Consider the following 127,551-nt stretch of genomic DNA (forward strand, 5'->3'; position numbering starts at 1 on the left):
ACTTATTCATTTATGCCTGTATTTTTTGCTTAGATCATCCTTATTCTTGATCATCTCTATCTCCAGCACCCAAAAGAAGTTCACCATTGGATAATATGGATCATGTCCCAATGGCTCCATGGCCAAGAGTCTTCAGGTACAACTCTGAGAATTTTTTTTTTTTTGTGGAGATGCTCTATCCTGCACAGGAGGGGAGAAGGGAGGGAAGATAATACAATACATTTCTTCTTTTGTTGCTTTTTCAACCCATTGATGATCTTTAACATAAGTGTTTTTTTTTTCCTTTTAGATAAGTTGACAGTGTCCAGAAAAGAAGATGCATTGATCATAAACTTGGAGATACTAGAAACATGAGGCATTTAGTGGTCCCTAAGACTCTCTCTTGAGGCAGCATTCATAAAAAATCCATTACTCTTTCCAGGTCTTTGTCACAGCTAATGAACGTTCTGCTGTACTTTAAAAAAAGCTTGGTGATCTTTCCTTTACTTTCCTTTCTAGAGGTAAAAGAGGCAATACGAGACCCAAGCTGTTTTCAGCTCATGTCTAATACGGGAAAAATCAGAAGGCTCCAAAGGTTTCACCAGAGCAGTTTTTCTCAGCTCTAATCAGTAAGAATGGAAAAAGAAGATATGGCTTTGCCATAGCCTGCTGGGTCCATCGTTTTTCTTTGTTAGTGAACTACAGTATCTGTGTTCATAGCAGAAGAATGCAGCCAACAAATCCTAGACATACCATATATTTCATGGGTTTAGCAACCCATAAAAGTTGAGACTAGCATCTGATTTATCTCGGCAAATGGCTCCAGCTGTTCCCAGGAACATATTTTTTTAATCAAAGGAGGTGTTCCCTAAATTAAGTCTTGATTTGAATCTCCTTGCCCGGGGATATATTTACAAAACTATTTGTAAAATATTATCTACTTTGTAAAAGCATTCTGAATGCTTTGTTAATGCAGTGTGGTGGGACTTTCCTGAAATCATTGTTTCTTCCCAAAGGAAACTAACATGATGATTATGTCCCTGCTCCTTGCAGGGGGTTGGACTAGATGACCTTTAAAGGTCCCTTCCAACCCAAACCATTCTATGATGCTATGAGTAGTATTGCTGGATTATCAAACAGTGCACAAGCTCATTTTCTGGCCTGGGCAAGTTATTAGAGTTTCATAAATGCTCAGCCACATACATTATTCTACTCTACTAACCTATTCCTAAAGAGACCACTGAGGAGAGGACAAAAGAGGGACAGAGGAACATTTACTTTCTTGAATGATGTGGCGTTTCGCTTCCTTGCTGTGTATGGTGTTGATCCTTTCAAGTGTGAATGCAAGGGATGCCTGGCCCCCATGTCCCACAGTGTAGAGATAAGGAGATAATGGCAAGTGATGATGTTATACAAATACTTGAACTTCAACTTGGCCTGGTTTTAAATAGTGAGTTCAACCTTTACTCATCTGTGACCATCCAGCACAGCTGTTTTATGGTCCCCCTCTGCTCACTCTCCTACCAGCTTTCCTTTTTGTCCCTGAAGCCTAAATCCTGATATGACACAGAGATGAAAAATCTCCAGGCTGATCTCCATCGGAAAAAAAAAGTCTATTGGTCTTCATAGGCCTCCATAAATCACTAGATGACCTTCTTTCTTCCAGAAAGGAAATCGAAGGAGGAGCATGACAAATAGATATTTTTGACTGTTTAATATCTAATTTTAACTACTCAGTGAATATATTGGAAAGACAAGAGAGAGGTTTTTTAGGGGGATTTTTTTTTCCAGTGGAAAATGCTGGTTTGATAAAATTGAAATTTTTTACTGGTACCTGTGGCTTTCATTACAATATTTGCAGAAGATGTTGAAATATTCTTCTCTTGCCTTTTTGCTACAGCTTTTATGTTACACTGCTATTTTACATAAATGCAAAATGAAGTCTAATTGAGTAAGTCCAAAAGAAACTATTTGTACTTCATGTATGAACATTTACCTCAATGAAAACAATCTGTGGCAGTCACTTCTATTTATGACTCAGAACAAAACCAAATTTTGAAGCCCTGGAGTTTTCCAGAGGATGGAATGTCTGGTTTCTGACTGCGCCTACTTTTGGTGCAGTTGTGAGATGGCCAGCAATGCTGGTGATGCTACAGACATGGGACCGAAAGGACGCAGCACGTAGCATGGCCTGAGGTCTCTGCTCCGTACTGCAGCATCCAAGTGCCGCAAAAGCTCCATTCAGCAGCATCCCTGGAAAACTCCCTTTTAGCCCACTCTAGTTGCTTTTTCTTTTCTAATTTATTGTTTTGTTTTTTCTTTTTCTCTTCCAGGGACTTTTTTCACAGTCTTGGCTTACTTTCTCTTTTGTCTCTTGTAAATGCTCCAGTGAGTGTAATGCTCTCCCTTGGCGGTCTGTATGTAGGTTATAGCACAAGGAGGAATGCTTTGCCCTTGCCTAGAGGTGGGTAAACTGCCTAAAATTTCTTCATGGGGGACATATTCAAATCCCTACAGGAAGGGGGAAACATGGATGATATAAGACCAGCCTATTTCATGGATTATAACTTTTATCAGTATGTAAATGAAAGACAGCAAGTAGCTCTTTCAGACATTCACAGTAAAAATGTTCATTTGGTCACATTATCAAAAAATAAGCAATGAAAGAGATGGGGAGATGGTAGAGAGAGCCAGAGACAGGGATGTGACTAGCATACAAACTGCATTGTCTTCATCTTTACTTGGGGCTGCGTTGCAGGCTTACTTTTTGACTCAAGGAAAGTCATTCACACACGTTTTCAAAGCAGCCATTAACTTCAGGCAACCAAACTGAAACACTGTGAGAGGGACTCCTCTGACTGGAGATGTCCGTATGTGGGTGTGTGATGGTTTAGCTCGAATCACCACACAGTTTCTCGCTCACCCTCCCCCTCCCCAGGGGGATGGGGAAGAGAATTGGGAAGGAAGGAGAACTCGTGTGTTGAGATGAAAGACAATTTACTAAAATAAAAAGGGAAAACTACAATAATAACAGAATATAAGGATATTAAAAATATACAAAGTGAACAATATGTGTTTTCTCACCACCCGATGTCCCAATGACCGATACAGCCCGTCCCGAGCAGCGATCACGGAAACAAAACCGAGCAGCAAGCAAAGGAGCAAAAGGGAGCCAGCAAGGTAGGGGGAACGATGCCAGCAAAAACAAGCAGGAAGGATGGATGCCAGGAAGGCAGATACCCACCCTTGCCTGCCCCCATGAGCATGACGTTTATGGCATGGAATACTTTCTTTGGCCAGTTTGGATCAATTATTCTGTCTGTCTTTCTCCCAGCTTCCTGCATCTGCAAATTAGCGAGACTTGGAAAGCAGGACGGTGTCCTTGGTCTCATTCACAACAACAACTGGTATCATCAGGGTGTTTATCAACATTCTTCACACATGAAATCCAAAGCATACCAGCTACTGAGAGGAAAAGTTAACTCCATCCCTGCCAAAACCAGGACAGGGTGGTCACATATACCCCATTTACGGCTCAGAGAAAGCAACAGCTGGATTTGAGACGTGTTACCTCTGGGCTGCTCTGGATATCCGCATCAGGATGTAGTGTGTCTCTCTCAGAAATGCCTGTTTCTATCCCCAGCCTACAAGGGGGGCCGACGCAGCTAACCTGCGCCCGAGTATCAGCAAGGTAGATAGATGTCTGAAGTTAAGTGAGAGGCATCTGCCCCGTGGCATCTTGTTTGATGCAGCTGCTGAGTGGTTGCAAGCCCCATTAACATCAGATGACACCCGCATAACAGGTATTTTGGAAGCAGAACTATTTTCTTTTCATCCAGTACATGGATCTTGCAAAAATTTTGACAGCTTGACATTTTTTTTCCTGAGGGAAAATGTCCTCTCAGGATCATGCTGTTTCTGCTTCGTGATTCCTAAGGCTCAGGGCTGAACAAAAAAAAAAAAAAACAACCAAAACTAAGAAAGATGCTATTAGGAAATCACAGATACTGTTAAGGGCCTAAATTATTGTGCTGCTCCTTTCAGAACACAATTGCTTAAGCAAAAATTATCTTGTTTTTAGAATTACAGCAGGGGTCAGGTAGGATCAGTGTCTTGTACATTTTACTAATGGAGATGTTCGTTCTGGCAGTTTCAGCGCCTCCCTAGGTGCTATGTCTTATTTTTATGCATGCATAGCCATAAAACCACTTCAGGTCTCAAAGTAGAAACAAGAATCTCTAAAAAATTATAAGATGTCAGAACAGAGAAACAGAGAACAGAGAAAACTCAGATAACAATCCCTACCCATTTTATCTTTCTTCCCTGTGAATTTCTAGAGAAGGATAAAAATCTTGAAAAGATTAAACAGAAACTTCTTAGCTTTCAAATAGCAATCCAGTGTACTAATGTGCATCCCAGGCCAAATTCAGCCCTCATATAAGTGACTGGAACACTCATGAAGTCAGGAAATTCATGGAGTCAGACTTATGCCTAAATTTGGCTTCATAAGTTACATGAGAGAGCTCATATTTTTTTTCCTTGGAATGAAAATACAATTTTCAACCAGGATCTGTTACATCCCTTCAAAAATAATATACACATGCTTCATGATAGAAGCTCAGCTACACCAAACAGAGCTTTATGTAGTGCTTAAAAGCAAAAGAATAAAGAGCTGCTACAGTCCTAGCACAAGCTGGGATGAACATGATGTGTATCTGATTTCTGGTTTGAATTCAGCAGGCTTCTCTATTCTAAAAGAACAAATGGATCTTGCTTACCCAAGCATATGGCAGCGACACATGCAATTTACGTCCCATATGGGGTCTTTTTCAGGCAACCACCAGACTATAAAATGTCACAAGGAGTTGCTTTAGATCCCTATTATATAGCAAAGACACTTAGCATTCCCCTTTTTAGCACTGCCCATAGCTCCAGAAGAGGTTCTTTTAATATAATTGTTGTTTGTGCTGCGTTGGTATCTGCAAGTTAGGGACCACTGCAACGCCTCTGCCATCATACTGTGAAAAATGTAGGATTCCTTCAGATGCCCGTGATCTAATTTAGCGGCAGATGAAAACAGTCAGTGTGACACTTTATGAGAAAGAATGGGAGAGGAAAAACAACACTGTATGGTTATCACATAGCATATTTTATCACTAGGTCTCAAAGCACCTGGTAAAACAGGGTGAAGCAAAATTATTCCTGTTTCAAAGATGAGAAAACTGAGGCAGAAGCAGATGAATTTTCAGAGCATGCCAAAGGAGTGGCAGAGCTGGCATCAAAGCCAACTACTCACACTGCCCCCTCCTCGCATACTTGGGTCCTGTTTAAATAGCTCACGCAATATCTATGAATAGTTCAGTCACATACATGTAAATGTGTGGGCAAAAAACCACAGAGAATAGGCCTTTTTATTTCCTTGGCTGCCTGCACAATCATGCTTAATTGGCACCGTCGTAGAGGCAACACAATAAAAATGCCTAGCAAAATGATCAGATGCAGATTGTGAAGGCTGGTGTCAGAAGAGCCTGCCTTCCACGATGAAGAAAGCACGTGTGTAGTCAGTGCTAAACTAGATATCCAGGCAAATGAGGCTGGAATTTCTGGTATAATAGAGGATGCAAATCAATAAGGCGTTAAAGTAAAAAGAAGATAGAAGCCTGGAAAGGGAACAGAGAATGCTTGTGCTTGATGTAATTATAAGGAAGACAGCAGCAGAGGAAAGGAAATCACTTGATCAGTGCACATGCATTAGATTTAACTGGTTTTGATACTAGGAAGGCCAAGAGGAGGGAGGATTCATAAATTTCCATCACAGCAAACTGTTATGAACACCATGCTTCGCACAGCAAGTAACCCAGGCTGTGGGAAGTCACCTTACACTAGACCTGAAAGACAAAGAGAATGCTCAATGAGGGACCGCTGAGGTCAAGGAGAATGGTGATGACTTGGGGAAGGGGAGTAAGATGCAAAGGATATTGGGGTTCTAGCCTGATAACGTGACTTCCAGGTTAATGAGTTGCTCTTATAAGCACATAAGAGTACATAGTTGGGATGCAGAGAAGATGACCAATGTATTATGAGATTCTCTTTCCAAAGGAAGAAAGGAGAAGAATAGAGGAAGCCTGTCAGAACGCACAAGAAGCATTAAAAGAATAACCACTGAAAAAGAAAGAGATCTTGGGAAGGGCAGAACTCCCAAAGCCTAAGGAAGAGAAGGTTTCAGCAAGGGGAGTAAAACCAATGGCACCAAAGCCAGTTAGGAGGCTTAGGACCCAAGGAAGAAACGGGCTGGTAGTTAGGAAAGAAGCAATGGCATCTAGCGCTTGTGCCACCCACCAAGAAGCACATGAGCACTGGGCTCACGTTCATCCCATTTTATGTACCCTTGCCCAGGAGCAGATGAGAGAATTTCAGTTGCATGGTAAGAGCCCTTTCTGAAGGATATTACTTCTCTTCACAAGTCAAGCTTATATCGTATCCTTCAACCATCCTAACAGTGACACTGTCATTAATACAGCTGACATGACACAACAGTGCCATGAATTCGAGATAACTGTACTGTGAAAACCCGAGTGTTTCACCTCAGCACGTCACATAGCCAGTCTCCAGCCAGTAATTTGTCTGCTGTAGTGGTTTTACTGAACACAAAGCTGACCAAGGACATTCTGAGCACAAGGATGCAGACATAGACTGCTGGGTTTGAAAGGCAGCATAAAGAAAGGGCTTGCAATATTGGCCCCTTAGAAAGAATTTCCAAAAATGTATGGAGAGCTTAGGCTGGACAGGAACATTACACCAATCTCTCTGCTCAATGCAACCCTCTGAAGTTCCTGCAGGCATTAATCTGATGTTCTTCTTTTACCTCTTCTAGTTATCCTGGCCCTTTTTATTGAGCCTGTATGTTAAGTCACTCTAGGCTTCACCTTTAATTTTGCATGCAGGAAGTTTTTGATGCATGTTTTTAATAAATTTTCTTTTGTTCAACAACTTCCCCAGTGCAACAACTTCCCCAGTGCCAAACACCCACGCCAGCCTACTGTCCACAGGAGGCTTTCCATTTACTCCAGCGAGCTGGGTCAAGCCGCAGTCAAAGCTTCATTCCTGGGAGGCTCACACCGGGTTATAAAACTGGTAATGACATGAGGACAGCAAGCCTAGTCCTCAGACACAGTAATTGCTTAACAGCCCATGAGAGAAATATTCACAGTATAGAGTAAGCAGCCAGCACGGGGAGACCAGAGAGTCCAGGAAGACAAACATATTGTTCTCTGATGGAGACCTCTCGATGACTTCTCTCTGCCTTCGTCTAGACTGGAATTAACCTTATGAATTCAGGTAATTATTCTCTGTCCTGACTCTTGTGTGAGTGGCTTCAGCAAGCCTTCTCCCCGCTGTCTCCAGTAGCAGCAGTCCACAAGGACATTTCAGATCTTAATTGAAAGGGAAATGTTTGCCAAAGGTCAGTTCAAGTGGAAGAAAAGCCCCTTTCAGTGTGGCTGGGGGGAGAGCAGAGCAAATAAGTATCTCAAGGGAGGCACAGAGAGCCTTTGTGATTAATTTGTTAGGAGGCAGGTGGGAACCAGTGAATTTTCCCCCTCTTATTTATTTTTGCCTGGCCTTTGCAAACTCAACACATTTCTAGCAAGTACATGCATCATCTCAGTACAGTTCTCAAGATTGTCCTTTTTTTCCTACACTTACGCACACCTGATAGATCACACTATTTATAACTTTGTATGGATTAGTGCACAGGAATGTTTAAATGAATGGCTGGAGTGGCTCATGTCACTTGCTGATGACCACCAACCCCTCTGAATGCAAAACGTCATTTAGAGACCAGAAGGACATCCCTCTTGTACTTCACTTGAGATCCCAACGCAACTGCTGATGCAGAGACTGCAGTTTTAAGAAGAAAAAGGATGGGAAATCACAAAGGACATGCTGAAGGCTTCCTGACACTTTGAAGCAAATGCAGGAAATAAGTCATGAATTATTTTAGCAAGGTCCTCTGCCAAACTGGACATCTACCTCTTTGCTGTGCAGACATTTCTCTACAGACCCAGACATCAGTAGCTTTTTCTGTTCCAAAATTCTCTATCTCAGATAAATGTAGGATCACTTCTCTCTTATTTTTGTAGTTACAGACAATATATGACATAAATGGAGCAACACATTGTGTTTATTATTTAAAAGTAGGATTGGGTTTTTTTCCTTAAAAAAATTCTCTCATTTGAGGCCTTTGTTCTGTACGGTTACACTCCTGGGTCCTGGGAAGCTGAGAGACGCACTGGGATTCTGGGGCTGAGAGATGGGAATGGGCAGAGGAAGAACAGTCAGTCCATTTCACAGATTATTTTTATCATTGTGGCTGTGCTGAAAGTCTCTGAAAAACAGAAAGAAGATCCTGGATACAGCATAATCCTCTGACAAGCACCTCAGTGCCAAACACTAGAGGTGGCTCAGGGACGGATAGACCAGGAGCCAAGGATGTCAGGCAGCCATGAACTCAGATGCTTGGGAAGGAGAATCCCCAAAGTTTGTAGGCTCTCAGCTCTCTGTCCCCTCACCAGGTAAACACTGGGTTAAAGGACACGTATTCTCTTCAGTAGCCTGCTGATAAAACTCGGAGACAAGTAAAACATTTCCTACAGAAAGACTGAGCTCTATCATGAAAAATTGACTTGGCAAAGTGTTTTGATACTGAGTGTCTCAACTGCAGCTGAAAAAACTGCCACCAGTTTTTGCAAAGGCTTCCCGGTTAAGCATGTCCTCCTGCTTAAGCATGTGTCGTGTTTGCTTCTGCAAACAGCCACTGCAATACATGTTCTCTATCTTCATTGTGGTATCAGGCAACCACGCATCTCTGCGAACAATGGCTGTCCATCAACTGCTTGAAAAAGAGGACTTCTTCGAGGAAAGGCACTTGCTACCTGTTTTGGAGACAGTCCAGAGAGGATGTAAAGGCTGATCCAGTGAAGCCATGTAAGGCCAATACTCTGCAGATTACCCTTTTTAGCTGCCTAGACTTTGGCATAACAACTCTGACATGGTGCCAGCTACAAGGGCACCATGTAGCCACCTTTATTTTTTATAATAGCCTTTCACACCTATTTTACACAGGCAGTAGCAGTGTGATGACTAGTATGTGCTAGCTTCCAGAGATGCTGGGTGCTTAAGGTCCATGCAATTTCTGTGAATTTTTTTCTCCTGAAGGTCAGGTCCCATGTCTATAAATTAGCCTGGCAACTCAGCCAGGCCCCAGTTATTGTCACTTGCAATGTACAGAATGAACATGCTGGTTCTCCTTCTTCTGTCCACCTGTCAGTGATGGCAAAGAGTAAGAAAATCCATTGTGGTCCTAAGCATTAGGAGCATGCTCAGCACTGGGAAACGGCTTTATCTCATTGCAAAATGGGGCAAGTCCTAAGAGGCAGAGGTGAAGCAAGTGCCCTGGCTAGCTAGTGACAATCTCACCGGTCCCCCTTTGTGGGAGGGAAGCTCCCATACTCATCTACATTGAAACAGTGGTGTTTAGTCTAGCTGCAGAGACAGGAACAAGGAACGGGTGACTTCCTGATGTAGTCAGAGCTAAAAACGTCAAACTGGTGATAACTGACTGCCACTACAATTCAGAATCCGTTCTGCCTTTATAAACCTCTGCTGCAGATTGCTCTCACTGCCCTCTCAGAACATCAGAAAAGCTTTTCCTTGGTAGAACCAGTTATTATCCTGCTGTATGGATACCTAAAAGCAACCTGTGCTTGGTCGCTACAATGTAGTCTTTCAGAGGAATTTATTTACCATGTTTTCCTGGGCTCTTAATTGCAGTCTTGTGAATCCTAGTTACTACCCTGACCAAATCAACAGTATTGCTGGAAGAATAACTATAATCTCCTGGTTTCCTTTTCCCAGGAAGGCAACTAGTAAAATAGATAGCTCTGCTGTACTTCCTATAGCTGTTTCTGATTGCATTTTCCTCCCTAGTGCCACAATAAGAATTAAACTCCTGTCTCTGGTGCGGTTTTCAGATGCTTTCCTGCTGTGAAGAGATGCTCTGAAATGCCCAGTGGTTCACGGCTCTGATATTTCATGTCTAATGGAATTATTTCTGGATGGAATTGTTACCTTTCCTGAGAGAGAGACACACTCATAAAGCTGGTAGGAGACAAATTATATGCGTCTACCCTTGTCTCCTCCCCAGCGCTTCTCAAAATCAAATTACTCGGCTACGCTTTTTAAAATTCCTCCTATTGCACAAAAGTGTAAGCAATTTGAAGTAAAACATGGGGCATTGTAATTACGCAAAACACAAGAGATTCAGGGTTAAAAATCGATTTAAGAAAGACCCAGTTGTGTCACAGCACAGAGGAGTTAAGAAAGGGGGATCTGAAAGGTCTCCCTTCTTCCTTTGTAGATCATCTATCAGTAGCTCTGCATTACAGGTTTATATGCTTGTAAGTCATATGTATAGGTCACCACATGAGGTGTGTTCTGTAATTGCTGGGTTGGGATTAAGACATTTTATTCCTTGAAGGTGGTCTCAGTTTAAAGTGCTTTGTAACACCATCCCCAGTTCCTGCCTATGCTCCCTTCAGAGATGGCTGTGCCCCAGAGATGCTCGAAGGGCTGCCCTGCTGCAGAGGAAACCCCCGGAGAGGCACATGTGTGCGTGCATCTCGTCCTCAGAAAACCCCAAAACTCTTCTGGGATTTAAGTCAGAAATCCGAGCGGCGAAGTGAGGCCTGAAAGCCTGCTGGTGACTCATGCAGGGATTTTGTGGTGCCAAGAGACATTTCTTTTCAATTAGTTAAATTCCCAAAGTAAGCAAATATCCTTCAAACTCTATCGATTACAAAATATTCTAGTCTGCCGGGGGAAAGCGCAAGGCACCATCTGTGCGGTGCCGGCAGGTTTGCGGGAGAGATGCAAACCTCCCCATGCTGAGGCTGCAGTGGTGCGGGGCTTAGCCCCACAGTGCCAAGCAGGGGGTCCTGGGGCAGCCCATCCCCCCAACAGCACAGCGGGGTGCAGGGCGTGGATCAGCCCATGGGTAGGACAGCGTGAGCTGCTCTTGAGCAGAGCAGTTTGTAGAAAGCAGCAAGGGCTACTACAGCTGAAGCCTGCCCATGGTGGGTATGTGCCCCAAACATGCAGTAGAGCCTCCCAGGCAATCAGAGGGGTGCAGATCTTATCCTTACACCTCCAGTGAGCACAGCAGGCTGCTCTGGCAGGGGCTGGCATGTGAGGAAGGCAGTCTCGCACCTGCACTTCTAACCTGGATGTTCTACCGCCCTGTGGGGACACCTAAGCAAAGGCTTTTGTGCAGCTGCCTGTACTTGGACTCATGGAATGACAGAATGGTTTGGGTTGGAAGGGACCTTTAAAGGTCATCTAGTCCAACCCCCCTGCAAGAAGTAGGGACATCTCCCACCAGATCAGGTTGCTCAGCGCCCTGTTCAATGTGGCCTTGAATGTTGTGTAGACTCAGTAGTGTAATTTTTCTGCGTGCACACTGGAGTGTCTCTTGTTTCAGGGTCTCACAGATTTTCTCTCTTTATTACCCAAGTAAGAGCAACAGGTAGCCATGAGTCCTAGCTCTAGTGGAGACCCCAGGGAGTAGTGGCTGGCAGTTTGTCAAGCATAGCCCTTTAGCGCAGTAAACAAACACCCAGGCCAAATCCAGCCAGGCCACAGCATAGGAAGTACCTGGGAGTATGAGAGGCTTCCCACCTCCCAGGGCTGGGACAGCAAACTGGCTGACTGCACGCACTACCCACTAGGCCCCTCCTACCTGACGGGGAATCAGGGCATGTGAGTAGCCAGGGGGCCATGGTGCACTCCTCCACATCCACCCGTCCAAATTGTCTGGGAGTGGGACCACGGCATGTCCATCCATTCAGACAGCGGGTGAGCATTTCACAGGAGGATGCTGGAGAGGACAGAAGTTGGTCAGGTGAGACACCATTGAACTTGCTGGCTATAAGCTGGAGAGGGACCTGTTGAAAATCCCATAACCTACATGAGTAGTTAAGCTTTCTCCCGCCAATGAACATTATTTTGTGCTTAAATCACTAAGTGTGACCTTCACACACTTCAGTGTGCCCTGCCCACTCTTCAGTACTCTTCTCCAGCTATTGCTGCTGCTCCTCACGGTTGGACTTAAGCCTTGGCTAAGCTAAGTAACTTTGATCAGCAAAGTCTGCAATTTTGATACTCGTCCCTCTTTCTAGATACATTATTCTTGTGTTGGAGCCTACTTTGCACGGGTGCCAATCCCCTTACAACAGGCCCGTTAGAGAGCAGCAGAATTCAATAGTCCTCTAACACGTAAGGCAGACCACAAGGAGCTTTCCAAGGGATTTGGCAGGGTCAGGGGATGCTTTGACTGTGGTTGTGAAAGATCTGCTCTCTGAATGGAGTCACCTCAGAGGGCTTGCCCCTAGAGAAAAACTCTTTACACACATATGCATGGCAGGGATCATCAGCATTTACAGAGGCCACAAAGGTTTGGGGATTCTTCAAAGAGCTGGTAACAAGATTGTGTAAGAATCAAATAGCCTCGCAAATAGCTGTATCCCATTAGTCATGATGGCAAATGTTGGGCTGAATAAAATGTTTATTGTGGCTTATGAAGTGTCTCTATACGCATAACCTTGGGCAAGACCCAGAAATTCCAGGCTCTGCATTTGAAAGGCAGCTGGTTAAATAGCTGTGGCAAAATAATCAAAAAAGCACTGTTTATTTGCTCAGTACTTTAACCAAGTGATTAACTGAGTAATGAGAGACCCAGAAGAAAGAAGAAACCTTTCCCTTTGTGTGCAGTCTGTTTTTCAGACCTTCTACCAGTATTACACATTCCTGGAAGACAGAACTAAGCTCAATATTCTTCAATTCAGACATGAAAGCTCTCACCAAATCAAATGATCAGCTCGGTGCATTGCTCAGACCTTCATGCAGCTCCTCCTCCCTCTCTTGCAGAATTTGAAAGGCAGTGAAATAATTATAGCTAACTTACTGGCCTGTCTTATGAAGGGTAAATGCTAATTCAAGAGTTCTGGAGGACTTCATGCAACCAAACCTGGGTGCCTCCTTGCTATTTAATTCATCTAATTATTCCTGTATTTTCCTTTTATCAACTAAGCTTCTCACAGGAGGCTGCTTCTGCTAGCAGACAATGAGTAAATCTGCTGTAGATTTTTTTTTTTGTTCCGCTATCATTTCTGATGTAAGCTGGTGCAAATAAAATATTTAATTCTGTTTGAGAATTTTTACTTTTCTTTTTTCCCTCTTGATTGTCCAAGCTCCCCAGTCAGTCCTTCCTAAGTTACTGTTCCTCATATTCTTAGAGATATTAATTATTTGTAAATTCTTTCTGCAGGCCTCCCACCTGCTATAGTTACTGTGCTGTTTCTTAGCTTTGTAGTACAGAGGACAAATATAGAGAAGCATTGTGCCCTTCTTTCTCCACTGAATCTCTAATTAATGTTAGATCATTTCCAGATGATCACATAAGGGTAACAAAAGAATCCCACCACTGCTGGTAGCAAGCTGTGGAACAAGTGCTTACAGAGTGCATAAACTGCTAATAAGCAATACTGCATTTCTGACTCTAGGTGTAGAAGACGAGTAATCCTCTAAAGGGCCATGAAGATACTGAGGGAGTGGGTAGAGCACCAAAGCACAAGACCTAAGGCCATTTGAGATGCCGTAGGATGTCCTTGCTGGCCACCAGTTTCTGCTCTAAGTGCCCCATCGGTCCTGTGTCACATCTACCAGGCCTGTTCAGATGTCTCTGAGACCCTCAGCTGTCCCAAATGACACTGGAGGAGTACCTCTGGGCCCCTGATCCTTCCCTGGGGCCTCAGCTGAGATCAGACTTACCCTGGTCATATCAAAGCCAGATCTAGTACTAGCTTTGGAGCTGCAGTTGGGCTTTGGGCACCAAAGTTAGCATGCATATATCTGCTCGGAACACAGCACAACCACAGTGCCTGTATGTGTGTGAGGTCTGGATGTGGCTCTACATGTGGTAGCACACAAGCAGCCGCACAGCAAGGAGAAGCAGGGCAGAGGAGTCAGTCCTCCCTTTCTGCCTCTGAGCAGGTGATGGATTAGGCTGGCAGCTGCCCCCACGGGTGCATGTTCCTCAAGAGGGACCAGAACCCAGGACTGTAAATGCATGAAGATGACATTTTGGAGCAGGGGGTTATTAAATGAGTCGGATGTGGGTAAGACTTGATAGACTTGAACTGGCCCAGGACTGTTCTCTAGGTCAAACAGAAGAGTGGGACTTTTGTGGAAGGAAGGTCTAGGCTATCAGGAGCCAGGCAGGAGCCTCTCTGTAAAAAGACAGAGAAAACAACATCCTATCCTTCAAGTGCACTCAGCAATGAAAACAGCACTTCTACTGATTAAAGCATAATAAATGTAATGAAAATCACTGTAAGCTATTAGTGACTGCTACCTGTTATGCATTTGTTTTAAGCCCTTTGAATGCTGGTAACTATTTTTTCTTTCTATGTTATTGCTCTTTCCTTTACTCACCGCGTTTGCAGTCATCACTAGTAAATTCAAGTAATGAATTCATGAGGAGTCTGGATGGCATAATAATACGATCTTGCACGCTACCACAGCTACCACCCGGCAGTCCTAGGATGCTTAACTTGTGCGAGTGTATTAAGCCTCGCAGTGCTGTTCTGCTCCATGGAGAGGCAGAGAAAGTCCCTTCAGGCAGAACAGAAGCCCTTCAGGGCACTGTATTTCTGGGCCCCTGGGGCAGAAATGTACATGTTTATTTGGTACCAACTCAGTGCCTCTAGGAAGCGTCAGATCTGCTCTGCATGCACCGTGCAGACAGTCTGCACATGTTCAGTAAATCTGCCCCGCCGGGATGCATCTGGCTCCCAGCACACAGCACACAAACTCTGTACGGCATGTGCAGAAATGCACCGTGCATTCCGTGCTTCCACACAATGGTTAGTCACTCAACATAGGTGCATTAAGTCCACCCAGTACTTCTAAAAAGCGTCAGAGTAGCTGATGGTGTGAGCAGTTTGTGCAAGACAAAGCAAGGACTGTCATCCTTTGCCGTGTATGTTCACAGGGGAACGGAACCATATGAAATTAACCCGCTGGAAATGTTGGACTCCATTGCTCACGTGCTGTGCAGCAGATCTATGCATGTGTTTTAAAAATGTCAAGGGGATTCAGATGTCTCGCATCCTTCTCAGATTCCTAAATATAAAAAGAGTCTGCGGTAACCTAGATGCACGTTAGCTCTAATCGGAGCACAGAGAAGCAGAAGAGAAGCAGATAATTGTTAATCTGTTCACCATGAAACATTTAACAATACAGCTTCATTATTATAAATCTGCCTGACTTTACTGATAGTACATTAATCAACATGATCAAACTGATATTAATGATTTTTTTTAATGAAAGGACTAGCAAAATGAGTTGTCTTACCCTCAGATTGCACTAAAATCAGGTTAGTAAGGATATCTACAATTCTAAGCACTTGAGCAGCTCACCAGCTCCAAGAGGACCAACCATTCTTTTAAGTATCTTGCTGAACTGGAATCTAATTCACAAAGCAGGACCTAATACAACCAGAAATATACTGTATTGCATGCATTTTCCTCCACATAATAAATTGGGAAGCAAAACATTGATTTCTAGCACATACCCTATTCCTCTATCATTGATGCAGCTAGATCTCTGCTGAAGTGTAAATGATCACTGAATTATTGAAACCCTTGTAATGTTGTAATGGAAAATGTTAATTTTAACAAGACACACACAAATGCCTGCAAAAACAATGAATCAATCATAAGTGGGTAGATAAACAAATGTATTTTTATTTTTATTTCAGTGATTTGTGTGGCTCAGCAATGAACTCCAATTTTGAAAGGAATGAAATTATGTTTTGCAGCTGGTCAGAAAATGGAAACCCATTTGCAGAATTTTTTTTTTAAAATCACATATATTGTTCCAGTATTAGAGCAGGAAAAAAATCAACAGATTCTTGAAACTAATTAGAAACAACAAAGAAGGTGCTTTTTAATAGTACTCAAAGCTTTACCTGAAATATTAAACACACACATCCAGACATCATAAAAACAACAAATGTCATGAATCTGTTTACTGCTGAGAAGGATTAGCTGAAACGTACACCATGTTACAGTGACAGACAAAATGCAGCAAATTCTTTCTGCAAAGGAGCTGTATACGGTTCCATCATATGGTGCCCCTCACATTTGCTTAGAAAAAAAAGAAATAGAAAACTTGCTTCTTTAGCCAAAATTCTGTTTAGGGAGTGGAGGTCTAGGGGAGATGGACAAAGAATGAACTGGTTCCTTCCAGCCATCTCGCTCTGCTGCATCCAACTGTGCAGAAGCTGCTCTATTCCAATTCCACAGCAACATCCTCCTGCGCCAGCCCACAGCAATGTAATGGAGGAAGATAATGCTCACAAGATCGCTATATTGTTGGTGTCAAAGAGGAATGGGATTTCAAAGCTGGCTGGAGGACAGGAACGGGAGCCAGGGTGCCCAAGAAGTGCAGGCAACCAAGGCAAACTAAAGCACTGCTTCTCTGCGTGCACTTCCTGAGATCAGCAATTAAATGGACAGGTTTAGGGAGAAGTTTATGTCTGTCATATTACACTATAGGAGTTCCAACACAGCTATGTGTAGACTATGCTATGCCTATGATGCTGGTAGAGCCAATCATTAAAGTACAACCTTGGAACATTTCCTGTGATGCTGATCACTAGGAAGCATAGTCAGCTTGGAGCATCAAGATGAAAAGCAGCTTTTGCAATGGTGTTTATTGTCTTGAACATTTTCACAGATGTAATGCAATATTATACAGCTAACTGTATGGTTTTATGAAATAATCAGTCATTGCCTTGATCCTTTCTGAAGATGATCTATGTGTTTGTGGACCAAAATATTCTGCCGATGAGGAATATTTTTCTCTTGGCAGGAATCCAAGCATCAAAATGTAGGCTTTTGTAGCTGTGGTGAGTAATCTGTCAGCAGGGAAACCATGACAGCCTAGAGGAGGAAGAAAAGAAAAAATCCAATCACATTGGAAGCAGATACTCCGTAAAAATAAATAAGGGCGTAATATTTTCCAGCTCTAAAGCCTTGTGTAGAAAATTATTGTCCTGACAAAAACTGCACAGTTAGATTTATTTGCTAGAATTTTTGATGATGAATCAGGAAAGAGCTGAAAATCAGTTAGGATGTTCTGTATTGCAGCTGATAGGTTTCCTCAGTGCAGACAAAATATATTAATGGACAGCCTAGGAGAAATTCAGACAAAGCATTTAGATCAAATGCTGAGGCCTTTTGGGTGTGTTGTACTGTATCCTCAACTACTGCTAGGAGACGCTGTAGGGACTCAAACAGCACATGGGCTTGCCTGATTTCAGCAGAACTTCCTTTAGCATCAGTGAGAACCATACTAGAATAAGGACTTTGAAATTTATCCCTGTTTAGCTATACTTTCTGTGGTAAAACGTGGAAAAGCCTCACTGAGGTTAATAGTGTGTCGTCTGCCTCTCCTGCCCTCCCCTAGTACTCCATCAAACCTTGGGCATGGCTGTGAAATGGGAGTGATGGGAACGTCAGCAAAATAAAACATAGCGTTGCAGCAGCTCTGCCATCTTCCCCGTACCCGTGTACGTAACAAGCCCCATGCTCGCTTGGTTTTCACAAGGTATTACCTGGTCCACACTGTTGTGATTTCACAGCAATGTCTGACTGTAAGCTGTTATTTTGGCCCAGAACTGGATCTACAAGTGTTCTCCAGGGGTTGTGGTCTTGTTGCCCATCCTTCCTTTCCCATCAGCACTGCTCAGTGTGACAGGTAGTCCCAGGCACACAGTAGGGACTGAATATAGAGCGGTGCAGCCCTTGACCGCTACCCATGTCCTAGCTGCATTCAGCCCTGCTTGGAACTACAGCTGAGCAAATAATTTATTTTTCAGTTTGCTGTCTGAACTGAAAGTGCTAGAAAATAACCTAAAACAAGACTCACACATTCTTTATTTTTATAGATAAAAAATGATAAAATACAAATACGACATTTTTCTTAACCCCTCAAAAACATGCAGCTGGAACCCAAAGCAAAGAGTTTTTCTTTTTAAAAATAATATTTAGGGCAATTAGAAATATTCCAAAATAAAAATTAAAAATATGAGCAATTTTCATAATTTTAAGGCCCAAACTATAACTTCAACACAAATTTGTTAATAATTTTGACTGCGTCCAAAATCTGAGGGGTTTTTTTTTTTTGGTAAATACTCATCCACTTATTCACTTGGAGCACATCTAGAGTTCGTCTGAGAGCTATGACAATGCCATTTCTGGCTTTTTTTTCACCTCTGAAAGTTTTCACTAGCTTTTGTCAACATGATGATTCTAAAGCCGACAAGAAATAATAGGCTACTCAGATCTGTCAGTAATTTTCCAAAATTCTAGGAATGCTGAGAGGGAAGTTATGGTTTATGTTGAATGCCAAGTGTCCTCTCATGGTTCCCATGGATCGCACAGTACTACCCACATTGTAACTTTTCAGGGTCTTCAAACCTTTGCTCTTGCAGCACTTTCTTGGGGAATGTCCCCATTGGTGTCAGCGGCAGTTTTTCCTGAGAGAAGGGTGCAGAATCTCTAGCTTTAAGTGTTTTGGAAATTGCAGTTTCTAAGACCAGTCCCTGGGACCTTAGAATTTAACATGTTTTAAAATTAAGTAGCTGAGTTAACCATTAGAGTAAACTCAGTAATTTAAACACACAAAAAAAATTTATAGTTTATACTGTAGATTTCACTTAGGGATAAAAACTGGGTCAAGCAACAGCAGATTACTGTCAAAATAGGTCACATTTGTGTCCAGAAGTATTTGTGCTACTTATATATGTTGCCTCTAGTCAAAATTGTGATGTGCTGTGGGGTGCATTTGAAACATATGTGTTAACATTTACTGTTTATTGAGGAACGAAGCTAAATGCAAGCCTGTAGTGTAAGGCAGAACAGAAGCTGACCCTAATCTTTAACTACAGTTATCTTCTTTTTTTTTTTTTTACCATAATTGTCCATTTCCTGTTTTCAGCCTCCTGGAAAACCAATGACTGTGGAGAATAAAATACTTCATCATCAACTTCTTCAGGTTTTCTGGGTAAACAATGTAAAAAAGTCCAGTTGGAAGCAGCAGATTTTGCAGTCTGTAGCAGCATATAAAAATAAAGAAATATGTGAGGATGTTAATAAAATCTTCAACTAGTAAAAAGGTTAACAAATTTTATATTAGCTCCCAATCTAGTTGCTTGGATGATGAACTCAGAGGAATTCCACTGACTTCAAAAGAATTCCTCATCTGTGAAGAAGATGGGAATATCCCCACTTAGAACAGTAAGAGTTCAGTGCTGACTTCACAAAAGTCAAGTATTTACTCCTATTTCTCTGACTTTAGTAGGAGAGTAAAAACTTCAGTGACCTAGTGGATCAATAAAGTGCAATCTTTATTGCAATGCCATACAGTAATATAATACTATCAATAATTGCAACAAGAAGATATTAAACCATGATTTAAAAGGCTATATATTTTTTTCTTTTGATATTGTCACTCATAATATGTTGATCTAATACCAATGAACAATGAATTAAGCATTTTAGGCCAGTTCAGAGACATACTCATCAATAGTATTTTGTGAACTGATATTAAAATACAGTCAGTTAAACCAGTAATTCTATCAGCAAGGAAAATGTCCCTTTTATCTTGGACAATTAATAGTTTATGACTTTAGGTTTTCTCTAATTGATTTTGTGCTGATAAGCATTTCAACTAGATGCTTTTAAAGACATACATTTAATGCTTTATTCATTGACAGATATACACAAAATTGCCCCAAATGCTGCCTGGGCATTTAAGAGTTAATCTGTGACCTGCTCATTCTAAAAAAAAAAAAACAAAAAAAAACCAAAAAACAAAACCCACAAAAAAAAAACCCCACAAAAACCAGATCATTTCTGGCAGCAAAGGGGAAATGCAAAGTTAGAAATAGTTTTTAGGCCATAAAGAAGTAAAGGGTTAGCTCTGCTGAACATGTTCTGGAGTTAGATCTCACTGGGAAGCACTGAAAGAGGCCAAGCCACATGAAGTGTGTAAGATAACTCGATGTTATCTTTGTGAATTTTTCAAGCTGGAAGGAGGTTTGCATGTGGTTGTTCCATAGCCCCACTCAGAAAAGAAAATACCACACCCATGCTTTGCTGATGTTCATTCTTATAAATGCAAACTGTAAAAGGTTCAACAAAAAAAATAAATCTCAATTTTTACCTGCATCGTAATCTGATAACCTTGAAATGCCTTTAGTCTTTCTTTCTTTTCCTCTTCTTGTCCCATACTTATCCATGTATCTGTAACTAAGACATTGGCACCATCTGCAGCTTCCAAAGGGTCTGTTGTGAGAAGCAACTTGGTACCATACTAATGTGAATAAAATAAGGAAGATCAGGAAGACAAGGAACTTCAGCTTTGTTTATAATGAAAATAAACTCTATTCCAACTACTTTACTAGGCTATTTTTTAGGCTCCTACCTTTTTGGAGTACTCTTCAGTTATTTTAGTTATTCTGACGTCTGGTTCAAAGCCCTGCCAAAAGAGATGATAGGTAACATGTCATGGAATATATATAAGATCTTTACTGATTATTAACACTAGTTAGAAAAATACCAATTGAACCATTTGCCGCGGGAAGAAGAATGTCTTTCAGAACTATAAAACTTGAGGAAATTATGTTGATTTCGTTGAAAGTTCATTTTCAACATAAAATGGTAGAAAGTGTTCCCATAAGGTAAGAAAAATATATTTCAACAGTTACAGAATTAAATGCCTGTACATAATTTGATTTTTTCTTCTAAATGGATTCTTTGTTTTATATTTTATATTGTCTTACAATGCAGCATTCTAAAAAGTCACATCACCAATCTGAACCAACGAAGATGCAACACTTTTCCACCAATCTGAAAAAACTTTCAAATTTTTTTTGGGAGGGAGATAGGACATTGGATGACTTTGGAACACTTCCTCAAATGGAATTATCATCTCCATGATTTATACTGCAGTCACGAATTCCCCTCAGCCCTTCTGGACTCTGCAAAATTACTCGTGCTTTGCATCAAAATAACTGAATCAGGATTCTGAATCTTAGTGCTGAAAGCTGGTGCTCAAGATACTTGCAAGCACCACTTGCTGAGGCCCTTGGGAAGTATCCAAGTGGCTAGAAACAAGAATGGGCACTTACTCCATGTGCATGGCTTTCTTACCTACCTTGGGAGTCGCAATATGCAGGTGCATTCCCAGCTTTGCAGCACTCATCATGATGGAGTGGAGGACATTGTTTCCGTCCCCGATCCAGGTGAGAGTGAGCCCGTTCAGCCCACCATAGTGCTCCTGCCAAATGAATCGGACAGCCCTGGGGTTATATTCCAGGCCAGCTCAACAAGCCGATGCCCTAGGCAAGAGGGACTGATCAGACGGGTCTGGTGCAAAGAAGGCTGGCTACATTCAAACGCTAGCTGTGTGGAACCATGCCTGTAACTGAACTTACTGCAGCTACAAGATGGTCAGGGAGGGAAAGGCCCCTGTGTCTGACATGAAGACCCAAGCGCTGCAGCTTTCTCCAGTGAAGGACACATTGACACATATGCAATATGGTGAGGCCCAGGCTGAGAGACACAGCACCAGACACACTTTAGCACCAAAGCTGTACATCCATGGGTTGGTGTTCATAAATATCAGTGAATGGTAGAAATTCTTAATTTAGAGGCAGTCTTCATGCCTAGGATAGCACTCCTTCCAGTTTTCCTCCAAATTGTGAAAATATTCCTAGTTGGGTTTGCGCTGGCTTGGTTGTCTCTACACGATGTTCCCTGCTGCCATTGTTACATGACATAAATGTTGAAAATTAAATATCAATATGAGGTGATTCTTGCTAACCGTATAATTGTACTCACATAGGTTAAATTTTATATGAAATCTATTTGTCCTTAGAGGGAACGGGAATCTTTGAGATATTATAATATCTCATTTGTTAGAAGTTAGTCTAGCATGTCTGGGGTAGTTAGGAGCAGTGGTAGAACAATGGTAGGTCCCAAACACCACCTGTAAAAATAGGCCCTGAGCCATCATTTTGGAGCCAGAAAACTCAAGGACAACGTGACCTTGAGCTCAAGACCATATATGGAGATTTCAAGGAGGAGTTCGACCAGCGAATTTGAGGAAGGGGCGCTCTGACGATCCCCAAGACCACCAAAAGACCCTCGACTCAAAAGACTGAGCATGCGCAAGTGGGTGGGGAAATATTATAATGATTTCTCGGAAAGTTAATGTTTATGTATAATATTTCTCAAAAATCTAGTGAATATGTATAACAGGTGTGTATTTAACCTGCGCTGCTGATCGAACAGGTGCGCACGCTAGGTGGAGTGATCCCCCGTGCACCCAGCGCTGCAATAAAGGAGTGCCTGCTTCTTAACTCCTCATTGCTGTTAAGGAGTTTTATTCTGGATTTCGGTAACACCACGGCAGTGGCTGTGCCCTTAGAGTGCATTTTAACCATCCCAGCTGCACAGGACAGCAAAGAGCGTTTCTCTGGAAGCAGCTGTGCCACTCATGGCCTGCAGGGTTTGCTCTCTGTTGTACAGCCAGAGCATGGAGCCATTTTTTAAAAGCATGGATTACAGGAACTTGAAACAGCATTACAGCGTTAACCGTAGCTTTGCCTGATGGCACTTACACCCTGTACATGTGCAGCTACTCTGGCCCATGGCCACCAACAGATAAGGCCTAAGGAGGATCAAGAGTAACAGGAGTTTTGTGTTTCCAGAGCAGGACAATTTGAGGCCCTTTAGCAAGCCTTGTTTTAAATATGCATGTTTCTAGGTAATTAAGTTGATACCAGAAATTTTGTAAAGACATAACCAAATATTTCCATATGCCTACTCTGTACAACTCCACCTCATGACTTCAAAGACCAAAGACATGATGGAGAGCCTTTTATTCTTCATTTAAAACTGGGCCATGCTACAATTGCATTGTAGTAGCTGGAAGCCAGACAGTGTTGCAACACTTTGTGTGACATGATTCAATGCTTGTCAGAGAGGATAAGCATCCACACTGTAGAGCTGTACTATCTGGCAACCTTGCAGGCAGTCGCAGCAAAGATGCCAAAAGACTGCACAGGAAAAGGGCTGGGACCACCCCCTCCTCTCCTGGCAGCAGCTTCCGCTAAACAAATAGTTGTGAAGTTGCTCCAGAACAAAGTTATTGGCATTTCTGCCACTGACCACAATTTTGACTAAAAAATAGTAGCACTTTAAATACTGAATGGCATGATAATTCCGTTGAAATCTAAACCTAAGGGAGTCCTAGGCTGACTTCAGTTTAAGGGCTAGAACTATAGTGTTGTAAAACTAGCACTTTTTCAGTTTAAGTTTTTTAGCAGCAGGCTCATTGTCAGAGGTTTGATGCAAGGGCATTTACAGGAGAGTAAATCAGGATTTTGTGGACATGGAAGTTATTTCAGTATAACAGCTCTGCAGGTCTCTAAGGATCTCGCAAAGTCCTTCCACATCTCCTAGCAATGGAGTGCTCCTAGGAGAAGGCCAAATTAAAGCATCTATTCAAGGGTTTGTTTCCAGCTAGAGCTTAGTGATAGCTAAGACATGAACTCACAGCCAGGAGCAAATGAGACAGCCCTGAGTTCTTTTGATCTTACTTTTTAAAAATAGACATCGCAGCCTGTAATGCTCAAAGCACTAACTAGTGAGTCACAAATATACTGCTACGTTAAATGCAGCTGCTACTCTGCATTTAAAGAAGCACAGTGCATACTAAATACTTTTCTCTGTTTTCCCAAGCTACCGGCTGTTACAGATAAAATACGAAGTACTGGAGATGTCTGTATAATTACCTCAATATGCACTGCAAATTGCAAAGCCACATCTGCGGTGACTACTGTATAGAGTGGACAGAGCTGAGCTGATCTTAATGAAGATGCTTAGCTAATGGAAGAAGCTGTAGACAAGGCAGAAGCAAGCCCTGTGTGTGCTAGTGGAGCCTGTTTCATATCCTGTGCTGAGCTTTATGCTGCCACTGGTACACTGCAGCTGCAACGCAAACCTCTTCATCTGAAGTCAGCTCACTATGACTGTGGCTGTACTGCTTATACACATACATCCTCAGCTTCTAAGAAAGATGAGATGATTGTGATGGATTGCATCTCCCAGCTGCACAGAGAAAATCCTGCTAAAAGTGTTTTGCCATGATGGTAACACTCAAGTTTAAACCGGAACCTTTACAATACATGCTGATCACCTAAGCCGCTGAAGATTTTTTTTCCCCTTACTTCCCTTCCCAATTTTTCCAAACTCTGTTATACTGATGTAGGCTTTTTACTTGCTTGGGTGTTCTGCAGTTTCTCTTTATATTTGGAATCTGACTTCAAAATATTTGTACTCCTAGTAAAGCCATACAAAAATTAACATATTCAGAAAGTTTAGAGCCCTTCTCCCTTATGAATGCCTCTTTGGCAAACTAGTGATTGCTGCTGCAGTGCCACAAAACGTGGCTTTGCTATTCTTATTAAAATCCCTGCTAAATAATTTCGTTTTAATTTTACAGTCAACTTTTTCATCCTCATGCTGCTTTTACAATGTTTCATTCTGTTCTTACCCATGGTTGCAGTGTATCAATATATCAAATCCTGAGAAAAAATAAACATGCTCAGTGATGTAGTGCTGTTGTATGTTTAGAGAAGACTGATTTAACCGATCAAGGACATTCTTGTCTGCCTCTGCCCGGACTTGCTTCCAGCTAGGCTGAGACTCTAACATCATTATAGATTACTTCTGAAACATCTGACCACAACAGTCATCACAGCCCTCAATTAAAACAAGCTTTTGAATAATGAACCAATAATCTGTCAAAATTTAAAGTGGAAAGCAGGGGAACTAGTGAAAGCTTTAGCCCTTTGGGAGACAGTGCAATCCAGTAATTGAGAAACTGGGCAAACTTGGATCTACCAGCTCGCAAACTGAGCTGAAGGCAGACGCTGGGCCAGTTATCTTTCTTACTCCCACATTGGTTTTCGTGGTGGTTATTGAAACAGTATATTCTAGAAGATCAGTCCAGATCATAGTAGGGATTTCTGATTGTTAGAATAATGGTGATGATGATGATGATGGTGATGAATGTGAAGACTATAATAATTCGAGCTCTTTGGGTCACACATCAAGGAGAAGTTGAGAATACACGGCAGCCATCTTCAGGATGGGCTAGGCTGTAATTTGTTACACTATTTAAAAAGGAATCAGTGATGCATTTATTATGCCAACCATTTCTTTCTGACAAAGAAATTTCCCTTCAGACCAGTGACATAAAAAGCTAGTGGCATATGGATCCATTCTAATTACCAGTCTGGCCATCCTGCAGTCAGCTACAAGTTAGCTGATTTGGCCAGTGACATTAATATCAATTGAATCAACGTCAATACCCAATTTGTCCCCAGAATATAAATTGTGCGATGCTGCCCTCCAGCCAAGCTTTGCAGAGCAGAAGTTATGAGCCACAGCTTCTGGCCGAGAGACTGAGAGGCGCTGAGTGGACTCCGCAAATGGCTGTTATGTGCCTTCAGCACAGACAGAGAAGTAAAGCAGCTCTGCCTGTGCACAGTACCAGCACACAAACTCATAGTCCTTAAAGGTCAAATCCCCAAACCCTCAAAATCAGGTTGTGTAATGTTTACAACCATTTCTAGTGGGTTGTAACTCAGGAGCAAACTCAGCTCAGCTCAACTGTTAAGAAAGAGGGACGCTAAGAAAAACATCCCTCTTGGCATAACAGAGGGCAGTAATGCTGACCACGGCAGTAAAGGGCAGAGCCAGCTCAGACGTCAAACATGTGAGGGGCTCCGGGTTGCTCAGGAAGAAGGCACTGGGCAAGAGGATGTTGAACATCAAGAATCTCACCCCAGTATTCATGATAGGAGCACACTTTGTGATCTGAGAAGAACACTCTCAATACAGAATGAGAACTGACAGCCCTGAAAATACAGAAGCTGCATTGTTTGGGGAATGCAACAGACTGTACTAAAATAACCACACTAAAATGCACCTGTGAAAAGGGAACCAGAAGTCATAAGCAAGAAGACATTCCGAGAGTAAACCCCTAGGAAATTAGGCAGTTTCAGGCTGAAGAGAAAATGCTCGAAGAGGATTCAAGAAGGCACATGACAAAATTAATAGGATTTAGAAAACAGAAGAATAAAAATGTGCTAAGCATGAAGAGGGACAGAGTGCATGTCGTGCTCCACTAGCAAAAACAGCAGGAGAAAAAAGAAGAGAATAAAAGAGTACATTTTGTGTATGTACTGACAGCAGGGAGGAGCAGATCCAGGCAGGATAATATTTACAGAGATAAGGAAGAGACATTTTTAAAGAGAAATAACCTGCACAAAATTTGTAGTTACATTTAAATATAAAGCTAGCGGTCTGTGCCACTATTGTAGTTTGCATGTGTGTATAAATCAAATAAATTGCCTTTGCATTGCAGGAAAGCAGTTCAAATGTTATCTATGAACTTTCAACTCATTTACAGAATCCGTGGTACTATTCAACCTCCCTATATTAACCTTCTTGCAGGCAGTACTCACATAACATCTTTCTACCCTGCTGAAAATCCCATGAGAAGTTTGATTGTGGTAAGTAACAACTAGACCCTGTGGCTCACACCTCTTCAAGTGTTAATCCTACTTCTGTGACCTCGTAAAGTTCATTATATGATTAAAATGCCATTTTATTACATCCTACTGGCTGTGAGATCAGTTTTCTCCACCTCAGTGTACAGTGCAGAGAAGAAAAAAGGCAGCTGATGGGCAGGTCAGAAAGGGAGAGAGCGGGCAGTGCCAACACCCACAGCAGGCTGCTAAGAGCTCCTCCCTGCCTGCCTCTCCCTCCTGGGGAAGAATGCAAGAATGGAAAGTGGGTGTCCTGGTTTTGGCAGGGATGGAGTTAATTTTTCCTCTCAGTAGCTGGTATGTTTTGGATTTTGTGTGTGAAGAATGTTCATAAACACCCTGATGATACCAGTTGTTGTGAATGAGACCAAGGACACCGTCCTGCTTTCCAAGTCTCGCTAATTTGCAGATGCAGGAAGCTGGGAGAAGGACAGACAGCATAATTGATCCAAACTGGCCAAAGAGAGTATTCCATGCCATAAACGTCGTGCTCAGTATATAAGTGGGGGCAGGCGAGGGTGGGTATCTGCCTTCCTGGCATCCATCCTTCCTGCTTGTTTTTGCTGGCATCGTTCCCCCTACCTTGCTGGCTCCCTTTTGCTCCTTTGCTTGCTGCTCGGTTTTGTTTCCGTGATCGCTGCTCGGGACGGGCTGTATCGGTCATTGGGACATCGGGTGGTGAGAAAACACATATTGTTCACTTTGTATATTTTTAATATCCTTATATTCTGTTATTATTGTAGTTTTCCCTTTTATTTTAGTAAATTGTCTTCATCTCAACCCACGAGTTCTCCTTCCTTCCCAATTCTCTCCCCCATCCCCCTGGGGAGGGGGAGAGTGAGCGAGAAACTGTGTGGTGATTTGGGCTAAACCATCACAGTCACTTTGGCGCCCAACGTGGGGCAGGAAGGGTTGAGGTAAGGACAGATCTGACTAGAGTGTGTTAAAGTTGTTACAAGTGCTCATTATTTTATTTGAATCCCTGGTCACAATGTTGTACTACATGTTCACATGGTTGTGTTATGTCTCTCCTAAGTTGCATCACATATTTCCTTTGGTGCTGTTTATCACTTCTCGGAAATGGATGAGAATTCTCATTTTGATTTACTGGGCACTACTGGCTTATGATATGGTATCATCACTGGTCATGAAATTAATCTGGTCCTTGTTTTCGGCATTGCTGGCAACTCCGTACTTTGGATGCCATTTGGTAAGAATTATTAATAATCACACATTTTTCTTTTTCTCCCTGGAGAACCAATCTATGGGGAAGTCAGAGGAGGGTACCTTCCCCTATTCCTTTACCTTCCCTTTTTCTTTTGAGCGAGTCACATCAGCTCTCGAGAATTTTGAATATCCTTGGGATGTGCAAGCCAGCATACTCCTATTGCTCTGTGTCCTAAATGGGTTTCAGATGTTGTTTAGGATTAAACAATTATTTAAAAAATTCACCCGGAGATCTACCTTGAGGTTGGAGGGGCAGGGGTGGCATGGTATGTGGGAGAAGACAGGCAGGTACCTAGAAAACTTCTCACCTCCAATGGTCTGGAACTTCACTCCCGAACAACTACAGAATCCAGATGAAGTGATTGAATATTTGAAAGAAAAATGCCATAGCTATTCTAAAGAGGCAAACCTTATCGCTTTGTGCTGGGCACTGGCTAGTATCTACCAAACACTGCTTAATGTGCAGCACCCTCAGGAAGAAGGGAGAAAAAATCAACCGACCGATACCATGGCTACTCCAGCCCCGGCTACCGGCCCTGCGGCTACTCCAGCCCCAGCTACCGGCCCTGCGGCTACTCCAGCCCCGGCTACCGGCCCTGCGGCTACTCCAGCCCCAGCTACCGGCCCTGCGGCTACTCCAGCCCCGGCTACCGGCACTGCAGCTGCTCCAGCCCTGGCTACCGGCCCTGTGGCTACTCCAGCCCCAATGACAGGCACTGCGGCTACTCCAACTCTAGCTACTGGCACTGCAGCTGAATCAGAGAACCAACCTGTGTCAGTATCAGTCGCCCCTGTACAGAAGAAGAAATCTTGGAAGCGAAAGTCAGCTCGTTTAGTAAGGGATGAGGGAAAACCAGGACCATCACGAACAGAGGAAGAAGAAGAGGAACTCATGAGAGAGGAACTCATGAGAGAGGAACTCATAAATGAGACTGAAACCACCCGATCCTTATCCCTGAATGAGTTGCGAGACATACGAAAAGATTTTGGCCGCCGTCCAGGTGAGCACTTTCTCACCTGGTTGCTTCGATGCTGGGATAATGGGGCCAGTAGCCTGGAATTAGAAGGTAAGGAAGCTAAACAGCTGGGATCCCTTTCTAGGGAAGCAGGCATTGACAAAGTGATTGGAAGAGGTGCACAAGCTCTCAGCCTCTGGAGGCGGCTCCTGTCAAGTATGAAGGAAAGATATCCCTTCAAGGAAGATATTACTTATCATCCAGGCAAGTGGACCACTATAGAGAGAGGTATCCAGTACCTAAGGGAATTAGCCATGCTGGAAGCCATTTATAGTGACCTAGACAGCGAGGAGTCACCCCAAGATCCAGATGAAGTCCGGTGCACACGGCTCATGTGGCGGAAGTTTCTACGGAGTGTACCATCATCGTATGCCAATTCATTGGCAATTATGCTCTGGAAAGAGGGAGAGGGACCAACAATAGATGAATTGGCTACTCAGCTCCAGCAATATGAAGACACTCTCTCTTCTTCCCTCGTCTCAGCTGTGGAGAAACTGTCTTGGGAGGTCCAGCAGTTAAAAGAGGATAGGTCCTACTCCCCGCCCATACAGAGCAGTATTTCAGCTATTAGGAGTAAACGTTTCCCTGCTCAAGAGAGACGGTACACACGGCGAGGTATCCTGTGGTTTACCTTGCGTGACCAAGGAGAGGACATGAGAAAGTGGGATGGGAAACCTACCTCAGACCTAGAGGCACGGGTACGTGAGCTGCAGGGAAAAACATTTGCAAATAGAGGTTCTCCCCGGAAAACTGCTGCTCCGGTCTCCAGTGGACAGTTCCCCAGACGGAATAGAAGGGCTGATCTTACCTATGATCCTATGGAAGGGAATTCTGATTCATATTCACAGGAAGTGAGCGATGAATATTATGAACAGGATTAGAGGGGCCCTGCCTCCAGCCAGGCGGAGGAGAGGGACAACAGAGTTTATTGGACTGTATGGATTAAATGGCCTGGCACATCAGACCCATGAGAGTATAAGGCTCTAGTAGACACTGGTGCACAGTGTACCCTAATGCCATCAAGCTATAAAGGGGCAGAACCCATTTGTATTTCTGGAGTGACAGGAGGATCCCAAGAACTGACTGTATTGGAGGCTGAAGTGAGTTTGACTGGAAATGAGTGGCAAAAGCACCCCATAGTGACTGGCCCAGATGCTCCATGCATTCTTGGTATAGATTACCTCAGGAGTGGGTATTTCAAAGACCCAAGAGGGTACCGGTGGGCTTTTGGTATAGCCACTGTGGAGACGGAGGAAAATAAACAGCTGGCCACCTTGCCCAAGCTCTCAAAGGACCCTTCTGTTGTGGGATTACTGAAGGTTGAGGAACAACAGGTACCAATTGCTACCACCACAGTGCACCGGCGGCAATACCGCACCAACCGAGACTCCATAATCCCCATCCTCAAGCTGATTCGTCGACTGGAGAGCCAGGGAGTGATCAGCAAGTCCCGTTCACCCTTTAACAGTCCCATATGGCCAGTGAGAAAATCTAACGGAGAATGGAGACTAACAGTGGACTATCGTGGCCTGAATGAGGTAACACCACCACTGAGTGCTGCCGTGCCGGACATGCTAGAACTTCAGTATGAACTGGAGTCAAAAGCAGCCAAGTGGTATGCCACCATCGATATTGCCAATGCGTTCTTCTCCATCCCTTTGGCACCAGAATGCAGGCCACAGTTTGCTTTCACTTGGAGGGGTGTCCAGTACACCTGGAATCAATTGCCCCAGGGGTGGAAACACAGCCCCACCATTTGCCATGGACTGATCCAGACTGTACTAGAAAAGGGTGGAGCTCCAGAGCACCTGCAATACATTGATGGCATCATCGTATGGGGCAACACAGCAGCAGAAGTTTTTCAAAAAGGAGAGAAAATAATCCAAATCCTTCTGAAAGCCGGTTTTGCCATAAAACAAAGCAAAGTCAAGGGGCCTGCACAAGAGATCCAGTTTTTAGGAGTAAAATGGCAAGATGGATGTTGTCACATTCCAATGGATGTGGTCAACAAAATAACAGCTATGGCTCCACCAGCTAACAAAAAGGAAACACAGGCTTTCTTGGGCGTTGTGGGTTTCTGGAGAATGCATATTCCAAATTACAGTATGATTGTAAGCCCTCTCTATGAAGTGACTCGAAAGAGGAACGATTTTAAATGGGGCCCTGAACAACGACAAGCCTTTGAACAAATTAAACAGGAGATTGTTCATGCAGTAGCCCTTGGGCCAGTCCGGACAGGGCAAGATGTTAAAAACATCCTCTACACTGCAGCCGGGGAGAATGGTCCTACCTGGAGTCTTTGGCAGAGAACACCAGGGGAGACTCGAGGTCGACCCCTAGGCTTTTGGAGCCGGGGATATAGAGGATCTGAGGCCTGCTATACTCCAACTGAAAAAGAGATACTGGCAGCATACGAAGGAGTTCGAGCTGCTTCAGAAGTGATTGGTACTGAAGCACAGCTCCTCCTGGCACCCCGACTGCCAGTGCTGGGCTGGATGTTCAAAGGGAAGGTCCCCTCTACACATCACGCAACTGATGCCACATGGAGTAAATGGGTCGCACTGATCACACAGTGAGCCCGAATAGGAAACCCCAATCGCCCAGGAATCTTAGAAGTGATCACAGATTGGCCAGAAGGCAAAGATTTTGGAATGCCACCGGAGGAAGAGGTGACACGTGCTGAAGAAGCCCCACCATATAATAATTTACCAGAAGATGAGAAGAGATATGCCCTGTTCACTGATGGGTCCTGTCGTATTGTAGGAAAACATCGGAAGTGGAAAGCTGCTGTGTGGAGTCCTACACAACGAGTTGCAGAAGCTACTGACGGCCAAGGTGAATCGAGTCAGTTTGCAGAGGTGAAGGCCATCCAGTTGGCTTTGGACATCGCTGAACGGGAAAAATGGCCAAAACTCTATCTCTACACTGACTCATGGATGGTGGCAAATGCTCTGTGGGGGTGGTTAAAGCAATGGAAGCAGAGCAACTGGCAGCGCAGAGGCAAGCCCATCTGGGCTGCCGCACTGTGGCAAGATATTGCTGCCCGGTTAGAGAATCTCGTTGTAAAAGTACGTCACGTAGATGCCCACATACCCAAGAGTCGAGCCACAGAAGAACACCAAAATAACCAAAGGGTGGATCAGGCTGCTAAGATTAAAGTTTCCCAAGTGGACCTAGACTGGCAACACAGAAGTGAACTATTTTTAGCTCGGTGGGCTCATGACACCTCGGGCCATCAAGGAAGAGATGCAACATACAAATGGGCTCGTGATTGAGGGGTGGACTTGACCATGGATACCATTGCAAAGGTTATCCATGAATGTGAAACATGTGCTGCAATTAAGCAGGCCAAGCGGTTAAAGCCTCTTTGGTATGGGGAACGATGGCTGAAGTATAAGTATGGAGAGGCCTGGCAAATTGATTACATCACACTCCCACAAACCCGTCAAGGTAAGCGCCATGTGCTTACAATGGTGGAAGCCACCACTGGGTGGCTAGAGACCTATCCTGTACCCCATGCCACTGCCCGAAACACCATCTTGGGCCTTGAGAAGCAAGTTCTCTGGTGACATGGTACTCCAGAAAGAATTGAGTCAGACAACAGGACTCATTTCCGAAACAATCTCATAGATACCTGGGCCAAAGAGCACGGCATTGAGTGGGTATATCACATCCCCTATCACGCACCAGCCTCTGGAAAGATTGAACGGTACAATGGACTGCTGAAAACTACACTGAAAGCAATGGGTGGTGGAACCTTCAAAAATTGGGATAAACATTTAGCAAAAGCTACCTGGTTAGTTAACACTCGGGGATCCACCAATCGAGCTGGCCCTGCCCAGTCAGAACTGTTACATATTGTAGAGGGTGATAAAGTCCCTGTAGTGCATCTAAGGAATATGTTAGGAAAGACGGTCTGGGTTATTCCTCCCCTGGGCAAAGGCAAACCCACCCGTGGGATTGCTTTTGCTCAGGGACCTGGATGTACTTGGTGGGTGATGCGGGAGGATGGGGAAGTCCGATGTGTACCTCAAGGAGATCTGATTTTAGGTGAGAACAGCCAATAATTTGAACTGTATATAATCATTTCCATAGTTCTTATATGTCATATCAAAGGTATTGCAGCAAGAACACCCTGATCAGTGAAGAATGAGTTTCAATAAAACCAAGAGAGATGCAACGATGATGGAACAGGAACTGGCACCCAACAATTTCCTCAAGATCAACATCTTCAACTTGCAGACCATGGACATGATACACCAGCCACGCCAGATGTACCAACTGCGAGTTCCAGATGCAGCATGCAACAGTCCCATACTACATACCATCTCTCTTGTCCTGAAAGACTGTATGACAGATGGAACCCAAAGTCATGGACTAAATGAACTCAACAGACTTTGGAGGGATAGCCCATGGATTGAAGGAGTTACATCTATGTGTGTGTATATGTATACGCATGACGTAGATGGTATGGAATAAGGGGTGGATACTGTCCTGGTTTTGGCAGGGATGGAGTTAATTTTTCCTCTCAGTAGCTGGTATGTTTTGGATTTTGTGTGTGAAGAATGTTCATAAACACCCTGATGATACCAGTTGTTGTGAATGAGACCAAGGACACCATCCTGCTTTCCAAGTCTCGCTAATTTGCAGATGCAGGAAGCTGGGAGAAAGACAGACAGCATAATTGATCCAAACTGGCCAAAGAGAGTATTCTATGCCATAAACGTCATGCTCAGTATATAAGTGGGGGCAGGCGAGGGTGGGTATCTGCCTTCCTGGCATCCATCCTTCCTGCTTGTTTTTGCTGGCATCGTTCCCCCTACCTTGCTGGCTCCCTTTTGCTCCTTTGCTTGCTGCTCAGTTTTGTTTCCACGATCGCTGCTCAGGACGGGCTGTATCGGTCATTGGGACATCGGGTGGTGAGAAAACACATATTGTTCACTTTGTATATTTTTAATATCCTTATATTCTGTTATTATTGTAGTTTTCCCTTTTATTTTAGTAAATTGTCTTCATCTCAACCCACGAGTTCTCCTTCCTTCCCAATTCTCTCCCCCATCCCCCTGGGGAGGGGGAGAGTGAGCGAGAAACTGTGTGGTGATTTGGGCTAAACCATCACAGTGGGTCAGAAACCAGGAGTGCAGCACACCCTTGGCAAAGTGGGGTGGCCACCCAGCTGCCCTCTAAAGACCTCCTGATAAACTCCAGGCTAAGGAACATGCTGGAAAGACTGGAGGAGAGATGCACACAATTGGAGGAAATAGTGCTCTGCTTTATCAGGCTGACTGGGAAAGCACTGCAAATTTTAAAAAGGTTCCATGGCTGTCCAAATGCTGAGCCATATCTTGAGATCTCTGTAAGTGCTCACTTTGTCATGATACCTCTTCATGTCAAATGTTTCTTTTATTTGAGCACCCACTGTTAGGGTCCTGTTTCCTCCTCATGTAAAATGGGCAGGGAAGCTCCTTCCAAAGACATCCTCCCCAGCGCCTGATACAACGAGGGCACTCACCTGCTGTTGCTGCTGCCCTAGGTATTCAAACCAAGGAAAAGTCCAGCCTGCGGGCTCAGGCTCACCTCAGGTTTCTATCCTAGCTGCCCTGTATAAGGACACAATGGAGGAGGAGCAGAGGATGATCAACAGGGCACACTCATTTTGCTGATCTCCATAGGTTTCCCCTTAAGATCAGTGGAGAAAGAGATGCAGCTCTAGAGGGTCACAGATGCTCAGTGGTCTCTCTTCGTTGACTGGAGATGGAGTACAGGGCACCAGCACTCTAAATTTTGGTGCTGTAATCAGTGGCCTGGATAAAACCAGGTTTAGGGGCAGAGATATCAATAGTTGTGCAGATTGAGTCACAGATTATTCTTGAAGCCTGTTATTCACAAGTGATAAAATGCTAGTAACTACAGTGTTTGCAAGACAGAACCCCCCACAAAACACAACCATATGATTCACCTGGTTTACAGTTGCACATAGTGTTTAAATGAAACTATGATATTTAATTATTAATGATGTTCTCATTACAGCTTACTGTCCTACGTAACTTGAACAGTTCATTGAGACTGGCTCGATGTGATCTCGCAAACACACCTTATCCTGAGGTATGCGAAGCATTTTAGTCTTAAGTTCACCAATTTTTGCTGGTGTCTTCACTTTAAGTATTGAAAATTTTATGAAAAATACTAATCAAAGTAAGGAAAAAGTAATTTTCACTAAACATATAAGTGTTTCAGTATTTAAAGTTTAAGGCATGAATAATTTAATATTACTCTCACTAGATCTTTTCCACATACTAAATGTCCCACAGCAAAGTCTCTGACAGCTGAGAAACACAGCTGAATGAATCAGGAAATTATTCTGCCTTCCCTTTTTCAAGCAGTGTGATTTTTGTTCATTCAGAAAGCAAACAAGGTCAGAGAAGTTCATCATAGTTGTCAACCAGCACTGCAGTGTAATAATCTTTTTTATAAGCCAGTTCCTCAATTGACTGTAAAACAGCATAGTCCTTCTGTTCACAGATAAACATCTGGTATTCTATGTGTAAAACATTATCCTGCTGTCAAATCAACTATTTCATTAGATTAAACTACAAAATATGATCCTTTTATACTATTATTTGATGTGAACAAAGTTTTAATAGGCTTAAGTGCCTGAACACTAGGTGTTCACACTGGTAACATTAACTGGCTTTTCCAAACAAATTTGGTTAAAATTGGTTGAAAGATCAGTTGAAAAAATGGTTGAAACCAATTTCCTAATATGTGGGTACTGATTCCTTTTAAACTGTTCATAGGTTAGGGAGGAAACAAAAGTGAACTACTGAGTTTTTTTAAGTCAGTGGAAAAACTGCCACCAGCTTTGGCTGAGCCAAACATCTCACCTTTATCTTAATATGTAAAGCCCTCTGCACATTTTTTTTAATTGCAGCCTAATTCCAATGAAGTACTTAATTTTATGCTTAACTTCAGTCCCACTACAGCTGATAGGACTAGGTAATTGTTTTAAATTAAACAGGTCCTTAATTATATTGCTGAAAGAAGATCTCTTTATATAACAAGTGGCATATAATTACCACTTACAAAAACCTAGGAATAAATTATTTTGAACCTGACTTCCCCAAATACTTACCAAGACCAAGACTTAGCAAAACAAATTGTTATTAAACGGCGATTATATTGTTACCTGAAGAGTTAGGTAATCAGCTAAAATCTGGAGAGGGTGGTGTAAATCAGACAATCCATTGATTACTGGGATTGTGGCTTCTTTCGTCATTAGGTCCAGATCGTTATGCTTATAGACTCGAGCCAAGACGGCATTTGTCATGGTGGACAGCACTCTAGAGGATGGTAAAAAATACCCAAGTCAAACATTATAAATGTATCCCTGTTGCACCATTCAGTGTGCAACACATAAATATTAATGAGAAGTGGTAATCAATCAATTTTTTTTCAGCTATCTGAATAATTTATTATGCCTGCATAACATGCTTAAATGCAGACATTTAACAAGCTGCTAATAAGTAAGCAGTTTTACTTATTAACAAACTATAGTAAGTAAATTAAAACTGCTGCTGTATTTTATGGTTTTTTCTATTTAGTGTTTGATTGTAGCTTCAGATGTACCATCAATAAATGTTAAGGTATCTGAATTAAGAAAAGAGATTGCGTGACACTGTAACATTCGAAGAATTTGATAACTTTGGAAGAGAGAATGTATAAGATTTCTTGAGTCTTTTAGCAAAGCACAAATGTAGCATTGACTGAGTATTACAGTGTCTCTGTATGGTAGCCTGATCTTTGTGAGGTTTAGAAGCACAGATCTGTCTTAGATTACCACAATTATTTACTTATCTTAATGAACACAGAAACAGGTGGCCATCAACACCAGCCTGTTCTTTCTCCTACCTACACACCTGCGTATTGTCGTGCATGGTATCCGTGTTAAAGTGATGCCCAAATTTCAAACTGGGTATATGGATAGGGGCATGCAGGAGTCACTGTATCACTCTGGCCTTAACCTCATTTGCCACAGTGTGAAAAACTCAGAGGTTAGCATAGTGGATTAGCACAGTACACTTGGTATGCTCTGAATTATTTAGATAAATAAAATATGGATTGGAGCTCTGCATTTCTCTGCTTTAATGAGGCCCTGAAGCCTGACTTTGAAGTAGCATTTTGTGTATTTTCATGTTATCTATCTCTAATAGGACCTTAAAACAGAACAAGGAAGAGACTGAATAGAAGAGTATGAAAAATGCTTGCAGTATCTATCTTCCTGGTTAGCCATGAAGAATTCCAGTATCTCCTTTTGTGGAAATATGGCTGGTAGTGCCATGGCCTTTACACAGACAAATCTCCTGATGAAGTCAGTAACAAATATTTTCTACTGACACAAGACATTCCTCACACAAGCAAAACTCTTATAAAATGTTACAAGATTCCCTGTAGAGTGCTCTCAGAAGAAAAGGCTGGCAATAGCAGCTACAAGTGAAAAGGAGGAACTGAACAAGGTATTTACTGATTGCAAGGTATTGGAACAGTTTCTGCTTGTGCCATTATTTCTTCTTAGTCCACAGGTTTCTTTTTCTCTGTGTGTGTGTTTATTCTAGCTTGAAGCATGTGACTGTGGAAAATCTGTTCTGTTCTGAACTAGTCATCAGGGACAGGATGCATGGTCCCTTTTGTTAGCCATCTAAAATGTGTCCACCCTGAACAAGACATAGCCTGTCCCATCAGTCAAGGAAAAGAGACGATCACACTGGGAAATCACCCATTTTTATTAGACTTTTTTAAGGATGTCAGGACAGCTGAATCCTACCTGACACAACTTATAAACAATTTGAAGAAGATGGTTTCTTTACAGTGTATGCCATTAGAGGAAATTCAGCTATAATCAACTACCAACTAGTGAAAACTGCTGGTTTTTCTTCCTTAATCTGTTGAAAGTAGATACTAGAACTATTAGACACTTATCAGCAAGACATCAGGCAGTCCTTCTGCCAGCATCTCTAGATGCCACATCTTACAGTAGGAAACCCAAGTGGAAACCGGTTTTATTGAAATTGAAATCAGAAAAGAAAAATACACCTTACAGGAGGAGATGAAGTCTTCTGTAATCAAATTAATTTAAAGGAAACCATGTAAGGCTGGGATTGCATAGGAAAAAAAAGACCTGGCTAGATAAGAGTCTTTGATAAAGGTGAAGTTTTGGAAGGTGAGGGGAAGCAAGCACAGGCTCATCAGGTGATTTTTCATTTAAGGTTCCTATGTTATCACCAACTACAAGGTCTTTTTCTCTTTTCATTCTTTTTGCAAGATCGTGAGCCTATAAATTTCAAAATCCCAGAGCTTGGAAACATATGAGTGTATTGGAATCCTGCATATCTCTCTTTACAAATAACTTTTATTTCTACAGAGAAGAGCTGGAAATTTTTACTCAAGTGTGTCCTCTGAGGAAAATTAAACATAAATAAAAACATGCCTTTTTGGTGTGGCTGATCTCTGAATTTGAAAATGGAGTATTTGCATATATTTTGGGTAGAATATTGCTATCCAAGGTAGTTTTTGTTTTGTTTTGAAAGTATGTATCCCTTCAAAAGGTTTAAATTTCTGACAAGATTACTTCATTGTCATTCATATTCTTACAAGGGCATATGCTGGACGTGTTCTCAGTAAGCAGTGAGAAGTAAAGCCGTTCCCCAGAGATGCAGAGATTTATCCTTTAATAATGCCAGTGGACTGGCAAAAGCATCCTTTGAGTTTTTCAGTGCTGTTACTGAACCTTATGGCCACTGAGCTACACTAGTGCACAAAGGAATGGCTCTACAGTGGAAAATACAGATACAGTACTTACAGTTCATTTCACGTAATATATCAGACATGCTAAACAGCACTGAAAGGCTTACAGCTCCTTAATGGGTGGTAACTTTTTGCTACTGTGTCAGCATAAATGCAAATGTCTTGTGAAGCACGGAAGAACGGTATTATGAGCAGGTAGTAAGTCACTAAAAATATGTTCACAGCAGAAAGGCTTTCAACCCTGCCTGCAGTAATTCTAATAAAAACTGGGACTTTTATAGATCTGTGCCCCTTTTGCTTTAAGTCTCAATCTCAAGTATTTCTAAGGCCTTTACAGCTCTAGACACATGGCTGTAAGTATCTGAAATACCCCCTGGGTCTACTACAGGCATTCTTTTTTTTATTCTTGCATTAACTGAACGAGGTTGGCATGTTATCCTTCATTCACAAGAAATGCCAAAGAATTAACACTCGGATTGTTCTTTTGGGTAAACTGCTCAGCCTTGATTATGCAAAGTCAATAATAATTCTGCTAATGAGAGCAGGAGTGAAGCAGAGCACGTGGGGCTCTGTAAGAACCTGGGAAAGCCTTCACCCCACTGTAGCAGGCATGTGCTGTGACTCAGCAGAGGAGCAAAATCACCGAGTCAGGGTGGAAGAGCAAGCAGTGACAGAGAAAAGAGGGGCTGAAGATTTGCGTGGGAAGTGGGCATTGTGAGACCTTTCTCCACAGAATGAGGACTCCTCCAGAATGGCTGGAAGATTTGCTTGCTTCTACCTTTTGCCTTATTTCTGATAGCTTACTGTCCTTCTTTTTCTCTTTTGCTTGTGCAAAGAAAGGTCATTCAAGAGACTGTGAACCAACGATTTAATGGCCATTTATTATCCCATTTGGGAAGAAGAAGAAATGAAAACTGTCCTATACGAAGCATGTCCGTTTGCCAAATTTGATAAAAATATTTCTCGTTGTGAGACGTTTTGGAGAGCAAGAGTGAACGGAATGATAGTATACTGAACTACAATTTCTGCGAGCTGATCTGTAAGTATTTAAGAAATTTGGACTGCCTTCTGACATTTTCCAGAAATAAAACATTAGTTTACAAAATTTTCTAAGATAGGTTTCATCCTAATCTACTACCAAATGCAGAGTGATCAATCAAGCGACATTTTACCAACCTTGCTGTATCTGTGAGACTCTCATTAGTGCCCAGATGTATGTCTTGTGCTGTAAGGAAGGAAGGATGTCCTCCAAGGAGAGCAAATCCTAAAGTGAGGACAAATTTTAAAAGAAATTAAATACCAGCACCTCATATTTACAGACAAGATCCAAAACCTTCTTCATGTAAAAGATATTTACAGCAATAAAAGTAAAACTAATCAGTGCATCCAAATGTTTCAAACACATAAAATGTGATACACAAGGCACAAATTAATGTGTTTTGCAATAAAACCACTCAAATGTGATGCTTTGCTGAAATCCTTAAGCATGAGTTCTGATCTGTGTTCATAGGAACAGTCATTCAAGCTGCAAGGCTACATATGGCCAAAGGTGCCTCCCTGTTAAGAGCCAGGTATTCCATTCATCATGCTGAATTTCTACTTCAAGGGACTTAGCATCCTATAAGGGCCACCTGAGTCACTGACTTCCACATCCTTGCAAGGAGCTTCAAGTATGGTCACTCAGATAGCAAAGCCTAAGTCTCTTCATACACTATACCAAACTTGAGCTTAGTCACAAATGACCAAGTGCTTTAAAAATTACAGTGTGATAGAGAGAAAAGGAAAGATCTCAGGCACTACCGGTACCCATCCACCCTGCAATAGTTAGGAATTTACAAGGTAAGCCAAGGAACTGGATGGATTAGGTCTGAAGAATGAAATCCATTTCTGAACAGGAAACCATGGAAAGACTTGAGCGTCACTTAAGAATATAAAGCACTTTGAGGAACTTAAAGGTATTTTGGATAAAGACAAGTTACATGCTAAGGGCAACCATCAGGTTCTGTCCTGCCTTATTTCCGTTGCACCATCACTAGAAAGCTACCACAAGCAACCAGCTGACATAGGGAGGAAAATAGCTTTTTCACCAACACTTGAGTCTCCCTGCCTTTGCCTGGTTTAAAACTAAATCCTCCCTCCAGTGAATCTCAGTGTAAAGTCCATTGTGGCCACGTATTGGGAGGATGGGGCCTGAGGGGGGCTGTTTTATGAACTGTCACAAACAGTTTAGCAGAAGTCTAGCACCAGACACAGGGTCCTACAACTGGGGATGAACAAAGTGTAGGATTTGAATTGGGCTGTAGGTAGCCCTGCAAGGCATTTTCTGTGCACTGGGAAAGATTTTCTGCATAAGAAGAACCCCCTTCTAGTAGAGAAATTATCAGGGATATCTTGGCCTGTATTTAATAACTATGATAAAGGACATTTCCAGAGAACCTCGGTGTGGACAAACCAACCTTGTCAAGACAACACTGCGGGGGAGTGAGCCTTTTATTGTGACAAAATTCTAGAAGGAAAGCCACCTTATTTTTATTGCCAGGAAGGGAGAAGCTGCATACAGCACAGAAGAGCAGAGGTCTCCTTCTCTACCAAACTGTGATCTCTTGGAGGCTACCAAATTTCGTGCTGTTAAAAACAAGGGCGGGGGGGGAAAGATAAAAGAGAAAAAAAAAATTGGAAAGAAGGAAAAAAAGGTAACAGCTGCTTGGGCTGGTTCTAGCCATTAGATGGCACTGCAGACATCACCAGAACTGCAGGATCAACACACTGTTTGTACAGGCCTGTCAAAGATTAAAAAGTTGATCCCACAGATATTTCTCAAAAAAAGGATTAAACCAGGAGTGAACACTGAAACCTTTCACACATAAAAGCAAGCACCTAGGTTCAGGCGGCAGGCCTGGGCCCCTAACACAGAACAGCCCTTATTAACCCCCGTCCCATACGCCAGCGGGGTTGAGGTGAGGTCTTCCACTTTGCATAAGTTCAGCCAGTCTCTAGACTTTGAAATGCAGTAGATAAAAATAACACTGGCAAATCATTCCCTTTCGACTGCCTCCATTTCCATAAATGTCAGATTAAAAACAGTAATGCTCCAGACCCCACCTGAAGGGCAAACCTCTGCTCCGTCCAGCCAATGTACGCTCATTTTACTGAATGGGTCTGATTTTACTTTCCCTTTGTCATCATTAAGGATTCCTCCAAATGTCAATAAGATTAGAGTCAGATACAGAAAAATTTTAAGAATGAAGCATCACTTATTCTACTACTACTATTTGCTGTTAGAAAAGCAATACAAATTTGCTGGTAGTTTCACCCTTCTTTCTTGGTTACTCAGAAGCATTTTTGTATTAAGGCAGGAAAAATGTTTAGGTTTCCTCAGATACTTTCACCTCAGCAGCTCAGACACAAACACTGTATTTAGGGGAATCTATATGCAAACTGTTGCCTAGACATTACAACCCATCTCTTCAACACAAGTTTTTAAGTCAAGACCTCAAGGACGGAATGTCATTTGTAGTAACTTTTCCTGTCCAGCGTCTTGTGGGTTTTTTTGAACTCTTTTACAATTATGTCAGTGATTTATCCCTGCAAGTTCCATACAATACAACAGCTCTGCATTTTAGGCTTCTAAATGCATACACTTTGGTTGATGTTTCACAGTCCCGGCAGGCTCCCATGGACATGTTCTGTTTTCTATAAATGATGCCCAGGTAGAAAAAGAATTTGGCCATTTATTCAGAATTGCCAGACGTCAGGCAGCCCAGTCAGAGCTACCACCTGGAGTCTGTGTACATAGCAGAATTCTAATGTGTTGGGCTTTCTGCTTGTGAACTGACCATCTGTGCAGGGCCTGGGAACATATTTCCACCCCAAACTTTCCATCTGGAAATACAGGAGCTCTGTGCTCTAGTTTTGTATATACTTGCAGAGAAGGATTCTTTGCTTGAGATTCTTTCATCCAGACTACTAGTAGAAAGAAAAAAAAAAAGATCACTTGAAGATATACAAGCACTAGTTCAGCAAATAGGCACACACTGGAGTGCTGTGTTAAACTAATCCTCTTTGTTGTCACAAGCTGGTCATATCCAAAGCCACATGCTAAGTGTTTATATGAATCTTGGTATCTTCAACAAACTGTATTAAATGTTCATGCTGCAGAGCCAGAATAGATTATTATCTCATGTCCACACTTCTCACTATTGTTAGTTTTCAAAAATTGACAGTTTTATACCCCAGGCTGCAGCACGTTATTGAGCCCACTTATGCAAACTCTTTCTCTCATAGGATATGAGTGCTGGTGGTTGAACAGACATGGGTTAAATCTCCATTCCATGTCCCTGCTACATTAGGTAAATGGGCCAAAGTGTTCACACATCGGATACACAGTTGTGGGGCTTCCCCTCCATCACCAAGAGATATACACAGCAATCTTCTCAAACTCAAAGGAAGGATCCTTTTTTATATTTCAAGACTTCTGGATTCGGATTTGTTAGCTTCCTCACTGCCTGCCAAGACTTACAATCTAGAAAGTATTTTTCAGTTTAGACTGATAACAACACAAAGAACTCTTCTAGGTAGGAATTACAGGAATACTCCTAAAGCAGAAACCTAAAAACTGATAAGCAGTTTTTTAAAGCTACCCCTCTAAGTGCAGAGTAGGCTAAAAGTGTAGTCTTGCCCCCTCTATAATGTCGCCAAACTAAATAATAGCCATTCCAACAAAAAACAGACCCTATATTCCTGCCATGCAGTACTATCCCCACTGCATTAGAATTTATGAAGTGATGCAATTATTTCTGTGAGTGTATGTAGTAGTCTTCAAGCACAGACATCATGTTCTTCTTATCCCGCCGGGTAAGAGGAGTGAGTTGAGAGTAATTCCACTAAAGCCAGTGACAGTGAACCTCTGTAAAGCTGTTAAGACCTCATATATTCCAGTGCACAATGAAAGAAGGTGTACAGAGCTTTTCTGCCTGTATTGTTTTCTCTCCATTTCCAACCTGTGATATATTGTCTGCTTTCAGCATCTATGAAATGGTTGGATTTATTTATAATTTGTTCACTAAAACATAACTGCAGCTGTATATTTTAAGAGTACCAGTAACAATCAGAATATTTTACACCAAAGCTAAAACAAAACCAGGGCATTCACCTTTATGCAGTGCCTGAGGATGTTTATTTTACAAGTAATATATGACCATGTGGAAAATCTTTCTTTTCAAAAAGTACACAAGATTTTATGCAGAATGAGTATGGGATTCTGACTGCAAACAGATGACATGTTCCAGTATAATAGCTGAGATGTCACATTTTCCAGTATAATAGCCAGTGATAGCAATAAATCTAGTAGGCTCCACAAAACTGGATTTATGTTGCAAATATCCTATGGAAGTTACTTGTAGTCCTTCATTAAACTTACAACACCACTACTACTCTTAGAAATGGTAAAATAATATGGGTTTCAGAAATATGCATTAGGATAAAATTATATTTGTTCAAGAGAGTAAAGGGGCAATGAGTTTTACCACAACGAGATGTAAATTATTCAGTACAGTGGCAATGTCATCAGAATAGAACAGTTTAGAGGCATAATATGTTGGAAAAGCCACAAACATCAACTGTTGTCTCACAATGCATTATAAATTAATGTTTTGATAGTCTTTGATTGACCTTGGTGACTGGGACAAGTCCCCAAAGACTGGAGGAAAGAAAATGCCACCCCTATGTTCAAGAAGGGAAAGAAGGAGGACCCAGAGAATTACAGGTCAGTCAGCCTCACCTCGATCCCTGCAAAGGTGATGTAGCACCTAGTCCTGAACACCATTTCCAGGCACATGAAGGACAAGAAAATAATTGGGAGTAGTCAGCACGGCTTCACCGAGGGGAAGTCATGCTTGACCAACCTGATAAACTTCTATGAAGAAATGACTGGCCTAGTAGATGAAGGGAGAGCAGTGCGTATTGTCCACCTGGATTTCATTATAGCCCTTGACACATTATAGACCTTGAGGGTCTCCCATAAGACCCTCATAGACAAGTTGTTGATGTGGGGGCTGGATGAGCAGACAGTGAGGTGGGTTGAGAACTGGCTGAATGGCCAGGCCCAGAAGGTAGTGATCAGTGGCACAAATTCTAATTGGAGGCCAGTGACTAGTGGTGTAGCCCAGGGCTCAATACTGGGTCCAGTCCTGTTTAATATCTTTATTAATGATCTGGATGATGGGGCAGAGTGTGCTCTCAGCAAGTTTGCTGATAACACGATACTGGGAGGAGTGACTGATACACCAAAGTGTTGTGTTGCTATCCAGAGGGACCTCAACAGGCTGGAGGAGTGAGCTGATAGGAACCTCATGAAGTTCAACAAGGAGAAGTTCAAAAAGTCCTGCAACTGAGAAAGAACAACCCCACGCACCAGTACATGCTGGGAGCCACCCAGTTGGGAAGCAGCTTGGCAGAAAAGGACTTGGGGACCCTGGTGGACACCACGTTGAACATGAGCCAGCCATGTGCCTTTCTGGCAAAGGTGACAAGTGGTATCCAGGGCTGCACTAGACAGCATATTGCCAGCAGGTGGAGGCAGGTGAGCTTTCCTCTTTATTTAGCACCGGTGAGACCACACCTGGAGTGTCCAGTTCTGGGTTCCTCAGCATGAGAGAGACATGGATATATTGTAGAGAGTCAGTATGTCAATGTCAACAAAGGGCCACACAGAGGACTACGGGACTTTAGCATCTTTCATATAAGGAAGGGTTGAGAGAGCTGGGATTGCGTAGCCTAGAGAAGAGAAAGCTCAGAGGGAATCTTAGTACTGTATATAAACACCTGAAGGCAGAGTGCAAAGAGCACGGAGCCAGGTGTTCTTCAGTGGTGCAAGGGGCACAACCTGAAACATGGGAGGTTCCCTCAGAGAGTCGGGAAACACTTTTTACTGAAAGGGTGAGTGAGCACTGGCATAGTTTGCTCCAGAAGGTTGCGGAGTCTCCACCCTTGGAGCTATTCAAAAGCTGTCTGAACATAGTCCTGGGCAACTGACTGTAGATAAGCAGGGAGGTCGGACCAGAGGACCTCCAGAGGTCCCTTCCAACCTCAATTCTGTGATCCTGTTTGTTTATTTTCTCAGCAATGGTGTTCTTTATAGGCATGGAGACAGCAAGACTTTTGAAAAGACTTCCATGGTGTCAATATATGGCAACAATCTCCTAGACACTGCACAGAACAGATTTTGTAACCAGTGCTTTCCAAATCTCTACTCCTTTATAATGAAACCCACTGATTTTCATCTGGTTGTTTCTGAGAGCTGCAAAGTTTGTTTAGATTAATCTCTTCACCAGAACCTTGTCCCACAAGTGACCTCTTTCAAGATGTTGAAGGTGCAACTCGTGGCAAATGCTATTTGAGATGACTCAGGCATTTTATAAATAAACACTCCAATCCACTTCAATGCCCACTTTCACTGGACGTTAGAAAATTGGTATTAAATTAGCTTATTTAGCTAGAAGGAACACATGTGACCCCACATTTGTTTTGAGTTAGGAATTCCAAGGTAGAAGTCATGTATGTTAAAAAGCAGCTGAAATGTATAGAGTTTCCATGGAAAGAAAAAACTTGAGTCTGCCTTTGAAATAAAGTCTTAGGCTTTGGGGACTAAGACCAATTAACTGAAGGTGTGAAGTTAATGCACAGAAGTTTAACTGCATTAAAATCCCTTGTGGAAGCTCTCACTCAGAAATAAATTTGTTTTATTTCACTGGAGCTTAATCCCTCTTAGATGAATTTATGTGCATTAACTCCCATCCTTAAGTTAATTCATTTGAACTTCCCTGAGTTTCCCCATTCCATAAGCTTTCAAAAGCCAAGGACTAAATAGTGCTTCCCTCTGAATACATGAAGCATGAAGGACAAACAGATTCAGAGAATTCATCGTTACCTGCCCATGTACCAGTATGGCAGACAACTAGAAACTGGACTAAAAACTCTAGAATTAAAAGGTGGGTGGTCTTCACAGAGAGGGAATGCACAAGAGAAATCCCTTCATAAGTCCTACTTATCTGGAGAAAACTGAAAATAACAACAAGTCTACGTAAAGGCCAGGATCAGGAGGTAAATGACTGTGTGCCCTGGTTTCAGCAGGGATGGAGTTAATTTTCTTCTCAGTAGCCGGTGTGTTTTGGATTTCGTGTGTGAAGAATGTTGATAAAAACACTCTGATGACACGAGTTGTTGTTAATGAGACCAAGGACAGTGGCTGGCTTTCCAAGTCTCGTTAAAGTCTCGTTAACATGCAGATGCGGGAAGCTGGGCAAAAGACAGACAGAATAATTGATTCAAACCGGCCAAAGAGAGTATTCCATGCCATAAACGTCATGCTCAGTATATAAGTGGGGGTTGCCCATGGGAGGGGGCATTCTTTTCGGGCATTCTTTTCTGGCATTCATTCCATTCGGGTATCCGTTCAGACACCCTTGGCATCTTTTTCTTCTCTCTTGCTTGCTGGCATCGTTCCTTCTATCTTGCTGGCTTGCTCTCACCCCTTTGCTTGCTGCTCGGTGTCGTTCCTGTGATCGCTGCTCAGGACTGGCTGCGTCAGTCATTCAGACATCGGGTGGTGAGAAATTGTACATTGTTCATTTTGTATATTTTGTATATATTAATATCCTTATATCCTGTTAGCTTTGTAGTTTTTAGTATTTTTAGTAAACTGTTTTTACCTCAACCCATGAGTTTTCCTTTCTTCCCAATTTCTCTCCCCTATCCCACTGGGTAGGGGGAGGGTGAGTGAGAAACTGTGTGGTGATCCGGGCTAAACCACCACATTGTGTCACAAAATACTTGCAAATAACATATCTGCTTCTTCCTTCCATTACTTTTATCTTATACCTTGTAAAGAACTGTGAATACTCAACAAGTTTCCTGTCCCTTCACTGAGGAGAAGTCAGCCTAAGGGATGCTGAGTCAACTTAAATGTGAGAAGGGCAAGCTTCTCTTTCCTTGATGCATAAAAATGTACCTATAAGACAGTCACCAAATCATAGTTATTCCTTGCTAACATGTAAGCACATGAATGATTTATTTCAGTGATCTCATTGATTTCAGAAAAACTACCATGTAAATAAAGACATGTATATGTTTCAGTGTTTGCAGGACTCTATCCTAAAAGAATAATGTTCCACTGCCTGATCTTATTAGGCTAATACCCTGAAGTCTCCATCAAGTTATCTTCCCCTGTAGGTAATCATGTTAATTTTTTTACCCTAATTTATATCAAGGCATTACTATGATTCCCAGTCTAAACACATACTCTGAAATGTAACAACGGTAATGCATAATACATTAGAAAAATATTTATTAGAGCTTGCACAGAATTAAATTTGTGATGCTTACTAAAATAGATGTTAGGAAATGTGCATCTTGCCAGTACAACTAGGAGCTTACACCAGAAATGCTTACTTTTGCCTGCTACTTTACTTCTGATCTATCATGCTTTGGAATGATCTAGTGACAAAAAGGATGTGCTTGTGACATTAATATACAAGGTGAAACACAATTAGCTACCATTCTTTTCCTATTTTTGCTTTCAAACTTTAGGTTTCTCCTGAGTAGAAACTGATTGTCATAGTTCAGCCCTGATCGGGACCAGACAACGCAGTCTCTCTCTCACTCCCCCCACCCTCCGAGAGAATAGGGAGAGATGATATAAGGAAAATGGCTCAAGGTTTGAGATAAGGACAGAGAAAATCCTTAAAGTTACCGTCACGGGCAAACCAGACTTGACTTGGGGAAAAATACTCATTTATTTCTAAAACTAGCAGGAGAATGAGACAGGGAACAGGATAACCTCCCCCCACCCCTCCCTCTTCCCAGGCTTAACATTATCTCTACCACCTTCCCCCCTCTGAGCAGCACAGGGGGGAAGAGGGAATAGGGGTTGCGGTCAGTTCATCACACGTTGTTTCATGCCGCTGCTTCATGGTTGGGGGAAGAACTCCTCGCATTCCTCCCCTGCTCCATCGGGGGGTCCCTCCCACGGGCCACAGTCCTTCATGAAACTGCTCCGGCATGGGTCATCTCTTCCTCGGGGTGCAGTCCCTCCAGAACAGCTGTCCCAGCGGGCCCTCCACGGGCCACAGCCTCCTTCAGGCATCCACCTGCTGTGGCGTGGGGTCCTTCACGGGCTGCAGGTGGATCTCTGCCCCTCTGTGGACCTCCATGGACTGCAGGGGAACAACCTGCTCCACCATGGTCGTCACCACAGGCTGCAGGGGAATCTTGGCCAGGAGCCGCATTACTCCTCCCCCTCCTTCTGAACTGACCTTGGCGTCTGCAGCCATTCCTCACAACAGGCTGGCAGACGCCTCTCAGGATCCTTTTTACATCTTATTCACTTCTCATCTCCTCTCCACTTCTTGCAACTGGGCCGGGCCGAGTTGGGCCCAGTTGGCCGCCTGGCAAGAGGCCAGAGGGTGAGGCCTGCAAGGCCCACAAGGCTCGCACCTCCCCCTCTCTGCCCCCGCTCAGCTGCTTCACATCTTCTCTCCTTTTTTTTTCCTGTTTTCCCCTTCTTAAATACGTTATTGCAGAGGCGCTATCACGGGACATTCTGCTACCAATTGGCTCGGCCTTGGCCAGCACCAGGTCCGCCCTAGGCCTGGCCGAGTCCACTGAACAAAGGGGAGCGACTTCCAGCAGTTTCCTTCCAGCAGTTTCCTACAGAAGCTACCACCTTAGGCCCCCCTCACTAAACAAAACCAGAACACTGATAAATACAAAATTATGCACTGTTTTTCAGTACATACTCACAGTATACAATTTCATACACAATCTGACCGTGCCATTGCTCAGACCTACCTGTTTCTGCAGATAATCTTGTTCTAGTGCTTCTCTTCTCAAAAATCATGGCCAAAGATTTTCCTTGCATCAAAGGCAAATACTGGAACATGAAAATTGAAGGCATTTCCATTTTATCATCATTATACATTTTACAATGTGAAATACTTATTTCACCGTTTAATTCAGCATTAGAAAAGTTACACAGGTGTTTTTTTAACCATAGCTTTGTTTTCCTGCCCTGCAAGGGATTTATTAGCAGTGGAAAGTTTAAAGGGAAAGAAGTAATTCTATGGGAAAAAAAAGCAACTGCATTTTGGCACTCAATTTGAGCTAGCATTATGAGAACTCTGTTACTAATTTAATCCCATGCAGGGAAGTGTCTTCCACTTCCGACATTTAGTGCTCCATGTACACCCGATGTCAATGGATGGGGTTAGCCGACACCAGGGAGTTAGCTGTGCAAAGCTGTTTAATTTTTCACTTGCAAAGTTCTCTGAAGCATTTAAAGAATATCTGAACACTTTAAAGGAAGGCTTTCTGATTTGTAGCACATGATTTACAGTATTTAAGAGTTCAGGTGATGTTGTTTAGGACAAGACAGCTGAACGGCTCATTCCCAATACTCTTCAGAAAAACATTTATTTCAACATCTGAGTGACCTAAATGGCAGCAAAAGCATTTTACCTCTCCTTTGTGCTTTATCCTTTGTTTCAAATCTGAGGCCATCCACAGCAAATACTTCAGCTCATCTGCTGAGTAATTCTGTAGAGTAAGGAGGTCGCGACCTTTCAGATGAACATTCATTTGAGCTGGTGGCCCATACCTGTGTCAAAAGAACGAAAAATGTATGCTCTTTGTCATTTGACACTAAATTGTACTCATGCTAAAGCCAATGAGCAAGCAGCTGAAATCTCTCCCGCTCCCTTCATTTGACCCAGCTGTATCAGCTTGATGGACTGTCATGACTGTCATGTTAATGACTGTCAGATGGACACAATATGCCACTCTGCACTATATTGATCACTATTGTAACAGTGTTCCAAATTGTACTATAAACTGTACATTAGATGTAGTTTCCTTTGCTTCTTATATGCATATGACTTGACTGCATGCTGACTAGTCATAGAATCATAGAATAGTTGGGATTGGAAGGGACCTTTAAAGGTCATCTAGTCCAACCTCCCCTGCAAGGAGCAGGGACATCTCCAACCAGATCAGGTTGCTCAGAGCCCCGTCCAACCTGGCCTTGAATGTTTCCAGGGGTGGGGCATTCACCACCTCTCTGGGCAACCTGTTCCAGTGTTCCACCACCCTCATTGTAAAATATTTTTGCCTAATATCTAATCTAAATCTATCTCACTCTATTTTGAAACCATTGACCCTCATCCTATCACAACAGACCCTGCTAAAGAGTTTCTCCCCATCTTTCCTTTAGGTCCTGGAAGGCCACTATAAGGTCTCCCCAGAGCCTTCTCTTCTCCAGGCTGAACAGCTTCAACTCTCTCAGCCTGTCCTCATAAGAGAGGTGCTCCAGCCCTTTTATCATCTTTGTGGCCCTCCGCTGGACCTTCTCCAACTGGTCCATGTCCTTCTTCTGTTGGGGGTTCCAGAACTGGACACAGTACTCCAGGTAGGGTCTCACCAGGGCAGAGTAGAGAGGGAGAATCACCTCCCTCCACCTGCTGGCCACGCTCCTCTTGATGCAGCCCAGGATGCGGTTGGCCTTCTGGGCTGCAAGGGCGCATTGCTGGCTCATGTTAAGCTTCTCATCCACCAGCACTCCCAAGTCCTTCTCCTCAGGGCTGCTCTCAATCCATTCTCCGCCCAGCCTGTATTTGTGCCTGGGATTGCCATGACCCAGGTGCAGGACCTTGCACTTTGCCTGGTTGAACTTCATGAGGTTTGCACGGGCCCACATCTCCAGCTTGTCAAGGTCCTTCTGGATGGCATCCCTTCTCTCCACCATGTTGATGGCACCACACAGCTTGGTGTCATTGGCAAACATGCTGAGGGTGCACTCTATCCCACTGTCCATGTCGCCAACAAAGATGTTGAACAGGGCTGGTCCCAATACCAGCCCCTGAGGAATGCCACTCATCACCATTCTCCACTCGGACATTGAGCTGTTGACCACAACTCTGAGTGCGGCCATCCAGCCAATTCCTTATCCATCAAGTGGTCCATCCGTCAAATCCATGTCTCTCCAGTTTAGAGACAAGGATGCTGTGTGGGACAGCATCAAATGCTTTGCACAAGTCCAGGTAGATGATGTCAGTTGCTCGCCCCTTCTCCACTGATGCTGTAATCCCATCATAGAAGGCCACCAAATTGGTCAGGCATAATTCACCCTTAGCGAAGCCATGTTGGCTGTCACCAACTACCTCCTTGCTCTCTGTGTGCCTTAACATGGTTTCCAGGAGAATCTGCTCCATGACCTTGCCAGACACAGAGGTGAGACTGACCAGCATCTAGTTCCCCAGGTCTTCCTTATTTCCCTTTTTAAAAATGGGGATTATGTGTTATATCTTTTTGCACTTGGCGAGGATCTCACCAGACTGCCACGACTTCTCCCATATGATGGACAATAGCTTAGCAACTTCATCCGCCATTTCCCTCAGGACCCATGGATGCATCTCATCAGGTCCCATGGACTTGTGTACCCTTCAGGTTCCTTAGATGGTCTGGAATCTGTTTTTCTGCTACAGTGGGCAGTTCTTCATTCTCCCAGTCCCTGCTGTTTCCTTCTGTGACTTGGGTGATGTGGTTAGAGCCCTCGCTGGTGAAGACTGAGGCAAAAAAGTCGCTGAGTACCTCAGCCTTCTCCATGTCCCAGGTAACCAGGTCTCCCATTTCCCTCCAGAGAGGGCCCACATTCTCCCTGTTCTTCCTTTTATACCTAAAGAAGCTTTTCTTGTTGCCCTTGATGTCCCTTGCCAGATTTAATTCTGCCAGGGCTTTAGCTTTCCTTACCTGATCCCTGGCCACTTGGACAATCTCTCTGTAATCCTCCCAGGCTACCTGTCCTTGCTTCCACCCTCTGTAGGATTCTTTTTTTTTTTTATTTTCAGTTGCTCCAGGAGCTCCTTGTTCATCCATGCAGGTCATCTGGTGTTTCTGTGCTCCGGTCTTTCTCTTACCACACAAGACATGTTCTGGGCATGTGTAGTGTATTTATTCAGTGTATTCTGGCCTCCAGACAGATTTACGACCTCAGAATCACATGAAATTGGATGTTGATAATCACCCACAGAAGCTACATGATCGAATTTCCTCTAGCTTAGATGAGATGTCTTCATGTTTCCACAGGCTTAAGATTAAGAAGGGCGAGTGGCATCTTAGTCCCTTCTTAGGCATTGTATCTATAGCCCTCCTTAGCATAACACACCCTGCACCGTACTCTTGCTGAGTTTTGGATGCACACAAGCTAAATCTTTTTAATTAAAGGCAGCATTTTTAAACTGATCTGATGATGTGGAGGTCAAAGCAATCAAAAAAAAAGTGGATTGAGTGCAGCTACCGCTTTTGTATTTCCAGGTAGGTTTCCCTTTAGCTCACCTTTGAGGCCAGGCTTAGTTACAGCACCTGCCAGTTGCCAAGCCCTGGAGCTCACAGCTAGGAATATTCAGGAAAAAAAATAAATTTTCTGTTCATTCTTCCATGAATTCCAATGAAAAAAAAGGCCCTGGTAGTGGCTAGGCCTGTTATGGCTTCTAAAGATTGTGGTGTTGTATTAGTTAAATCTGGAGGGAAATACTTTTTCTGCAGAATTTTGTGGCACAGGCTTTTACTGAAACTGGAGGAAGAGAACAGCTCTTTAGGGAACGGTACCACACATTATTACTGTCCATTTGACATCACAGCACAAACTGCATAACTTTTGAAATCATGTAGCAGAATTTTTTATTTAACTGAAGATATCTAAATGCTGTGTGTTTTCTTTCTGGACACCTTAAAAGTACATTAGATACACATTATACCACTGCCACAACTAAGACGACTTTTTTTCACAGTGAAAAGGATTATGTGTAACAGCAGAAACAAGGAGAATATATGAAGAAGCAGCCCATGCAGATGCCCTGCAGATTAATATTGCTGGAACTCAGTATACACTGCCATACATCAGGGCAGTGTGCTCCAGAGATTATGCAGACTGCCAGAGGCTCCACCGCTAAGCTAAGCACAAAGCACCACAAAAATTCCTATCAGTATGTGCACCATCAGAGTCTGGCCTCTGCACAGGCCCCAAGACTGCAGAAGGGATGGACTTTTCTGTAGCACCGTGCAGATAAAGGAGTAGATTTCTTATTTTCTAAGTTTAGAGTAACGTTGCCTGTGTATTTTCTTAGAGTCTCTCTGAAAACTGATTCTTAAGTGAAATACAACCTAACTGTATGTGTAACTTCAGTAATATTTAATAATATTATAATATAACTTATTAATATCTAATAAATTTATTATTTATTTATTAAATATTTATAGCAGTACAATTTAAAATAATCATGCACATTTCAAGCCATAAAGACTAATCTTCACAGCATTACAATCATTAGTAAAATAAAGTTACGTATTTTGCTATAAGTGTTATCCTTCTGTCCCCACGCTTGTCTCCAACCTGAGGTAAACAACATAGAAACACTTAGGAAGCATCCAAATGCCCCATTTTTGATTTTGAAATGGGTGCTACAGAGCTACGAAAATTATTTCCTACACTTCTATACTCAATAGCTGCAGAATAGAATATACTTGACATTACAAGAAAGGCTGGGCATTCATGGGTCAGGAAGTTTCCACCATAGCATGAAAAACAGCCTACCAAGGTAAGCCACTGAAATCCAGGCTTGCATACCAAGGCTTTTAGTGGGTATTCAAGTGATTTGCTCTAACTTCAGTGTGTGTATTCTGAAGAAAATTAGTTCATAGCTATGACTTTTTAATTATTATTTTTCAGAACAGGAATTTGCTACTCTATCCAGTTTGGAGGAACAAAAAATACACTTGTTCTGTTTTAAAATCTATGCAATTGCTTACTGCTTGGTCACTCTACTCTTCTTCACTGCATTGTTTCCAGAGCAGCTTTGATGCTGCTCCTCGAGTTTCTAATTGCAGCCTAAAATTACTTCCAGTGAGTGAGAGATTCTCTCATCTCAACCTGCCAAGCAGGAACTTCTGCTAATGAGTCTTGTTTTGCCACTTGGCACTATTGAGAAGTAGACTGAGAAATGTTCACCACTAATTTCTGCACTGGTAGATAGTGAAGCACTAAAATCAGTTACCCAGAGAGGATTTGGAATTACCATCCTTGGAGATTTTCAAGATGTGGCTAAGCAAAGACATATGCTCATATGCTGTTGTCAGGCTACAAGCAGAAAGTTGGACTAAAGGTTTGCTCCTGACCTCTATGTTCCCCTGATGATTCTGTTTTATTGCTATGACCTTCAAGAAATGTGTTCCCTCCCCTGTTGTTCACATCCTCCGAAAGAGAGGCAGAAGCGGACAAATAAATTCCAGAGAAGGAACATGAGACAACATACCAAAGTTAAAATGTAACAGGCGGAATTGCAAGGTCAAGCAGTTGTCTTATTCCTTCCCGAGCAGAGACAGCAAATATTTTGAACTATTAGCACAGACTGATATATACTAGGTTATCCTGCTTAACTTGTAATGCTCATAGACAGTGGTGATAGCTTATGCTGACGTTATAATATAATGTTAAAAAAAACACCAAAACCAACAAACAGCATTATGTGGGGAGTGTAACAAATTGGATTACTTTATTGGAAAACCAGCTTTACTGCAGTTGTTTTCCAAACTTGCTTTTCTATCATCTCTGCTAAACGAGGAAGTTCTCACTGATTGCCAGCAGTGAAAATCAAAAATCCATTAAAAAAAAAATATCACCCAGGCTTTAGGATCACTTCAAATCTGTAGCAAACAAATCACAGAACCTTGAAAACATATTTTTAATCTGATGTAATGTAGAAACGATAAATAAAAATGACATTGCATATTAGGATTCTGGTGAATGTGAAATTCCTGTATATTGTTTTCTAGCACTAATCATTTGTTACCTTAACATCATTAATGCTATTCTTACTGACATCGACATGAAAACACGGGAAGATGTGGAATTAATTTTCAAGTCTGTAATTTTAACCTGATTTTCAATATGTGACAAGCATGAGAAGCAGCTTAGTGAAACACTGTCATACAGGTGATTTTCTGAAGGCACAGGGGACAGGTGCATCTATGCGGCTGAAGAAAGAACCCAAAGCCAGGTCACAGAGCCAGGACTACCAGGTTGACTTTGAATATTGTATCATATCATGCTTCTCCTGCACACCTCCAGTGTACATAGAGACAAAAAACCACCAAAGCAGAGATTCACCTTCCAGCTTCAAGGAGAGAATTTCCCCCCGCAGTACTGGCCATGACAATGGTCTAAATGAATAAAAATTTCTTGTACTTTATTCAGATAGCTATTTATTGATTACAGTACCTGCAGCATACACTGTCCTCAAGAAGAAACATTTCTTCTTAACTTTGCTGCTAAATCCCACAGAATGAATTAACAGCATTTCACAAACATTAAAAGGGAAAATCCTCCAGTCCCCCAAAGATGCAGAGCTTGCTGCCTCAGGAAGCAAAAGGGCACTAAAAATGCGAGGAAAAAAAGCATCTTTCTCTGAAACACACAACAGACAAAACTAAAGCATAAGCTTACCAAAACTGTCGCAGCAGGTGCTTGCTGGTCCATGTTAGCTTTGCCGTACTGAAGAAGTTCCTCACATTAAATAGCATCTTCTGTTCACGTTAGGATTCTCTCAGTCCTGTAAATAAAATTGACAGAAACAGAGGCGAATGCAGCAGAGAGTGAACTGTGTTGCTGTGCAAACAAGGGGAAAACAAGAATCAAAGTCTTCAGTCTGGCTGTCCCAGCCAGGGCTGGGCCTGGCCGGGGCTGACACTGAAGCTTTTTCTTGGTCAGCCTACAGATAGAGATTTCTCACACGGTCCATTGCACCACTCACAGTTTGACAGTTTGTGCTCTTCTCTGTGAGCCCATCATATCATACCTGCGTCAATTTTGTAGCAATTTCGTGTTTGTTAAATATTTGTAGAGGAGCACATGCCAGTAGAAAAAGGCAGAAGAAGATTTGTCAGGGTGCAGCACAAATAGAGCAGCTCGCCTGCCCTAGCACGGCCAGGGCAGGGACTGATGGCCCCATGCTGAGAGAAAATGAGGGTCCTAGGCCCATGGGTGTGGGGTTGGGCAAGGCCATTAAGGCTTATTTGTGCCCTCAGGGCCCTAACAAGAATGGAGAAGGGCTACATTAAAAACTGTATTTTCCTGGGTTTTTTTTTTAGACTAAGTTTTCAGTTGTGCTATGGTAGCATTAAACAGCCCACAGGGAGTCTCAGAAACTTAAATACTGCAGCCTGCACACCTCCTTACATTAAACTCCTTGCTGTATAATCTGATGTTGGTCAATTGCTAAATACTAAAGTGATTTCATTTAAATTTCTACCTTCAAACATAATTGTCAGATAAGATTTTATGCCACCTGCACTGTAGGTAGTTTTGAAATATGACCATTACTTTCTCATTTCCTCCTCTGTGTAAGGAGAAGCGTACTTGTGTAAATCAGGTGATGGCACATCTGCCAGAGAAAGTGATATGTTGAAATTGCAATGTGAGGATCACATAATTAAAACCCATAGGAAAAAAAATTTTACTTCCCCAGAAGGAGAGACTGCCATGAAAAAGTTATGCAGGGTGATAACTCTTGGTGCAATTTGTTCAGGACCCCTGATGCCAAACCAACCCTTACATGCTTGGAACACAGCAGTTTCCAGGAGACGCAATTGTCAAGCAGAAGCAAAACTCAACAGAAATGAATGGGAAGGGAATGAAACAGCCAGAAGAGCTGCCACACAGAGAAGAAAGCCAGGTCACGGTTTCCCTCTTGATTGCCCTTCTCTGGCAAATGACTCCCATGGCCTTCAAGCCCAGCTACTGGGGACTGAGTGTGTGTCACTAGCGGTACCCAGGAGAAAAGATGGTGGGGAAAGGAAAGGTGGTCGAGGTGCCAAGGCCCCCAGTTTTGTCCTGCAGTCCCAAGGGGACAGTGCCAGCGCCCCTTTGAAAGGTCGCCCCTATACAGGGACTGCCCGACCCCAGTTCCTACGTGGACCAATTCCCTCGTAAGCTTCTATGAGGAAGTAGCAGCGCCAGGCACAGGAGGAGAGTTGGACCAGTGTCGCCATCGCTGTTGGTGTGAAGCACTTCTCCTGCATTTGAGGTGACAGCAGCATCTCTCAGTGCGGAGCCTTAGAGCCAACCCCTGTTCTTATCACCCATGCTACCATGTGAAAAACTGAGTCACTCATCTCAACACCATAAAATGCTTTGATGTTGAAATCAGGATTGAATTGGCTTGGCGTATTTCTGTATTCCAGGGTTTGGTATTGAAAATGGAGTAATAGCAGTACATGGGTTGAGAAACACTAGTGAAGAGAAAATAGTGTAAGAGGAAAGTAGTTTAGGATAAAGGAATAATATTGGTACAGTAATCTAATATGAACATATGGCCTCTTTCCTCTCTGAGCTGGCAGAATACTGACCCTTGACATCTCCTTTCTTGAGACGAAGCAGCAGTCAGGGTAGGGAAAGGCAAGAAAAGATTTTATAGAGCAGCAGCTGTGGGGTGGTACACCAAGAGTGTCCATAGAATCATAGCATGGTTTGGGTTGGAAGGGACCTTCAAAGGTCTAGTCAAAACCCCCTGCAAGGAGCAGGGACATCTCCAACCAGATCAGGTTGCTCAGAGACTCATCAAACCTGGCCTTGAATGTTTCCAGGGGTGGGGCATCCACCACCTCTCTGGGCAATCTGTGCTAGTGTTCCACCATCCTCAGAGTAATTTTTTTTTCCTAATATCTAATCTAAATCTACCTCCTTCTCTTTTAAAACCATTACCCCCCATCCTTTCACAACAACAGGTGCTGCTAAAGAGTTTCTCCCCATCTTTCCTAGAAGCCCCCTTTAGGTACTGGAAGATCGCTATAAGAAACACCTTAGGAAGTCACTGTCCTTTCACAGCTCATTCACTCCCCGGTCTTCTGGCCCGAGGAAAGGCCTGAGCTCAGTGCCTCTGTTTTGCAGACTGGGGCTTCAGCAGCTGGGGCACCTCCGAGGAGGAGCAGCTCCCAGCCTGCTGCATCCTGCCATCCCCATAGCTGCATCTTCCAGTGATACGTGTCTGCTTGGACAACTGGGACAACGTGGCATAACTGCACCCCTGTCAGCATGACTTCTGCTTCATCTGCATACAGTGGTTGTCCAAAACCAAAACCAAATGCCCACTCTATAAACAGCCTTTCCCAGCCATCCTGCACTCAGTGGTGGTCAATGAAGACTTCCAGGAGCTCAGTGTTCAGCCGCTTGCAGATGCTGCTATAACTCTGTCCTTTCCCTGTAATTCCTTGTTCAAAGATGTCCTTACCAGGTCAATCATTCTACCAGCAGAGATACACTTGTTCCGCTTTGTGAGGTGGCTCCCATCTTTCCCAGTCAGATGTTGATCCTCAAACAGGATCCCACAGTCATAGAAGCCAAAACCCTGCTGCAGACAGCTTCTTCCCATGAATCTTCCTAGTAATTTCATAATCCATTTATATTCTTGGCAACCACAGCATCTGGTAACCACAATCTCAGGTATCACTTCGTGGAACGATGTCTGTTCAGTTTTATTTTGAATAGCTTTTGCTGGATATCCTCTTGCTCCAGACTTAGGATAGGCAGTTAGGGCAGAAAGCATAAGGATACTGAAGCTCAAAGAGATTAAATCCCTGCCTCGTGTAGGGGCAAAAATCACAAACACTTTCTGTTCCCCTTTGAAAATGTGGCCATCCTTCTTTGTGTGTACTTATACGGATACCTCCTCTTATGAACCAATTGATTAAACTCTGCATAAAACAAGGCTTAAATTGGTTGCCCAGGCTGCCAGCTGCAGCCACTATTGCAGCACATCACCCTGAAAGCAAGACGTTTTTCCTTTGGCAAGACATGACCTAGCATATCTGAAACACTTTGGAATAGCAAGAAAATGGAGGTCCACAAAAGAACATAGATTTTTTTTTTGAGGGGAGGGAAAAGCTCCACTGGGAGTTTGGAACTGCACACTAAATATGGAAAAAAGGCTACAAACCCCCAGACTTATTCCAGTGGGGTCTGCACAACTGCCATCACCTAAGAGTCCCTGTCCGGGTGGATGATTGAACCGGATCAGAAGACTTTACACGGACATCCTGGCGAAAGAGAGACCATCAAACAGAGGAAACGTGTCTTTTAGGACAGCAGAATCCCAGTGGTGACAAAATGAAGTTTCCCAGTGACGTTCTGTTCACCCAGCTGAGGCAGGGCAGCCCCTCCAGTCACTCAGCAAAGTGAGCAGACGTGAGCAGGCGGCTGGCGTGGCTAAGCAGGGAGCTCAAGGCAGAGCCCTGGTGCGAGATGGCTGCTTCGGGAGCCGGAGGTAGGGACAGGCTACACGGGATGGGGACAGAAACAATGCCCAGGGGTGTAGGGAGGGTGCGGGGAAAGCAAGGTTCTGCTGGAGATGAGACTCGCAAAGCGCCCCCAAGGGAGGTGATTCTGGCCTCTCTTGAGCACCCGTGAGCCCCTGCCTAGCGTGCCGTGGCCAGTTCGTGCTCCCCGTACAAGGGGAGTCGCGGACAAATCCCCGCCAGCGCAGAGGAACTTTTAAGATGGCGGAGCGGCAACAGCAGGCCCCCGGTGACCGCCGCACCGCCGGCCGCCAGGGGGCGCTATCGCCCTCCCCCACGGCCAGCCGCCGCGCCGGGCCGCCTCCTCCTCCTCCTCCCGGCGGCCGGGCGCCTCGGCGGGCGCGGCGCAGCGCGGCGCAGCTCTCTATGGCCGTTGCCCGTGGCAGGGCCTCTGTTTACTTCCGGCAGCCCGGCGCTGCGGTGGATGGGGCGCGGGGGAGGCCGCCCGCCGCCAGTTGCCATGGCCGAGCCCGCCGAGGAGGAGGAGCTACCGGTGCCCGGTGAGTGGTGCCGGTCCCACACAGGGGATGGAGCTGCGGGCCGGGTTGTGGGGGGGACCTCGTCCGCCTCTGGCGGTCCCTGCCCGCTTCCCCCACCGCGGCGGCGCTGTGCGCCATCACCGGCGCCCCAACGGCCGCCTCCTTGCCCCGGCCTGCGGCCGCGGCGCCCGGTCGCCCCGTTCTGCACATGGCGGCCGCCCCCGGCTCCCTCCGGCCGGCGAGCGCGGGTGCCCGCGGCACCGGGCTGCGGGCCACCGGCCCCGGCCGGTGCCTTCCGGCGTCTGGGGGGAAATACGTCAGCTGACGTCAGAGGTTGGACGTAGGCGAGCTTGCTGTCGTCACCGGCGTGGTATAGCGGTGCGGCGCTAGGCAGACAGTTAATAAATGAGTGCTGGGCCGTGGTTTGGCCTACGGTAATTTTTAAACGTTCGCTCGGTGCCGAGACGGCAAAAAAACCTCATTTATGTTTTGTGGGGTTTAATTTTATCAGTTGATAGGATTTAATTTCCAGACGTGATGGCTGAGGTGTCAGTTGTGAAATGAATGAGATATGAAATGAATGAAGGACATTTGTGAATTAAATTGTCTGCTTTTTGTCTGCATTGAATTAAGAATGTGTCTATATTTTCATTTTAACACTTCTGAAAGAAAAATAAATGAACCAGGGAGCTCTACTTTGGCATGAGCACCCACGAGAGCAACGTCACCTTGTTTGATTGAAACTTAAAACAAAATAGAACTTTCAGATGCCTTTTAGCATGTCTATGGTTGTTGGCGTGTCTACGTGAATTGAGGAAAAACTCAACCCTTTCTTTAAAAGGCTTGAATTCCTCTGCACAAGGCTTGTTTTTACTAAAATAGTGAAGTGAAACACGTCTAGAGAAAATTGTAAATACAATTTTATACATCTGCTGCATCCGATGCATAAAGTAACATGTCATTTGCAAATATGGGAAACTTTTGCATTGAAGAATCATTTCAAAATGAATATCAAGTGTACAGTTTAAGAGAGAACTTTGAATTTTGGAGCTGGGGTACAGACTATTGATGAGATTGTTTTAATTGAAGGTAACTTCACAAGGATGTTTCCAAGTTACTATAAAATTATATGTAATTTTGCAGAAGCAGTCTAGTGTTACTGTGTGTTATTTGTGTTATCACAGCTTACATGTAAACAAAAAGTCTGCAAGGAAAAGGTTTGGGTTTTTTCTTTGTTTTCTTTAAAAAAAAAAAAAAGATTCTATGCTTAAAGCACAAGGTTTGACGTTTTACATTAGGAGGTCTAATTGTGCTTTGCCACATTGTCCACATGGCTTTTGGCAAATTATTTAACTTGTAAGTTAATTTATTTTCCTGTAGAATTGTTATTTCCTGTGCCAAGCCACATGCTTAACCAAAAGATGGATTAATAGTTTAACATTCTGTGTTTTAAAACAACATTGCTGACACTTTTGCAAATGGGAAGACTTGAGAAAATTAGACAGATTGCAAGGGCAGAAGAGCTATCTGGACTTTATTTTGGGGTGGTTTTGTTTTAGTTTTTTAAATCATGGTCTTATGATCAAAGATAGTTGTGCCAACCCATGTTTTGAAGGCTGAGAGTTTTGATTTTAGGGGGCCATTTTTAGAGCACATGTATCTTTTCAGATGAAAGAGGAAGAGTGGTCAGTTTGGAGCCTGTCACCTCTTTACAGTGTGTGTCTCTCTCTATAATCCAATTTGGAAAACCTATTTGAATTCAAGTATAAACGTAAGTGAGAACTCCTTGTCTAGACCTGCTTTCAGGATGAGCTTTTAATTTTACTTTCTGGGGGCAGTTATTCAGAGTTCTTTATTCTCTTTTACATGCCTCATACTTTTTCTTGGAGGGTAGCGATAAGGTACATTAGTGTACTTCAAAATAAATTATTGTGTCCTCAGAACACAATACACCAGCAACAATAGCTATTCTATTAGAAAATTAATGGATGCTAGGAAGAATCAGAAGTACTAAAATGTGAGCCTGAAAATGAAATAGTCTTGGTGAAACAGTATAGAAGAAAACACTTCAGCCTTTTGTTTTAAAAAGAAAGGTAGGAAACTATACTGTGCAATTGAATTAATAGGAAATAACTATTTCAAAATTTATGAGGCAAACTTGTTTTCACTAAAATTGACATTATCTTTTTGTGTTTTAGAATCAGGTGCTATTTTCACATTTGGAAAAAGCAAATTTGCAGAAGACATTCCTAGCAAGTTCTGGTTCAAAAATGACAAGCCTGTTCTTATATCATGTGGAGATGAACATACCGCTATTGTTACAGGTCAGTATTAGAAATGGAGTGTGTGATAAAAGCTTATATATTTGGACAGGCTGGGAAGTTAGGATTCTTATTTGAATCCTGAGGTAATATATCAAACAAAATTGTGGAGAGGAGAGAGGACTGTTCTGTGGGAACTATCGGATGCCTTTGAAGTTAGTGTGAGGCCACTGAAGGTTATCACAGGATGTGCCCAAGAACCGTCGTGAAGGAATCTGTGATAACTGAATGTATCACACCAGATTTAAAGTAAGACGCTCAGATGCAATACATTGAGTGGTATTAATGTTTATTTTCGTTTCTTTGAAATGATGGAAACAATATTCATTGAAGAGTTTGTTCAATTTATTTTACATGGGACTACTCTTTTGTTGATGAGCACGTGTGTTGATTGCATTGACAATCAACTGATGATAATAAGATTTTGTTGTTATGAAATTTATGTGTGTATTTTTAGAACTTTTTTTATTGTGATGTATTTATTCCTCATTAATGCCCAATTGGTCACTGATCATTAAATAAATTCTTGAGAGTTTCTTGCTATGACCCCAAGCAAAGTTGAAGATGCTGGATTTTTGGATTGATGAAAAAAAATAGTGTAGACTTTATGGCCTGCAGAACATCTTGAGGTGAAATTATACAATTAATTTTTTAAGCCCAACTTCATAGAAGATGAATTATCTATTCATAGTTTATTTTGAACAAAACTTTACACTTTTTCTAGGATTGAACAAATTCTATTAAATTGCCAGTTGCATAAAATTAATCAGAACATAAGCTAGGGTACTGTGAAATTTTTCTTTTGAATTTTTTTTATATATCCTTTTGTATGCCCACACCCAATTTGAAATAACACTAGTATAATTCTCAGCTTAGACTAGTCAATTTAAATTGCCTCCTTGAGTTCCCCCAGCATGTGCCTGTGCCTGTGCCAGCACTGTTACCTAATCAGCAACAATCTCCTAATTCCCATGTCACTGTAATAGTGGCCTCTTAGATAAAGCTTTTGAAGAAGACAGCTTGCATAGGTTTGCGTGCAGCACTGTTTCTGTACTATCTCCCTTTCTTCCTGTTATTTTAATATATGCATCATGTTTCAGAAGTGTCTCTGTAGCTGGCCTTTGCTGTTGTAGTGTGCAGATACGTCACCAGGGATAATCAGTTATTTATTTTCTCAAAGCTTTTGAGGAGAAGGAGCTGTAGAAGCATGAGTACAAAATGTCTTTGGTATCAAAAGGGTTTTTGGGACATTGTAAAGTAGAAGCAAAAGTGAGGGTAAAATACCCATCAACGAGGAAAGGTAGAGAAACTGCAAGAGTCAAACAAAAAAATGAAGAAAGGAAGCAGAAAACCTTTGTCCCTCGTTTGTTCTTCACATTTGTGCATGCCCATGTGCACTTCACGTTTCTGCTGTTAGATGGAGTTAGATAATACAGTGAAATTACAGCCCTTGGTGAGTGACATTGAACTGCAATAACATCTGGAATAAAAGCTTCAGAAGTACATGCCAATAGTGAGTTTACTGAGAAGGGTACAGACCTTGTGGGGAAACCAGGATCTTCTTGAAATCCAGCTGAACCTGACCTGGAAAAGATAAAAGACAAACATCACTGAGGGAGGAAAAGTATCTGAAGCAGGTGTATGTTACATATGCTTCATTTTATTTTCAGTCTTTATTTACAGGTCACAAAATTCTCTCCTCCTTTTTTTTTTTTCCCCACCCTCTGGAAGAGGTGGTGAGACTTACATATGTAGGGGACAGTGGGAATATGAGGTACATTCATGTCTAAGAGAAATATCAGTTTTGCACTAACATGTCTCAACAATCATAAGTAAAACAGTCACCTGAACTGGTACAAAACGTTCCTAAAAGCTGGTTTTGAGGAGGAGAGACAGCTGTATGTAGCACTGGATCTTGACTGAATGCAAAGGAAGAAAATGTACAGGAACTAATCTTTAGCATTCAAACAACATATTCAGAAATTTTCAAATACTTCTTTAATCTAATCCAGCATCAACATTCCCATATGACTTTTAGGAAGAAAAGTGTAACGTAAATGTAAAACGCTGTTCTTTGGCTTTCTAGGTCAGGAGTTAGAATCCCAAATTTTATTTACATACTGTGGCTGTATGTTACAATACAGAGGACCAGTGAGTTACTTGCTGGCTTTGAGTTGGCTTGCTGAGCTAGTTGGAGAAACATTTCCATCTCCAGTTTTGGAGTTTGAGATTGAATTTTGTGTTACTTTATTCATTTGCCCTCTAACTTTAGCACAATCTTCATTAAAATGTTCAGGCAGGAATTTTTTTTAAGCAGTTGTCTTCTTTAGTTCTTTAATGCAGTCATGAGCAGTATATCTTCCAGCACCACTTGTAATATGTAATAATGTTTCTTGCCCCATTTCTATATTTTTTGGCCCAAAAATACTGACAGTCCACTCCCTGCATCTTCTGTAACTGCAGGCTTTGGAAAGCAATTTATTCATCCTGTTGGGAGCTGGTGTGAAGTGATGTTACACGTATTTTTAAGAATCTGCTCCCAATACATTTCTGTTAATTTTCTTTTCTACAAAACTCTTGAAGTTAATAGCTGTCTTACTGTTTATTTGCCTTGATTAGAGTGTCCTAGGCAGCTTGCCCACATTTGATCAGAGACTAATCCTGTTCATGAGGTGGAAAATGGTGATGATGGAAGACGCATTTTCTGAACTCAGACCTCAGGAGAGAATTGAAGCTCCCCATGCAAAAGGGTAGAAGGAAAGAAATAAGTATCAAGTATAAAAGTAGGAGTGAAAAGAGATGCATATGAAACCAAACCAAGATAGTATGCTCATAATTTTGAGTTTTGTAAGGCTTTGCACATTCAACAATTTACACCGAAGAGACCTTGGAATCTCTCCAGATCTTTGAACACCAGATTCCTTCTATTCTTTCTGCCTACCAGCAGGCCATCAGAACACGGCACAGTATCTTTTGCATCAACTGCAAGGGGAAAATGAGAAAGATTAGTACGCGTTTGTGTTGATCTTTGATATGTGTAGGAGCAACCAGCATACTGCACTGTTTTTGCTTGTATGGTGCTAAATGTCCTGAGCATGGCTGTTGTTATTGCTCAATAAAGCTTTTATTTTGAGAATATTGTAACAAAACTGATGTCGTTTTTCTGAGATTTTTCTGAGATGTATGTGAATTTTAAATGAACTGGTAACATAGGTTGTTCACAAAATAGCACAAAGAAGTGGATAAGGAATTGGCTGGATGGGCACACTCAGAGTTGTGATCAATGACTTGATGTCCAAGTGGAGACTGCTGCTGAGTGGTGTTCCTCAGGGGTCAGTATTGGGACCAGCCCTGTTTAACATCTTTGTCGCCGATGGAGTGCACCCTCAGCACATTTGCCAACAACACCAAGCTCTGTGGTGCGGTCGACGTGCTAGAGGGAAGGGATGCCATCCAGTGGGACCTTGACAGGCTGGAGAGGTGGGCCAGTGTAAACCTCATGAAGTTCAACAAGGCCAAGCGCAAGGTCCTGCATGTGGGTCAGGGCAATTCCAAGCACAAGTGCAGGCTGGGTGGAGAAGGGATTGAGAGCAGCCCTGAGGAGGACTTGGGAGTGCTGGTAGATGACTAGCCTACTGGTGAATGACTGCATCGTGGGCTGCATCAAGATGAGCGTGGCCAGCAGGTCGAGGGAGATGATTCTGCCCCTCTACTCTGCTCTGGTGAGACTCCACCTGGAATACTTCTGGAGCCCCCAACATAAGAAGGACATGGACCTGTTGGAGCGAGTCCAGAGGAGGGCCACGAAGATGATAAGAGGGCGGGAGCGCCTCTCTTATGAGGACAGGCTGAGAGATGTGGGGTTGTTCAGCCTGGAGAAGAGAAGGCTCTGGGGAGACCTTATTGCAGCCTTTCAATACTTGAAGGGGGCTTATAGGAAAGAGACAAACTTTTTACCAGGGCCTGTTGCAATAGGGCAAGGGGGTAATGGTCTTTAAACTAAAAGAGGGTAGATTTAGATTAGACACAAGGAAGAAGTTTTTTACACTGAGAGTGGTGAAACACTGCACACAGGTTGCCCAGAGAGGTGGTGGATGCCCCACCCCTGGAAACATTCAAGGCCAGGTTGGACGGGGCTCTGAGCAACCTGATCTGGTTGGAGAGGTCCCTGCTCCTTGCAGGGGGTTTTGACTAGATGACCTTTAAAGGTCCCTTCCAACCCAAACTATTCTATGATTCTACAAAATGAATAACAAAAAAAATCATAGTACCTAGCATATGATACTCTGCCCAAAATAGTACCTTTTATATTTTCTTCAGATACAGCATCTCAATAGAATCTTACAATAAATGCTTAAAGTCTGTACATTGTTTCCCCATTTTATTTCCCCTCCCACACTAATATAATTTGGAAAGCAATAGGGGGAATATGTAAAACACCGTTAAATAGAGGTGATAGGAATACTTGGCTGCCTGCTATTATCATCAGGCTGTTATTTCCCAGCTTCTTAATGAATGCTTTTAGTAGAGCTTCATGAGCCAGGGGAGCACGTGACAGATGGGGTTCCCGGAAGTCACAGTGGTGATAGCAGCTACTCATATGAGAAACGTACTGGCTGGGAGACGCTCTCTTCCTGAAGTCTCTTACAAAACCTCTGCTCCTAAAGATGCAAGCATCTTGTGCCTTCTGTAATAGCCCTGAATTAATGTTGGTGAAACATCTACTGATGATAAGCCAATGCATACATAAGTTGGAGAAGTACTCCAGTCTTGCATGAGGATGAAGGTAGAGACTGGTGTTGAAAGTATATTTTCATCATCAAAGCAGCCCGAGTAGTCCTTTTCTTTATATTCTGTTGTTTCCCTTCTGCTGCCCGGAGTCTTACTCTGCTGGACCTGTCTTCTGCCAGCCATTGCAGATGGCCGCAATCTCTGTATGTCAGCACCAAACAGGAAGCAAAAAAACAAGAGCAGTCTGAGTTTGCAAAATTGTGAAATATAATCCTTGCCTACTTGTCTGCTGTTGATTAGTTCTAAGTAATTAGTTCTAACTTCAGTGCATCTGTGGTGATGACTGGAGATATCTCAGTATGCAATTATGAAAATAGGGCCTTTTGCATGCAAAATTGTCATGTTTCCTGGCCAGCTTAGATTGCATCGTGTCTGTTCCAAAACCCGATGTGCTGTACAGACCCAGAAATGTTGCTTCATTAGAGGCATTTGTTTAAGATCCTCTGTAGCGCCTATTAGTTTTCATTCACTGTCTGAATTACCTGTTTCCCAGTTTTCTTATTTTCTGTTACACTAATAAGTGTTGGAAGCCTGAAATTATAAAAGGCTGTCACTCAGTTGTAAAAGAATGTGAAAAAATTCCCCTCATCTTTTAAGCTCCTTGACTTACAAAGCAATGCCTGCAAATATAAAGACTGGTATAAGAAACAGGAGATTACAGGATGAAAAGCATGACCTGTTGGAATTTTGAATGGATAAAAGACAATGTGCTTAAATTGAATTACAGTAGCTTGGCATCATATTCCCACAGGAGTACTACTGTCTTATAAAGGCAGTTAAAAAGTATAAACCAAGGATACAAGGAAGCATATACCAATATAGGATGCCATTTGCTAATAAAAATTCTTTCTGTTCAGGTGCATTTTTCTCTCACTGACAGACAGCTCTACGTCTGTTTTGACATGATTGCATTATCAAAATGGAGATGGTGATATAAATGCGATTAGTAAAACACCACAAGCATAGACTTGACCTCAGACTTTCTTCCCTTCCAACTTTCTTGGAAAGACGTAATATTGACACATAGCCCCATGTTCCAAAAATTGTGAAATCTAAAAATTTGATTGGAACTTTAGATACTAGTTATTGTTAGTTGATGTTGATTTTTTTTTTTTTAACTATGATGTTATATTTGTTTTCTTAAATGGATTTTTTTTTAACTGAGTAAGTATTTTTGTTGTATTTTAAACATTTCAATATTGTATTTCAAAGTCTCTGTAAATCACATTCAGAACTTTCACTGGGAACCTACGCTACTGAAGTACAAACAGCCATAATATTTTGTCATTATTATGTGGAATTGCTGTTAGGCATTGTGATCATGTGATAATTATTGATGGCTAGTATAACAAAGTTTTATTTACATGACAGCCTTGTGATGGAGTTTAACTCACAAAGCTCTGCAGAGTTTGCATCATCAAAAGTAAACAAACTCTTTTCAAGAGTTGTAAAAGGTTTGTTTTTTTTTTTGGCAAATCAGTTTCTATTGTTTTGCGAAGATTTCTGTTAGAACAAGGGTTTTACCTTTGGGTGTGAACTTCACAGCTTTACAAAAGGAAATAGTTTGGAAAATGAAATGAAATGAATTCATTTTAAGATATTGTCAGTAGTCAGTTTTGACACTCTAATTTGCATGCATGGTGACAAAAGTTTCATTTTTCATACACCATTATCTTAAATGTTTGGAATTACAACAGCTCATTGTAGTGGTGAAACCTGCACGTTCAATGACACATCATACCAGTTTCTGAAATATGATTCTAGCATTGCTTCTGTTGAAGATTTGTAATCTAATCTGTGTATTTAGGTTTGCAAATCTCCCTGACTGCACGGTGGTTTTTGTGCATTCCTTCTTTATATGCAGAGTAACAAATTAATACCATTTGTTAACACATTTAAAAATGTATCAGAAACTGTCTTCCGTAGAAGTGTAATTTTAAAATCATTTAAAGAGAAGTCATTTAGCAGTAAAAGAAATAGCCCCCCCTAAACAATAAAATAAGCTAAATATTACAAATTTGTATTAATTATATAGCTGCATTATTCATTCATTCATATATTTGGGGTAAAAGATGTGGGTGCTCGGTTAAATGTGCTGTTATTTTGTAAGTAGGCCTATAGATACTATGGTTTCTGAACTGCAGGGTCTGTCCAAGAGTACAACGTTTTATTTTCTGAAGAGCACTTTATCTGTGCTGTAATTAAAGAAGAGGATGTTTGTTCTGCTTTTTGTCCCTTCTGGCTGGGGATGCCTTACTTAAGCAATGCAATTGCTACTTTTGTATTGAAAAATCACAAGGACGTTAATTATTGTTTACACTTAAGTATCGAATTGCCTAATCTTAAATCTTGCATTTAAAAGGAAGTAATACATAGCATAGTGTGGGAATGACCATCTTGTCGTGTATGAAGTATTCAGACACTTGTGTTGATTCTGACTGCATTTTTTTTTAGGGAATGGTAAACTCTACATGTTCGGCAGTAACAACTGGGGCCAATTAGGACTAGGATCAAAGAACACTGTCAGCAAACCAACATGTGTTAAAGGTTTGTTTAATTTTTTTTCTTTTGTCTTTTTGAAAGGAGACCATTGTGAAAAGGTACTTTATAAGATGCAGTTGCAAAATAACTGATTCTGCCTTCTTTACTCGTCATGTGTAGCATATTACTGCACAAGCTCATAAAGGTAGCTTAAAAGAATTGATTTTCCATCAGTTCCAGATTCTGGGTCCTTTTGCATCTGAACATTACTTCAGATCCATAGAATCCTATCTTTTTTGAGGGCTCTAATTTTATGTAACATTTGCGTTTTCTGACAAACCACATCTTCATTGTGACTGCAAAGACGTTAATCAGATGCTTGGTCTCTGCAGTGTTGTCTATGCGTTAGAAAATCAGTTCCAACAGCATTGTGAAACCGTTGTATCACTTTGTCTTAGCACCTTTATAAATGAAAAAATGTATCAAGAACTTTCTACAACTACTGCTACATTTTTAGTAAGTATAAGAAGTGCCCCGGGGGCCGTAAATGTTAATATATTTGTATGAAAGAGTAAAATAAATGTCCATATTCTTTAATGTGTTCTAAAATACGTTTTTGTTGCACTGTTATCATCTTGATCTTTGCTAGATGGTTTTATCTTGTCAAACAAAACTAAGTCAATACTTTTTCCCTGTTCTCTTACTTGTGTCAAGTCAGATCTATCCCATTAACACATTTCTTTACACCATTAAATATTTATCCTCATGCTTTCTGCCAGCAGATCAATCTGTTAGCTTATTGTTAAAAACAAATTATTCTGCTTGTTCAAGCTCTTTTCTTCCTGCTTTAGTTTATTCTGCTGTCCTTTATCTGCTTCTCTCTCTATTTGACTTCAGAGGGAGAATGCAGCAGCTCTCAGGTTCACATCTTCTGTCAGCCATGTGAGAGTTTGATTCTTACCTTGGCTTAAATGGATTGGGTGTCAAGTTTTGTTTTTACTGACAAATTGCAATGGAGAATAAAAGACAAAGAGAAGATGACAGCAATTCAAACCAGACCTGACATCCATTGAAAAAAGTCACAAGGAGGGTATCTTTCTTCCCTTGGCAGTAGGCAGCAGGAGAAAGTCCTGGAGCTTTTCTCACTAGCTTTCAGTCATCACTTGGCTTTGGGAATGGGGTTGCAAGGACACATTTCGGTTTCTGCTTGGCACCAAGTAGTTGTGGCTGCATATTTTTGGAGAAAATACCTTCTGGGACTTGACTAGAGACTAATGAAATTGGTTATGAAAAATTGCCAACAACATTCTAAATATAGCATGGCTCGTCAATTAGCCTAAGTGGGAGGAAGGTTAGGCAGCACAGGCTTCTGAAGAGCTGATTAAGATAATCTCTGAAGTTGGAGGCAGAGTTTTGGGATATAAAGCGGCAAATTAAGATTGCAGGAAGAAGCCAACATTGAAAGTGTTATAGTTCCAGCTTGGTGGTAGCGGTAGGTGTTGGATAGGGTAGGCAGGAACCTGAATTTGGATGATTTATGTTTATGACTGTGTGATAGACCAGAGACAGTTCATACCAAAGTAGATAGATTTATTCGGTGACCTGGTAGAAGGGACTTTAATCTTAATGTTATGGAGCTGACGAAAGTTGATTTAGAAGGTCTGAAAAAGGGTTTATGAAAGGGGTGGTGGTTGTTGGCTGTGTCATGGGCTAGTGCAGTGGAAAAGCAATTGAAGATGTATTGTGTAAAAAAATGTCGTTTTCAGAGCATTGTATAGGGCACATGGACATGTCTGAGAGAAAATAAGTTGTTGGCAATGATCAGTGATTGGAGAGAAGATGGAAAAGTCAGTGAGATTTTTTTTCCTCCATTTCTGAAGTTGAGTGCACTTGCCATGGGAGAAAGGCACCTCTGTATTCTCTCTTTCCCACCAAAATAACTCTTGACTCCCCTTGCGTACATTCCCAGTGACCAGACTGCAGAGAAGTACATGCAATAAGTACATGGTAATTGAACTGAAATTGAGATAGGGTGGTATATGCAATAATTTTAGTCGCTGGTTCAGATAGGGCTGTCTTTAGGGATTTACTTTAGTGATGAGTAAGAGGGCACTGCAGAGCAAAAAGTCTAGCAAAAAAAAAAAAGGTAGCTGTGCATAACATGAGGAAGATAGGGATGATAAGATAAAAGAATGGTATGATTTTAAAGATTTAAGATAATGGGAAAAGCATAAGAGGGAGTTAAGAATAGTACTGTTAATGAAAACTGAAGACCACTTTAAGCATACATTTTGTCCTGCAACTGAATATATTCTTCGAGTCATATCCTGTAAATGGTAAATTCTGAGGAATGTGGCATTTGGATGAAGTAGCCATCATCAAGTTAACCTGAGTGTCAGCTGTAAGTTTTTAAGGTCTATATCTGGGTTTTTTTGCCTTGGGGGAATCCTGATTTCATAAGTCATATGCTAGGTTCAAATGGGTAGTGAATCTTGTAATAATTCTGTTGGTAAAAATATGAAAAAAAATCAGAGCTTCCTCTAAAGCATTTTGTTGTTGAACCACCTTTCAGCTTTTTTATAACTTTCCTCCTCTCTTTGGCTTTAATTTGTAGCTTTAAAACCGGAGAAAACAAAACTTGCTGTTTGTGGAAGAAACCACACTTTAGTTTACACAGGTATGTAACCTATATTATATAAATATTAAAAATAGATTTCTTCCTTTGCTTTCATGCAAAATTCCATTAGGAACCCCAGGACTGTTGAGGAAGGAAAAATAAATGAAAATGGGACTGTTAGAAGTTGGGGTTTTGATACCCAGTTCTTGGAATGCTTGATTAATCTGAGCTAATGCATTTATAAAATAATGTTATGTGGAACTTTGCTAGCAATAGACAGATGAAAAAATTTCTTACTGGCATTTGAGGTGTGGTTAACAATTATCAATATTTCATTTAAGCCCTGTAAAGGTACATTAGTATTTTTTATATACTCATTTTTATATGTACTTTGACAAGTAATTTATCTTTATTAGTGTGAAGTTATGTATTTGAATAAATATAATAGAACTGAATGTTTCCAAGTCTTCAAATTTTGATGCATTTCAGTTAGACAAGGTAGTCTGCTATTTCAATGATAAGTTGCTTTATTAAGCCATAAATAAATAAACTGTAAATTTAAACTAAAAAATAAATTTTTAGAGAGGCGATATACAAAGAATTGATGCAAATTCTTGTCATGCTTCTAAAATTTATGTAATGGAATAGCCATCTTTGTGGTTGCAGTCCTTTAGCTTGCAGTAAGTTATAAAGAGGGTTGTTTGATTATTAGGAGGTTTATATACGTGCAGACTCTGAGCACTGTAAATAAGGCTGTTAGAATAAAAAAGAATATTTTAATAACAGGTGAGAATGCAAGACTGCACAGGGTAAATATTAGTCACTTTTAGTGTATGTGCTGGCTTGATAATTTGCCATTTATATAGCAAGGACTATTTCTAAATTGTACGTCAGTTGCTTATCACATTTGCATCTGGATTTGTGTTATTAATGGGCCTTATCTTTTTCATCATAGAGGAGCACTTTAGATGTGAAACATACTGAAATTAAAAATATAAATCTTAAAGTTTTTTTAAGTGGAAGATATCAATCATGAGTTTTAACTTCAATTTTAAGATACTAAAACAAAATAAAGACCTAGTTAATTAAATTGAAAGCAATTTAAATATTAAAATGAGTAAAATATTTCTAATAAAAACCTAAGCAAAAATGTATTTTATTCACAGTACTCAAAACTATCAAGTTTTGCAGCTCTTTAATTTACGTCCTAATATGCCTTCAGTTTTCTTGCCTGTGACATTCCCCATTTTCCTCCTGCTTTATCTTAAAATTCATTAATCTACATTATTTGGGGAAGGAGCTGCTTCTGGCTGCCAGGGCTACTAGTAGTAATTTTCTCAAAACTTTTGCAGAACTTCAAAATTTTAGATCAGTCTCCAGAATGGTGGGGAATGCAGTCTAAGTACGTGTGATGCCTCTAGAAAGTTCTGATCCAAGTGTGTGCACGAAAGCCTCCTTGCTAGCTACAACAGAAACTGCTGATATCAACACAAGGATATTTCAGAGCAGTAGACCCCAACTTTTCTGTAAAGTTTTTTAAAAAAAAAATTAAATTACTTGCTCCAGTTTCTCTGACTTTTTTACCACTGATGAGAATGTCTCCATTCTGTGTATTACATGTGCTTTTCTGTATGCAGAAAAAGGAAATGTGTATGCTGCTGGAGGTAACAGTGAAGGTCAGTTGGGATTAGGTGACACAGAGGAAAGGACCACATTCCATTTAATTAGTTTTTTTAACAACCAGCACAAGATCAAACAGCTAGCAGCTGGATCATACACCTCGGCAGCAGTGACTGGTAAGAGCAACTGCTAATAAAATTTATTTATGTGTGTCCAGCCTGGTGTTCCAGGGTATTCCAGCATTCTGTCTGCGTATGTGGGTGTATTTCCTATGCCACTCTGTCTTCTTTCCCTAGTAAACAGTCATTTTTTGATAGCCAATTGCCTATTTCAACACGATCTGGTAAGAGGTGGCAGTCTCATTAACTTCCTACAATTTTTGTGAAAGTAGACCTTTTCCATGAGTGATGGCCTGCAGCGGGAACTCAACCTATCCTAGTTTAGTAGGAATCCTTACAAAGGAGAGACAGTATGAATACCCTCAAAATGGGAAAAATCTTCAGTTTGTTTCCAGGGAAGCCATCTACAAAACTTGAATCTTATGAAAACTAAGTTTCTCTAGTTCCACTTCTCACTGCAAGTATTTTGGTCTACTGGTATGGGCTACACAGCTATGTTGTTCTAATTCTGAGAGAGGCCTAATCTATGACTCGTTTCTCTGATGACAGAACTATACAATTGTGACATGTTGAACTCCAGACAGTTGTTATACTTAGAGCCATTGAATGGGTGGTCCTTTATTACCCGATAATGTAGTTTTTCAAGTTTTGCCATAAAGCAGCTGTTTCTGTACATGTTTAGGACTAGTTATTGAGGCTGTCATTTCTGAATGTGACAGAGCATACGACTGTGTGAGAGAGATGCTAGCCTTGTTTGGTTTGTATTTTATTGTGACAATTGCTAACATTCTCCTTAGATTTGTAAGTCAACTTCGAATGATTTTGGTTCCCAACAGCATCTCAGTAGCACTGTAGATGATATGTTTTTTTTATTCACAGCTTATTTCCCACCAATAAGAAATACGCAGAGAGAAGACCTCATCTCTTCTAGAAAAATCTAGAGATTTTTCATATTGTTCACTACCTTTTTTTTTTGTTTTTTACTGCTGCCATTGGTCTTTGTGTCAACAGAGGCTGCTGACCTGGAACAGCTATTGTGATAGTTTAAGGAAAACAAAATTAAAACTGGGCAGTATAATCACCTGTGAAGAGAACGGAATGATAAGGCAAGAATAAATGGGATGTGTACCAAAGTCAGAACAGAGGATAAGTTTGAAAGACTGAGAAAGTGGTGGCTTGCTACTAGAAATGAGAAGATGCCTTAAATTCACTGTGATATTTTCATACTGACCTCTGGCAACTGAAGTGTCTTACACGCTCAATCTTCCTCTTTTTGAAGGAATGTTTTTACATAGCACTTTTCCTGTTGCTATTAAGTGTTCTATGTCACTTTTGAAAAGCTTAAGGGATACCCTCTTACTTCAGACTGTTGTGTTGCATTGTGCTAAATACCATTTTATGTCCCCGAGATCATAACTTTTAGTCATATCATACGCAGAGATTATGAAATGCTTTTAAATGGGTAGATTAACTTTTTATTACTTTTGGTTTATCTGTTAACTATCTGTGTCTTTGTTTTAGAGGATGGGCAGCTTTTTGTGTGGGGTGACAATTCAGAAGGTCAGATTGGCTTGGCTGATGAAGCCTGTGTCAGTGTCCCTTGTCAAGTGGATGTTGGAAAACCTGTTTGCTCTGTATCCTGTGGATATTATCACTCTGCTTTAATAACAGGTAAGAGAAAGGGAATAGCAGTTAGTGGAGGCAAGTCAGTGGTTCTCAAATTGTTGTCTTTGTAATGGTAGCTAATGAGGCATTCATTACTTTTGAAACTAAATATGCCATAGCTGTTAAAAGCTGCCCTGTGGCAGAAAGTAATCTGTGTAGTTTTGTATCACATTGGGAGATTTTACCAGAGACAGATTCTCTAAAATGTGGTCCTAATTTATTTATTTGGGAAACTTGTATGTAATCTACTATATAATTGTATGTTATTGTTGAATTATCAATGCTGTGAGAAAAAACTGCAGTTAAGTTTCTGCATTTGCACATTGCTGTGTAAGAGTATATTAGAAAGAATTATGATCTTGCCACAGTTTGTTTTCATGAAGGTTATGACAAATGTTGTGGATTAATATTATGGTTTCAATAATTCAGCTGTTCTTGAGAGAATTCATTTTTTTGTGATGATCAAAACATCTTAATCTCTTCTAGAAATGTAAATATTGAATAGACTTACTATGTTTTGAGGAAAAATTAATCTCATTTGCTAGCAGGGCAAGTTTGTTTGCAAAGTTTGATGTTCTGTGTTAAATTTTAAATTTTGAAGTCAGTTAAACAGGCAGTACACAATATGAGAAGCATATGTGTGAGTTGGTGTCTAGTCTCCAAACCAACCCACTTCTTTGTTTCTTTCCACTTCTCTCTTTGCATCTCTTTGTTGGTTTCCAAAGTGGTGATGCCACTCATTTTTTAATACTGCCAATATGGGTGAATTTATCAGTTAGTACTGATGGTATTATGTATGAGCAGCCATGAATTCCTCTCAGCCATATACTTTATTAAGCTTTATAGTTTAGTCCCCTTAGAGTAATTAAAGATTTCAAAAGATCAGTAGTTTTGATTGTAAAGCTTTTAATGGGTACCCAGGAACTGTTCCATCAGATACTTTTCTCAGGTTACTTTGATAAATGTTACTTTTCCACATACAATATCTATATAGCTCTCTGAGAATATGCTATTAACAAAATGAGAGCTTCCTATGATGGACAAATACTAATTAGGTGTTATGCTGGTAGTGTGCAACTTTTATTATAGATGCTTTATTACAGTAAATGAATGAAGTGCCTCTGACTGATCAGGAGCTCAGCACTTGTTAGGAAATCTACAGCTTCCTGAACTCAAGATAAATGGAAAAAAAAAATCCTTACTTCAAGGATATAGTAAGAAGATGTGTATTTCTGCCTTAGAGCCAAGAGCTGAAGCTCTGACAAGACTGCAGTGGGATTTGACAAAAGCTCTCATTAGAAGAAGGGTTGAGGACAAGCATCTAAGAGCAAGGAGAGAACAGTGTGTACCAGGTGCTTGAAGGAAGTGGAAACTTCTAATGAAGGGAGATGAGAAAAAAGGATTAGAGTAGCAGCTGGGTAAGAGAAATGGAGCCTCTTAAAATATTAATAAGAAGATGAACTGGTTATTACCTGTGAAAATGAGGATTTGTTGAACCCGTTACTGTTTAAACAGGCTTGAGTATGAGATGGAAAATCTTAATTTTCAGCCTTACTATCTGCAAATCCTGCACAAATTGGGCTTCAGTCTGTCTCACTGAAACTACTGACATGCAGATGGCCTCTTTTGTGGTGAAAGGATAAATATTTTTTTATTATTTTCCTTTGGCTTGTGCTGACAATTTTATTTGACTGATACTTTAACTACCATAGAAATTTACTATTGGGCATCCAAGTACTTTTACTGAATTGATCTTCTGTGTCACTAGTGTCAGTGTATAGCCAGACAGCATTTAATGAAAGCTCATGCATTTAATCAAAGTGTACCGTTGTCACACATTATTTTAGCTATGAAGTTAGCCATTAAATTATGAATGTGGAAGTTCTGCAAGCTGAGTCTGTTTGAGTACAAATGTAGTTACGTTATTTTCTTACAGCCTAGTCAGGAAGCAAGTCAAGACACTATGCTGTTAAAAGATTTTTGCTTCAAAAAGATGATTCCTTTAGTATTATTAGGATTCTTTTTTCACTGTGGGAAACACTTACCTGTAGGACTTGGTAGACTGGCTCAGAACAGTGGTTCACATCCTCAGTATTCTGCCTCTGAGGGGTGGTAGAACATAGCAAACTAGGTAATTATGGAGTATTTGGAATATTCATATTACAGGTATAGCATTTTTTCCCCTAAATTGCCAGTTAGTAATTTAATTGTGCCTTGAAGTATGTTTAAAAGTTTGCCTAGCATAGGGATTTTTCTGTGTATTTTTGTTGTATGATTTTATCTTGTGTACTAGAATTTAGAGTGATTACCTTTATTTTTAGTATATACTTTTGGAGGAAATATATGGAAAAGAAAGTGGTTCTATATTTCCAGAAATTAAATTTGAGCTATTCAAGTGAGTGTATAATCTGTATTAATTCCCTCACCATCGATAAAGTGTATCAGAGGAACTTTTTTTAGATTGTGGTTGTTGTTGCTATGGAAGAAATGGGATTAACACTGCAAATAGAAAGCTTTCAAGACCTGTAACTTATCAGTTATTAGAATACTGTAGAATTACTACATTTTGACTTTTTAAACATGACTTGTGTGTAAAAAAGCACCAAATGATATACTGTCTTTAATAATAAAACGTAGTTGCCAGATGTAGGACTCGATACACGTTGCCAGGCTGAACTAATGAGCATGAGCATGGCACCATATGCTTCCCTTTCTTAATGTATTTACATTTGACATAAGCCGTATACTGGGCAAGCAAACTGTTAGGATCACAGGCATATCTGCGTTAAAACAAAAAGGTGGTTAATGAGGATGCTAGCATACATAGTGTGGTCACAGAGTGCCCTCTCCAGGGCAGGATGTTCTTTAATAAGAGACTGTTGAAGAATGAAGTGGTGAAATATGGATTCCAGCTTTTTTTTTTTTTTTAACTTAAGCTGTTGTTTCTTTGAAACAGCTGGTTTTAGAAAAGATTTTTTAGTAGCCATTTGTCTTTAAGGTGTTTAACTGCTATAAAGCCAAGTGCAATGTCAGTGAAAAGTAGAGTGGAATCCTGATGCAAACCTTTAGTAGCTAAAAGCATGGTTTATGGAAATTGTACAGCATTCAGTCATCTGCATTTGTACTTCAGTACTACAACCCTCCCCCCGCCCCTGAAGTTTCTCAAATCTAGTAGTTCTAAAAAGATGATTTGTCACCTTTCTTACTTTTGCTTTTTAGAATGCCTTCTTTGCAGATGATAATTCAACTACAAAACATGTCAGTCACCTGTATTCTACCATGTACACGTGGGCCCCACTGATGCCAAAAGTAGTTGTAGAGTAGCAGAACAGAATATGTCCTAAATTATTTTTAATAAAAAATGCTCCTGAAATTTAGCCTAGGCACCAGTGCAGGCAATGGCTAGCTCATTTCCATACAGAAATTAGGAAACTGGTCTGGTAAGACACTTCATGTTCACTCCCTCTCACTTTATGTTCTTCAAAAAGTTCCACTGGAAAGACGTTTTTAGTTTTCACAAACACATCCATGCTCAGAATTTCAGCATTTGAGGTGGTTTCAACCAATTTGGTCTTGAATAAATGCTGCTTTTATTTTATTAATTTATTTAAGGGATCATAGAGTGATCCAGTTCATCTACTGCTCTCATTTGGCACCAGTTAGGTCTCATATATTCTCTCATCTGGAGTATGCACATTTGCCTTTGGGGGGGAAAGATAGCTTTCCATTTGCTTGCCCATTTCCTTGGTGGACATGCTCCTGTGACCTAAAGTATAGTCATACAGAAAACATGCCACACTACAAAAGGTTCAACGCATGATAATGTGAGTCATATGAGAGGAGAAAATGAAATAACCAGGTTCCATTGTGAACGGAATGTCCTTAAAATACAGATATACTGCACGTGTACTGTACTCAAAATTTATCCGGGTTTGACAGGATTCTTTTTATGCTTGGTAGCTATTCTTCATAGTTTTTAAACTACTATTTGCCTTAAAGAGATGTGTAATGTATTCAAAAATTGCTTTAATAAATGAGTTTATCTTTGTTAGCTGGATTATTAAGTTGAAAAAATGTAATAAACTTGATTAGTTTGGGAAGTCAGTGGAAGCTTGGCCATTTGAATCTCTAATCCTATTAATTAGATTGTGATTGGATTAATATTTGCAGTGCAGTAGTGTTTAAAAAGAAGTGCTCATCTCTTCAAAGAGAACTGCGTAAGTAGTTAACTCTCAAGTGCTTTGAGGGGTTTATCAGCTTGTTTCTAGAAATATATGGCAGATCATAGAATAGTTTGGGTTCGAAGGGACCTTTAAAGGTCATCTAGTCCAACCCCCCTGCAAGGAGCAGGGACATCACCAACCAGATTAGGTTGCTCAGAGCCCCATCCAACCTGGCCTGGAACGTTTCCAGGGGTGGGGCATCCACCACCTCTCTGGGCAACCTGTGCCAGTGTTCCACCACCCTCAGTGTAAAGAACTTCTTCCTTATGTCTGATCTAAATCTACCCTCTTTTAGTTTAAAGACCATTACCCCATGTCCTGTCACAGCAGGCCCTGGTAAAAAGTTTGTCTCCTTCTTTCTTATAAGACCCCTTTTAAGTATTGAAAGGCCGCAATAAGGTCTCCCCGGAGCCTTCTCTTCTTCAGGCTGAACAACGCCAACTCTCAGCCTGTCTTCACAGGAGAGGTGCTCCAGCCCTGTGATCATCTTCGTAGCCCTCCTCTGGACCCTCTCCAACAGGTCCATGTCCTTGTTATGTTGGAGGCTCCAGAGCTGGACACAGTACCTCCAGGTAGGGTGTCACTAGGGCAGAGTAGAGGGGCAGAATCACCTTTCTCAACCTGCTGGGCACGCTGCTCTTGATGCAGCCCAGGATGCGGTTGGCCTTCTGGGCCGCAAGGGCGCATTGCCTGCTCATGTTGAGGTTCTTATCCACCAGCACTCCCAAGTCCTTCTCCACAGGGCTGCTCTCGATCTGTTCTCTGCCCAGCCTGTATTTGTGCCTGGGATTGCCCTGACCCACGTGCAGGACCTTGCACTTGGCCTGGTTGAACTTCATGCACAGGCCCACCTCTCCAGCCTGTCAAGGTCCCTCTGGATGGGAAGATCCAAAAGTATTAAAACGATACTTGCCTTTCAAAAAAATACAGAATTCTTTTTGTTGTTCGGTTTTTTCTTTCTTTTAACTTAGAATCCCTAATAAAATCTCTTTTTGGCAATGGAATGTTTTGGTTACAGAAAACCTCACATTGCATTTGTTTTTTGTTGTTGTTAATTGGGCTTCTGTTTTAGAATAGAAAATTGATGCTGCTGCAAATAACTGCAAAGTATCAGGCTGTTCAGAGTATTTCTGCACGTAGGTATAAGAATAACCATCAGAACTAAACCAGAAGATCACCCTGAACAGTGAAGGCTAACCCAGCTTTCCTGTTGGCAAGGAATTCGTTGCTTTTGAATAAGAATCTCTCAGATACTTCTGCATCATGGAATATGCTGTAAAAGTAAATTTGTGAACATTTGCTGTGTTTTCAGCCCTCTGAAAACACTGAATGTACCCCTCTGATAGTAAAAGTACATTTTGTACTGAAATACAAATCTGCATGTTTCCAAAAATATTGTAATGGGTGCTTCTGATGACTGAGCTTTAATAATGGAGTATAAGTCTGGGGTTTGTTATTACGTTGACTATGTAACTGTAGCTATCTCTTCAAATTTCCTTTAGCAGACAGCTCCTACAGTAGTTTAAACATCTCTTTATCTTGGACTAGCTCCACGTGAGAGTTTTGTTTATCCTTGTGCTCTGTTATATCCAACTGGAATTAAAACCCAAACTTATATAATAGTGTAAGATTTTTTTGGTAAGTAATTTCAAATTCAGATTGTGGGCCACAATTTGCTATGAGGACACTGCTTCACAGATAGTCTTCTCAGGAGTGATGAACACTCAGCTGTTAACTTGAAGCATTCCTGGCAGCAAGGAAATCTTTTCTACTTAAACCTCACTCTGACCTGTTAGAATAGTTGGGGAAGTCACAGTTAGCATGGAAAATCAGAAATATAGTTGTAGATGAATTGTAAAAAGAAGATAAATAAAACAATGGAAGTACACTTTACATGTTCCATTTTTTAACTATGGTAGAAGGATGTATAGAATGCTGTCTTGAATAGTAATTTAGACTTACGTAGCAATGAAAAAGCAAAAGGAGATAGAAAAGATAAAGATAAAACAAAATAAATTTGAAAGTAAAATGAATTACCCAAATTTGGGATTGAACAGTTTTTGAACTAGATTCTTAAAAAGTCTAGGTGGATGGGAAGAGTGTTCTTACATGATTATGTAGCAGATCCGAAAGAAGTTACAGGAAGAGATCTGTAAAGACCTCTTATTATTTTTTTGAACTTAATTCTGGTGGATTTACTGCTATGGAACCACTGCGGTATTCCTGTTGTTGGATATATAGCTCTCTTCTTGCTGTCCAGACCACACACAGTTTCATGTAATTTACTCTGCTTTTTTCTTTTTTTTTTCTCTATATCTTACAAGAAGAAAGTGTGGATCTTCCACCAAAATTCCATGCAAAACAATTTTCTACTTTAATTGAGATTCTTACAAGCAACTTCAGTTGACGTAAATACTGATTACAGAGGGAATTATAACCTCTCAGAAGCAGGATGTATATGATTTTGGTTTTGCCTTGGCAAGATTCCTTGCAGGCTAAATTTTGCACTTCTCTTCTTGGAAAAGGCCTAAAATTCAGCCCCTTCTTGTCCCATCAAAGCAAACTGTTTTGCATAGCTGTTTGGATATTATACAAATATGTTCAATTATCCCATAACGTTCATACACTTTTCTGTCTTAGTGATTTGTGTCTGCAGTAGTCTTAACTCAGCCTTGTTTCTGAGTGCATGCTGGAAATCCTGCCCTGTTCTGTATTTTCACAGGAGATGGTGAGCTCTATACTTTTGGAGAACCTGAGAATGGGAAACTGGGATTATTGCCTGAACAGCTGAAGAACAATAGAGTCCCACAGCCTGTACTGGGAATTATGGAAAAGGTTAATAAGGTTGCTTGTGGTGGAGAACACACGGTGGTGCTGACAGGTATGCCATTCAACTGACTTTTTTACAGCCCTGTAATGTAATCAGTAAACTTTGTAAAGAATTTACATCCCACTAAAATGTAAGATGCTGTAGTGATCCTAACTGGAAGACCATTTTACATCAAGGAGGTAGAAATCCATGTAACAGTTAACCTAAGTGCAGACGTGTGCCCTGCTGTGCTGTGCGCATAGTTAGACGTTCAGGCCTGTGCTGCACACATCCCCTTGGTGCAGGGTAAACTTTGCCAGCCGATTGTAACAGAGGAGCTTACGGGCAGCTCCTGCTTGGTGCCAGTGGTTACACCACCTGCGTGTCCTTGCCTTTATCTAAAACTTCAGCAGCAAGTTCTCATGTGAATGTCCTTTGTATTTGATAGTATAAATGATGAATAGAGTTGTTTTGCTTGTACAAAAATCCTGTAAGAGCTCAAATGACCAGAACAGAGTAGCCTTCTGTGGATGGGATCTGCATAACCTGTGCCTGGCTGGAGGCCTGTTCAGTTCCACACAGCTCAGGATTCCCAGCATCTGAAGGGACGTAAGATTATTGATACCATCTTCTTTTTCTTTATAGTGTTACCTCCAATAAATAGCATTTTAAGAGATACTTTACAGAGTCTGAGTGCCTTGCTTACTGGGATTGTAACAAGCCAGCGCCTCCTAGCGCAACACAGATGATCAATGTTTTTTTCTTCCAGAGCTTGAAAGTGGTATTGGTGGGAGTGTGTGTGAATTTTAGAGGAAATCTTCCATTCTATTGTAAACTTAAATGACCTTCGATATTTAGGAAGTCACTTTTCGAGCAGCTGTCTGTTAATGGTGATAGAGATGCACAATCTACTGGATGCCTAAATGGATTAAATATCTCTTTCATGATACAGAATTTGCCTGTAACTTTAAGCAGAATCTTTCACATACGTATAAAACTTGTACAGATAGAGTCATTCAACATACCATACAAGTTATAAAAATCAGCAAATACCACTGTCATATATTAGCTCACAGTGCTGTATGTGTAGTACTTGGAAGATGAAATATCATCTATATTACTGTACTATTAAGTAGTTGTGTCCCAATGGTAAATTAGCTTTTCAACAATATATGTGCAAAGCATTGCTAGCTATTTATTTCCACAAGTTCTATCCTGAACTACAGTAGCATAGAAAGTTTGACTTTGCCCACAGATTATTTGAAAAATATTAGCTTTGGCTTGTAATGAATTCCACAGCTGTATAATATACCTGTAATTAATCTCCTACCAAAATTGAAAAGCTATAAAAACAGGTAGGATGTATAGGTATCAGTCCTTAAATCTGTATTTTGAAAATGCTAAAGTCATCTCTTGTCAATCTAGTGGAGCGCCTTCGAAGTTATGTAACCAAAATTTCTAAAATATAAACTGAAAATCTCACTGAGCGGTATTGTAAGTAATATGTTGTGGTATGGTACTGCAAGCAACTGGAGAGAAGCAAGGTGGAAGTGATGTGCTGGGAAAGGTTATGTGTAATGATGAGTCAAGCTGCAAGATTCTGGGTAGATTGAAACTTCTTTGGGAAAACTATGAAGAGGAAGTAACAGTAGCCAATTCAGGAAATAATGCCAACATTTGTCTACATCTCAATGCCTTTGTCTCTTCTTCCATCAACATACAGCCTTACCCTGGCAGTATTCTATGTCATAAAATAAATGTCTTTACATGAAATCAGATTATCATTATTAGGGAAAAAATTATCATAAATTTAGGGCCAGCAAATGTATCAATCGTAGCATTATTTTACTGGTTATAAAGTGAAGTTCTGCAGAAAGAATTTGATTATCATTATTGATTATTTTTTTTACCATAAATTTGAAGCCAACCAATAGATATTTTGTTTTAATGATATTTCATGCGATAAAATTTCATTAAAAGGGATGACTGTTACAGAGATTTAGTAGGAAGATGACAACATCATTATAGTGAAATCTGTACAAGAGCTGGAACAGAGGCAAAATACAAATGCCAAAAAACCAAATATGGTGAGGAAAACACCGTAGTAGGTCAGTGTCTTAGTATGTAAGATTTACTTGCCTACGGAAATAGATTTTGTAGTTGAAGGCAAGTAAGAAATTCAGTGTTGGCTTAGCTGCGGTTGATGATCAAAGTGTTGAGTGCCAGAAGATCCAGTTGAGTAAAGAGAAAAGAAAAACAATATCTTCCAATAAAATGCATTTTCCTAAACATTAAAAGTTGTTGTGATAAGAATGAAAGGTCAGAGAGATGTTTTGTAATGTGATTCAGCTATTGTTGAATAGGCTACAGCTATGAACTTCTGCCTAAGACACTTTGAACCAAAGAGCAGAGGATAATGGAAGTACTGTCTCAAGTGAAAGATACTTTGACAGGAGTGTTGACATACATAAATTTTTCTGACTTAAGACAAAATTTGGTGAAAAAATTGGGAAAAGAGATAATTGGACACTGTAATCATTTTAAAAGTGAGTGTAGCATACATGCATTATAGGCTTTGCCTCAGAAACTTGACTTGAAATCAGTACTGAAGTATATATTGCATCTTGAGATCATAGAATCGTTATGGTTGGAAAAGATCTCCAAGATCATCAAGTCCCACTGTCAGCCCAGCACCACTATGCCTACTGAACCATGTCCTGAAGTGCCACGTCTACAAGTTTTTTTAACACCTCCAGGGATGGTGATTCCACCACTTCCCTGGGCAGCCTGTTCCAATGCTTGACCACTCTTTCAGTAAATAAATTTTTCCTAATATCCAATCTAAACCTCCTCTGGTGCAACTTGAATCGATTTCCTCTCACCCTATTGCTAGTTGTTTGAGGGAAGAGATCAACACCTGCCGCCCTACAACCTCCTTTCAGGTAGTTGTAGAGAGCAATGAGGTCTCCCCTCAGCCTCCTCTTCTCTAGACTAAACAGTCCCCGTTCCCTCAGCTGCTCCTCATAAGGCTTGCTCTGCAGACCCCTCACCAGCTTTGTTGCCCTTCTCTGGACACACTCCAGCAACTCAATGTCCTTCTTGTACTGAAGGGCCTGAAGATGAAGTGGCGTGACCACAAATTGAGAATTCTGATGAGGGACATAGCTTTAAAGAGGAGTAGAAACATTTATACCTCTTTTAAGCTTGTTTTCCTAAATTAAGAAAGTAGTACAATTTTGAAGAAATTCTGAATTTTATGTATCCTCTTCCATAAAAATGTGTGCTGCTTGAATTTAGTAACACAATATATACTGATGTGGTTTTCATCTTTTCAGGGTCTTTCTAGTTTTTCAGAGTGTGGCATTTCAGTCTTGAAAAATAAGAAGTGAGTGTCTGACTGTTGTATATTCCTCTGTTTCATCTATCTCCTTTAACACAGGAATAGGATACGAGGAAATGTCATATGGAGAAACTGTTGCAAATCTTGGCTCATTTCTTTTCATCAGTTCTACTTAGGGTTTATCAAATTATAAGAAAGCATAATCCAGTTATCTTACTGAGTATGAGGCAAGTTTCTTCCTGACTCTCGTACATAATTAGTCCGTTCCAAAGGACTTCATTTGATTTGTTTTTTATGAGTGTCTTATCTATTCTACTGGCAATTTTGTATGGTAAGAACTACTGTTATCTGGGTTATTAAATCAAACTATTGTTTGAAATCTCTCCAGCGTATTTCAATGTAAGTGCTAGAAAGTTTATATTCAAATAATTATTTTTTTTTCTCTGAAACTCCAAAATGGGAAACTCTTTTTTTTTTTCCCAGAGAACAAAAAAATTAACTGTTGAGAGCAATGATTAGGAAAAAAACCTTTTAAAAATACAAGGTTTTAGAAATGTTGAATATGATATTGGAAAGCATCTTCTTCCAAGTCTTATTGTTACCTCTGCCTTTAATATTTGCAGTTGTTCTAGAGAATAAACAGAATTGCAGTTAAAAATTCTATCATGCAAAAGCATGATAGCTCACTGTAGCAGCAGAAACCTATTCATTTCATGACAGTCTATCAGCCAGTTCAAGAAGATCATATCCTCATCCCAGATGACTTCTCCCAGAGACTAAAAAAAAATGCATCTGCTACCCACAATGCTTGCAAATGCTTCCTACTGAAAATGAAAGCTGTTGGCATCATCACTTTCAAACAAAAAAATACAAGAGGGAAGCAATAAAGCTTTTAAAAAAGTAGAATAACAATAACTTGTGTATCTAGAAATTGGAGAAGAAACAGATGATTGGGAGTGGCCTTAATATCTTCTATTTTTTTAGATTATGACTGATCTTCTGGGAATAATCCTCTCTATAAAAGACTATATTACCTCCTTTTATTCTCTGAAGGGAGGGAGAGATACCTCTTCAAAGGAAAAAAGGAAGCAGTCCTTTGAGAATAGATTGTTCGACATAACAATATAGCACATTACTGCGTCAGTATGTAGAATGTTGGATTTTCATCTTCTATCTCAAGATCCTTAAAAAGAAAAGAAAGATACCCTTTTGACAGAGAATGAAAAGGATTAAAAAGCTCTACCTTTTCTTGACAGAACTGACTGTTCAAATTGTATAGGATTATCTAGATTTTTCAAACCATTCTTAAGTCTCTATGCCATTTATACTGAAATCCCCAAATCCAATTACTAGCTCTTGTAAAACTGAGTATTGTGTCAACAGCTGATTTTTACAGCAACATTTAACAGCATAACCTGTTTAAAAACACAGCTATAGTAAAAGTGAATAGCCCATTGGCATAAAAGTAGTAGTGATAATAATAATAATAATAATGGGAATGATTTCAAGGGAAATGAATCTATGTGGAGAGATATAAGCATACCTGTCTGTTTCTGGTTTTCTTCTGTGGATTTTTAACTTTGTCTATAGTCTTAAATACATAGGAAGGAATGCATGAATCATAAAAACACTCTTGGAGCTTCCTCAGTTCTTTCAGCAAATAGCATGTGTTAAAAAAAATCTGAAAGCTATGTAGATTTTTGCTTAGGACTATTTTATTTATAGTGACAAGTCATGGAGATTAAAGAACTATTTTGTACTCCAGAAGATGCTCGCAAAGGTGGAAGATACACAGTCAAAGAGAAATATCCCCATTCTTCCCAAAAAAAGAAAATGTATGAAGTAAAGGAGAAGCAGTCCCAGCACTCAAAGTGAGGCCATTGGCTTCTGTGCAAGCTCTGAAACCATTTCTCTTCATCCTTCAAGGGGCCTTCTCCTGGGCTGCTGCTGTGGAGGCAGCAGTTCCTTCCTCGAGGCCAAGACAGAACTTGTGTTCAGTTTCTTCCAGGTGCTGTTAGTATGGCTGAGCCTTCCTGGTGATTCACTGGCGCACCGGAGGCAGTGCTGCTTCCCTTGTGCTGCTGTGGCCAGTGTGTCTTTCCTCTCCCCTTGTGCCACTCTGGTGCTGCCTTGACCATTCCACAGGAGACTATATCAGCAAAACCCCCCAAAACCTGCCTTACTGAGCTGAGCTGGCTCACCACACAGCCAGGTGGACACTAGAGAGACCGTCAAGTGGGGCTGAAGAGAGAATGGGGGAGCAAGATCTGCTGTTTTTCTGGCAGCATGTTTCATTTGTCTCGTCCAACCGTATCCTTACTGGGACTGAGGACAGTAAGAAAGCGACAATGGGGCTGTATCTGCTTTTGGATTCATGCTGTCAGCAAATTCTTTTTCAAATTCAAGCTCAGAATGGTGAAATTCACTGCTGTAATTTTATCACTAAGTCTGTGAGGTTGCTTTGCCAGAGACTTCTCTTTCCATGTATTTATAAAGATAAATTGGAGGAAATACCTCATTTCTGCTAAATGAGATTATTGCTGAGGCTTGGCCTCACTTCTCTACCAGAGCGGTGAATCATTTAAGAAAAGTGCAAGGTTTTTGTCTTCCTATGCTTTGATAATTGAACTAACAGGTGACTTTTAGGAGGAGCAAAATTCAAGTGCCCCTGATCTATAGGAGCAGTAGAAAAAAATCATTCTTCTTATAAGGGCACTCTAACCTGTTTTTGTTTTGGCCCATTCTCCTCATTGTCACTAGAAACTAGGAAAATAAAATAATTTCCTGTACTTTTAAAGTTATTGTTTAAGAACATCTCCCTCTAAACACAAATGCCTTTAGAAGTGTAACTTATTTTAAGAAAAAGGCATTGCATGTTTTAAGCTAGAATGACTTGACATAAGGAAAAAAATATTTTACAATGAGGGTGGTGGAACACTGGCACAGGTTGCCCAGAGAGGTGGTGGATGCCCCATCCCTGGAAACATTTCAGGCCAGCTCGGACAGGGCTCTGAGCAACCTGATCTGGTTGGAGATGTCCCGGCTTCTTGCAGGGGGGGTGGACTAGAGGACTTTTAAAGGCTCCTTCCAACACAAACCATTCTGTGATTCTGTTAATATGAAAAAACTCCAACTCCACTCAAAATAATTATGTTAATCAGGTAAAGCCATATAGTTTGAAAACGACAAGATTTGCTAGCTTCCAAAGAAATATTAAGACAAAAGCAGTACTTTCAAACAGAATTTATGGAATAAGCCATTTACTAAATGAGAAAACCATTTGCTAAAATGATGATGAGACTTGCTTCGCATAGAGAAAGCTCCTGTCTTTCAGGAGTAGTTTCTTTATTCTTATACAGAAAGTCTGAATGTTACAGAAAATTTCTTATATCTTTTACTTTTTTTTAAGATCCTGAGGAGGTATTCCTTCTTGCACGGAAATTTCCAGCAGAGGGAGCTTTACCATTACCTTTAGAAAAAAAACCCAAACAACTGCTTTACTGAATATTTTTCGTCTACCATCTGAAAAAGTGTGAGACCATTGTGGTTTTTTTATGGTGTGAATTAATGACATCTTAATATGGAACAATTTAAAAGTGGCAGAAAGGGCAGGACCTTTCCTAGAAAGAACATTTCCATACATAGTGTTACAGTATTTCATCGTGCTTCCTCTGTAAACGGAAAGTTGGATGTAAGTTGGTAACTGTACTATGGTAGTAATATGGAATCTGATCTGTTCTCTGCTTTCTTTTTCCCTGATCATAGTGAAGCATTAGTTTGGGGGAATGGTAACGTAATTTGGTTTTAATATTTCTCTTGTTTGTTACTGATCTGAGAATTTGGCCTTACAGTATAAACTACTTTTATGCACTGAAACTTACTTTGCTATTCCAGTGACCTTGTTTCCTTGACACAAAGAAGTGCTCAAATAGCAAAGATTGTCCATTGGTTGTCACTCCACACATTCAGCTGTGGATACCCCTTCCTCTCTTGCTTTCGAAGGGGGTGAGATTTTTGACCTGATGGCATCTGTGCAGCAGGAGCAGGAGTGCTCTGCACCACGTTCATAACAATGATGTAACAACATATTGCTCCCGAGTCTCTATGGGAGAGATGACATAGAGCATTTTTTGTCCTTCTCAAATCTTTCACAGGTTTTCATAACATTTTTTCAACTATTAATTAGTACTCCTCTGCCTTTTCCTTTGTTGCCTACATGCAGAAGAAAAAAGGGCAGGGAATAAAATTCCAGGAAAACTTTTCCTTTTCCCCAAAAAAAAACTTAATCTTTGAATTTCCCTTCTCAAGTATGATCTCATCAAGATTTCCAAACTTCACAGTCTTCTCCTGCTGTGATGGAGCGCCAGGGATGGACACACCAAGAATCTTTATTGCTTTGGAGAAGCTCTCATTCTTTTTCCTGGCACAGACAATCCATTAAGTGGACAAAATATAAATGTGGAAAGATGATTATTCTGTCACAACATAACACAATTATAATGTTCTCCGTATTTATTGCAGGGCTGATTTGGTAGCTGAACAGAATAATAAAACTTGTTGTGTTATTGTTCCAGTCTCTTCTTACATACAAATTAGTATTGGTTTAAAGAGGTTTAAAGAGTCTATTAAATTTAGGGTCGTACAGTGTACATGCAGGTAACCAGAAAATAAAATGAGACTATTCTACTTGAAAATGCACATATCTGTTAACACTGTGGTCTTGAATCAACTGCAGTACGTAAACTCCCATAAAGTTTTTGTTAGCTGATATTTTGTGTAGATGTGATCAGTGGATTATTTTGCAGTTATGTTAGAAAATATTTTGCATATTGAGCCTTACAAAATTTTTCTGTATGTATTTTAGAGCTTCTTTGCCTGCTTTTTAGTTAGTTTTATTTTGTTCTTAATTGATAAATATAATTGATTAGTTGGTATGTTTTTAAATTGATAAAACATTGATTTTTTTGATGCTGATGTCATTTGACTTTCACTTGGCTAATGGAAGGCAGATTATAATGTCTATATTGCATATTTGTTGTTAACTTTACCTGTACATTTTCAGAGACAGATGTATATACTTTTGGACTTGGACAATATGGGCAGCTGGGACATGGTACTTTTATTTTTGAAACTTCAGTACCAAAGTCTGTGAAACACTTGAGGAGGCATAAAATATGTAACATTACATGTGGAGAAAATCATACTGCTGTAATTGCAGGTATGTGAGTGAAAAATTCTGAAATGCACTTCCAGTGACTCTCTGTTATACTGTAAAAGCTTTCTTTATAAAATGCGCAGTAGAAGATGACGTATGCAGACTTACTAGTTCTAAAGGTTAAGTGAGCTGGTGAGAAATCAAATTTTATATTAGGAATTTCTGATTCACAGCCATGCCATGCGTAGCTCTGTACATGTTATCTCCTGGGGAATTGTAACCTTGCTAACAAGTATTCTGGTTTAGAAGCTTTTGTTTTGCTATACAATTTCAATGTTAGTGTTTTGTTGTCGGCTTTTTTTTTTTTTTTTTCAAAATTGTCTAGGCTAACTCTAATCTCTGACAGTACTTTGTCTGAAAATGTATTTTTGAATCATATTCATTTGTTGAAAATCTGAAAATAATTGTTCAGGTTTTGCTTTTGGAAGATAAATATTCCTTACTTGCATGGCTTGTTACTTTATTTGTAATGGTTTTGTCCTGAATCTCTGTTATTAATAACATCTTTTTTTTTTTTTTTTATGTATACAGAGAATGGCCTCATGTTTACTTTTGGAGATGGGCGACATGGCAAGTTAGGACTTGGAGAAGAGAATTTTACAAATCAATTTGATCCCACTCTCTGCTATAATTTTTTGAGGTTTACAGTCCTTTTGGTAAAACTTTTGTTCATGCTTCTCAGACACCAATATATTTATATTTTTATTAAACACATTATTAATGAGAGTTGAAATTTCATTATAGAATTATTTTTTTTCTACACAGTTTAATTAGTAGACAATACAAATTGAAAGAAAAAGAAAATTATGTTTCACACTGGTCATTTAGTTTAGAATGTACTTGTTTTGGACTACACATATAGACTGCTTTTTAGGTTTTTTTTCAGTAGTGTTGTGCTACAGTGTTTTGGTCTATAGAATTGGTAGTAAACTATAAAATTAAATATTTGTTGCTCTTAGATTGTTGGCAGTAGAGGTGAAACAAATATTTGTTCTGAAAACACCAGTGACATATTTTTAATTTTAACAAATATTTGTACATGGGATATTTATTAAGTCCTAAGAAAATTTGAGGAGTTGCTTTTTTGAATACAAACAGGGTAAGAAAGGAGAAATACTCTTTTATTTTAAGGGTATTGTTTTCATCTATTTCCTGAGGTGTTTAAGAAATAAGTATCACAGAATTGCCAGCATGAAAAATGCAAACATGCCTCAGGATTGAGCAGAATTTGAGACAAAAGTCTGTGGCTCACTTCTCTTTGTTTACTGAACTTAGCATTTAAGGAAGTTTTATCAGAAGTGATAAGGGATTTAGGCTTTTTAGAAAGTGAAACCTCTGATGTTTACGTGATTATACTTCGTATATTGGAGGGTGTAGGACTTTGCATTACATTTTGTGGATTTTGTGATAAAATATGTAGGTGTCTATCACTGAAGTTATCAGTATTGCTCACATTTGACTTGCACCAAAATAATTATGCCCAGTTCCTTCAAAATCAGTGGAAATACCTTTGCTTTCTTCTGTATCAATAATTTGATAGACCTATCTTGTGTTCGGTTTAATACAAATATGTTATATTTAAGTAAGAAGAAATTAACGTAGATCATTAGTCATTAATAATTGTAATGATGTACTTTTATCTTGCTAACATCATTAGGACCTAAATTTGAAGCAATGTAACATCTCTTACTTTTATTCTGGTTTTCTTATAATCTAACTCCCTAGAGATGATTGTAAGAGAATGAGATCTTTGTATTGATTCTTGCAAATGAAATAAGCAGACTTCTTTTGGTGCTGTAGGTTGCTTGTGGTGGCTGTCACATGCTAGTTTTTGCTGCTCCAAGACCTAAAGGATCTGAAGAAGTACTCTTAGAAGCTTTGTGTGAGAGCCATTTGACTGCTACTATCTCTAAAAATAGTGGAGACTCACTACTAACAAACACGTTACAACTAACATCAGCACGAATGCGACGTCGAGAGAGGGTAAATTCAGAGCTGTTTACAGTTGCCATACTTGTTTTATGAAACAAAATCACTTTTTAACTAAAATCATGATGTATACCCAGCAGATAAATATATCTCCTTAAAATACATATTTAATTTTAATGAACAGAAAGAAGAATGAGCATCTACCTGGTCCCAGAATGGACGCAGGTAAAACATAGGTATTGGTCAGATTTTACTTGTTTATTTCTATGAAAAAGACTCAACTTGGTTTTGTATTTTTTGGTACTCTAAAAGGTACAGCCTATTCCTTTGCGTTTTTAAAAATGTCTTAGAAATATTTTTAAAGAAGAACAAGAACCTAACTCTTTTTGGTGTTCCCTCTGAGTCCTTGAATAGATTAAACAAATTCATAGCTTATAAAATATCAAAGGGGAAAGTTTCACAATCAGCTTTAAGTGACCCTGAGATGCTGTAGCTACTTAAAATAGTAGTTTCTCCTTTATCTGCACTACACATTCCATGTGATTGCTTTAGCAGCACAATGAGTTGGATCATTTGACTTACCTATTTGAGAACCAACTCTACCACAAAAAGACATTTATTTTGTAAAACTATATTGATGCTGTGGATTAAGTAACTCAGTGTTACTTGAGAAACTAGTATTTTCATTTTAAATAAAAATAAAAATTCTTTTTATCCTTTGTCTATATTTTAAGACTGCTTGAGTTTATTGTGTAGAAATGACCTAAAATATCCCAGTGTCTCTCTCCACCTTTTATAAATATTTAAAATAGTCAAGAAATTTTGTTTATGCTTTGCATACAAAGTTACAACATTGTATCATCAACTAAAGGAAAACACCACTGTTAAATATGAGAGGTTGCTTACATTTTATTCTTCTGCTCTTACTTTCAATAATTTTTTTAATCTTCTAAAGGAAAAGTCACCAGAACAGTTTATTCGAATGGCAAGAACTCTGCCTCCACTGGGAAAAAGCTTCTTAAAATCTTCATTGCCTGTGACTAGCAACACTAGCCCACTCTGTTTTTCTGCAACAACTCTTCCTAAAGCTGAACGTATGAAGGACAGAGACCATGAAAAAGGTGAGGTGTCACCACATTTGTTGCTTTTTTTTCTGAGAATTACGCAGTTTGTCTCTCATCATGCATAAACAAATAGTCAGTTTGAGCATGAAAGAAGGTTTAAATTCAGTCTTACCTCAAGAGGGTCTGGCAGAATACAGACATGAAAGTTGAGAAATGCATACAAGAAGCTGCCTCACACTTGGTTCATGTTTGGTAAACATGCTTAAAGATTTAGAGGGGGGCTGAATGAAAGAAAAACAGCTCCTGAATTGTACCTGAGGTTCCTCAAGCCTGTAGAAATATGACTTCACAAAAATAATGTAATATTACTAACCACTTTTTCCATTTTAATGAAAAAAAAACCACAGAAAAAAAATGGGTTAGGAACACTCATAAAGACACAGAAAGGCCTACAAGAGATCTTGGATAAGAAAAGAGGTCTAGTAATTCTTATAGAAGCTTTCTTCTTCACTTGGAAATGCAAAAGTACTCTTCATCCTCTGTTATCTAAGATAATAAAGATTTGCAATACTCTAGCTGTTGCAAAAGCCTGGATAACAATGATACTGATACAGCGCTGGACTTTTGCAGATTCTCTAGAGCAGTTCTGGATTTTGTCTAGGTTGCTGGGCATGTGTGATTTCCTGGGAAGAGCAATGCTTAAGGGTGCAGAATGCAGTGCTTCTGTGTAAAAGTTAGCTCAGATTTATTGGAGAGTCAAATCCAATTTCCAAGCAATTAATTCAGTTAGAACTAAGATGATTATTTATAAAGCTGCCAGCATGTCCATTAGCATTTCTGGTTCCGGGAAAGCAATGCAGTGAAATTTAAAATGCCTTTAGAGTCTTCTGAGGCCTAAAACCTCAGATTTTGTGCCATATTAAATTGCTCATATACCTGAGGAACTTGAGGTGAACCTGAAAATTTCATAGGTACATTTTTATGATGCTGCATTGGAGTTAAATTCACTGACTCTCCATCCATTACACAGATAATGTGTAATGTAGATAATATGACTGCAGCTAATGTGGCCTAATTGGTACAGTATTATTGAAGAGATTATCTAAAGCTTTGTCCCATGTAATATTTATGCTTTGAAAGCCTGCAAAAATGGTCAGGGGTCTACAGTGCACTGAGACTAGATTGCTGAGCCACCTTTTATGTTAATACTGACAAAAAGGAGGTGGAAGTGTTTCTGCTATGTCTTAGGCTGGGGGAATGAGGAATCTCAGGACTTCAGTCCTATGTCAGTGATAATCTTTATGTTACAGAGTGGAACATTCTGTTTGCTGTATATTGCTTCTTCCTATGGTATTTGTTTACTTCCCCCTGTTTTACCTTAAAGAAAAGAATCATCAAAAAGATAAACCTGATGAAGGCTCTTCAGAAGATTCAGATAGTGAAAATAATGACAGAAACCTTGGAGATACAACTGACGTCCTAAATATGGTAATGTATTCCACTAATGAATTTGTGATTCAATAGTTTTTATGCAGGGGAAGAACAAAGCAGCTAAATAATGTTTCAAGTTCTAGTACAGAACTCCTGACTAGCCCGGAATATCATATGTGGCATCAGGAAGTACTGACAAAGTGTTAAATGGGTGTGCATTTCATGTCATGATTATCTAACGCTAAAGTTTGTTTTCAGTTTCCAAGTAATGTTGTAATATGAGATTGAAGCAGGCCAAGTAGGGCAGCCCCTCCCCATGCTTTAGCTCTGGATATCAGAAAAAAAAGGAGAAGGACTCTGGATACCACATGGTGATCTCTATCTCTGACCTTCCTCATCTTCATGATTTCCAAGAGGGAGAACTGCAGGAAATGAAGCAGAGAGCTGTCTTTTCCTGTTCCTACAAGAGCTTTTGTAGTACAGGTGGATCATATTAAAAGGAAGACCAAAATGCAGACATTTTAATTATTTGGTGATCCCCAAGCATATTCCTACCTATTTGTTGTATTTAAAAATATGTCACTTGTGCACCTTTACAAAACATTTTGTTCTCTCAGCAGATAGGGCATGTCCTGGCTTTAACGCAGTGCATGAGAAAGCATGTTGGGTTTTGTCTTTTTTTTAACTTCAATGGAATGGAAACAAATGAGCAACTCACTGCGGACTCAGCTCAGGATACGTTGTCAGTTGTGCTGGAGGGACTGCACATTTTACAGGAATTATTACTTGTTTGTACTTAACAGTACTTAGTAATTTAACAGTCTGTGGATACCATTTATTTATTTCACAGTAATAAAATTTTATTTTCATTTACAAGAAAAAAAATATTTTCAGATATGATGCACGAGGTGGCCTTCATTAATTTACTGAGGCATTATTTTTAACATATTGCACACTTTTTGTGCGAGGCTTCCTTCTCCTTTTTCTTTTTGTACCCATTGTGAATCAATTTTAAAACAGTTATCAAAATGAAACAGTAAATTTCAAAAAAAGTCTGTCAGTCAAAATACAAAGAAAAATTATTCCTCTTCTTGAATCTGAATGAAAATAATTTGTTACAGCATCGTTGTTTCAAATTTTCTAAACTGTGGCAACATATACTTTATTGACAAGTATGACAAGAGGAAGAAAAACCTTAAATATCATATTGATTATAAAAATTCTTGGGACTCAGAAACTAGAACTGTCCGTGCTCATTGCATTGAAAAAGAACATGGTGATTGAATCATAAGCAGTTAACAAACAGCCACAGAGAACATTATCTTGTCATTTGGAGTGTATGGGAAGGGATGACCAAAATCTCACTATACTTGCCACTGAGTAGTATTTTACATTGCTTTGCCTTTTTTTTTTTTTCTTTATGTAGAAGAGATAAAGGGATTAGATTCCATTTAAAATTTCTGCTATGGAATGTTTCTTTGAACATGTTCTTTCAAGACTCTGGTATCAAACTGGATGTTAATTTGAAGGTTGTGATGTAAGGTGTTACATATATAAGGGAATAAGGTTTTATATTTGTAGCCACAACTTCATGGTGAGGAGAAGTTGGATCTAAAATGTGCTTGTGGGCTGTAAGAGAGGGCATGTAGCTTTCAGTCTCTACAGATAGTTTAGATGTTGACATCTAAGCTGGTTACCACTCTCTCTCTTTATAAGCAGTAAATGAGGAACTGGAAGAGAAATAGGCGAGTTGAGGGATTATACAGATTTGTCTAAACCTGACTATGCAATAATATTATAATATTCATGACATAATAGCTCTCTTTAGTAGAACTGGGCTTTGATGCTGCTTTCCCTGTTAGTTGTATTCATTTTTTTAATAGAGATCGTATTTTTTGCAGACACATGCAATGAAATTGAATCCCAGTGACCAGTCCTTAAAATTATCACCGCTCCAAAAACAAAAGGTACCGTAACTAATTTTATATATATATACTTATACTGATGTTTAAAAGATCTGAATTCTTTTATTATCCTTGTACTTATTGTTTTATTTCGAGTTTTTAAAAAGCTGGACAAATTCTATAGGCCTCCTTGTGCTAGTTTTCTGAATATCCACAAGGTAAAATTCTAAGAAGCTGACTGAAGTCAGAGAGATTTTGTGCAGGCACATAGAATTCCTCATATCCAGCATAGTCTGAGATAAGAGTATATAATACTTTACCAGTTTAAGGATCAAGAGACTATCAAATAGACTTCATAACTTAAGCTGATAACATACATTTCTACTGGTTTGTTGCAATTAAAATATTTCAATTTACTTTGGGGACACAATGTAAGTAAAGATTTTCTTTACAGACATTCACCATAGAGTATATTTAAAAGAGCAATAATACTGATTTTAATTATGAAATAAAAATACTTTTGTATTTTCTTTCTATTTCACTACTAAAGTGATCCCAGCATTTCAGCATTTTGGTATATTTAATTATAATTTTATTTTATATTTAAAAAATTATTCTGCAGAATTTTAAAAATAAGTGTAAAATTTAAAATGGGAACACAACAGATTTTCAAACTTATTAGAAAGAGTGTAACAATGAGTGTATGAGATGATTTCCCAAGGGGAAAGGTAGAGGAAGATGTAAGAGAACTGAAGTTCTTTCCTTCCGTTCACACAGCCCCACGCATTGCATGTGCTCTAGCTTATGGGACATGATACTGGCTGCACAGTTCTTAATGCATGTACTCTGAGAGCTTGGATAGTGAAAAAGGCATCATAGTACATTTACCATCAATATAATTTTACATTCTTCTAATATGTACATTTGTTAATTCCCTTCATGTTAAATACTCTACCTTTTATGCTATCTTTTAGTCTTAGTTTCTTTTCTTGTTCAGATGTTTTTGTAACCTTTTTATTTTGCTGTCATTTATCCTTAATGCTTTCCTTCTTTCTTTTTAATTTTCTGCTTCTCATGTGGAATAGAAGAACAATAAAAATGTGAAACTGAAAAGAGATGGTAAGGGTGGGCTGAAAAACAATGATTGTAATTTCATGAAGGAGGGCTCAAAATTAGACTCTGGCTATTTACAGAAGCAGTCTTCACTTTCAGAGTCACCAGGACAAGATTTAGAAAAAAGTAGTGCCTTTGTAGGGAAGCCTGCTGCCCCCAAAAATACAATGAAATGTAAATCTGAGCATGCACAAAGTGTTAGTACTGTGAAAAGTGGTGTTCAACAAATTACTAGGGAAAAATGCAGATTAGTGAAAAGGGAAAAAGAATATGTGGAAAATCCCAAATTTGTCAGAGAGGATGTAACTTACAATCTTCCCACTGAAAAACAAATTCTGACTGAAAAAAAAAAATCTTCCAATAAAAAGTCAAAAGATGTTAAATCTAAGCAATCCCTTAAAATAGAGGTACTTCCTTCTGCATCCAGGGATTGGCCTCAGACTGATTCATTAATTGTACAAAAATGCAATCCTGTTAAAAAGCAAGGAAGTAAAGAAGCAATAGAAAATCAAAACAAAATGAAGGATGTTGTTGAAAAATCTGACAAATGTGAAAGAATATGTGTCAGAGGAGAAGAACATAGTGAAGATCAGAGAGGGTTTAAAAAAAAGGATCCATTTTTGAAACAAATAGCTGTAACTATGTCATCATCTTCTACTGAGGAAAGTAGTAATGATCTTACAAAATACGTACTTAAGAGTAGGAAAAAAGAAGATGACTATTACGAACGCAGAGAGGTCCAGAAGGCAATTAAAACAGTAGAAAAAGTGAAAGATTTTGACTTAGAAAAAGAAGACAGTGAGGTTGAGGAGATGCAAGCTACAAATAATGAGAAAGAATATGTAGAAGAGACTGATATAAAAAGCCTGAATGAGGAAGAAACAAACTCTGAAGCTAAATCTGATGAAGACAGCCAGTTAGAAATTAAGAATGAGGAGGAATCTAATCAAGAGCAGGAGAGTGAAGGTGGTGAAAAGGATGAAAGTGAAAAAGAAAAACTAGATGAAACAGTTGACAGTGAAGATGAACTAGAGGGGGAAGAAGAGAGTGAGGTTAAAAAAGATAGAGATGAAATTTCAGTAGAAAGAGATGAAGACGAAGAGGAAAAAGATAGTGAAGAAAATGAAAGAGAGGAATCACAGGCTGAAAGAGACAGTGAGAAGGAGAGTGCAGAAGAGACTGAAGAGATTAATCAGGAAAAAGGCAAAGAGCAAGGAGATGAGGAAGGCCTGTTGATAGAGGAAGAAGGAATGCTAAGCGAGGGAGAAAAAGAGAGTATGGAGGAGGAGTATGCAAAAGAGCAAAATGCTGAAAAAGAAAAGGAGGAACAGCTTAAAAGTGAGGAAAGATCTGAGAGTGAGGAAGGAGGTGAAGACAGAGAGGAAGAAAATGAGGTAGAGGCAGAAGAGGAAGGGGAAGATGAAGAGGAAAATGAAGATGAAAACAAAGAAAGAGAGAACAAAAAAGACAAAGAGGGTGAAGAGGAGGAGTTAGAAGAATCATTGACAGGGAGGGAAGAAGAAGAGGTATCCAAAGAAGAACAGGAAGAGGAAGATCCAAATAGAAGGACTAATGAGGTAGGGGAGAATGAAGTGGAAGGAGAAGAAGGGGAGGGTGAAGTGGAAGAGGAAAGAGAAGATGAGGAGGAGGAAGAGGAAGGAGCAGAAGCAGAAGGGGAGGAGGAAGAAGAAGATGAAAACAAGGAAGAAGAGGAGTGGGAAAATGAAGAAGGGGAAGGAGAAGAAGAAGAAGATGATGAAGAAGAGGGAGAAGGGATAGAAGATGAGGGAGTAGGGGATGAAGAAGATGAGGGAGAAGAGGGAGTTGAAGAAGAGGGAGAAGAGGGAGTTGAAGAAGAAGAGGGAGAAGAGGGAGTTGAAGAAGAAGAGAGAGAAGAGGGAGTGGAAGGAGAAGAGGGAGAAGAGGGAGTGGAAGGAGAAGAGGGAGAAGAGGGAGTGGAAGAAGAAGAAGGAGAAGAGGGAGTGGAAGGAGAAGAGGGAGAAGAGGGAGTGGAAGAAGAAGAGGGAGAGGACGAAAAAGAAGAAGAGGGAGAGGAGGGAGAAAAGGAGGGGGGAGGGGAGGAAGAAGAAGAGGACGAGAGGGAAGAAAAAGGGGAAGAGGGAGAGGAGGAACAAGAAGGTGAAGAGGGAGAGGAGGAACAAGAAGGTGAAGAGGGAGAGGAGGAACAAGAAGGGGAAGAGGGAGAGGGGGAAGAAGGAGAAGAGGAGGAAGGGGATGTGGGAGAGGACGAACAAGAGGATGAGGGAGAGGAGGAAGAAGAAGAGGAAGAGGAAAAAGCAAAAAGTAAAAGAAAAAATTATAGTAATAAGCTTCCACAAAAAAAAAGCAAAACCAGGAAGCCAGAGAAGACAGAAAGTACTGCTTTACCAAACAGCTCTAAACAAAAATTGAAGTCTAAACGGTGCGTAGCAAATGGTTTACATAATTCACAACAATTTTGGAACAATGTGCTACCTCATTATTTAACACTAAAATAGCATAGACTACTGGGGATACATTCAGGAAACTTTGAAACCATGGCAGATTGATTTTTATTACTTAAAATAATTGTAATGTAGTCAAAATATATTATTATACATATACTTTTAGTGCCAATTTCTTGAAAAAGACAGAATAAAATTTTTAGATTTGGGAAGCTTTTATGAGAGAAATCATAAATAGTTGACACAGTCGTTTACACAACCATCTTTGTCACATATGACACAGATTTAAAAAATAATTGCTGAAGAGGCAAAATATGTTTGTCTTGTCATTAAATTATAATTTCATGCTGACACCATGAATTATACGTTGTACCAGTGCAATCTTCCTTGCCTTTGAATCAGATTTCTTAAGGTAATACATCAATATTAGTTGCAGGATAGCTTACTGGTTAATGTGCCTTATACGAAAGGAGTGTCAGTAAATTATCAAAGATACGTATTTCTAAATTTTGGTATCACTCCATATTCATTCCCTCTACTTTTTTGTTCATCTGTTGGCAAAATGTTTTGAGTACTCAGTGTAAATTAAAGAAAGGACAAGTTGCCAAATTTTTATGGGTCACTAGATGGGAGGTAAATGGAAATGCAAGCCTGGGTAGATGGTGGCCTGGGCTTTTTCAAAGGCCTTAAGGTTGACTTTGTATTTTGGTGTCAGCACACAATAATGTGCAGAAAGGCAAACACAAGTCTCAGAATCTAGCCTAGATTACATTAGTGTCAGAATGCATCTGTTTAGGGATAATTTTTTACTGTCATGTTTGGTGATTAGATATAACTAAGAATTTGAAAATATGCACCTGTAAAACATTATTTACTTGTTTATACTGTGCAATACACAAAAGATTCTATATCTGCCTACCAAAGACTACATTGCATTAATCATCCAGCTCGAAGATTCTCAAGGAGGGGAATATGTTTTGTTGCAGTCAGAAGTGTATATATGTTTTCAGGATTAGAGCCTAGGCTTCTCCTCATTGGAGGAGATTTGTGTTTTTCCCTCCTAAAAAATCACATCTGTGATCTCCAGAAAGAGGACAATGTAATAAAACAAGAATGCCAGATGGAATAGTAAAGAAAGTGACATGAAAGTCTGAATTCTTTTTGTAAAAGACAAAGTATGTTTATACTTCTGGAGTTTCCTTAAAATACACAAACAAATCTTGCAAATTATTTTTGTAAGATTCTCCATTACTGTTTCAACTATCAGTGGTCAAACTGGCAAAAGAAGCGATAGGGACTTGTCATTACAGTGTTATTACTTAAATACTATGTGAATGGGTGGTCTGAGAAATTTTTGTAAACAGATCTCAGTATTGACATTCTCTAGAAAAACAATTATTTAAATCCTATTTGAAAATGAGGACAGGAGAAGAAAGGAATCAAAATGAGTAAATGTCATTCAATAAAAATGTTAATGGAATCAATACTTATGTTGAGATTATGAAACATTTTTTATGTTGTTTTGTAAGATACTGGCATTAAACTATCTTTGACTCAATGTCTCCAGAATTTATTTTCTAAAAAGACTGTAGCAGATTAATAGTTTGCCAGTAGATTCTAGTGCAGTTCGATTCTTCCTACCTCACTCACCCCTTCCAGATGCTGCATTTGAAGGTAAGGTCACTTTCAGTCACGTCATGCCTAACTATAACAAAAAGTTAGTCCAGTGACTGTATCTTATCCCTGTGAAATTTGTTTCAAGCTTTGGGATTTTCTGGAATACATTGTCTTGACATCAGCATGTGTAAGGCTTCAGAAAAGGGTAAGTGTCTTCATATTCTCATAGAGGGGAATATTTAAATGGTTAAATGCACTTCCTAAGAAAACAGCTCCCTCTAACAACAGAGTCCTCAGTTATTTCGCAGAAGCACTGCAGAATTATTACTTCGCAGAAGCAACTGAACTACTGTGAAAATATTTACTTTTGAAATTAAGTGGAGCTAAGCTGTGTTATTTTATCTTTCATAGGAAAGATTAGGATGTTACTGTTACTAAACTTAGAGTAATATTGAAAAGTAATTTTACAGGCTTAAAACTATGTTTCTTGGATATGACATCTACTTATTTGTGATTCTAAAATTCAGCCTTGGAAGAAAACTGTGCCGTGAGAAAAAACTTATTTCTTGTGAAAACTATTTGCTCGAGAGAGGGGGAAAAAAGTGGGAGCGCTTCGAAGCAACTTATTTCCAATTCCACGTAGGAATGGCTCTTCATTTACTGTTTGGCTGCATCTTTTAATCTAAATCCTTAGACAAATGGGAACCGTTTGTTGTTCCTCTCTAAACATGTGCTGATAGCATAAAGCTTCCCAGGAGAGTAAAGGAAGCCAACTTACGGGCATCTCCTCTTTGTTTTGTCTGGATGAAAATTCATTGAATTGAGAACTGATTTTATATTGTTTTGTGGATCGTTCCTGTGGTAGGGGAAAAGTAGAGCATTATTCCAGCACTTCTTAGGGTTTTCCACAGAATCGTTACATAAATTGCACACTGCGCCAACGTTTCTGAGCTTTGGGGGGGACTCTGGAACTCCATTAGCATAATGAGTGGAATTTTATTTAGTTTGACTCATACTGGTTTATAAAGTTTGGTACTTGTGGTTTTGTGGAAATTCAGTATGCCCTTGGTATTTATTATGGGATGCAAAAAGATTTATGTGCAGTCCTTAAGCAACATGGCAGAAGTACTCCTGAACTAGTTTGTAATAGAGAAAAAAAAAATCCTGCAACAAAGAGAGAAAATAACAGACAACTACTCAGACCAAACATCTGTCTAGTCCAGTATCTTTTTTTCTACCTGTCACTACTGGTGAATGCTTGGCAAAAAAATACAAGAATAGAGCAAACATGTGGTGTTACTTCCCCTGTGTAATCATTCGGTATACTGGACATATTCAGTATATTCAATAATCTGTTGTTCAGCAGATGCATCTATTAAATATATTAGCCATTTTTCTTCCATTAATTTCTTTCAATCAGTTTTTAACCTGTTTAGCTTCCAGTACATGTTTTGGCAAACAATTCTTAGATTACTTTACACATTGTTTGAAGAAATAACTCCTTTCTTTGGTCTTTTGGTACCTTCATTTGATATATCTGCATTCTTGTATTAGAAAAAAGAGCAGGTATTCCCTCATCATGATATATTCTCTCATGATTTCACATGGAAAAACTGTTCAGCTTTGTGATTTAAATCAAATCAAGATTGAAGTGGTTTATTGATTTGTTAGTAACAGTTAACCAGCAGTCAACCAACTACACATTCAAGATCAAGAGCAGGATAGAGCAGGTAACAACAACAGTAGACATCCTAAAATGATGATAAGCACATACAAATTTCTAAGCATCCTTCTGCAGCTAATTTCAGAAGTTTTAATCCACTTGGACACTCTCATATACATGCCCACAGAATTACACATGCACATACTAACTTTTATAGCAGGCATGAACTACAAGCCTATATCCCATTTTCGGGGGGTGGGGTGCAAGTCGGCTCTTGCCACACAGCTCCTGTTAGAGATGAAGGTGCTCTAGATTACTTTTGAATATGCTGTAGCACAACTCTTCTCTTATTCCTGCAAAATTTCAGCAGGTAATTTTTTTCCATTATATCTGAAAATATCAACTGTTTATTCAGATAATCATTCCCTTTGCATAATTGATGCCGAATAGCAAAGATGTCTTTCTCCAAACTACAGAAAATGTCCAGTTTTCTGACAAATTCACAACTAATTTCTAAATGTGCAATTCAAATAAATAACAGTGTTTAGTAGTGTGGCATTCTGTAAGCAGCTGAGCAAATATTTTGCTTGCACAAATGGCAAACCTGTAGTTTTGTCCTCAGTGAAGTTCTGAGCATGTTTGTGATCTGAAGTCACTCGCTGAGTTGTAACATTTTTATACACTTTTTCATCTGTTTTAATGGAGAGAGGAGAGGTTAGCTTTTGCATATTGAAAGGATTTTGGAGAGATAGCTTTGGCATCAGAAAATTGCACTGCTGAGAGCTACAGAGGCTTTATTTTTCTGTTGCCAAAAGCAAAAGCAAGTACACTTAATCACTGTCCTTTTTAAGGATTTGTGATGGTGCCCATTGCTTCTTTGCTTGGCAACCTTATGCTATAGTAATTTAAACAAATATTAATACCGTTATCTCAAAAATCCATACTTAGTTATGAAAATATTTATTATTAGGGCCCTGAAATGTCAAGAATAAAGGTATTTACCATTCTAGCTTTCATAAATGTCCCAGTATTGAAAAATCAGACATGACTCTCTCTCTGTCTGAGATGGGTTGCAGGACAGTCTGCTGGAATGTCCCAGGTTCAACGTTATGGGTTTAAAACTTTATAAGTTGTCATGAGTACCCCACATTTCACCCAGAGTTGCATTTGTGGTTTGTGTGAAATGTAAAGTATTTGTGGTTTCATATTGAGAGTGTGAGCAAGAGCTGAACAAAGGTAGCTCTAAGCAGAATTTTATGTTAAAGAAAGCCTTTATCTGCACCTACACCTGTAAGGATATAGATCACAGTAGTATTGTCCCTGGGTAGCAATGATAATACAAGAGCCTGTGCTGTTCAACTGTAAAATAAACAATAATGACCAATCTGATACAAGTTTGGGATTGTGAGCCACCCTGGCAGAGGCTGGTTTTCTTACAGGAAGTTTAAAATACTGACTTTCATTCTATCCAGCATCTAGCCAAGGCACAAAACAACTCATAATTAGAAACACAGCAGCAGAACTGCTGCAAACTTTAATCTTTTTTACTAGGCACTTCATCGTGATCTCTGAGGAGAAAAAGAACAAAGCAAACCTGAATTTGTCCTGTATCAAGAGTACAGAAAGAATTTAAGCCATTTAAAGCTGGCCTTCCAATAGCTGGGGTCGAAGTTTCACAAGTGCCATCATGACGTGGAGAACAATTGCACGGGGAAGCTGGTGGGAGTTGGGTTACTAAGTTGGGTGTGCCTTGAAAAATCTGCCTGTGAAAGATGAGAATGGATTTAAGGATTATTGGTAGTTGTACAGAAATTGCCAGGTTTACATCAGAGGATTTTGAAATGGGGGATCTCCCCTTGAGAGACCCAGTCTTGGAGGCTGTGAAGCTTTTAGCAGTGACTCGTCGGGCATCCCTTTCAGTAATATATGGAGAACAGAGAATCTTGAGGAATCTTCCTTCATGTTGTGGTGTTGTTGATGAAAATTTGCCTTCGCCTGTATTTTTATCTAAGCACTGAATAATAATCAGCATGATTAAGGCAGGATTTCTATAAAAAGCACAGGATTTTGGAGAGACATGCAGTACTCTAAGCTATGTGGCACAATAAAAGCAGAAAGTAGTGACTGTTCTGATTCACTTGCAAATACGTGGGAGCTGCATGACAAACTCCAGACACTAAAACTTTTTTCTATAAGAATTTGGAAAAAATGCATAAACTACATCCAAGTGTGGGCTAATATTCCCAAGTTAGTTTTTCTCTGTGTCTGTTAGTGTTTTCATTTTATGCAGCATAATACCTTTCAGAGACACATGAAGTTTTTGAGATAACATCAGTATACTCTGATTTGGAGTTGTTCATTATATTTCATCTGTTTTGCTTAAGTACCCAGGAGTTATTTTTGTGTTGTTTCCAAGTGACTGAATATTAAAGGGTATTTATGTTACTATGTAAAATAGCTCATAAGAGATTATACTTGATGTAAACAGTCTCCAACTTTTTTATAATTCTTCACAAAACACCTTAAAAATTCTGGCTAGTTCTATGGAGGTGGTTTTTTTTTTTCCTTTTCACCCTGGAAATAGATATCATTTATTGACTTTCTTAAGATGATAACAGTTTTATATATGAAAGCTGTAGTACATCTCAGCTATTTCAGATGATCATTTATCTTGGAGAAGAAAGAATAAAATTTTGTTCTGAATTGCTGGAAAAAGAGAATCCTTTAGATAACTATTTAAATTAGTTTTGTAGTGAATAGTCAAAATCTAAAACAAACCTGAGAGTACAAATCCTGTCTTTTTTAGAATGTAGTTTTACATTAAAATGTTTTACATTGTTAAGTAGTTATTTTTACTCAAACAACAATGCTGAGATGTGTCTTTCTCCAGGTACACCTAAAGCAGCAAGCTGATAAGCCACAGAATAATTACACCAAAGCCAACTGAAATAATTTTTAAGATAATGCCATCAAAAAAGGACTGTCTACTACTGTGTAATAAATGTCAGTGTACTATCTCAGAATTACACCTAAAGTCTTGATTAATAAATGTAATCAGATTAATTCTCTTCATGCAAAGTATGTGCACTGCCAGCCTGTAACAAAAGTGCTCAAATCTCTGGAAACTCGTAGATCCTTGTGTTTGGCTTTTAGTAAATAAAATACATTGCGTAGCAAAGTACTGGCAGAAAAAGACTTAAGAAAACAACAATGAAAAGTGAGTCTGCTCAATCAGTTTCTAATAACGTTATTTACAGCAATGTATTCACTATTTTATTCCATTTTTCTCAGAGTGACACCATCTTGTTGGAGGATGCAACTGACGTATCACAAGTACTATTGTGGTAATTAGTCATCACATAATCAGGGTGATCAGTGTATCACTATGTCGGCGTCTACTACTTGGAAACATTTTCTTCCATCATATTTACAAGAAGGCATAACTAAAGTTCAATTTTTGCTTCACATGTAGCAACGGAAGCTCATTCTTGACATAAAAATGATTTACAATTGTTTCATTGTCTGCACAGTGTGCATGAAATTATGAGTTCAGCATTGCATTAGTATTCCAGGATACTTGCATGACAGAAGAATTAAGGGACTGTTCTGAGTATGAGGTAATCCATCTAAAGTGCTCTTGACATAGAATTGTACAATTAGGAAACCAATATAACCTAGTGGAAGTCTAGATGTTAACTTTTAGACAAGTTATGGTGACAGGCTTGGCTTTTTCTGAAAATTATTTTTAAGTATTTTCAACTGAGCATTCCTTTCCATCTCCGTGATAATATATAAGGGAAGCCTAATTTGGCTTGTTGACTGCCTTACAGGTTGTAATTGAAAGAATGAGATGTTAAATCTAATTTGAGTACTCTTCATTTGAATACTTATGTCTTTGAATTTTGTCATCAAACTGGATGACTTTTTCTTTAGTAATCATTAAAGTGAAAGATAACTTCTCTAAGGTTTCAAGTAGCTGAGATAGTAAGTTTTCTATAGTAATAGCTACAAAATGAAAGCCCAGTTCAAATTCCTGATGACAAATGGCTAGCACTATGTGGATTTTAAGATATTAAGCTTTCACTGTAACTCTTAAGTAAGAAACTACAAAGATTGTATCTTAGCTTTACTAAGAGTTTTGTCAGGCAGTATTTCCAGTCATTTCACATCAGATAACTTGACATCATGACAAGATCATTGTCAACAAAATGTTACATGCCTACCCATCCATATATCTCCAACCCACAAAGGGTAAACAGAGCTTTTTTTTTTTTACGTCTCATCTGCATGTAAACTCATGGTTAATATTGTTACTTTAAATGCTGTTTTAGTAAAATGTTATCACAGTGCATTTTCCCAGCGTGGACAATTCAGGAGTGATGTTGATATGCACTAGTATTTTGAAGAGCAAAATGATAGCTAGTGGAGGATATGATTCCTCTACCTATTCCTCTTCAGTCCTGCATAAAAAAAGAAGAAGGATGGTCTGTAGAAATGTATTTTGTAGTTGTCTTTACCAGGGAGCATTGTTCAGTCTCATATGACAGGATTATGCCCATTGACCAACCTCTTTAGACCTCATACCCATCTACTAAGATACTTCTGCTTCGTAGTGAAACTCCAGCTAGGCATGTATTTCATTCAGCTGTTACATAGGCATGTAAGAGAGCCATGGCATGCTTTTGGACATCTAAAGGTAATGGGCTGGACAGGTAATGGGAGAAATCTGTTCCTTGAATGATTAAAAACTCCACTAAGCAATTGCGGTTTTATGGCTGCTTGGCAGAACAACGCCAAGGAAGAAGCATGTAGCTACCTACCTCGTTCTCGGCTCTCTTTAATAATCTTCTCTGTGGATTTTTAACAGTTTCCAAGGCAACTAGAAACACAAATATCTTTTCTGTAAACCAGAACTTCCCAGAACTCTCCATTTCTGAGTGGTACACATAGTAATTACAGATTTCATCACTGAGTTTTCACCAGATTTTTAAAAGATCTGCAGCTAAATTTGTCTCATCGGTGGTTTTGAGATTTTCTTCCCTAGAAACATAAAATGGTCGTGGCAATCATAAAATATTTTGACTTCTGAAGGAAGGTTGGAAAGATACCATAAGCCTTCCCTTCTGAAATGCTAATTCTGAACAGCCCGTCTGCCAGAGCTCTGTTTCCATAAAGTACACAGGAGAGATCCACAATGAAGAAGTTATGGCAAGACAGAGAAACCTAGTTTGCAGTTGTTATTTGAGCAAGGTCTACCATGAGACATGTCTCCAGTCTTCAGTGAGACCGTCTTTCAGCCAGAGCATGACAGCACATAAGACAATGCTATGGAACAGAGTGAAATTTTTTCTCCTCTCTCCTGTAGATATAAGACCATATTTTTATAAAGCATTCTTAAAAGAAATGTCTTTATTCTGTATTAATCTACCCAAAGAAAAGCTGGCTACAGCCATTTTAGCAGAAGACAGTTATACCCACTGAGTTGTACCATCTGAGGCAATACTTTTGCCAAAACTGTAAGTGAGTAAGGCGATTTGTCCCCTAAAGCTTGGATACAGCAAATTTATCCTTAAGAGTGTCTTGTTATGAAGATTTAGGTTTACAGGAAAACCAGTTTAAATGCATGCAAAAAATAAAACAAAAGCAAATTAAACAGTTGTACATCCCTTTATAGTCTGTTAAGTCTGCAAGGTCATCTTTTCAAGACTGATGTTCCACTGTGCTGACTTATTACACTAGAGGTACAAAATGGTTCAGGTTGTTTCATAGTACTGACCTCTTTTTGGTTCTTGAAGAAACAGGAACCTCAAGCTTAAATGAAAACCATTTCAAATATTTTACTTGTATGTTCTTTACTACTTTTGAGTTTCTGCGTGTGACCTTGGCCAAGTCAGTTTCTCTGTCTCTCAACTTTAGAGGTGAAACTTTGTAGTTTTTCTTACATCATTATCTTTCTATGAATAGGGAATTTAAATTGGAATGAGAAAATAAACCTTCTAAAGCATGATGAAAGAGAATAATGCAGAGGTTATACATATATACACTATACACATAAAATAACATAATATATACATATATGTGTTATGCACACATATATATATATATTTGCTTTCATTAGTAGCCTCACATTCTTCAGAGGTTATTTTTAATGGCCAGATGATTCATCTTTTAAAGTAAAAAGACTTTGTATTATGACATTCTTATCTCTTCTTCACTACCATTGGTAAAAACTCCAAAACATACATATAAATGGGCAAGTGGAAGTGACAGTAATAAAACTGTGCTATCAGTGCTATTACTCAAAATGGGTTATTTTAGAAGTTGAACAGATAAGGTGACAGCCAGAGACACCAGTGGCAAGCTGCAAATATAGTAAATGGAAATGTGGTCAGTCTGGGAAGCTGTTCAGTTTAACAACAGTAGATGTCTTCTTTGGGGTGAAATGAGTGTCTCTCAGCTCCGCTGATTTTATTTGATGAGAAGCGTGGCTCAGTTGCTAAACAAACACGTTAATGCTGTTCCAAGTCCCACTGATCAATACTGGCTCTTTAAAGAAACAGAAAAAAAAGGCCTGTTTAAATGTTACTCTATGACAACTTTCCTAGACATTTGGAGCATTTAGTTCTGGTAAGATTTTCACTGAATTTACAAAAAAAAAAAAGTGTTCTTCCTTCCTATCTTTTTTAACTTAGCACTACACTATGCTTCTAGGAAGTATTTATAAACACCAAGTTCTAGTTATCTTGGTTACTTTCCAAAAATTTAGCTGCCAGCTCAATGACAAATAGAGTGCTGTTCCTCAGTAGACACCTTATTATCTGTGCAGGAGGAATGGTTTTGAAAGAAAATAAGCTTTGCATTTCTTAAATCATGTTTTGAATATTTAGATGAGGAGGAAAACAGTTGTCAGTGGATAGAAAGCTAGAGATCAAGTGTGCCTAGAGGTGAGGCTGAAAGTACAGGTCATTTCTGATATTGGATTATGTAATTGAAAATGTAAGGCTTGGAATAAGAGCTTTTTTCCTATCAGCTTGACTTTGGAACTAATTTTAATGTAAAAATGCCATGACTCTCTACTATGTAACTAGGACAAGTTCCTCCTTCAGAATTCAAATCCTAACTACTTTTATTGCCCACACTATATGGAACGTAGGTATTTCTGTTGTTAACTGCTTCACCAGTATCTCTGTAACAGCAGAGCTAGAGATACTTACGTGTGCTTATAAAGTGGGATAAACATTTTCAGTAGTGTTTTCAGCTGTGTTTACATATTTTGCTGTGGTTTGTAGATGCATGTTACATAGTGTGTGTATGCCCTACTAATCTTAAATGTCTTCCAGTGTGAAATGACTAGGTTGAATCTAGGTTGAATCCCTTCCATACGCCATAACTATGCTAAACATCTGTGAAGACTGTCTTAATTTTGAAGGAACCAAAAATAGAAAATTATGGCTTTCTCACACATGTCTGAGTAATTCCATGTCAATCTGATATTCCTCTGGAAGACTGAGTGTCAGTATTTTATCCAGTGAAGGGTTCTTACATTTTTCACAAAGACAAAATCCTGTGCATGTGTTATCTCTAAATACTTCTGTATTAAATACTGCATAGCTGTACCATTCAAGTCTATAGGTAAACTATGCCAATAATAAATAACATCACTTCTAAAGAGTTTAGATGAAAACATTTTCAGTTTTTATTGTCCATTTTTCCTCCGATATACTGATACTAAGAAGCAACCTCTTCTCATCTCCTAGTGTTGTAGTTTTGTTTAGTGAGGGGGGCCTAAGGTGGCAGCTTCTGTAGGAAACTGCTAGAAGTTGCTCCCCTTTGTTCAGTGGACTCGGCCAGGCCTAGGGCGGACCTGGTGCTGGCCAAGGCCGAGCCAATTGGTAGCAGAATGTTCCGTGATAACGCCTCTGCGATAACGTATTTAAGAAGGGGAAAACAGAAAAAAAAAAAAAAGAGAAGATGTGAAGAAGCTGAGCAGGGGCAGAGGCGCAGAGGGGGAGGCGCAGGCCTCATGGGCCTTGCAGGCCTCACCCTCTGGCCTCTTGCTGGGCGGCCACCTGGGCCCAACTCGGCCCAGCCCACCTGCAAGTAGTGGAGAGGAGATGAGCTGGATGATGTGAAGAGATTTTGAGAGGCGTCTGCCAGCCTGTTGTGAAGAACTTTTCTTGTGAGAGAAACAGCTGCAGACACCAAGGTCAGTTCAGAAGGAGGGGGAGGAGTAATGTGGCTCCTGGCCAAGATTCCCCTGCAGCCTGTGGTGACGACCATGGTGGAGCAGGTTGTCCCCCTGCAGTCCATGGAGGTCCACAGAGGGGCAGAGATCCACCTGCAGCCCGTGGAGGACCCCACGCCACAGCAGGTGGATGCCTGAAGGAGGCTGTGGCCTGTGGAGGGCCAGCTGGGGCAGCCGTTCTGGAGAGACTGCCCTCCGTGGAAGAGATGACCCACGCCGGAGCAGTTTCACGAAGGACTGTGGCGTATGGGTGGGACACCACAATGGAACAGGGGAGGAATGTGAGGAGTTTTTCCTCCAACCATGAAGCAGCGGCGTAAAACAACGCATGATGAACTGACCATGACCCCCATTCCCTCTTCCCCCCCTGTGCCGCTCAGGGGGGCGGAAGATGGTGGAGATAATGTTAAGCTCGGGAAGAGGGAGGGGTTGTTCTCTGTCTCATTATCCTGCTAGTTTTAGTAATAAATGAATAGTTTTCCCCAAGTCGAGTCTGTTTCGCCCATGACAGTAACTTTAAGGATTTCTCCCCGTCCTTATCTCAAACCTCGAGCCATTTTTTTTTCTTATATTATCTCTCCCTATTCTCTCAGAGGGTGGGGGGAGTGAGAGAGAGACTGCGTAGTCTGGTCCCTATCAGGGCTGAACTACGACATCCTAGAAAGGTGGAAGAATTATTAGCTCTTGCTTTACATCATAGATGCTGGAATGTATTATAGAAAAGTCAGGTTTGTGAAGAGTTTGTCATGTTTATCTTCATAATCAGGCTTCTCACTAAAACAAAAAAAAAGAAACAAACAAAAAAAATTCAAAAAAAGATCACACCCTTCTGAAACCAGCCGTCATTTTCCTCCTACATGTTTACGTGTTGGAAATGCCAGGAGACAGGATTCTTACAGTGGTTGTGCTTGTTCTCAGAATGACTTTCCACGGTGCGGAACCCCCAGGACATGACAGTGGGATCGCCACTAGGAATCTTTGTGCACTGCTACCGAGAACCTGCACAATAGCATGCCAGGGCACATGACCAGGTGGTAATATGTAGTGGTGTGTTCTGCCCTAAACGGTATTGTGTGCATTGGCACTGCTGCTTGGTCTGTTTGCTGTGTGAGAAGAAGTGATCTCACCGAAATATTTTGCACTTAGTTCTCTTTTGTCAGAGATGAAAGTGGATTGCCTGTTTCACTCTTTGCAGTGACATTCACTGTTACAGAGCCAGACTGGAAAGCTGACTGGAAGAAGCCTCAGTTAAGGAAATACTGGCAGATATCTGTTAGGAGAAGGTATTTTCCCCAATCATATGAGCTGAAGTGTTCATTTATTGCAAAATGCTGATTTTTTAGATCACCATTGTCCTGTGCTACAAAAGGAACTTTCTGCTAATGGCACATGCTGATTTCTGCTTTTATTTCATTCCTAACATTTCTAGAGCTGGAATATGTAGCTGACAATATAGCATGCTACCAGGGTACCTTCTGTTTCCCACGTGCTCTCTGTAGCATCAGCGTGTGGTTAATGTGTAGCCTAAACTCCCTGCTGGATTCGTCCTTGCCAAAGCCGATGTGGAAGTGTGCAGTTCATGTACTTCCTACCATTACATGTGGAAACAGGAAGATTGGTCTGTGGATTGAGGGAGTTCAGACTGAGTTACAGACACTTTTTAGGGTGAACAGATCTGTCAAGTCATTAACCCTCCTTGCTTTTCAACACAGGCAGAATTATTCTGGTGACAATATTTCTTTTCCCCATCTTAAAAAAGTTAAATCATGTAATTGCAAAGCACTTAAACTTAGCATATAAAAAAGAAGGACTTTAGTAGTGCTAACACAAGCTAAGCCAGCTGTGCCCTCAGATAAATTCTTGTGGAGAACTCCCACTAACTCAGCTGCACATGCTGGCATGCACAGTGAGGCTTTTAAGCCCAAGTTTAAAAATTTGGTCTTTGAAGCTGCAAAGGACACCGGACAAGTCTGTGGACAATGGGGCAAAAGAGAACAATGAAAGTGGTACGAGCTGGATGTCTGTGGTATCATGATGATTCTTAATTATGGGTGTACTGTTGTACTTAAAGTGGTGGAAAGCTTCTAAGTGAGGTCCAAAAATACTTTGCTACACAGTTAACTCACCCGGAAGAGTACAGGCCAGGAAACAACTAACCTATTAAGCTTTTGCATGCCTCTAACATTCTCGGCTAAGCAGCCTTGTGTTCCAGCCTGTAGAAACATTAGCTACTGGTCTCCTCCTGACTAGCAAGTTACCTTCTGGTGAGCATGAAGGCAATCAGTATGGAGACAAAAAGTGAAAATTCAAAAAAGTAACAGGGAGTAAGGAAAACATTGACAAAAGATAGGAGACAGCATTTGGACCCAAGTATATGGAGGCTCAGAATAAGACTAAGACCCATTCCTCTAACACGCTTTCAAAAGAGCATACAGGTTGTCCACACCAGTTCCCGTCATGAGCTAGGCTGCAGGGGAACAGAAGTGCTTTGTTCAGGTTTCTTTAACATAAAATACTGGTTCAATACCTGTATTTCAATCAAGCGCAGAAGAAAGCATCAGAATACAAACATATAATAGTACTTAATTGGTTATTTTTTACAAAAATAGCATTTGCACTTTTAAAAATTTATTTTATAATACCTCTGGCTATTTTATTTTACTATATTGAAGTTGTATCCTAGGCTGAAACCAACTTAAATTCAAACTATAGTGTCTATATTGAATCAGATGAATCAGAACATTGTATCTGGTATTGTTTTATTAATTTTGGGGGGGAATAGATTTTAATGATTTTTTTTTCAGAGTTGTAATTACTACTGGTTTTGTTCCTTATGCATATTTCAAACATTTAAAATAAGTATTTTGTTTCCAAAAACAAGTTTGTTTTCATTTCATGTTAGCAAAGGATAAGAGTCAGCTGCACTCCTAATGTTCACTGGAGGTCTGTTTTTTAAAATCTTTCAAAATTAGCAAAGCTCAAATGAGGGCTCCTGTCTTTGTCCTTACTCTATCTACTCTTTGGAACATTTTCTTTTGAGTTTTCTTGTTCTTATTCAAATTATGGTGCATGATTAACTGGCGTAGGATGCAGACCATGATATCAATGTGCAGGATGAGTTTCAAAATTATGTTTTGGCCATTTTGTCAAAGGAACTAAAATTGCCTGGAGATGAAGAGACGGATGATGATTATGATGATGATGATGAAGAAGAAGAAGAAGAAACAGAAGAAGAAGAAACAGAAGAAAAAGAAGAAGCAGAAGAAAAAGAAGAAGCAGAAGAAGACACAGAAGGAGAAGAAGCAGAAGGAGGAGAGGAAAGAACAGAGAAAGAGGAGGAAATAGAAGAAAAATATGAACAAGAGGAACATAGTAAAACACCTGAGGAAGCAAAAAGCAGTAATAGCACAGTGGAAACTGTAGAGGTAAAAGAATTTACGCCTATTAAATTACTAGTCTCTGAAAGAATTTGGTTCTCTGACTTACATTAGTTTGAACATATTTGTAGCTTTCTTGGAAATGCAAAGTTGTTGTTTGGGGTGGTTTTGGTAGAGGGAGGAACACATATGTAGGTGTTAATAGTTAAGCAATTAATTTTTTAACAAGTTTGAAAGTAGAGATTTCATTGTTTTGTCTCTCTATAGACAGAAGAGACTACTCAGAAAGAGACCATCATTCAGCAGGGTAAGAGTACAATTCCTAAGAACTGGACCATTACGGACATTCTAAAAACAAATAAAACATTCAAAAAGATAAAACTTTTCTAAACAATCTCTATTATAAAAATACTGAACAATACAGTTATTGTCAGTAGTTGGTAAAGCAGTTCTTAAGAGGTGATGAAATTTGAGAGGCCAAAAACCATTACTAATTGTCAATGATTTGAAAGAAAAAATTATTTTCCCCAGTTATGTATTGGAGGAAATCCACAGGAAGGACCTTCTCTTAGCAGGACTATATCTTACTTGCTAAGAGCAGTTCTAGTTGTGCGGTGACAAAGTAATAGTAATTGTATTCTCTCTTGAACAACTTCTTTAGGTGCCACGTTTCTTCACTTCAACAGAGAAGCTTGTCAAAAGTCCTTCTCATCTCTGTCAACTGACATTGCCTCATTACGTTCACAAACAGATTACTTTAGGTGAAACGTGGTAATTACAGAACACTGTTCAGAGATGCTGAAGATATAAGTCTAGATGTTGCTTGTAGTTTTGATGACAGTTTGAGTGAACTATGTATTCCTTTAGAAAAGCTGGGGAGTGTGAAGTTGGGTGCCCTATATGCAAGACAAGTGAAAAATACTTCTTTTATTTTAGAAATTCTGGAATAATCTGTAATTGTTCTTTTGAAAGAAAATAACAAATGTGGTATAAAAATAACCGCTGCCTTAATACTTAAGAAGCTATGCCATTTATTTTCAATATTATAATGGAAATCGCTTGTTCAGAATGGATGCTTAAATATTTTTCCATCATCTAGTGATCTGGAAGTTTTGATAGTAAGCTCTAAATTTATATCAATCCTACAAAGAGTATAGGAAAATTTAAACACGGGAACATCAACTCAGATGGAAAGTTCTTCCTTTCCCAGAATTGTTTCTATGGAATAAAGTTCATGCTGCCCTAAAAGTCAGGTTTTCCAAATTAGAATATACTTTCAAAATCAGTGTGCAAGACATTGTCTTCTGTCAGCAAGAGGAAACTATGAGTGTCAAGTCAAAACATTTTATATAATGTCACTGCCTTAAGTGTTCTGTTCTTGAAAATTGAGCATCTGGAGAATAACACAAGAGCATTATATATAGAGAGTAAAAAAATTAAAACATTCTTGTAAGGCTGGGCATCAAGTTGAACTGAACATTCTGATTGCTTTTTTTTTAAGATCCACATTTTATTTAGTGACTTTTACTTCAAAAATAATTTGAAGAACATTTTTTTCTGCTCCTAATTTGCAAGAATTAAAAGGAAGTTAATATAAAGGTTTATATTATTTTAGAGAAAGAAAGCACTGACAATAACACTGTGAACAATTCTTCAGAGAACACTGATGACCAAATAACTGGAGGAATCATTGAGAGGAAAAAGGTATGTGGCCTGATTTTTCCTTCTAGTTTTACCAGTGACCAAGAAGGCAATGGGCAATGACCAAGCTGAAGCAAATACCCCACTTTACCTGATCTGCATAAACAAACTGCTGAGCAACCTGTTCTTTCTGTTTAAGATTTGCTTTTGTGATAAAACAACTTAAAATTGTCCAAATAATTGCACTATTAAAATAAATCATAGTACTTCTGTCAGTAGAAATTAAATAAAGCCCATTATCGCTTGTTCATGTATAGCATGCCCATAAAAGACAGGTTATTAATCACATCTTATTTTGGTGAGGTGAAAACTCAGGACTTGATTCCTATGGGACGTTACCTAAAAATATTTTCCACCATATTTCTCTCTGAAAGCAGCAGCTGAGCTAGTTGACCTTGTATCTACTTCCAACATGCACTGATTTAAAGAGTATGTGTTTATATATATATATATCCATGTTGAGGAGTACCTTATATGGAATTTCTTACAGGTTTAGGATCCAAAGGCTTCTGCAGAGACTGGCTGCTGTGTTTCCTGTTGAACAAAGACCTTAGGCACCAATTAAGTTCGAGCATGTGTGTAGTCTCAGTGACATAAAAACATATTGTCATTAACTTTAATGGGACTACACACATGTTTAAAATGAAGCATATTAAGCATTTATAGCTCTGGGGCTTTGCAGATCTGAGCCTATATTTTTGCCTCAGACTCTTGTTTGAAAGAAACACAAATAATTTTGCACCACTTGCAGTATTTTGTACAAACTGTACAGTGTGTAATTTGTCAAAATGCAATCATTTTGACTTCTCTGATTCATTTGTGCTACTCTGACATATTTCAAATATTGCAGCAGAATGTTTTTCATTAACATTTTTTAAACAATTATTTTTGTTTTGAAAAAATGATTTATTTTACCAAGGAGAAATTTGCAACCTAAATTGACCTTGGTATATACAGAAGTCTTTGTGGTTTTTTTTAACGTTGAATTTCACAGCTAACTGTTTTGGACATATTATTTACCTGTTTTTTACTTCAGTTTTCCCTGTTTAAGCGAAAGCCACTGACAGCCCAGAAGAATGTATCTAGCAGAAAGGAAGATAGATCTGGAAAGCCATTACAGAGTGCACAAGAAAAAGAGAAGGAAGATTTACCTGGTGAAGACAGTAAAGATGAAAACCAGAATCATACATTGGAGAATTCCAGGGAAGCTGTGACTAACCAGGACAGAAGAGTGAAATCTTCTACTTGTGTATTACTCTAACACTGTTATAGTATGTAAGAATGTGACAGTCTTAAAGCACATAGTGCAATTTTTACTTGAAAACAGTTATGACTCACTAAAGATGTTGATGGTTGCTTTTTTGATTGATTTGATTGCTGTGATTTTAAACACGCAGACAATTTTCTTGGTATTTATTGGTAATTTTAGTCATTGCAATTGATATGCTTCTCAGCATCTTGCTGGAGTTCTGTGGCCTTAACTGTTAGTTTAGTGTTGTAAAACAAAATATATTTTTTTAATGTGAAAAGCTGAATACAGGCATTTCATGGTTTTTGCTAAATAATTTTATTCCGTTTCAATCTACAGAGTACCACTTCCAGTGTGATACTCTTGCAAAAGTACAATAGTTGATGTAAGGTATTGTTTGGTTTAACACTAGGTATGAATACTGAAGTTCACATTTTAGAGAGGTTACTTTGTTACCTAGAGATACATATGCCTCTTTCTGTGATGACTTAGAGAAACAGCAATAAAACTTTCAAATTAACATGTCGGCCATTGTTGAGAAAGTTACCTAAGTATGTGCCTGATTTCATATATGGCAGTAGTTCCACTGGAAACAGTATCTGAGTGGTGTAAATATATATATGCCAACTGGGACTTGGAGAAACCTTTCATTTCTGAGAGATGCTGGACACCTTCACTCCTGCTGAAATCAGCGTAAGCTGATGGGACTCTCCTCACAGAATCAGGCCCAATAAAAACTGGACATCCTCACTGTTCTTTCAGTTGGATTCTAATCCTATATTATTTGAACATCTGTACCTTAATGAGTTTCTAGTGAAGCTTTTCTGACAGGAAAATAATGTAACCAGAGTTACTATGGAATACCCTGGTATGACAAACAGATCATTATGGACTAAATATTCATGTTTTTCTCAGGCAACCTGGCTTTTCTTCAGATGGAGACTGAGCAGCAGGACTAATGAATCCCATTATTGGTTTGGATGAGCAGAATGTTTGTTTTTTTAATTAGTCCAAGAAGCAAAAGTGGCAAACTGACTATTCTAATTACCAGCATTCCCTCTAAATAAAATTTGATTTCTGAAAAATTAGTCCAAGTGAATAAGAAACATAACCCTTACCACGATTAATCTGATCCAGGGTCTGTGTTTGCCCACTAAGCTAATAACTAAGCCTACTAAAATAGGCTTATGAATATACACAAGCTCTAGCATAAACATAAAATAAAGAATTATTTCTAAACTGAGTACTTTTTGGAATATTTTACAAGGGACAGGCGATCTTTGTAGAAAACCTAGGAAAATGTTACTTAATTTCACTGACTGACAAACACATTTTACTATGCCTTTGGCCGTATTTTGCCCTTGGATTATCAGTTTTCCCAGGTTCAGAGTTGCTTCAGTTTTCGACCTAGAGGTTGACTCAGCTGAACGCTTGGTCCCTAGAAGTATGACAAGTGCCCAGATTCTTTCACAGGGCCTCCTCTGTGCTACAGTGAGCATCATACTAAAAACCTGGGTCACCTTTTGCCAGAGTTAAGTAAGATCCTTTTGTTTCTGTTATTTTTCTTTGCGCTGCTCTTGAGTTCTGCAATGAACCTTACATGAGCCTTTTTTTTTCTGCCAGTATGCATTATATTTACATATTTTCTTGTCTTCCTGAATTCATGTGTGGTTTCTGTTCTACTTGGATACTGTTGTCAATGGTAAAGAAGTGGAAAAGGAGAAACAAAGTAGTGTCCTCATTAATTTAAATAAGCTCTTTTTTTTTTTTTTAAGTGGACATCAATCACAGAAATTGTTACTGTAAGGACAATTTCTTTTTAAAAAATGTGAACTAGTTTAGTGAAAAATACTACTTTTAAGTGTGAATTACCCTTAAGCCTAACGCTACAGAAGTTTATATAATGGAGTCTACACCAAAGGAGTTTCAGGGACTTGTATATTTATCTTGTCTGTATACTTTGCTTAAGAAGATGCAGGAACAAATTATCCATTCCAATGTCTTTTTACGTGTCTTCCTCAGAAATAAAAAGATTAAACAAATAAAAGACGTTATATGTTTGTGTGTATTAATTTAAGGAGTTTTGTAACACATTCACAATCCTTATGATAAAATGTAAGGGAGTGTTATTACTGAAAGGCTTTCATCAACTGATGAGTATCAAGAAGTTGCAGAAACATTTATAGTACGCTTTTCTCTGGTTTTTTTCTTACTTTCTCAAGTATAACGGTATCAACTGAAATCTTTATTTCTAGGTTTCACAGCCCTGTCATACAACTGAGGTTGTGCTTCAAAATCGCTGGTTTTCTAAAATTCCACCATCGCACCTACCAGTAGGTGGAGCGTGTGCTCTTCCAAGATGTCATCGTCTCATCCCACCCAGCCTCGGGAGCCAGGAATTTTCCTTCCCCTGGCCCCCGAAAAGCAGTTAAAGATACTCACTCTGTATCAGATTTTCGATTCAAAATTCTCTGAAAACTTGATGTTTTCTGGCATATAGCTTTTGGTGTTAAAGTCCTCTGGTACCTTGACATGTTTATATAGTGTATTTTTAAAGTTTTAGAACATGTATATTTGCGAAAATATAAAGACAGAAAAGTACAGTTACTCGTGTATTCCTCAATGTATACACAGATGTTCAGTGGTCAAATTCTGATGCATAAATGTAAATCTAGGCATACATGTTTGATCTAAAAAGAAGTGCTTTTAGTACATCTTGCATACATATATATACACGTATACGTACTGATACATATAAATGTGAATGTATACACAAAACTATGTGTATATATATAGATAACGTGTATATGTATATGGACGATCAGGCATGTGTACCTGACCTCCTGAAATTTCCATTTCATCCATACATTTACACGTGCATGTTTACTGATTTCTGGGAAGCAGGGGATTCATTTATACAGTTACCATTCCTATGCAGATTTGTGGTGACTGAAGTAGAAAAGGAGAGAACATGCTGTTTATATATTTTATGGTATCTTATGTACCCGAAGATAATCATAATATATCAAATGAACTTTGTGCAACTTTTTCCTTTTTCTTCCAGGAAATAGTTAGATAATATGCAAACTAAGTCCAATCCTTGTCCCTGGGGAAGATTTTAAGTCATGCTGTTGACATGAGGGTAGTTAAAGTAAATTGAATTAATATCACAATAGTAAACCACTGTACATCCTGATAATCGTGTACACAAGCTAATCTTACATGACTATTGAGAAACCAAGTAGGGGTTCACTTGAAATGTACTCATGAATAAGACATTAACTCATCCAGCTTTTGACATCTTGCATTTTTTGACACTTACATCAGAAATGCTTTCTCGCACCCAAAGCCCATTCTGTACTCCATTTCTGGTGAAACTGCTGGCTGGGCTCTTTGCTGACCCAGGAAGGTGCGGTACTTACAGCAACACAGTTTCCCAACCACCGCCCATGCTACTGTCACCACTCTCTGCATCTAATACCCCCAGGTGAAGGAGTAAGAGTTCACTCAGATTTATGACATGCACCTAGCGGCATAGATGCTTAACAACATAGAAAAAACAATAATGTTAAAAAAATACCTAAAATATCTGAATTAGCAGTAGAAAGGAAATATATTTGAGTTAGATATTAAAATCCAATATCAACCACATTTTAAAATACCCAAATGTACACGAAAACAATTAACATTTACTGCATCCTTGGACTATTTTCTCTCTTTAAAATATAAGTAAACAATCTCTGAATCCCCTTTGAGCATTTTTAAGAGTTATATTATCTGTACTATTCACTACTCACAAGGATTTACAACATTTTCACACCGTTACATCTAAATTCCTTTTAGAACTTCAGTAGTGTCCTGGTTAAGCATGATGAGGCTGCTATCAATGGTGAGAACTGGAGAAATTAGTGCTTTGGTAGCAGGTCTGCGTTGCTCAATATCTCATACTGATGAGGTCTCAAACGTCACACCTATTTGTCTTCTAAGAGTGTGTTGGAGTTACATTTCAATCACACTATATAATTACCAGTCTCTTTTTGGGGACCAGATATGAATGACTCAACAAACACATTGCAAAATCTAAATCTGGCTAAATTGTTGTTCTTTTGTTTGTACACAAAGAAATCTTTCATTTTCAAGACCATACTCATTTGATGTCAAAACAGTTTGGACGCAGCTGTTTCCAATCACAGTCATCAACAGCTGAAGATATTAAGTCAGAATTTTGAAAGACGTTAACAGCTTTAAAAAAATTAAAAATACTGAAGGTTTTGTTCTTCAGTATATCTATTAAACATTAAACCATGTATCTGCTGCTATACTACATACTATTCTTAAAAGTATTCATGCATCAGTTGGTATCTAAGAATGCACTTTTGTCTTCCCCCCAAAATTTTGGGGTTTGCTCGCTGCCTAAGGCACTTTGTGAATAGGACACATGCACCCTGCCAGATGGAAGAGGGAAAAGGCAACTGGTGTTTTTGAAGACTTTCTACCTCTGTGTACTATATATGTCCTATGTATGTGCCTGACCTGGACTTTCATGTGGAAATTTTCCATAGCAAAGTTTTTGGCAGTGGAGAAATTGAGAGAAAGTTAGTCTAGACATGTCCTTTATGCCGTTGCTGGGAGGGAGGGCATGAGGCCACCGTTAACTGGGGAGACCCAAGGAGACTTCTCAGATCACAGATGCAGGGAGCATGTAAGTGCTCAGGGATGGATCACACAGACAGTGCTCCCCTGAAGAGCAGTTCATTTCCCTTAAATATTATTTCTACAGCCAGGGCAATATGTTCTTTTGTATTTTTGTCAAGGAGTGTGCCATTAAGGTTTAGGTCTGACCTAAGAAAGAAAATAGTTAGGATATAACTTAAGATTGTTGTTTCACACAAGAAACTATTTGATCATTGTCTTTGTTATTTAAGCTTACGGAACCAGAATTTCCATTGGTCTACATCCTTCTGACATTTTTAGCCGGTGATGCCTTCTTGTAGGCTGGCCTCTGGTGTTTCTTTTCTGTCTGTCATCTTAGGAAAACCAGCTTTCTATTAGAAAACATGAATATATAACTTAAAAATGCAAAGTGAGCAAAGTCTCTTTGACAGGCATGCTATCTGCAGGGGAGATGCTTTTTGAAAACGGCACTGAGTGAAGCGTCTTCCCTACATGAACACGTGTGCCAGCAGTTGGGTTTTGCAGGCATGTGCTGACAGCAGCAGTATGGTAAGATTGAAGAATTTTGTCTATCATTCCTCAGACAGCGCTGTACGTGACGCACATCTGCCTGCCTCTTTCTGACCATGTCTACCCCCGACTCTTTTTTTGCCTTTTTTCTTCTCAGTGCCTCCAGTTCCTCACCACAGCGGTGCCTATGACAGAGCTTCTCTTCCTCCCCATTATCTCTGCAGGTCAATCCCAATCTTTGCTTCCATTTCAGTCTCCGTCTCCAGGGCTCTTTGCAACTGGGGTGCACCCCGCCAGCCTGCAAGCACCCAGAATGCCCCCAGAGTGGGATGCTAAGAGGGACCAGTATCCTAGCAAAGTTCATATGCAACAGGCTGATATCCAGAGGGAAAAATTTGGCCCTAGGAGCTGGCAGTTATAAGCAGCTGGAAGGAGAGTCTGATAACAGCAAATGTTGAGCAACAAATAAGTACTTCTAATGGTTGCTGTCACTAAGCATCATAAGAAAGTAATTCATAAGCTTCAAGAATTATAAGAATTGTACAAAAGAGTTGCATTTTTATTATTACTGTTACTATTATTTTAGGACTGATTCTATTTCTGCAGATATTTACACGAGTAACTTTAAGAATTAGAGCATTCTTATTCAGTAAAGCTATTCACCGGGCTGAAAACACTGTGTACTTTGGATTGGGCCCCCAGTCTCTCATCCTCTGATCATGACTAATCAAATCTTTGTTGGTGCTTCCAAAACTTAATTACACACAGCTGGGTGTTGGGTTATTTTTTTTGCCTTATCATTCTTTTACTATTTGGAGAAAAAATATTAGCTTGTTAAACATTATTAGAAATTGTACTCTAATGAATTTCTCCCCCCCCCATCAAAAGCTGTATTTTTATTATCACTGTAACTGTAGTTAAGTTACAGCTATTTTGGTACACAGTAATGAAATTATAGCTCTAAACTGCTATTTTAAAAAGCATGAAAGAGAAGCTATGTGCTTAAATTAACTCTTTGGCATAATAAGAATATATCTTTAACTCTTCAAGAGCACTTTACTTTGCTTTGGATCTTATTGTTTATTCAGCCAAGACATTCTCACACACTTTAATCCTGTACTGTTGCTTAATTTCAGTTTTGAAAATTTTCTTTATTTAATCTGGGACTCCGTTTCCTTTACCTCTGAACAGTCAAAACCTGCGAATCTTCAATGAAAAGCATGCTGGTTATTTCTTATGTAATGCCTGTAGTGCCTGGAACTCCAAATAACCACAAGCTTATATGTTTGGATTTTTTTTTCTATGAAAACTGGAAGCTAAACTGTGAGGAAAAAATGACCAGGACTATGCTTTCAAATCCAATAAATGTGACATTTGTTTAATACATTCCTAGTTCCAAATGCTTTCTCCTATTAAAAGATCCCTTAAGAAAACTACTTTACAAAAATCTAATTTGTATTACAAATTGAAAGAAAAAAAGTTTTTTCAAAATGCCTTGAACTTGTCTTTCAAGCCCCAGTCTTTTGGATGGTTTTACACAGCTGCGATTCTAACAGAGGTGTATGATAAGGGTTACATTGCACAGAGAAACTCCAGAGCCAACTTGCATCTGAATGAATGCACACCTCAGTAGTGGTGTGTTTACAAGGCTAATTTCAAACAGTCTATGAAGGATACATTCACACTGCTGGTTATGCTCACACTTGCATCTGAATTTGAGCTGGAACTTGCAGACTGTGTAAACTTGTAAATCTCTTGCCTTTCTCAGGGCAGCTGGAACACTCCAAGAGCGGGATGCTAGAGGAAAACCAGCATCCCGGGCAAGCACATAGTAAGCTTTGCAGAGACCCACGCAGATGACAGCCAAGACATAGTAAAAACCATCCTGGAGACACCCGTGGCTAAACTGTTCAAGCGGATGGAATCGCACTTACCCAATCAGGAGCAACACCAAAGCCATTTAAAAATGCATTGACTGCAGTGAATCAAATGACAGGTATGCCTGTACTAATTTGGGCAGCACAGCAGCAGTTAACTGGTTGCACCTACCACCAATGACTCTATTCAGCTTCTCACATAGGCAGACTAACCAAACAAGGAGGATCTGTCACCCCCACCAAGTTTCTGTACGGTGGCAACACAGTTTTAAAGGCTCCCTAAGAGAGGGGCTGTGAGCCCTATGGTTTGGATGATATCGGGACAGCTGACGGAGAGGCTGCAGCTGCATTAAGACTTCTGCTGGCAGCAGCTTCTGGTACAACTCAATCACACGATTCTATGATTCCATGATACTAGTATACACCTCATATTCGTCAGAAGAATGTCTAAATGAAGGCCAGTGTTCTGGAAATGGGCAGCTAAAAGGACATACACAAAGAGAAATCAAGAGATAGCTGACCCATTAAGATTTGCTTCAGATACCTCTATTGTTCCAGCACATTGACGGGCTGAACTTTTACCAAAGCCTTGCAGCACAGATAAACTACAGAGATTACCACTATTTATTACAGATTTCTAACTTTTTAGTTTAATTTTTTTTCTATGATATCTGTGCCAATAATAATAGCCTAAAGCACTCCTTTTTCCTTATTTTCTACTTTCAAACAGAGTAATGTTAGTCTTTTTAATTTCTCCTCACATGGAAATCTAATCTTTCCTCAGGCTGCTAAACTGCAATGGCAATGGCTCAGATGATACCACCATAGTCCTCGTTACTATCTTCTTTTTT

At 40.0% G+C, this 127,551-nt stretch overlaps 2 protein-coding genes across 2 annotated transcripts; one reads left to right on the forward strand and one right to left on the reverse strand.

Moving 5' to 3' along the window:
* Nucleotides 1-16,979: 16,979 nt before the first annotated feature.
* OTC (ornithine transcarbamylase) lies at nucleotides 16,980-56,454 on the reverse strand. The gene is made up of 10 exons (XM_086740162.1): nucleotides 56,378-56,454; nucleotides 50,341-50,479; nucleotides 49,675-49,756; nucleotides 40,006-40,093; nucleotides 36,215-36,368; nucleotides 21,319-21,441; nucleotides 20,587-20,640; nucleotides 20,326-20,475; nucleotides 19,073-19,210; nucleotides 16,980-17,039 (listed from the first exon to the last, which is right to left on the reverse strand). Exons 1-10 carry the CDS (start codon nucleotides 56,452-56,454, stop codon nucleotides 16,980-16,982), a joined length of 1,065 nt encoding a protein of 354 aa, XP_086596288.1.
* Nucleotides 56,455-60,566: 4,112 nt separating this feature from the next.
* RPGR (retinitis pigmentosa GTPase regulator) lies at nucleotides 60,567-102,159 on the forward strand. The gene is made up of 14 exons (XM_086766661.1): nucleotides 60,567-60,722; nucleotides 62,900-63,025; nucleotides 70,268-70,360; nucleotides 72,909-72,971; nucleotides 74,549-74,707; nucleotides 76,172-76,321; nucleotides 83,261-83,419; nucleotides 91,750-91,905; nucleotides 92,434-92,558; nucleotides 93,703-93,885; nucleotides 94,787-94,952; nucleotides 96,280-96,383; nucleotides 98,228-98,293; nucleotides 99,316-102,159. Exons 1-14 carry the CDS (start codon nucleotides 60,647-60,649, stop codon nucleotides 101,839-101,841), a joined length of 4,152 nt encoding a protein of 1,383 aa, XP_086622787.1. The 5' UTR covers nucleotides 60,567-60,646; the 3' UTR covers nucleotides 101,842-102,159.
* The last annotated feature ends 25,392 nt before the right edge of the window (nucleotides 102,160-127,551 follow it).

The sequence above is a fragment of the Chlamydotis macqueenii genome, chromosome 1 (assembly GCF_036417535.1).
Source record: "Chlamydotis macqueenii isolate bChlMac1 chromosome 1, bChlMac1.mat, whole genome shotgun sequence".
Classification (NCBI taxonomy): Eukaryota; Metazoa; Chordata; class Aves; order Otidiformes; family Otididae; genus Chlamydotis; species Chlamydotis macqueenii.

Excerpts from the sequence above, each read along its gene's own strand:
- OTC (XM_086740162.1), bottom strand. The coding sequence starts at position 56,454 with ATGCTATTTAATGTGAGGAACTTCTTCAGTACGGCAAAGCTAACATGG. Across the intron at positions 40,094-49,674 it reads AAGATTATCTGCAGAAACAG|GATTTGCTCTCCTTGGAGGA; the intron begins GTAGGTCTGAGC and ends TCCTCACTTTAG. Across the intron at positions 20,641-21,318 it reads TGCATATTGCGACTCCCAAG|GGCTTTGAACCAGACGTCAG; the intron begins GTAGGTAAGAAA and ends CTCTTTTGGCAG.
- RPGR (XM_086766661.1), top strand. The coding sequence starts at position 60,647 with ATGGGGCGCGGGGGAGGCCGCCCGCCGCCAGTTGCCATGGCCGAGCCC. Across the intron at positions 91,906-92,433 it reads TCATACTGCTGTAATTGCAG|AGAATGGCCTCATGTTTACT; the intron begins GTATGTGAGTGA and ends TTATGTATACAG. Across the intron at positions 94,953-96,279 it reads GGACAGAGACCATGAAAAAG|AAAAGAATCATCAAAAAGAT; the intron begins GTGAGGTGTCAC and ends TTTACCTTAAAG.